General features: G+C 42.6%; 1 protein-coding gene across 4 annotated transcripts; it reads right to left on the bottom strand.

Moving 5' to 3' along the window:
* Positions 1 to 466: 466 nt before the first annotated feature.
* Positions 467 to 84,473, bottom strand: HIC2 (HIC ZBTB transcriptional repressor 2). 4 transcript variants are annotated; one of them, XM_031592850.2, is made up of 4 exons: positions 83,992 to 84,468; positions 42,496 to 42,565; positions 19,441 to 19,579; positions 467 to 13,403 (listed from the first exon to the last, which is right to left on the bottom strand). In XM_031592850.2, exon 4 carries the CDS (start codon positions 13,365 to 13,367, stop codon positions 11,655 to 11,657), a length of 1,713 nt encoding a protein of 570 aa, XP_031448710.1. In that variant the 5' UTR covers positions 13,368 to 13,403; positions 19,441 to 19,579; positions 42,496 to 42,565; positions 83,992 to 84,468; the 3' UTR covers positions 467 to 11,654. The 4 variants fall into 4 exon arrangements, with proteins under 4 accessions (XP_031448710.1, XP_031448709.1, XP_089977025.1 ...); XM_031592849.2 differs by lacking the exon at positions 42,496 to 42,565; XM_090120899.1 differs by lacking the exons at positions 42,496 to 42,565; positions 83,992 to 84,468 and adding an exon at positions 83,422 to 83,983.
* Between the last annotated feature and the right edge of the window lie 27,393 nt (positions 84,474 to 111,866).

Genomic DNA, 111,866 nt, shown 5'->3' with positions numbered 1-111,866 from the left:
CCGTAGCCACTTTGTGACCTGTTCCACCCAGACAGCCTGCCCATGATTGCTTCATGAAGCAAGACCTAGGAATCAAAAACAGGGCATGCTTGCTGAGCAGAGATGGAAAACATCTGTGCTGGAAAAAAGGAGGGGTTTTCTGGCTGAGCAGTGGAAAATACAGATCAAGGCCTGGTTGTGCAATCTTCTCCGGCTGGCCTTTGGCTGCTGTTGTGGCACAGAGACTGGCTGAAGTTAGCAGGAGACTTGTGCCAGGCAATGGAATAGCAAGCGCCTCTCATGACTGGAAGGCTGGAAACCCAGAGCTTAGTCCTAAATGTTTCAGAGTCAACTGAGAGGTGACAAGTGCCATCTGGTAGTGCTGTCCTCTCCACTCTGCTGCAATCAGGCTTGTCTAGCCAGGCCCAGATGGTGGTTGAGTGGCCAGGATGGTTACAGTAAAAGCACACAGATTGTAGGGCTACAGGAAGACAACACTGCCCAGGTAGGAGCTCAATTCCTGCCTAGTGCTCATAAAGTGCTCACTGTGTGGCCACAGTGAGGGATGTGGTTAACTAGTCCAGCCAGGTTCCTGCATATGAATCCTCCATACCCATATTGGGGTGTGGGTGCATACCAAAGAAGACAGTGCACACGTGTTGTGCAGGGAAGTTCAACAAACACTAAGCTAGCAACTGCCATCACCATCCTCCGATGGCAAGGGAAGGCAATACCATATGTTCACTAGCCTTAACTGCTGGTTGCTTTGAGTCAGGCTCCTGAAACAGTTCTTGATTTGTATTAAATTCAAAATCTCAAAACAAAAGGAAATGAGCCTATAGCTTTAATGTGACATTTGGGTCTGAAGCTAGGAGAAAGGGGTATGGGACTCCATTGATTTATTTATTTTTAACAGTTTAATTGTGTACAAGAAGGAGAGGATGGGCAAGAACAGAGAGGGACATTTAGGCCCTTTATCCAGATTCTCAAAGACCTTGCTACTACCTACCAAGAGAACCCTGCAACATCTCTCTTCTCCCAGTGCTCCTCTCTGTAACCAAGGAAAAAACTAAGGGAAGAGGTAAAATGGTGAGAAGGCAAAAAGCAAAGTAAGCTGGCAGAACCATTAATCACCTCCTGGGTTGATACATACCAGCTACACTGGCCTTTCTTCTTAGCACATGGGATAGGAAAAGACAGTATGATGAATATTTTTCACCATCTAGTATTGCAGCCATGGATTCACCATAATCGACAGAGCACTGGTACAGGTTGTGGCGTCCACTTCTATGGAGACACATGTCTGTGCGACCTATTGTGGGGAACCTGCTTTAGCAGGGAGGTTGGTCTTGATGGTCTCTTGAAGTCCATTCCAATCCCTGCAATTCTGTGATTTTGTAATTGTAGGGAGATCATGCTTTTTTAGAACTGGCTGAGCGTACAGAGCTGAAACATGGGGATTCAGACCTTGCTCTACAGCACTTTTCAATTGTGCTCAACAGTAAGACATAGCTCAGATTTGGAGGAAAAACAACAACAACAAAACCATCAGTGCTGCAAGAGCCCATGGAGGGAAAGGATGAAAATGTGATCTGGTGACCTGCAGAAGGGAGGAAACTGCACAACTGAGGCAAGAGCAGTGCCCAGAGTAGTGCAAAGGGAAGCAGTTTTATCCCAGATAGCAAACTTTGGAATATTTCTGGCTCTCTGTGCCAAGTTTTTGAATCAAGGAACTTCAAGGTATTGGATAGGATGGGTGACGGCCTCAGATGTTACACATCTTAAGGAAACCAGAAAGTAGTACCATGACCGGAAGCAGGCTGTTACCTGCTGACAACATGCAGACATGGATGAAAACAGCATTAAGTTTGCAGTTTCCAAATGAATGCAACCACTGCATTTTGAGTTTTAGGCATTTTTCTTCCTGCCATAAAGGACCATCGTCCTGAGTAGGGGGCTGAAGACACCAGATGGGAAGGAGTGAGGGACCTATCAGCTCTGCTGACAGCAGCCAATCTCTCCAGTGGGAATCCTTTCACTTGGATTCTCAGCGTGCAGTGTATAGAAGTCTGCTGGAGGTGGCCCTCACTGGCAAGAATCTTGCCTTTGCTTAGATCTTTCTCTCATGCCCCTGTATGAAAAGGGTCTGAGAGCATATTTAAGATATTTTGAGAACAATTCCTCTCTCAGAAGAGAATTAGAAAAATGACATGCTTAGATTTTTGTTCCTGTAGCGCTTTTAAAAAGTACTTTGTAGACAAAGAACAGTGACTTTTGCAAGGGCAAATGATTAATTTTAGCTATTACAGGTAAAATCAATTTGTTTAAACCTGGGCAACTTTGTAATAGATCCAGAAATAGAAAGCCCAGACAGATACACAAAACTAATAATAATAGCTTCAGCATTCTTAGAGCTGTTGAGACTTTGGGATTGCTTGCAGATAAAACCCTAGTTCTTCAAAGTTTATTTTCAATACAAGACAGGTGAAGGCGTATTTTAGAAATAATTGCAAAGTGAGGTGTTAGTCTTTTGGCTTATGCTGACCTGAAATCGTTCTTTATTTTAAAATAACGTCCTTCTGTTTTAACTTCCTAAGATGAAGTCTGTCATTGCAGTTCTTATGAAACAAACATTCTTTATCTGTACATACTCAGCAGGGTCAGAACTGGATTTCAATATTGGTGAAACAAAATTTAATTTAACAAAAAATTGTAAGTTTTGTTCCCGTAGAAGAATTTGAATTTTGATAAAATTAATTTCCCTTTGAAAAAAGCAACAACAAACCTATCATTCAAAGTTTTACCTGATGACTGTTTGCTCTTCAAGAGGGAGAAAGGCAGTGGAGAGAAAGCAAGTGTGTGTTTGTGAGAAAATAAGTAAGTCCTACCAATAAATGGTGGCAGTGAAAGCAGAGGAAAGAGAGTACAAATTCCCAGGCATTCCAAGCATATCTGCTATCCTTTACATCCTGCTCTGGGCACATCATTTGTACATATCTGTGTTCCACCACAGAGTTTTGGATCACTGTCACATGAGACAACTCATACTATGAGATGAAAAGCAACTGACCACAGCAACGAAAGCAAAATAGAACATGCAATCTATTAAATATGCTGGAAACCACTCATGCCGCAGAGAAATGGAGGCCAGGAAGGAAAAACTTCCAGAAGAAATTAAGCAGGAAAAAAAAAAAAAAAAAGAAGAGAGAGAAAATGGTCATTGGTCGCTGGGAGAAGAGTATAGGCTGGTTACCACATCTGAGCTGTTCAGAAACAGCCGTTGGCTCTCTGTAGCTCTTCATCTGTTTTTTTGTTCATTTTAGTCCTTCTCTTTAACCTTGCTGGGTAAAACACATCTCCAAGGACAAACAAAAATGATTTTCTTACCAGTGCTGCTGACTTTGCAGTCTGTCAGAAAACTGACCAAACTTGAAACTCCCTCAGTCAGTCACTTTAAAATATAGTCAGCATTGTGTTTTAAAAAAAAGAAAGAAAAAAAATACATGAATTCAACAGCAGAATCATTCTGCAGCCTGTTAATGCTCTGGGAGAAACAGCAAAACTCTTGTGATGAGTTGTGTGACAAAAGGAAATGTTGCATAAAGCTAGACTTGGTTCTTGCATTATGGTGCAGATACTTAGTTGTCTTCATTAAATATATATTATATTGAAAGATCTTGAGATCCAGAAAGATAGCCTGGTAACTGGAAGATGCTGTTAAGAATCCAGATCAAGGAAATGTTAATTAATTTTGCTAGGTTCACACTTAACCCGTCCAAAGAAAAATGTCTGGTTCTTAATCAACTCTTTGAAACAGTAGATAACAGCAGGACAAGGGGAAATGGTTTGAAGTTGAGGGAGGGAAGATTTAGGTTGGATGTCAGGGGGAAGTTCTTTACAGAGAAAGTGGTGAGATGCTGGAAGAGGCTGACCAGAGAGGCTGTGGATGCCCCGTCCATCCCAGGAAGTGTTCAAGGCCAGGTTGGATTGGGAACTGGGCAGCCCAGTCTAGTATTAAATGGGGAGGCTAGTGGCCCTGCATGTGGCAGGGGGGTTGGAGATTCATGGTCCTTGAGGTCCCTTCCAACCCTGGCCATTCTGTGATTCTGTGATTAATATCTGAGAGGTTGAAATCTGCAGTGAGTGCTTTTGTCATTACTTACAATCATCTTTCCTGGAAGCACTTCCCTTTTTTTTTTTTTTAACCTGTATCACATGTAAACAAAGAACCATAGTTTCTTTTGGGAAACCTTTCTGCTTCAGATGTTTCTCTGATCCTCAAAGATGTGCTGATAGAGTTAGACTTACAGCCCAAATAGGCTGAAGGAATCTGCAGATCTGTAGGTGCATCTACCATCTACTGTCTCTGACAAACATTGCTTTTAAACTGTGATTAGGACATGAGAAGAATAAAGCAGGAGAAGCTATTCAAAAACAGCCTCAACTTACTGAGGATCATAAGAAAGGATAATGGAGGTATTTCACCTTTGCCTGCACGTTTACTGTATGCCAACCTGTCTAGTTGTTCATCCTTTCTTACATTCTAACAGGCAGAGATTTTGGCTTGTGAGCAGTATGAAATCAAATACTAAAGCTGAAATGAAAAGTTATGTGTGGCTATTTAGACTTAGACTGTTTGTGGGAAGGGTTGTGCTTTGTGATATAGCTCATTCAAATCCCTGAGCAAGAATAAATGAGGGAGGAGAAAACATAGACACGGTCAGATAAAGCAAAAAATGTAATTTTTCAATCAAGCTTTTAATGAAAAGATCATAAAATAACAGTTTCTCATCACTGTACATTAAGACTGCAAATTTCTGAATGCTGAGATCATATTATACTTTCTGTATCTTTTTATATGACACTTGAGTTGAAGCCACAACTACATGTGGCTCTGACCTGAATTCAAGCTCTTGAAGGAAATGAACAGAACACTGCAGCAGGAGTGTCGGCCTTTCCCTTATCCTCCCTTCTTCTCCCCTTCCCCAGGAAACATCCAGGGCACCTAGACTGACTGACAGTTAAGGCTTAAAATAAAAAAAAAAAAATAGAGTGAGAGAGATGGTACATCCCTCTTTTAATTGCATTTAAAATAGTAAAATAAAACAGGAGAAAATATCCAGCCAGCCACGTTAAGGTCCCGTCCTCATTAGGAAAGTTATCTTCAGCCAGTTAGAACGCTTGTGGAAGTTGGAACAGCTGACTTAGGTGCTTCAATTGATAACTTGTGAAGGAGAAGTCTAAAAAACATCCCACCCTTCAGGAAAAGCAAGCACTACAAAGCATGGCCCCTAAGTGCCAGCAAATTTCATTGCATGAAATATTGTTTTAAACCCTCCTTCCACATGGCATCCTGCAGGGTCTGTTCCATTCAATAAACGCTGATCTGCTGATCCCTATGTGTTCAACACTAGGCTTCACAACGCATAGGAAAACTGGAGAAAGGGGGAAAGAAGAGGATGATTACAACAAGAAGAAAGATAAGCTTGCCTGTTTGTCTCCTGCACTAAAATCAGGGCAATAAGGTACAATGGAGCTTACAACAGTGCAAAAAAAAATCAGGAAAGGTACCTGCAGAATTTCTTCTCAAGATTATGGCCAGTTCTTGAGCACAAGAGTAAGCTTATGAAAAAAAACTTTTCAAATACAACAGTATTTGAAGAAACTTTGTTCATGCTGAGAAAATCATTAAATTCAAATAAAAATAAGAAAAAATGCTGGAGTCCACTTAAATCCTCCAGGATCGCAGAAATCAACAAATATCCCCTTTCTTTATACTAATTTTTAAGACTGTTGCAGGTCCGTAACTGTTAACTCTACCAGTACTGGAATGAGAGGCTTGTGAAGTACAGCTTTTCCTAAGGACTCTAGTCACCTTACACGATTGGGAATCTGATGCTTCTGATCTGATGTTTATGAGGCCCATCACAAGATGGCACAGATGCTGTTGAGTTTGGCACAAAGCTTTCTCTAGCTATCTTAGGCGTTGACTCCCTACTTTTGAGAGCCTTATTGCTTCCATGGTAAACAGTAAGTGGAGGATGAGAGGGAGTTTTAAAAAGAAGCTATATTTTGATCTTCAGGCAGGACGTTAGACTCATCTCAGTCACAAGCTGCAACTGGAAGCACGCAACTGTTCCTCTGATGACTTTTACATTCTCCAAATTTTGCCAACATTCACCTCAAAATTTACTTGGTTGCACTGAGTGCACTGGATGTTTCCCCTGGTCGAGACCCATACTCCCACTTTTCAGAACTGAAGCAACAAGGTAAAATACTGCTAACCCAGACTGAACCTGCACTGCTTGAAAACAATGCTTTCTACACACACAACAGAGAGGAAAATAAAAACAAAAACAAAATAGGAATCTTAGAAAGAGTGACACTGTAACTGGAAACATTTAAATACAGCAAAACATAAATTCCTCTTCTATGCAAAGCTACAAAAGTCCAGTCTTTGTATTGTCTTCACAGGTTATGGTTTATGGCTATGCTGAGAGTCTCTGAGATTCTTTTTTTTTTTTTTTAAATATATTTTTTTTTTCATTTTTTTGAAATCCTGTAGAGTAGATCCTGCAGACACATCTTTGTGTTTGCAACTTTCTGAATTACATTGCAAAACTGTGCATACAGAATCTGAGAAATAAATACATTCATTACTGCACATACATCTTGATACAAAAACAACACTGTCAAATAGTGTTTGCACCATCTTTGTTAGATATTAAGACCAGGCAAAATTAATATTTCATTTTCCATCAGCCCCCCCATCAAATGTTTGAGGTGGCTTTGGTGTAGAAGGTAAAAGCTACAAAGGGTCAAGACTAATGATGGAGAGGTTTTCAAAAAAAAAATCCTTTTTTTTTTTTTTGGCTTCAGCAATATTTTTGCAAACCATCTTCATTGGTCATCAGTAGACTCTTCTAACATGCAAATCTAGCTTAAGTTTCACCTAGAAAGCCTTATGGTTTTTGGTTGGTCTCTTTGCACGTGACTGCAAGGAATGGAGTGAATCACTCCGGCTGTTTAATTAAAAGGTGGCTTAGATAGTCAGAACAACATAGCTCAGGCCCCAGGGCAGCTCTGGGTAGAAGAAGGGAGCTATGTGCCTGTGCTCGTGCCCTCACCCCAGACCAGTAAAGCTTCCCTGGCCACCATGCATTTCGCAGGGAGATGCTGCCTCTGCGCAGCCCATGCTGACACAGAGTGTGGCACAGAGTTGTGCATACTCCTCCACATCAGCAGCCACAGAGCCTCACAGAAGCTGCGTGTCAATAGCTCTTTGGTGTTTTCTGTGATCTTTGTGGCTCCTGCTAACTTCCCCAAATGCACAGAGCTGGGCTTTCATTTATTTTTGCCAGGAATTTGGTTTTGGAGGTCTTGCAGTAAGGGTTGGAAAACAGCTAAACCTAGCTCAGCCATTGCTAGCCCTAGGGAGATGAGCTGGGTACAGCAGCTCCCTCGTTTCTGACAACACTCTTCTCTGATCCCCAGAACTTCTCCCATCCCTCTACCCTCTCCTGGGGCTTCTCTACCCTCCCACTCAAGCTCCTCTGAGGAAGAAGTTGGCTGCTCCCCACGGCTGCAGGCCGTGGCCTTAGCAGCTGGGCCTGCACAGTATGAAGGCCTGGGCCTTGCCCAGCAGCATCCCTCATGGGCTGGAGATAAAAAGTCCTAAACCTACATGCCGTAGTTCTGACTGCTCTCCCTCTCTACCTTCACTGAGCAGTGTTGGAATGCAGGCTGGCTTGCAGTTCCCCCCTCCCGATTTGGGGAATCTGCAGTAGCCTTCAGAAGAAAAACCAATGGAAAAAGCAAAGATTAATTTTGACTGGCCCCTAGATCTGTTGAGGTCTGAAACTGTAAAAGTTTATGTAAACAATGAGATAAATATATTAGTACTTTTCTGAGCCAAGTGAGGTTCCATACTCATTCAAATGTGCTTTGGTTTAAAAAATAGTTTTGTGAATTTGGGTATGAGCTTCTTTTTTATACAACTTTCACTATTTTATCTTTTTTTTTTCCTGTTACTCCGAAAACATTCTGGAACTAAGTGACTAAAGCATATGCTTAAGCTGCCAGGCCTCTTATTTTTCTTTTTTTTTTTTTTCTTTTTTCTTTTTTTTTCTCTTTACATGTTTTATTCCTCTTGAGGCTCTCTGTGTATCTTGAAAAAAAAAAAAAAAAGCAACTCCCTCCCCCCACCCTAAAACTCTTAAAATCTTAAATATGAAACTAGTGTTTTGCTTTCTCATTAAAATACAGAAAAATGTTTGATACAATACTATGTCGTACAAATGCAGTTGAGTGTTCAGGCCCCAAGCAGGCCTTAAACAGTCCCTGAAGTTTTGAGTATTATTAGTTATTCATTATTACTGTCACAATTTGGAAAATGTTTATACTCAATCTACGGAACACAACTTTACACAGCTACTTGAAAAAAGAACAAAATTTCCTTTTGTACAATACTCTTGCTGTACACAGACTTTATGTCGTATTGTTTAAGTGCTGGGGGAGAGGGATAAAGTAAAAAAGCCATTCTGGGGAAAAAAAAAAAAAAAAAAAAAGCATTGGGTCCTGAAATTTCAAAATGATTTTCGAAACTTAAGAAAGAAATGAAGAGGGGACCTAGAAGGGGAAGGAGAGGCTACATCACTCACACGCATGCCTGTAAAATGGAATTAAATGGGGGGGAGCAGGTTGGTTGCCCACTTTGGATCTGACCGTGCTTCCCTGAGCTGTGGGTGCTCCGTGCCTTGGCTCAGCAGCCCCAGCTCCAGCTGCGTCCCAGGGCCTCTGCACAGCTGCCCTCCCACTTACCCCATCACCACAATAAACTGTGGGGCTATGAGCAGAGGGGAGAAAATGATGCCCAAAATCTACTGCAGAGGCAGAGCTTACTGCCAGCTGTATGTTTCTCACTAAGAGAGCTAAAGATTATTGTGAAAATCGGGACTTGGTGGGTTCTGAGCCAGCCAGCAGAAAAGGAGGCTCTGCTGTGGCAGCAGCCAGAGCCAGCATGAGACTGAGCTCAGCTTTCAGGCTGCTGGAGGGAAGGTGAAGGCAGCATGAAAGTGCCTTGGAACCAATTTTGCATGGCTGTCCTTACACCCTGCTGGGACTTACTTCGAAAAGAAGGTAGATGGCAAGGCCTTCCCTCTTTTCCCCAAAGATGATTCTGGGGATGTTCTTAGGGAGGGGGTTGGCAGGGAACTGAGGGAAGAAAAATTCAATATAAATTCAAAATGTGGAAGTGCTAAGACACTAAAAACACACCTAGTCCCCCAAAAGAAACAGCGTGCCTCAGCACGATGAGAAATGAAAAGTCCGTGCTCCCCTCATGCCCCAAGTCACAGTGGGGCCGGAGCAGGCAGACAATAGCACGAGCAAACAGCACAGCAGAGCGGGCAGGAGAGGGGCAGCGTGTTCCCTGTAACGTGACACCAGGCCAAGGCGCAGCTTGGTTAGTCTATTGCTTGGAGCCTGGATTCCAGCTTCCTCAGTTCATTCAATTGACCCAAAAACTTCTTTTGGACTAGTCCATCTTAACAAAAAAAAAAAAAAAAGAAAAAAAAAAAGAAATTTATATTTCTTTGTTTTAGACAAACATGCTCACTTTTTTTCTTTTTCTTTCTTTCTTTCATTTTTGGTCAAAACTTAAAAAAAAAAGTTTATTTTTTAAAAAAGATAAAATGTGAGGTTTGGAAAACCCTATGCAGAGACTATACTGGTTTGAGTGGGAAAAAAAAAAGAGAGAGAAAAAATACAAGTGTAAACTTTTCTCAATTCAGAAGGGATGATTCTACTGGCTGTGAATTTTTACCACCACAGTCACGGGAGGCTTGAAATAAGCCATAGCTTTCCACAAGGTCACGCCAACAAAGTCAAGGGGGCCAAGAATTGGTGAGCTGAGTTCTCTGTCTCTTCTCCTAAACCAATAGCAGCTGTTGGCTGTGATGTCTTATGCAGATGTTGCAAGAACATTTTGTTTCTTTTTCTTTTCATTTTTCTTTCTTTTTGTGTGCGTGTGTTAAACTATGTAAAAAGGAGGATATGAAACACTTTGGTTTGCTTTTTCCTCCTCTCCTCCACCTTATTGCACTCTGGATTCTAGTAAATTATAGGCTGCTATGCCCTCACCCTCTGTCCTGCCAGGTGTTTACAGACTGACCCAGATGTGCTGGGGGAGTGGAAGATGAGGGGGGCATTTTCCTCTCCCCATAGTATCCAGATTCAATAAACAAAGCTGGAAAGGGCCCAGAAAGCTCAGAGAAGTTTTCTTCTTTTATCTAAAAGTGACTACAAACAGCCAAGAGACTGCAAGCAAGCCAGGCCGAGCAGCCAGCACAGCTTCTGGCTCAGCATATTTTTTGCTTTGTCTTTGGCCAAGCTTTGCTTTAACATTTCTCTAGCTGACTTTTGATGGAAGGACAGGGTGGTAAAAATCCCTTAATTTAATTTAGCTTCTACTTTTATACTTACAATAAGAAAAAAAAATGCCTAATCTTTCACTAACCATCTTATTGTTCTCATGAATTCAAGAGGTAGCAAAGGTAACAAGTCTGTACACACAGACTTGTTCTTTAGTGAGGGAGGAAAGCTAAAAACATACACACACACACACACACACAAAAAAAAATAAAATAAACAATAATAAAAAAGTACCTAAGGAACTTGTAGCAAGTCCAGCCTACATCAAACCCCCTCCCTACCCACCCACCATAGAATTAACCTCAGACCTTCCAGTTCAAACATTCACATAAACGTTACAATGGTTTTTCCTTTAATAAAAGTACCTCTAAGCAAAGAATATTCATACGAAACTACTAGAAAAGTAAAGACGACCCCCTGCTCACTGAAAAATTCTCAGGGCATCCAGTCCCTGTTCAGTCATGGGTAAGGCTGAAGAGGTTTGCATGTTTTGTGGGAAAAGGTGGTGTGTGATTACTCATGCCAAGGATAAAGATTAAAACCAAATGAGCGAGGGATGGCAAGGAAAGCATCACCAGCTCTTTAAGCAAAGCACCCTGGCACTGCATGCCCAGGTGGAAGGCTGTCCCCACCATGGCCAGCCCAGCAGGGTGGGTGGTGAGTTCCACCACTGCTTTGGCTTTACCACAGCATCCAGAAGGGCTGCCAACCCTGCAAGATGGTCCACAGACACAGCTTCCGTGTTTGTGAGGGCAGTGCATTGTTTTTTCACAGATGTATGCTATTTCCTTTTGAACGGCAAGAAATACCCTACTGAGTTTGATTTTAAGTGAGGACATGACTAGGGCCACAGCATCGCATAGGAAAGAGGCAGGGAGGCTGGATCCAGCAGAGACAAAAGTTCCCTGCGGTCCTCCTTCTTGCTTCAGATTACCAAAATGACAGTGAAGTCAGTGCACATGGAAAGAAGTGACATTTCATGCTAGATCACCAAGATTTTGAGGGAGAGTTGGACTAAATGCATCAGCTTGGCTGTGGACCTTTTTTTTTTAAAAAAAAAAACAACTTTTTTAAAAAATGTTAAAGCTACATTTGTTTCGGCCTCCCATGACTGAACAGAGTGTGGGGAGTTGCCCCCTTTTTTGTTTGTTTGTTTGTTTGTTTTTGTTTTTTTTTAAGCAGCAAGTCTTACAGAAAGGTAAATCACTGCGGATGGGCTCGAAGCTCATTCTGGAGTCTTTGGCTTATGTGGGAGAGGTATGCATTCGCAGGTGGCTGATCAGATTGCGCTGCTGGGTGAACTTCCCACCACACAGTTGACATTCGTAGGGTTTTTCTCCTGAGTGGACACGCATATGCTCTGTCAGTCGGTACTGCCGGGTAAAGCGCATCCCGCATTCCTCACAAGCAAAGGGCTTGAGCCCCAGGTGGCTGCGCATGTGCCGTGTCATGGTGCCCCGCTGTGTGAACATCTTGCCGCAGATGTTGCAAGGGAAAGGCCGCGTCAGCCAGTGAGTCTTCTCATGCTGTCGCAGTGTCGCTGGATCCTTGTAGCTCTTCTCACACACCGAGCACTTGAAGGGCCGGGACTCTGCAGAGTAGGACTGGTTGGGGTTGGACAAATCTTCAGCTTCATCCTTGCCACCATATGTGCCTTCCTCCTTGATGTAAAGGTCTTCCTCGGTGTGTGTCTCCACGTGGGCATTCAGCTGCTCAGAGCTGGGGAAGCCTTTGCCACAGGGAATGCAGACATACAGGTTGTCACCATACGCCACTGGCTCAAACCCCTCCTGTCGGTAGACGTAGTTGGCACTGGTATGCCCACCACTCTCGCTCTCACTCTGGCCACTATCATCACTGTTCTCCTTACCATTTTCTACCTCCTCCTTACACGAGTAGGGCAGGTCTGCGCCATAAGCCCCAGCCAGGCTCCGCTCCACAGACTTGGACAAGGGCCCCAGCAAGATCCCATTGGGCAGCCCTTCACCTTCATCCCTGTCTTTGCCTCCATCCTTTCGGTCAAAGGCATTATCTTTCTTGATCCACTCCTTCTTACGGGACGAATGCCGGAGGCCCTTGCGCTGGCTGCTCTCTGTCAGCGAGTGGTGGCACTCTTCGCTCAGATCCATCTCCATGGGGTCACTGCTGTCCGCTATGCTGTGAGGGGCTCCAACTCCAGACTCGTCAAACGATGAGGCACTGTTGGCTGCAGGGGCTGAGGCAGATTGAGGAGAGCCATGCTGGCTTTCGCTGTGCTGCGTGTCATCGTGAGAGGCTGCAACAGGGAGTGATGGACTTTTTTTGGACAAATCGAGGCCTAGCTCCTGGTCACCAGTGCTCCCATTTGCACTACCACCCCCACCACAATTCTTACTGGCTCCCCTGCTTAAGGAGTGACAATTCTCTTGATTGGAGCTGCTGATAAAGACCTCATCATCAGAGAGCTTTCCCTTTGACAGCTCCTTTGTATGCGAGCCCTTCAACCCCTCATTTGACCCTGAATAGCGAGCTTGAATGACAGAAGCAGCGGAAAGTCTCTGACTCCTGGCAGATCTCCCAACACCAAGGCCACTGGCCTTGCCAGAGAAGGACTTGCTGTTCCGCTTTAGCTTCTTTCTGCAGAGAGCTGCCAGGTCGTGCAGTTGGAGGTAGCTTGCTGCGGTGAGGAGAGCACTGAAGTTCTGTTCACCGGGCTGGTCAGTCGTTAAGAGCTTACCAGTATAAATAAAGTCCAAGATCTGACGGAACACGGTGGGGTTCACCATGTCCGTGTCTAAGTTAATCAGGTTGTCATGCAGGACAAGGGATTTGAAATACATGCTGCTGGCTGCCAGGATGTTCTTATGGGCACGAAACAGGGCATTTTCTACCACAATGATCACATCACAGAGGAAACCTTTGGCTCGTTGCTGGTTCAGCTGCAGTAGCAGTTGTTTGGCATGATTTGGCAGTTCCATCTCCACCTTCTCTTCCTTTCACCTTCACTTTACCACCTGCAAAACAGGATGATGGGAAGTGTGAACCTGTTGTTTCCACTCAAACAAGTCTACATTTAATAGACTGGCTTAACAGTGTGCAGTCTTTGTTCAACTTGACACTGACTAAGGAGCTCTGGGTATGATCCAGCCTTGCAAGCTGTGATCCGTCCTGGATTACGGAGAGAAGTATTACTCACACTAAGATTTCAAGTCTCAAAAATCAGATTTTTACAAAATAAATCATCATTGGCTGGAATTGCTATTCAAAAGACACTAGTGAGAAAACAAGTTAGGTATAGGGGAAAGCTTTTTGCCTTTCCTAACACAAATCTGAAGGGGGAATAAGGAGAAAGATAAAAAGGAAAGGAAAAAAAGCATCTATCTCTCTGCCATTTGTATATCTGAGCACGTAAAATAACTAGCATAAGCTTCAGCTTCCCTGCTTTAATGTGTAGTTTGTTTCTTGGCTTTAATATGTTGAAGTCTTACAACATATTAAATCCCAGCAGCTCTGGGGTTGAGAAAATGACATATAGCAACTAAATCCAGTGGAGATGGAATTAATCACACAGAGGTGTCAATGGGAAATCTCCTTACGAAAGGCTATTTTAAAAATCACCCCCCAGGCAATGTCCATATCCTAATCCACTAACATTAAGTGTTACAATCCTGGACTGCCTGAAATTCAGGATGCTGAGCTAGCTAAATGCCACCAAGTATATTTAACAATCTGAAACTGTTTTCTCAAGTTAATTCCTCCCTTAGTTTTGAAAGACTTTTGTCTAAACAAATAGAATTCAAGTAACCTATCTCAGATTGCAGTCTCTCAACCCTGAAATACTGGTAAGAGAGTAAGATTGTGGTTACCTCTGTGTAGTTCATGTATTTCAGTAATGGTATGTACAGTGTAATTTATTTTAGATATTTATATTGATGGCCCTTATTAAACAGCTGGTTTGAGAAAGATCCAAACTAACTGCCACCTGCAAATTTGGTAGATATGAGAACATATAGAAATTAGAATTTAAAATTGGGGCTACATTCAGAAATCCAAGATTAATTTTGTTTCTTTCGTTGTTGTTGTTGATATTTTTGTTTGAAAGTGTCAGCTACTACTTGTAATAGGCATTTATCTGTTAATTTAAAATTCATTTAAAGTAATTTCTGAGCTTAAACATAAAACAGCTACCTTCAGCTTTCCCCTTCTCCCTTTCTTTCCCAGTTCATCTTATTATTGAAATAGATTTCTCCTTTTGAAGGAGGGGCAGGCCCTACATCCATAGAAATGAAGATTGTTCTCTTAAAATCATCTTGACTTAATGCTTTTATTGCTTGTGTGTTCCATTCTTTCACATCAGATTTCAAATGATAAAGCATTAGGCTGATCTAGGCTTATCTACTCTCTGGGTCAAGTATGTGTACTCAAGAAAAAGAAATAATGAGTGATACCTCCATAGTTTAAAAAAAAAAAAAAAAAGCCTCTTTCATACCTTACTTATATACTTACTGGTGATGAATAAAAAGTTTTCATTTTGCAGAAAGGTGTTAAATTTACATCATCTGTTTCTGTACAAAGCAAAAGGATTTTCCTTTATGAAAGAAGCAACCAGAAAGTAAATTATTTCTCTTCCCAAACCGCTGACTTGCTAGAATGGCACTTCTGCAGTTACCAAACAATCTGCCAAGCAAGTGCCTCCCTTCTTCCACAGGACATATTTTTTCAGTTGACCAGCCTGCAATTTGCCTTTGCATTTGGTAGAATTTTGTGGCCCCTGTTCTGTGCACACAGATCACAGTGGCTTTTCACCTTGATCCACAGCTAAAGTGGCTGTTCTACTTTTCTGTTCCATTCCTATCCATTTCACAATGGATGGGATCCACAATAAATGGTGGATTCACTGCTCATTAATACTGCTTCCCAAGATGGCCGGCTTTAAAAAGGGTCCCAGCCAAAGAAGGAAATACAGGCTTGCCATGGTTTTAGACAATTATTTCTTCTCTCTCTATAGTGTTTCTGTCATAGAAATTCATTCTGCTGCTTCTTGAAAACATAAAAGGATTACCACCAGTGAACAATGTTTAGCACTTTAAAAACAAGTTTTGCTGGATATGATTACAGCAGAGCAACAGTGCACAGGCAGTGCATCTGGCTGTAGTAGCTTGCTTCCAGAACTGCCAATTAAAAGGAAGAAGCAACAAGAGAGGCACCAAATGCCCACTTTTATCTGACCAGACCTGTAAAAGCACTTACTTCTGGGTCACCAAGATATATTCATAGGGAAGGACAAAAACTTGGCTTGCAACATAACACTCTGTCTCTAGATATGAATGCATCCTGCTTAGCAGTAGCAAGAGACCACCTATTACTGCACTGCAACTATAACAGTGCTTCTCCTTGCATATAATATGCAAAATCCTTCAATATAATTTTTAAGTGTTCTATAAAGAAAAATGCAGGAAGAGAAAGGAAAGATCATAGCCAGCATTTTTTTTCCTGAACAGACTAATAAAAAAAATATGTGTTCCTGAACTAGAAGTGAGCTTGTTTCCCATTCTTATGGCGCTTGAATCAGAGGTCTAGAAATTTCTGCAGACATGTTTGTCTAAGCCTTTGCAAAAAGTGAAGGCTTGTTGCAGCTACAAATGGGAACCCTTCTGCCTTAAATGATCTTGAAATGAGGTAATGAGGTAATGAGCCTGCAGGGAAAGCCCTCAAAGCAGACCCAGAATTATATTTTGCTTTTTACTGAACTCTATGAGGAAGATAATGTTATTATTAAAACATAGTATGTTCTGCAGCAGAAAAATTACCATAGTACACGTTGTTTAAATTACCTATATTTATCTCAAATGTCAAATTTTACAAAAGTAAAATTTCAGGACAGAAGTATGAGATAGGTTGTTACCCATAGTAGATTTTAAATGCAGCGGTCAAGTTTAAGCAGTACAACACTATCTGTCGAATTTGAATTTGTTAACTGAAGTCTAACATGGATTTAGCAACACCAACAAGATGAATGTAATAGAACAGGGCAGGCAAAACCTTCAGCCAGGTTTAGATCTCCATATATAAAAGTTTGTCAGGAATTGCCCACTGAGGGTTTTTACCAGGACAGCAACATGGGTCAGAGAACACACCTTTGACTGACACACCTTTGTTGGCATACCTGGCTTATGTATCTTGTACAGTCCTGGCACAAATAAATTCATTCCAGATGTTTTCCAGAGTTGACCAATTATAAACCCTTCTTTAGCAGCGATGCATTTTGTGAGTAGGGGAGTGCTGGAAATCTTGTTAGCAAAAGGAGAAGCATGCATTATTCCTTGACCTCTGGCATTCCTAAGTTCTCACTTCTAGTGGAAAGCGTGGGATCAAAGATAACTACAAGGTTAAGTCCTGTATAAAACTGAGCAGATCTTCCCAAACAAATGGCAGGTGCAGCCTTACAAAAGTCTTCCTATCCAGTTTGCAGAGAATGGTTCTTAACAAACCTTGAAGATGTGCACAACATTACCACCAGTATTAACAATAAAAGCCCCCAAAAGACCTGGAAAAATCACAGTGGTTTATATTTTGTGTATTTCAGTATAATTTTTAAGAACCCTTCCTTTTCTGTTTTCTGCAAGAAGATTTAAAAAAAACCCAACAAACAACAACACAAATTCCCCATTCAGAGGGAGTTCTCTGATAAAACAAAAAATAACAACAACAAAACCAAGAATATATAAATATCTCACTGAGGGTCACAGTCTTTCAGTATTGAATTTGGTGTGCAAAATTTCACTCCTTTGCATTTAAACAGGATCACAGAAGACTTTGATCAAATAGCATTAAAGGTGGCTTTTCAAATTTAGGTTGCTTCCCAGTCATTCAAGACACAGTTTTCAAAGCAGAACTTGCTTAAGTATTCTTGTGCAAGTAAGGAAGAAAGCAAAACTGAGGCTCTCCACTACTCCACCATATCCATGTCACTGCGACACAGCACATGCAAAGATATGGAAAATACAGAGCACAAATCACAGATTACAGCAATGCTGCAAGCAAATGCCACACATTGAACAAAGCTACGCGAGCTAAAAGCATTTTCACAAGCAATAATGCCCAAGGAGCTGGGTAACTGTGAGCTGCTGTGCCCAGGTTTGAGCATGCATCGAGTCATCGAGTGTGCGTGGAGGGCATGCAGAACACACCAACAGCTCCAGGAGCTTTGCTGCTCTCACTACAAAGCAGGAAAAATGTAATTTGCTCTCAATTTCTGTAAAGACTTTGGAAATCGCTGAAAATTAGGTTGCCAAAGTACAGGAGAAGAGGAATCCCTTCACTACCTGTAAATAGTATAAAATCTACTATTCATTACAGATTTGAGTCTCTTTAATATTCCTAAATCTTTTCCTAAAAGTAATTCCTGAATAAATGCTGTGTTATCTTAGCAGCCTCTAGTAGGAGATGCTATTTGATTTCACCTGCGTTATAGATTTTAGCATCTGAATACTGTTCACCTTTTAAGAAGAAACAACAGTGAAGCAAAGAATCAATCAAGAACAGATTTAAGGAATCACTCATTTTGTGGAGAGAATTTGTGGATGAATGAGAAGGCTATATACCGAGCACCTGAACAGTGAACTAACAGTACTGCAGATAAAAATCAGCAAACAATTAGATGTGATGTATCAAATTAGATGCCAGTAAAGCACTAGCCTAGCATGCATGTTATATCTAGGAAAAAATAGGGTCCTGCTTACTTATGACCTTCCTTGCTAAGCAGTTCTGCTGTACCAAGTAGACATGCAGTAGTGAGGATGGGAAAGAACAAGACAAACAAAACCAATTGCTTTCTTTATTGCTTTTTCCCACCAAGTTCCCACCAACACTAAAAATGCTGTGTCCAGCTACTATCATATCTAGGTGAAACTGAAACACGGATTCTTCACCCTTCAGTTTCAGAGGAACTAACTTTTTTAGAGAACTGGAAAATCCTAACGGGAAGGGCTTTCCTACTGTTCGCTGGCTCATCTGATCTTTCTTTCCCTACACCCCTAGAGAATTTAATTCCATTATTTTCCCAAGGTATTGGTGAGGTGGTCTCTCAGGGCTGCTAACCTTCCCCCCAGGAGCTGCAGTTGGCAGGTCATTAGCCCATACCTTGTGAATGTATTCACATTCCAGAGCAGCAGAGGCAGACAGAGGAATGCATGAACTGTGTTAGCTCAAACCGTTCTCTATCCCCTGTGAGAAGGCAGACAGCAGAACACTGAAGCAGAGGCAAGAACATGCACTTTTTCATCATTGGCAGTAGAGCAGCAAAAGCTCTTTGAGATGGTCTCAAGCAGAAAACTGGATGCAACACCGTTGTTTTTCACACTAGAGTATCTCACACTTCAAAGTAGGACCAACATGTCAAGTTACAGGGGAGAGGTCTGCAGAACTGGGGAAGGAAGAGAAAGCAACATGCAGGAGAAAGCAGGATGCGCAGCGGCTGTTGCAAGCGTAGACATGGAGAGGAGGAGAATAGAGGATTATTTCACAGATAATACCGTATCAGCAAACATAAAGTGGTCCTTATCTTGTTTGTTACATTCCATTTAGTGCCAGATAGAACTGCCATCCTGTCTCCCTCAAGCAATTTGCAAGACACCCGCAGAAATGGTATAGCTTGGCTTATGGTCACAAGCACCTCTTTAGTACCTTTGTGCTGCAATGTTTGGACATTTTGTACGTGGGCAATACATGCTCAACTGCTACCAGCTTCTGACCCAAAAAGGAGAGAAGACAGAGTTAGATGATGTCCCTAGTCCCTTCCTTTTCCTGTCCTAGAATAACAAGCAGAGCCTGACATGGCTAGTTCCTTCCCCGCTGCATGGCAGACTGTATAGGCAACGGAGATGTCCATGGGTGAAGAGGATAGAAGCCCTGTGTGCATGAAAGCACTAACATCAGGAGAGCAAAGTGATTTCCAGTCATTGCAAGGCTATAGCAAAGCAGGAACACCTTGCTATAAAAGCCAAGACTAGGAGCAGTAGAATGCAGATTAACCACTTGGTTGCCGCTTACCATGCCAGGTACATTGGGCTAAAGGCACCTCCATCCAGTGCTGCCCGACGTGCCAGGTACATCCCATGATGTTCCATTGAAATCACAACAGGCCATCAATAGAACGTGGCTGCACGGATGCAGAATGGAGAACCAGGCGCTGTTAAATGCAATTAAAAAACGGCAATCAAAATTGTACATTTTAAAATGGCCATCTGCCTTAAAAATGTAACTACTAAAACAACCTCCCCTCCACCCATCTCCCCCGAGCTGATCTGTGACAGAAAGAGCGGAAGGCCCTTCTGCAATTTTCCTGATGACTTGCTCTGTCCAGCTCCATTCAGGATTCCAAGGGCACTGAGCTTCAGGGATACCAGGGAACACATATCCAAGAACAGCAGATCCCAGGCTATCTGCACCAGCTTCCCCACTGCCCAGAAATACAGGCAGGTAATATCACCATTAGAAATACTTCTGTAATAGAAAAAAAATAAATAAAATGCTGCCAGAGCTTCATAGTCTTGTTACCCATACAGGCAATGGAAGTAGTACTTAAATGCTGATCCTTCATGTTGTTCCCTTTTCCCTGTTCCCCTTCCCAAGCTCTTGAAATCCTTCTCTCATAACATCTCTGATGTTATGGCATGGATCCAGGCTGAGTCCTTTGGCTTTTGTTACATCTGTGGAGCAAGGAGGGAGGAAGGAAAAGAGAATATTGAACCCTCCCGTTTATAATGATGCTTCACTAATAACTTTATTATCCATTCTTGGAGACTGGAAATGAGATTGATTCATCATGAACTGCAGCTCATAAGAGAGTCATGAAACTTAAAACGTATAATTCCACCCTTCCCTGCCCAAAAGAAGAACAACATCCGTCTCATGCCAAAAAAAGCACATCCCACTGATGCACTCAGCTTGTTAAACCTAGAGTATCCTCTGCAGTGCATATTGTCCTCTTCCAAGAGTCTCAGCAGTCAGCTCTGACAGGGTTATCAAGGAGGACATTCTCAGGAAAGATGCTAAGCACAGGCCTCTCTTTACAATTGTTGCTACTCTAAGCAGGTAAAAAACCCAAACCACCAGAAATAAACTTGCAGCTTCACAGGGATTTAAGACAGGACTTCTGACCCTTTTGCATAGCTCATATCACATTGATGGCTGCATGTCTCCATCTGCGCTACTGCAGATAGAAAACTTACATTTAAAAAGTTAGAAGAATATTGATTACCATTTCAACCTTAAAAGATAAAAGGCTGAATGGAAAAGACTGACAGTAATGAATCTTATCTGTATTAGAGTGAATGGAAGGGACAGCAGTGGCTTGGCAAATAGAAAGCGTTTTCATGAAAAGGGCACCGAATGAGGAGGTCTTCATTCTTCTTGGGCATCTGCTGGGCTCAGGCACATCCCATCGTTCCTATCTGCATACTTATCCTCACAGTTCTGTTACTTAATCCCTTCCATAATGAGTAGGGCTTTCGTACTCAGATTGTCCTGTTTTGACTGCTCTGTACTGTAGAATTTTAAATCTTGTCGATACAGTGAAGAAGTGAAATGTGTTTGCTTCCTGACCTGGGCTATACTGAGCCAAGAGCATTTGCTGAACCACAGATCAGAGCTCCTGCTTTCCAAGAGCTCACACCTTGCATAAAAGCAACACATTACCGGCTGCACTTGCAGCATCAGGGCTCTGCAAAACACTTAGCAATACTGGCAGTACTCAGTTTAAGAAAGACTGAATGCTGCATGAAGGTATTTATTTGACTGGTTTCGAGACAGTAGCTCTAGTGCAGATTTACACCCAGATTACAGTAATTCTTGCTACTGTGAAGCAAGAAACTTCTCTATGGTTGTGTTTTCCCTCTAGGGCAGAGATTAGCAGAGAAGGCTTAACACAGAGGTGTTTTCTGCTGCTAGAGCAACAGGCTGCAGTCAGAAACGAAACTTCCTGTAATTCCTAAACAGAGCTTTTGTATATTATACGTTTATTTTCACCATTGACACGAAGACTACCGAAACGTTTACATGGGAGGAGAAAGGAAAAGCATAGACATCAGAGATCTTGTCAGGCAGAGCCAGGCACTACAATTTCTGGCAAATCTGCAGAGTACAGTTGATATTAGCATAGTAGTGGCACAAAACACTTAAAGGCTCAGAAGCAGTAGATGTTGGTGCTCCTGCAGCCCTGCAACAACTGACAAGGCTCAGCCCTGGCTTGATACTGTGTTACAAGTGAGACAGGTGTACCTGATGCTGATCTAATAACTCCCCATTCCAATAAAATAGCCACATATTCAGTAAAGTAGCTCAGTCCACCTAAGAGGAATAGTATCTGTACCCACTCAGCAGGTACAGGCCCTGTGGTCTGCAGAATTCCTGTTTCCCACCTACCTTTTAGCATTGGTGCATAGAATTCTCCCTTCACAATGCAAGAATTTAGGATGTGACTAAAGGACTGTTGCTGCCTCCCAGCTAATTCTAGAGAGTTTTAGGCAGAATCTACCCCCCAGTGAATTACTGGAAATGGAATGAGAAGATGCTCAAGGTCCTAAACCCTGGGATCTGTTCCTCAGTGTGATAGGCCAGGGTTTGCAGGTGGTGCTTGGGGTGGTAGCTTTGTGCTGGACATTGCTTTGGGAGAAAGAACACACTGTGTTGGAGAAGGAATGTCATGACCCTTTTCTAACCGAGACTGTCTTACAACAACCTTCCAGTTGCAGCACAGCTTTAGGGCTCTGAGTCACCACGGGTACAAGCTGATAGCTGGGTTGTGAAATGCAGCAATTCTGGAACAAGTGCACAGTTCTTTCAACTGTTCCTGTGACTGGAGAGGGATCTCCAGGACAGGGATGAGATAGATAACTAGGAGTGCTAAATCCACCAGCTATTGTGACTCAGACCCATCAACAGGGTTTGTTAGAGCAAACAAGGCCTCACAGCATTGGAAGAAATGGGAGAGTCTGATAAAGATCCTCCCAATTGGCCTGCTTATTTTTATTTCTTCTGTGGACTCAGCAATTTTTTCTGCAATTAGAAGCAGTCTGTGCAGGAGCATCTGCATACTGCTAATGTTGGGAACTTGTTGCAGTAGATTACACTAAGCTCCAGGCCAAGGGGGGCAGGGAGGACATGGGCAGTAAAAGTCTTGGACCAAAATGTTATCTCTCTTGCCATATGCCAGATGCCAGTGAAACAAACTTTGCCATCTCATTTTCTCTACAAGACCAAGTTTCATTCACTTATTTCATCTGTGCCTGTGGATGCAGCAGCAGTTCTCCTTAACACAAATAATCAATGCCTTAAATATGGCACCTTTTGCACTTTATCCACCTTTTATTTCTCTCTCTCTCTCTCTTTTTTTTTTTTTTTTTTTGTCCCAAGAACTGATTATGTGCTCCAGCCTCTACTTCCAGATAAATATTTGCCCCTAAGCACTAACCTGCCCTCAGATTCTTCCTGTGTGCTTCACTCCTGTGAAGTTTTTCAAACAGATTAGTTTAAGAATTGGCCCTGGCAGTGTCAAGACCCTACCCAGCACCCTTCCAAATTGGATGTCTAACTTACCATCCTGAACCTCATACATGGGGTGCTTTGTGACCACATTGTGTTTCTGCCGCTCTGAACCTGCCGAATGAGAGGATGCCAGAAAGCCACTGTTGCTTGTGAAAGCAGAAGACCTTACAGGCCCAAGGTCTTGCAAACTATCTGCTTTGCAGCCAAATCCATCCAGATGAAGATATCCTAAGGGGAAAGTAGGGCTTGTGGTGAGATACTTGAATGCTTTGTGTAATTTTACCATGTTCAGAGTTTTTCATGTTTCCTTGTTTCCTCTTTAGATGTGAGTGGTGCCTCAAATTCTCATTTCGTCTGTCATTCCTCTTTCATCTTCACTTGAGACTACAGACTTTTTTTAAACTCCACTTACTAGCTGCAAGGAGGTCACTCTACTATGCTTCCAAAGTCCTCTTCTTCTCAGAAAGGCTCCCATGCACAACAGTGGTCCAGGGCAACAGATATCTCAGGCACATTTGGCCAACCTTCTCTGTCAGAGTGTTTATCAGCTTCAGTGATTACAACTCCAGGCAGTTACAAAAAGTGGCCCAGCATTATGGGATGTTGAAAACTTTGAAACAATGCAAAGTATCTTTCCTTCTCTATGCAGTATTCTTGTCAGTGTCGAGGATTTTCTGGCAGTTCTCAAGACACACGAATTGTAGGTTCTTGTCATAAATCAAGACTCAAGACATGTCTCCATTTAAAAAAAAAAAAGTGAAAGAGAAGGGGCAAATCAGAGAAAAAGGTAATTCTGGCCAAGGATTTGGTTTTGAAAAGGAGATTGGCAGCTTGTGCGTGTACTTTTATCATGAAATCTGGAAGCTCCTCAGAACAGGACCCCCTGAGCACATCATACTGAACCATACACACACCTCACAGCAAAAGAACCAGCAGCTCTCTCATCAATTCCAGACTGCTCAGCTTCTAACTCAACACTGCCAGAAGGCAAGACTATAACAAATTAACACCATTCACAATTCATTGAAGTTGCTGTTCCATTGTTTATTTAAAACATGCGAACACACACTCACAAGTTGACTCTCTGCTGCCATCATCCAAACTCAAGATTTGTAGTCACAGAGAGACAGAGAGACGAGCAAAGGCAGTGGATGAAATTCATACAGAGCAGCAGTCACTGCACTGGAACTCTGCTTGGGTGTTGCTCTTTCACTGCAAGCAAAGCAAAAGAATGCCCACGTTGTTCCAGCCTTGAAGACAAAGGTGTAAAAATCCTTATTTCAGCAACTTGACTAGAAAAGTTACAAAAAAGAAAGAGCCCCAGGTTTGAAAGGACTCGAGCACAAATATGGGTTGGTTGGAGAATGGCTTGAGAGTAACCTTGGGAAACATTTAGGAGTATCAACTGATTAAAGACTCAACATGAGCTGGCAGCGTGCGCTTGCAGCTCAGAAGGCCAGCCATATCCTGGGTTGCATCAACGGATGTGTGACCAGCTGGTTGAGGGAGGTGATTCTGTGCCTCTGCTCTGAGACCCCACCTGGAGTACTGCATCCTGTTCTGGGGACCCCAACACAAGAAGAACATGGAGCTGCTGGAGCAGGTCCAGAGGAAGGTCACAAAAGTGATGAGAGGGCTGGAGCACCTCCCCTGCAAGGACAGGCTGAGAGAGCTGAGGCTCTTCAACCTGGAGAAGAGAAGGTTCTGGGGAGACCTTACAGCAGGAGATCTTTCCAGTACCTGAAGTGGTCCTCCAGGAAAGCTGGGGAGGGACTTCTTATAAGGGCATGTCATGAAAGGATGAGGGGAAATGGCTTTCAACTGGAAGAAGGTAGAGTTAGACTAGATATTAGGAAGAAATTCTTTATTATGAGTGTGGTGAGACACTGCAACAGGTTGCCTGGTGATGTTGTGGATGCCCCCCTCCCTGGAAGCATTCAAAGCCAGGCTGGATGGGGCTGTGAGCAACCTGGGCTAGAGAGAGGTGTCCCTGCCTACAGCAGGGGGTTGGAACTAGGTGATGTTAAAGGCTCCTTCCAACCAAACCATTCTGTGGTTCTGTGACCAACACTAATAAAACTCATATGAACATCCAAGGGACAATCTGCATTCCATATCATCACACAAGATGATAACTGCATTAAAATAGGAAACTTGTCTTACTTCATAAAGCACTAATTTCGACAATATTCATGATAGTAAATAGTTGTCAGAGTAAAGCAAAGAGGTGGCTGTTAGACCTGACAAAGTACTGCTGTTCCCATTTCTGAACTCTGGGTAGTAAATGCTGTAGGATGAGACCAGTTCTTCTGACATGGTTTACTCTGATGCATCAGTCTGTTTTTATTTTAAGAGATTATCCGGGAGGTGTGTTATGCTTTTATTCACGCTGGAGAAATTAATATTTTATCATGAGATGATCATGATAAGGATGATGTTAAAAGCTGTAGGAGAGTCTTATCCTCCTACCAAATATAGTCTGGTTTGCCAGCATGTATGTGTGTGTCACTAATGATTCCTTTACACAGCATTTGTATCTGTAGGCACTTACTGTATGCAGAGCACCTCAATATCTGTTGTGCTGCTCACCAGTCGCATCACATAGTCTATAGAGACAGATTCTCTTTCATTTCTGTTGATCTATATTGCATTAAGCCTTGGCATGCTGCAAGTTAGTTTAAGGCATAGTAAAATTGAAACTGAAACCCTTACTTGCTGCCTTTTTTCTCTGCTCATTTTAAGAATGCTTTCAGGTTCATGATCACTCTAACACTGTGCATCCTCTGGCTTCTGTGTCACACTCCAAATGATAGCTGCATCATCCAAAGCATCTCTCTTAGCTTGGTGTGAACACAGTTTTGGTTTCTGGACAGGTGAATGATAGACTCCAGTTATCTCCAACAAGCCAACAATAGTTAAGGATCGACTGCATTTTGTACTGAGATTGAGACAGGGTCACAGAATGGCCCAGGTTGGAAGGGACCTCAAGGATCATGAATCTCCAACCCCCCTGCCACATGCAGGGCCATCAGCTTCCCCATTTAATACTAGACCAGGCTGCCCAGGGCCCCATCCAACCTGGCCTTGAACACCTCCAAGGATGGACGGGGCATCCACAGCCTCTCTGGGCAGCTGTTCCAGCACCTCACCTCTCTGATGGTAAAGAACTTCCCCCTGACATCCAACCTAAATCTTCCCTCCCTCAACTTCAGACCATTTCCCCTTGTCCTGCTGTTATCCACCCTTTCAAAGAGTTGAGTCCCCTCCTGATTGTAGGCTCCCTTTAGGTCCTGAAAGGCTGCAATGAGGTCACCCTGCAGCCTTCTTTTTTCGGCATGGAACTGTGGATTGGAAAAATTTTACAGATTTTAAACCCATGATTTACCTAAATGTTTAAATACTTAGGTTTAATTATTTCAAAACTTCACAGATGTCACGTAAGGAAATTGCTATGTCATTTGTGCATTTACTTCCTGTCAGAACAAGTCTAAAAGAGAACCGCAGACTGGATCACCTTCCTTCTTTCAGCACTACTAAAACCTTCTCATTTGGTAATTATTCTCTTCAAGATGGGTGTGAGGGACTGAAAAGCTGGAGAAGATTATATTCATAGCAGATAACCCTGGGAGAAACAGGAGGTACCAGAGAAACAGGCATGAGGGGTGAAGCTGTGACAATACTGAAACTGTCAGGACACACAGGTGTACCAAGTGTCTGTTCCAGAGACCTCTGAGAATACAAATGTGGCCACACCTCGTGCAGTATTTAGGCTTGACTGGCAGGTCTCATAGGCACTCAGATGAGAATTCACAAGGAGAATTCACATATTTAAAACCTTGAGCAAGAGTTCTAAAAAAACACTAGAAGGTTTTAAAAGTTTGCTAGATCACTTCCCACAGAGCACTCCCCTATTAGTGAGAAATTGGTCAAGGAAAAAACAAAACAACAACAACAAGCAAACAAAAACCCCACAAACAGAATCAAAGCAGCAAAACCAAAACAGCCAGAGGGACTGCAACCTCCCTTGCACAGATGCAACAACTCAGTAGTTTAACAGCTCCATAAATATGATCGGGATCTGGCCAAAGGAGTAAAGCATGTGCGAACTACTGCTAACAGCCACAACAAACACTGATTCTAGAACTTAGACTGGAAGGAAAAAAATATCTGTCATTATCACTTTCAGCAGAATCCGATATCATAACCAGCATCAAGACTCCCATGTGATGCTAGAAGTGTGCTTAGCGTGGATATGTTTGGAATAAAACCTTTCTTTTGGCACTCTGCTTTCCCCGACACCTGTATTCACTCTTATGCCTTTGGATGCACATTACTCAGCCATATTCAATTCTTTCTTGGAGAAGGGCTAAATAAATCATAGCATTGTTATGCCATAGTGCAGGTGCTCCAAAACATGCACCTCCTGAGGCTCTTGAACTTGACAAGACATATGCTTCATCTTCCTCATATGACGTGGTGCATTTTGATGCCATCTACTCTCTCTGACTCATCAGGTCAACTAATCTGGGATTAACCTGTTCCCTTCATGCATTTTCTTGGCAGACACCATGGTAGTTGTTTTTTTTTAGCAACAGGAAATGCAACCCCCAAATCCAAAAGCAAACAGTAGTCATCTCCTGTAGAGAACTTGAATTTGTAGCATTGATGGCATTCTTCTTACCATAGGGATTCTCCATTATAGAATACTGTAGAATACATCTGTTGTCTAAGAAGCTGTTCTTCTGTAGGCTTTCTGTCTCTGCTACCTCAGCATAAGAAGACTCACATAAAAACCCTTTTCAAGTTGTGCAGAGGAGAAATAGCAGGCACTTGCCCATAGAAAAAAAACTATATAGTAATTTATTAAGTTTATGTAATACAGCCCAGCTGCATGTGAGAATGCAGGCCCTTGCAGAGATAGTTCCAGAACTATGTATTTGCTTTCAAACAGACAAGGTGATTTGGTACAACCACCACATCCTTTGAAAAGGTTGGTTTTGACATGCTGGGAAAGGACTTCGATTTTCCAGCCCTTCTCTAAGTAGAAAGCAATTCAGTGAACACACCCAAGATCCTGCAGCAGACAGCACTCTAACATTTGTCTTCATTATATTCTAATTGTCACACAACTTTCTATTATTTGCACTTTCTGGAACAGCCAGAAAGTGATGATTAATTTTTTGTGCATTTATAAAAACAGAGGAAAGGTCAAGAAAGCACTGTTACACATGATTTGTTCATTCTTTAGCAGCAGTCTTTGAAAGTGCTGGCCCTGGACTATTGCTCATATTTTCCTGTTAATCTTGAACCAAAAAAAAATCAAATATGGGTAACAGGTTTGGTGGGTTTTCAAACAAAAAGTGTATGAAACTAAGTTTTGCTAGTTTTTTTCTGTGTATGTTTATTATTACTTTTATAAAACTTCCATATGATTTTTAGAAGCTATGTGAAGCATACCAGAACTTCAGAAAAAAGCCCCAACTCAGAGCATCTCTCATTTGAAATGAAGGATGATTATTACAATCCACATTTTTCTTTGAGTGAATTTTATTTTCCTCATATGAAAAAGCTTTTTTGTTCATTTGATTTTTCATTAATTTTACTATTCATAGGAATGACTGAGGAATAAATAATCTATTTGTTGGGGGTAAAAATCCTCATGACAAGAATCCCCCCCTCCAAACACCGGACTTCTTCCTCCTGCCACACACTCTCCCTGAATGCCCTTTTGCCTTCCTATGAGGGAAGCAAGTCCAAAAGATCGGCCATGAAAGCTTGGAAGGCACCACGGTCAGCTGGGCACACGGTGGGGTGGTGCTGGGAAGAAATAGCTGAAGTTATCTGGGAATAACAAGCTTCTCTTAAGTTCCCCTTGGGCAGAGGTTAGCGTGTGAGAATGATGGGTTAAGATGGAGTGTTTAACAGCAGGACAAGGGGAAACATTTTAAGTTGAGGGAGGGAAGATTTAGGTTGGATGTCAGGGGGAAGTTCTTTACAGAGAGAGTGGTGAGGTGCTGGAACAGCTGCCCAGAGAGGCTGTGGATGCCCCGTCCATCCCTGGAGGTGTTCAAGGCCAGGTTGGATGGGGCCCTGGGCAGCCTGGTCTAGTATTAAATGGGGAGGCTAGTGGCCCTGCATGTGGCAGGGGGGTTGGAGATTCATGATCCTTGATCTGTGATTCTGTTTGCCCAGTCAGATGCAAAGATATCAATGCTGGCACACTTAGATGTTCTGGTGATCCTTGGAGGGAGTCTCCAACCATCAGAACTGTATGTGCACAGGGCTCTCCTTCTTGTAAGTCTCTCTCTTCAGTAGCACATGTATTTTTAATTTTTTCTAATCTGTGATCTAGATTAGTGCTCACAAATGCAAAGGATTAACAGCTACAGCCCAGCACAGGAAGCTGAGCACACTCTGCTCTCACACCCTGCTGACACCATCAGCTCCAAACCCACACTGCTCCCACCCATACATAGCAAGCATAGTGGTCAGCATGGAGGGGCTGTGTGTTGTCACCTCTTCTTCCAAGAGACCGTCAGAGCTTTTGGTCCATTGACACCTGAGCCATCAGGGTGCATCCTGTGTTGGACATGCGTTTTAAGATGTTGCACTTCTCTGTCACTGTCCTCCTCAACAGACATCAGCACTTTGTGCTTTTCTTTTTTTAAAGCCAGCATTAACATTGCAAGTTGAAAAGACAAGTGCATTATTTCCGAATTTGCAGGTCAGGGAAAAATATGGGACAGAGAAATAGATCCATAGCTACAGACGATGAGGGATCCAGATCTGTTATAGCCCATCCAAAGCAGAGATGCCAGTGAAGAGGTTAGGTCTTGCCCTCCTCTTCCATTGAGCCTGGGCTTGCTCTGTTTTACAGCCTCACGGCTCATGGTGTCACACTGTGCTGCAGCTAAGCATGCAAGTCCAGGAACACTTATCAGAGCTGGTTGTAAAACCAAATCCTCTTTGTTGGAGATCACAGTAGTAACTGAGGATTCTGCTTAAACTCCAAAACATCCTCCACTATTCAGAAAGGTTGCTGGTGATAGGTGGAATATGGTGGTGAGACAGAGGAGCACTGAAGACAAGAAAGTCAGTGAAAATTTTTGCTAGTTCTCTATGGTGCCTGTGCAGTGAGAAGATGGAGCAGAGCAGCACTCTGGAACAGGAGGGACATGGAAGGACTCCTGCCTGCCTTTGGGACTGGAGTTCTCCTCTGACACCCGTAAGAAGTGAGATCAGTGCCTAACAACACGAGATGCTTCCCCTTCATAGTGATCATCATTTCTAGATGCTTAATATTTGCTGTCCTCCTCCCTTGGAACTTTCTAACAGCCCAGCAAGAATGAAAGTTTGGAGGTTCTCCCAAAAGTCCTCAAAATGCATCAGAAACCCTGCTGCAGGGCTGCAGGGTGTTGTCTCAGCAGATTCAGTGGATAACAAGAGGTCTTAAATAAAATGTAATACTCTTTTCTGCCCAGACTTGCCAGAAGATCTTAATGCAAATAGAACTCCAGGAAAATTAGGGTGGACTCTAGTAGCTGCCTCTCCCTCAGGGCTTTTTTTTTTTTCTTCAATCCAGCCTGATGAAATTCATTACAGTTGCATTTAAACTGTGATTTAAATTTTCCAAAGCAGGCAGGGCAGGTTTGAAAGCCTGATATATCAGAATTTATGCCTTTCCTGAAGAACTAAGGTAAATAGCAGAGCCCTTCCAAAGGGATGCCTAATTGGTCCTCTCAGCCCTTTGACAAGTTTGCTGTCAGACAAGGCCACTGGATTCCTGGCAAGTCCAGCAGGCTTGTTCCTTGATACCTAACAGCCCTACATTCAAGCATGCCAGTGCTTTCCTTGAAGGTATTTACAGTTTACTTTTTAGTGCTACTTTAAGTTCAAAGGGGGTAGTAAAGCCCCATTAAGCCATTTACATCAAACTGGTTAGTTAATTATCCTGTTGCAGGCTTTAAATTAGCAATTTATAACCCCTTCGCTAGAGATGCTAGTATTTGGAAACAACTGAGCAGGGACAATTTGCAGTGGGGTGAAGTTAAGGAACCAAAAACAAAAAGAAACTGAATAAATCCCTGTTTTAGTTGGAAGTTGATTAAGTGTTTGAGAATCCAGTAGGGACAGGGGTGGGAGAGAGCCCAACATCACCAGCTAGCAAGGCTAGGGAGGCCACATCTTGCTTAGGGCTGTGTCTGTGCAGCAGAATTCAGTGATGTGCAGAGTTAAAGTGCTAGACCAAGTTTTGGGGAGGCACCACACCTAGCTGTGGATGAGTCTTCCCTTACAATGGGATATTCTGCTTCATAGTGTCATAGTCAAAGGTATTTTCACATTAATCCATACAAAAATGTGCCTACACAAGACTGAAACCAGTATCTGCCCCCAAGGAAGGAAATGCATTTCAGACTTTGGAGCTGGCAAAACTGAACACCAGCATGTGGGGACTAAAAACCATGGGTTTTAGTCATCAGTTCTGCTCATCTGTGCAGACAGGAAGGTCCTAGGCACACTGCAGGCACCTTAAGGATAAGGATTAACAAGATTCCAGATGTACATCCCCATGCCATGAGAGTCGATGTCCTGCTCACAGTGAGGCTATCCCATAGGCCAGGTGAGGCTGGAGCCAAGGAATCTCCAGTCCCAGGGCCTCCTCCCTTGCCGACAACATTTCATTTATGAAAAGGAGAATTTGATGTCCCCTCAGGGTCTGGTTATTCGAGCTCACCTTCCTCAGAATTGAGAGCTTTTACAGAAAGGTTAAGTTAATTGCCAAAACTAACCAAGTTCCAAAACAAACCATGCCTTTCACTCTGTCTTCCATATTTCCACCAGCCACTGTTAGTTTAAAACCTGCTGGCATACTGGATGTTTACTGGCAACTTTGATTTAAAACAAAGATGTTAGGGAAAGGCCCTCCAGTTGCTGCTATTTTCATACAACCGTCTATTGGGTACAGGAGAAATCTTGGCCCCAATCCTAGATGCTGTCCCATATCAACAAGCACTTCAAACACCAAGGGCTAGAATACGTGGAAAGAAGTGGCATAGAGGGTGGGACCAAGACAAACTGGGAGATTCCACAATGACATCCAAAAAAGCAGATAAAAAGAAGTCTGAGAGAAAAAAAAATCATTCTACTTGAAAGACGAAAAAAGCAATAGCTATAATCAAGTCATATGGCAAACTCTGCAGCTTTTTTCTTCATCTTAATACATCCCCTTTTCAGTGGGAAAAAAAAAAAAAAAAAAAAAGAACCCAAAAAAAAAAAAAAAAACCTTCTACCAAACAACTGCCAAATTAACTTTAAAAAGAGATAAAAATGTAGGCAGTTCAATTTCTTTATACTACACAGCTCTGGGACTTATTTTGCATTTGCTCTCTTTTTCATCTCTATCAAACGTGGCCATTTCACAGTTTTGGGGTTGGGAATGTAATGAGAGAAGAAAGTCAGAGGTTTCAAAATAAAGGGGCAAAATATTTTTGTACAAAATTTGCTAAGTTTATATCAATTTTATATGTTTTACTGCTCCAAATTGCATGACAGAAATCTTATAATAAAAATACAAGTAAATGCAACATGAAATCTAAATCATCTAAAGGACTGAAAAACCCAGCCCCACACATAGATGACATTCTCCAAATTCTCTGCCCTTTCTTGGGAGTGGTTACACCCAAATCATCACTCAGTCCAGAAGCTGTTCTCTCATGCTAATCACTCTGGAATTGCACACTAAGGTAAAAAAAAGTTCAGATGCAAACACTATCCTGGTTTGAAAACAGCCCTTGAAACAGACCAGTGCTAACAGGCCACAGGAGTGCAGGATATTGGGGTCTTATAAAATAATGTGAGCTGGGGAGGAAGAAGAAAGAAAAGCCCTCCTGTGGATGAAATGGAAGTCCTTCCTGCTCCACCAAAACCTCCCATTTCCTAAGCACGCAGTGCCCAGGACTGTGCCTAGAACAGGTGTCTCCCCTTAAATACCTCGCATGTCACACTTGTGTCTCATGGACACAGTCCTAGGGGATTATATTAGTACCAGTGCATACCAGCTGGAGCTGCCCCCGGCGGTGTCCTGTAACTCCTTGCATGGGGGGAGCTGCTCTCCATGCTGTGGAGCCCTCGCCACATAGCTTTCTGGAGAAAGACAGAAACTCTGCAACGCAGCCTCCAGCATTCATGCTCCAGTGGCTGAATCAGTTCAGAGGTGAGCAAAAGACCTCCTGTGAGAGCAGTGACAAGGCACTACCAAGGAAGAGGAGAGATACGGGAATTCTTTTCTTCCCTTCATCTGCACTTATTACTAGCAAATTCTCAACTGATTTATGCCATACAGACACTCTTAAAAGTCTTCTTTAACTAAAAAAAAAGATACATGTCTAACAGAGAGAAGTCCACTCAGCCATTCCCAAGCAGAAAATGCTGACTGGGCGCACAACAGATGTGGCTAGCGCAGGATGAAGGAAGGACAAAGGAGAGCGAGCCTCATACATCTCTTCAGGTCAGTGTGGGAAGAGGCACCCCTGGGCAATTTCTACCTAATTCTTCATTGAGCCTTAGAGGATACTAGCTGCTGGCCTGACCAGTTGAAAAAGCCAACACAGAAGTTTTTAGGACAGCAAATGCATTAATGGCATTCCCTATATCACATTTTAGTGATTGGCACAGATAATAAAAAGAGAAAAAGATACTTGATTTTGCTATAGCTCAGCATGAAGAACTGCTCCCCTGCCACCTATCTCCTCATGAAGGGCATCTTGCCCTTGACAAGAAGACTGAACAAGGATGGAGGCAAGAAGCTGTTGACCAGCAGATGGGCACATAGGTAGACGGCTGCAGAGCCCTGCAGGATCCTCCTGTCTTATTCCTCCCTAATTTTCCAGCGAGTGATTCTTATATTCAGGGAACAGCTTTTAGGAGAGAGCGCCTGAGTTATTCCAGATTTCCAGGTCTGAGTGCACATCAGGTTTGTCTGCTCATCCCTATGACAAATGTCACCAGGCATTCTGAGCCGCTGGAAGCAATCACAGAATTGTAGGGGTTGGAAGGGACCTCCAGAGATCGAGTCCAACCCCCCTGCCAAAGCAGGTTCCCTGCACCAGGTCGCACAAGTAGGCGTCCAGGCGGGTCTTGAATATCTCCAGAGAAGGAGACTCCACCACCTCCCTGGGCAGCCTGTTCCAGTGCTCCGTCACCTCACCGTAAAGAAGTTCTTGCACACATTGGTGCGGAACTTCCTATGCTCCAGCTTCTGGCCATTTCCCCTTGTCCTGTCTCCACACGCTGCTGAAAAGAGTCTGGCCTCGCCACTCTGCCCCCCACACCTCAGATATTTATAGACCTGGATCAGGTCTCCTCTCAGTCTTCTTTTCTCAAGGCTAAACAGACCCAGTTCACTCAGCCTTTCTTCATAGGGGAGATGCTCCAGGCCCTTCACCATCTTTGTGGCCCTCCGCTGGACTCCTTCCAAGAGATCCCTGTCTTTTTTTGTACTGGGGAGGTGGCACTAAAAAGCACGTTTTTCTGATGTAGGGAGGAGGTGACATAGGTAACTTTTTCAGGCCACTTCTGTTCTGTAACTCTTTGGAGGGCTGGGTTTTGCAGCCCAGCTGGGTTTGATGCACCCAGCTCAACACTGGAAGCAAAGAGTGATTCTTGTGTTCTCTGTTCAGCCTGCTGGCCAACCCTGTTCAAATGAATCCCAGAATAAGGCCATTCCATGATTCACTCTTCTCAGATAAGCAGGACCTGAAACCCCCTAAATCCGTCTACCCCTAGTAACATGTACAGTTCTCACTAGAGCCACTTCTCATTTTCAGGAGGTCTCAAGTCCATAGCTATAAAAGTCTGCATTAAAAGGCAGACTTCAACCATTTATTCCACCAGGTCTTTGAATACAAGGCAAACATCTGTTAGAAATGCTGCTTCATTCTCAGACAAGAGGAGTCTATAAGTTGAGCAGTTTGTTATAACCAAAATTTAACATTTCTGTATTTTCTTTCTATTTTGCAACTGTAGCATTAGTGACTTTCTAGGCAGTGAGCAGCCAGTCTGGTAGGAGCACTTAATTCTACACATTTGTCATAAAATATTACACTGTCATGTTTTTCATGAGCAACTTGAGACCAAACTACAAGGGCAGATCTGTGTCACCAACAGGCAAATGGAGGTCCAACTGTATTTTATAATTGCGCAATATATGGGGCATACACTTTGAGAAATGTTCATAGTTAATGATGAGTCTTATATGGAAACCAAGAACTAAGAAGCTGAGTGTAATACAGGAGTGCAGTAATTCATTTTACTACAGGTAAACATGTCAGAATTTGGGAAAACTAGAGGGTAGCAGTACTTGCATTTTCTATGAGGGCTCAGGAAGTTTGAATTTCTCGGTGAAACAAAATAGCTGGTTTCAAGTAGGAGTAGCTGAGAGCTGTCCACACAGACCTCATCCAGTGCTCAACTCCCACTCTTGTCAGTACTTGGAGGCTTTTAATCCAGCAGAGGTTCTTCACCAACCTGAACTTTATTTCGTGACATGCCTTGCCTATCGGGGGGGCACAAAGTCCTAGACAGTGTCCCCTTAAATGAAATGCTTGCCTTACATAATTGAAGTTTTACAGGAGAAAATGGCAAACATCTCACTATTAGTAAGAAGAAAATCAGCTATGCGAGTGCATAGCAATGATTAACCAAATAACTCTCCTTTTTTGAGGAACCAGATGATTTTTTTTCTTGATATATGTAAGCAAATCATTGGAAAGTTTTACACAGCTTTAAAAAGCAGAATTTCAGAGTTCAAATAAATTACAAGCTATTTCACCATTGGACTGTCTGCCTCTAAGTTCATAATTAATTTTAATTTTCTGAAGTTACAGTACTAACACGTGACCAGGAGTAAAATCAGAAAAACCTCTCTTGGGCTCTCCCGCAGTTTGTCTCAAGCACACAGCAGACAGGAGCATGAGGCCAGGTGCACTCATCTCCAGAGGCAGCTCACACACCTTCAGAAGTATGTAAAGCATGACAAATTTAAAACTCAGTTGCCCATTTTTAATTTTTGGGGGTGCTAATGGAGATGAGAGAAACAGGAAGAGGAGAAAAGGGGGACCAAAGTGTCACTGACTGAATGCATGAGCACAGAGGGAGTTCTCTGTGTCTGTCGCAGAGCAGCAGATACAGGAAAATCAAGGCAGTGCCATGCCAGCAGTTAATGTGCTTTTACTTGTTTTTTTTTTTTTTCAAATAGCATTAAGTGATGGGGGAGGGGTGGATTTAAATCAAAGTAATTTAAAGCTACCGATTTTAATCTTATTTTACATTCACACTCTTGTTATTTTCATAAAGGATGATCAGTGACTGGTAACTGCTAAGCCATATGATTTGCAACTAAATATAGGCTGCTCTCTGTTTGGTATTAGTTTATGCTAACCAGAGGGCCACACGAGCTCCAGCTGAAACATGTATTCTGTTTTACAGGTACTTATCCAACTGGCGTTTTCCTTCTTTTTTATTATTTTAATAAATGGCCAGTGACATTTATTAGACATTTTATTTTTCACATTTGAATCACACTGCTTGAAACTTCAAAAAATAATCATCCATTGAGAATTTTCTGACTTCATTTCCTTATCTGCTGTACTAAGTGTTTGTCAGAACACATTTAACATTTAAAGCAAACTGATTTATTAAAGTGAGCTGCAGCTGAGGATTTAAAACTGAATTCTCATTTCCTCATGCTTCAAAATTTGGAGCTAGCTGATATTTGCTTCTCTTCATACCTAGTCCTTATTCGCCAATTTAGAAAAGGAAAACAAGCATCCCAAGTTCCTTGGTCTCTTAACTTTTAATGAAATCCTTTATGACATTAAAGAGACAGAAATCAAAAGAAGTATCTCAGCAAAAGCAGATTTAAAAGTCCATACATATACTGTGTCCCTGCCATTGCATAAATGTCAAAGCAAACAACCATTTGTTCCTGAAGTCAGAAGACACCAATCCTATGAGGAAGGCTTTGTCTAACAGTTGTCAGTATGTGAAATAAGTGCAAACTTCACCTGACTGTCCCCTGGCTGCTAGAGGGCTATCAGTGACTCACTGTCAGAACACACCTCAGGTACATTAGAGTTGTTAAGATCCCTCTTGCGCTACAGCTGATCCATCAGTCCTCTCACCATGAGAGAAGTCTTTCATATGTCCCAGCCTGGCTCTGAGAGCTGGAGCTCATCCACAGCCACAGACTGGCCGTCCAGTAACCCACCTATTGGGATATCAGCAGGAGAAGCAGTGGATTAGGATTAGACACGGTGCCCTGGTCCTACATCATGCTGGACGGCCCTCACAGATGCAGCCTGGCCACTGAGAGATCTTCCTGATCTCCCAACCACAATGCTAGATTTTAGGTGGTGGCTAGAAGAGCAACCATGCAGGAGTTGTTGCGTTCTTATGGATTTTTGAAAATGGGAAATCCTGATGTGCTGCAGGAGTGAAGCCTCTTTGTTCCTCTGTATAAACATCAGTTATTTTGCTGTTGTAGGGGTAGAAGTAAGCAGAGGTAGTACAGTTGCATGTCCCTGCCTTAACATAGCCTGGTAAGAGCACCATTTCCCTTCCCTAATGAAGTATCTTGTCCAATATTAAAAGAAAAGAATCTTTCAGTAGCATTTCAGCCACCTCAAAGGGCAATTTAAAAAATAATGTAGGGATCTGATGTTTAAACAAGCTTTCCCAGCAATTACTTGTTAATGGCATCCAGAGGCTGCAAGTAAGGAGCTGGACCTATCATCCCAAGCAATTTATAGTAGCAATACATGGAACAAGGCAGAGGATTTGAAGGCAAGGAGAATGCTGGGAGCAGGAAAAGGGGAGAGGCTTTAAAACCGCAAGTATGACTGTTAAGTTTATCCAACAATTAAACATTGGAATAAAAGCCAGTGCCGTGCTCCAAAGCCCTCTGGAAATACAAACTTGAAAAAAAAGAGACTCATTACTTCCTTGTTTGCCCAATCAGATCAGACAAAGCAGTTTTCCTGCCGCCTGGTGTAGTGCCCAAGCTGTTTGCTGCCTCTCTGGTAGCCCAGTGCCCCCAGGTACCTGGATGTGGCAGGCAATGACAGCTGACAGCTACAAAATTTTGCCCCAGAGATGGCTGGCATGCAGACTCAGAAGGGCTCCATGAGATGCAAAAGAAATACAAAACTCCCCAAAGGAGACAAAGCTCAAAAGAAGAAAGAAACTCTTGCTGTTTTGTGTTAAAAAGTGTCTTATTGCCCTCCTCTGTGGAGCCAGGTTGCACTGTGTCTAAGGTGCATCACTCAGCTTGTGCTGCAGTCTGCACTCACTGGGGCAGAGGACTGCCATGCTGCAGTGTGCACCCAGGTTCAAGTGGAAGCATTCCAAGCTGCTGGGTTTCTGACAGTTCTCCAACTGCTCTACCATGCTGTAGTGCTTTACATTACATTGCTTTCCCTGCCAAGAGGTACTGCTGGATTAAAGTACAGTTATTTAGCAAAATACAAAACTGATTTTTTCACCTCCAAAATACCAACTGTTGCCACTGCGGCCACAACTATATGCCCTGCTCTGTATTAGACTTTCCTGCTTTTATGCATATACAAGAGATTTTAGGATATCCTTCCCAACTCACTGCTCCTTTTCCTTGCTGTGCTCCCCAAAGCATCTTCAGCTTCCAGCCGAAGGTGTCACTGCTACAGGATTCCACATGGCATCTCATTAGGTACATAGTCAGGCAACCTGATCAACTGTAGCAGCAAACACAGGGGTGGGAAAAATAACTAGAAACATTGCAGTGACTCACTGCTTCGTTAACCAGACAGCTTTCTGTTAAGTCAGAAATTGCACGAAATAAGCAAGCTGTAGAGACATTTCATAACACAGAGAGATTTTTAAGGTATTAGGAGGCATTTGGCTGCTAATTCTCTTCATTTTGGTGTGCTTTTCAGCACAGGCTGCAAGACAAAACTAGTTCACTGCACTGCAGTGTAGCTAGTTTCCCTTCTACTTTTTAACTATAAAAATAGCCATATTATAATAGGGCAAAGGATTCACTTTCTGTTCTTCAGGAGGAGCCAGAATAGTGTCAGAAAAATGCATTTTGATAAGGTAGAGTATAGGCAGTCTTTTCCCTTCTTAAGCCCTCCGCAATTGTTAAAGATTCGCTGATCCTGAAGTTGCAACCTGGCCATCACTTTTAATAAGAATTTATCTGTCCTTCCTTGATTTTTGCATCCATTTACACTTCTGCTGTCCATAACACCCTTTGACAATGAGTTTCACATGATAACTGCTGCTTGAAAGCATGTGCTGTGCTTGCCTGCTTTGATTCAGCTTAGTTAAGACAACACAAGAACAGTTCACAAAAGCAGAAAACAGCTGCAATTTCTATAATAAGTCATCTCTTTTCTGTGGTGAAGAAAGAAATCCTGTTGCCTGACCTGAGATCCATCCTTGACAATCTCTGGATCCTCTACCACCTTTGAGATATGGCAGTCAGAATTGAATAGTGTGTAAAATATTAGCACTTCGTGAATTTAGACAGCAGCATACTGGTAGTTTCTATTTGGTTTACCAGATGGGGTAAACACCAGAGAGTTTGCTGATGGCTCACAGAGTGCAGTATTTCCTCCCAGCTGGCCTTCAGAATGTTTTGGGGGATTCACTTCAGAGAGAACTCTAAAACACTCTGCTGAGATGGCAAGGGAAAATTTGCATCCCCCAGTAACTGCTACCACAGATCTCTTAGCTTTTTACCAAACTCAAGACAGATTAAAAAAAAAAAAAAAAAAAAAAGGAGCTTTTTTTTTGTATGTGTGGGTATGTTTTTATTTTTTAAATATGTGGGGCCTAAAGTAGGAAAAAGGAACTTGGAAGATAACGTACAGTCATGAAGAGGAGAATGGCATTCTGGAACTGTTGTGGAAGAAACAGCTTGCCATGATCTGTCTAAGGATGCATGCCAAAATCCTTCCTAACTTCCCTCAGGTCACATGAAGCCTTCTTTGTCTAATTTAAAGAATTACACTTTTATCCAGACGTGAATTTTTTAGAATCACCACCACCTACCACAAGCTCTCCACCTGTCACTACCTCTGATTTGATTTGCAGACAAAGCTTGCACATGGGGTGCTTACCGGGAGCTCCCCCAGGGGCTCAGGTGGTCCCTCTGGCCCTGGGAGAGAACAGCACAGCACAAGCCAGTTCTGACTGAGCTCCTTCTGTCACCACTGGCCAACACCAAGTAACTCAACCAGCGCTTTACTGCGTTCAGCTCTGTAGCCTGTAGAAGAACATGTCCTCCTGAAAACATTCCCTAGTTTTGCCCTTTATCGGATCTCTTCATCTTGCACTTTCTTAATTCTTTGCTATTTATGTACAAATTGAATGTCCCTACCTGATTTGGTCACTCTATTAGTTGACCTTCTTATGTAAGACTTTCCAACAAACCTTGCCTTCCTTACCTTGCTAAAAAACAAATAATAACAAAAAAGGTGATAAGGTTGTTACCTACTGTTTTTTTTCTAGTTTAAGTTCATCTTTGATGCCACTTAGCAGGTTATTTAATCAATGTCCACATAACCAGCAAAGTAAAGCTCCTCCTGTACTGTCAAATATCTACCAAAAAAATCAACAAAGGACGCTCCACTCCCCATGCCCCCCCACTTCCTCATCTGCAGTTGCTCAGTACTATGGCTACACTAGGCTTAGGGCTGCACAAGCAGCAGCAGAAGGCAAACACCCTCTTGCATGTTGAGGGGTGACTGGTCCCTTCTCTTCCATCTCCTGTTCCTCTGTGAGATCATTTCCAAGTTCCCCACAAAGAGACTTTTCTCCCATATTACTTGGGAGAAACAAAACTCAGAGTTTTCAAAACCTACTATCTCCACTTCCTCACTCCCGGAAGTCTTCCCCAGAGCATGCCAGTTTGCAGCTCTTTGAAGCTCACAGCTCCTTTCTCCACTTGTGCACTCAAGATGCCCCACAAACCAGAGAAGCAGATAGTACATAGTTCTCTCTAGCAGGCAGGGAGAAAAACTGATGCATTGAAATCTACTTCCCAACCAAGGAAATGTTTTTAAGCTCATCCCAGCAAATATTCAAGCCATTAGAAGTTTCCCAGGCATCCCCTTTCTAATGAGTGCCCTGCAAAAATCAGTCAGACTTGGCACAGTGATACACAATTCACTACACAACTTCATGAGTCTCTGCTAATCCCAAGAGGCATGCTTCCCCAAATATAGCTGCTCCATATAATTGCTTGGCTTATCTCCCTTCTCTTCTACCATGGATCCTAAAGCCCTTAAAATTAATGACAGATATGCTTGCAGATCACAATCTTGTGTAATGCTGTGTTCATCACTTGTTCACAACAGCACTGTCAGTCACAGTGCTCAGATGCAATTTCTCCATGCTTCTTAGTAGCTGCTCAGATGCTGCCAAATTAGCAAATGCTGGGAGAAACATCAGAGAAGTTTTTTTTTAACCCTATTTTAGAATTTCTGGGAGGCATTTTAACACACCATGAGAAAGATAACAGAAAGCAAAGTTATACCTCTCACTCCGAGGCAAGCCCTGATTGCTGCCTGGCAGGCACACATGGTGATACACTGGGCCCCATGATCTATCCACGGGGTTTGGCAGAAAGTAGTATCCAAGGTACCTATCCTGGCAACATCTAAATGCAAGTAGCAGAGCACTTTGCAGGCAAAAAGGTCTTTCCCCAAGGCTGTTTAAAATATGCATGTTCCTGAGTAGCACTGAAGATAGCAGCAATGGTGATTCATTAAGATAATGATTTAAGTAGGAGGCTTAAGAAAGCCAGGGTGGATTAACATCCAAAGGTTCTCCATTCCATCCCACCACCTGCCCTTTGAAGAGAAAGGACAAATTCCAAAAGTCCAGAGAGCTATGAATTAACAACAACTATATCACAACTACAATGCATTGAATTACAGAAGTACCACCTCTGCTCCAGCCCATCCTCTTTGGCAGGGTCAAGCACAAAATGTTATAGTAAAGGAAAATTTCCTTTGGTTTTAAAAATTATTGGGTTTTACTTTTTTTTTTTTTTAATATTATTTATTGGTTTGTTAGTATAAGTAATCCTCAAAAAAGACAGTTGGTTTTTTTTTGAACTAAAATAATTTTCTGTCCACCTTAAAAAAATAAGTTTTCCTCTGACAAATTGTCTTTCGCCACAATTGAATAATGAGACTGATTGCTCTCCACATAATACTGTAAGTATACACAATGAAAAAAGGCATACAGGTCCTTCCCACACCCCAGTATTTAATCCAGTTGGGATAAACTGAAGTTGTTATAAACTGAAATACACTTTCAGTCCATAACATGGAGTTAGTGTTCAGACTGCGACAGGTAGCAAATACTTCACCCTGCTAAGGGAGAGGCCTTTGTACAACAGTTCTGATAGAATACTTTCAGTTGCCTACTGGAGAGATGCACAGGCAACCAGTTTTGCTACTCTCTTGCTCACTCATTTTTGCAACAGGGCATCCCAGTGTATATTGCCCCACTCACCGCTAGCTGTGCTTGGTCTGAACATCTTCTAGGCACTCTATCCCATGCTGATTCAGTACAGAATAGCTTCCTAGAATGCAATCATAGAAAGAGTAAGGGTTTGTCTTAAAAAAGGATCATTCCAGAACAGTTATTCCCTATTAATCATTCCCAATCACCTCTTTGTTAGGATGATGAAGTTAATTGGGAACAGCTTGTCCATTCAGACTTGTAACTTATCTTGGTTTGAATCAATGACCCTGTTTAGATGTAGCCTTAGTTAGTACAGCATCATGCAATCATAGTGATAGATTCATCAATAAAAATAGACTAGCAGTTGCAACAGAAGTAGAGCTGCTGTATGGACTCAACTATTTGTTGCAACTTAGGCAGGTGATAGTTGTTCCTATAATGTTAGATCTCATCAGTACTTGCATGTGACATTTACCTTACAATGTGACATGTACCTTACAAGTTTCTGGATCTGCTTTGTTCAAACTTGGTTTATTCCTTAGATATATGGAGACTTTAATACCAGCAAAGATTTGAGTTCTGTAGCTTCTTTGTTTATTAAGTTCTTAGCTTGCAAGATTTCTCATCCAAAAGGGCTGAGAAAGTACCTGGCACATCTTGGATGCTTATTGAATACATTAAATAAATCAAACAGTTTTATGATAAAATTCCACTCCCCCACACCTAACAGATGTAGGTGTAAGTCAAAGAAGGTTGAAAATTGTACTGCATTGATTTTGCTGCAGTTTTCCCCAAAGGAAAAAAAACTGCACGTAGCTTGAGACAAAAACGTGGAAAATTTCAGCTGTCACAAACAACTGGAAAGAGAAATGGAGGAAAGACAGAAGTCAAAACCTAACTTCACAAGCAGACTGCATAATTTATATACTCTCTAGTGTTCTGCGTTCCTGGACTTAAAGTGAAGAGTTTTCCTTGGGTTCATCACATTTACAGAGAAGAGTGCCAGGTAGCTTAATGCTGGAAGCTTCCAGCTTACTCAGGGGAAATCACAGATCCATGGAGAAGGCTCCTTGCTTGATTTCAGATTCTGAGATGCTGGAGAAGATAAGACTCCTAGGATAGGAGTCCTAAGATAATCTAGTGAGGATGACTGACACAAGACTGGGCAGAATGTTACTTAAAGGTATACATGGATATACATTATACATGGTATACATTTAGCACAAAAATCCAAGAAAAATCTTGTTCATCTGCCATATCCAGCAGACCATTTCTTGTACCCCTGTAATTCCTTGTTCATCTCTCACCTCCCATGTTCACACTGACAAAGCTGCTCCATCCCATGCATTGGGAATCAGGGATCCTTTGTCAAAACCTAACAGGTGATCCAGCCTGCAATACTTGGTCATGGTATCTGGGTAACTTTCTCTCTGCCCTTGCAGACATGCAATCTTAGTCCACGTATGTAGTGTTTTGTAAGCAACTTCTATGGGTTCTTTTCTCCGTGGGTGAAAAAGTAAAGAAAAAAGTGAAAGAAAGGGAAAAGGACAATTATAAATATACACAAGACAGATGAGGAAAAACAATAACAACGAAACAATTGAAACCGCTTCCAGTCTCTCTATCCAACTCTCATGGTCTCTGGCATCATTTCACAGTAACTCCGTAAGATGTTCACCTGCTCCTGAAGCTATAAGAAACAAACAGTGAAACAGGAACAGAGAAGTTCCCACCTATGACCGGTGTAATCCCCCAGCAGCACATCACAGAGAGAAAACATTTTTATTGTTAAAGCTGAGGAAAACCAAATGCATGTACACGCACACAGCTCCACTGCTGTGCAGTACTAGCACCCTCCCCGTTTTCTATATGCATCTAATATCAGGAGATTTATATTCAGGTCAAAAGCTCATGCTGGCAAGAAAGTACTTTGGAGAAGAGAGAGGAAGACAAAAAAAAAAAAGAAAGCCTACAGTTTCTTGGCTTGTGACCAGCAGGCTGGATGCATTCTATGGAACTAGGCCAAAGTGTTAGTTATTATATTCAGGAGAACATCTGAATCCCAGCTCAAGGGAGCCGAGTTTGTGGCTCTCATTTGTGCTGTATATCAGTTGAATATCAAACCACATTTTCTACCTTCTGAATAACGAAGCTTAATAGTTTGGGAGTCCCATATGGTCTATTGTTAAAGTATTTCCAAACACTGGCTGCTTCTTTATTTCTGAAGGAAAGATTTCTCTCTGCTCTTCAAGCTTTACTTTTGTAAAAGATGCTTGTTAATAAAAGCTGAATATGTTCATTTTCTAAGTATTTCCAACGATATAAGAAGGTCCGAAAAATGAGGGAATAAGGAAAACAAATACATTTTTGAAATTGGATTATTATTTTTTTAATGTCACGTGCAAATGTTTGTTTTAGTCAGAAGCAGCTGGTACCACCGGGCTCTGCTGCTCAGAACAGTGGATGCAGGAGCTTTCAGGAACCACGGGCTGTTCAAACAAAGAAGGACCACACAGGCTCAAACCATTCACAAAAGGACCCAGGCCGATTATTTGACTATTACTTACAGGGAAGCTTGACCAGTAATGTAGGCAGTAAATACTGGAGAAACCTGTTCTGTGCATAACACGGGTTCGTCTTTTCACAAGTCCTGCTCTATAATTAGCTACTCATTCCAGGAAGGCATTGCTGATGGACAGAGTATATCAATTTGGCATACTTCAAAAAAAAAGTTAAGAACCTTGTCAGATAATAAAATCATCAGCATAATAAACACTGCAGTGTCTTAGGAATAGGAACCGGTGCTTCTTCCCAGTCACACCAGAGATGAGTATTCTGTTCCATTTGCAAAAAAAGATTTAGTAGCAGAGAGACTCTCCAGCTTGCAAGGGCTGTGGTGCCCCAAGCAGCGCGCTCACTGTCCGGCCCTGCTTCCCCGCAGCTCTATCAGTGTGGAAGGGCTTGGCTGCTTTGTAAAGCAGAATTGAAACTGCATGGCACTGCAGGATGGTCGCCAGGCTGAGCTCGGGTCTTGTCTCTCGCCCTCACTGCAGGGAGCCCTCAGTGTAGCACCGGCTGCATTTCTGCTGGTCACTCAGCAGAACTGAAGGTGCTGTGCTAGGCACTGGCCAATAGTGAAACGCCAAAACAATGCAGCAGTTCCTACAGCCCAGGCAGCTAAGCAGAAACTTTTGCTCTCTCCTTTCTCTTCTGTTATAGCCTGTGTTGCAGCTTCTCATTGCCATCTCCTGCTGTCTGCCCACTCCCCCTCCCCATCATCTATCTGCTCGCCATCACCTTCCCTGCTCCAATGTGCAAATCTTCGGAGTCAGCTGTACTAACTCTGAAAATAGTTACTCATACGCATCAGCTGCCTTCTCCCTGGGCAGGAAGAAATTCATTCCAGTATTTGCTCTCATCCCAAATCAGGGAGAAAAACTGAAATTAGAGACTCATTGTAGATTGAACTTCACAAGTTAAAAAAAAAAAGAGAGAGAAACCTATTCATGAACTCATGAACTTTAGTGCATTTTGTCTCCACTTGAAATGGAATATTTTAACTTTACTGAAACCAGTGTTGGCTCATTTTGGTTTGGTGGCCTGACCCGAGAAATTTTGTTCTGAGTCAGTACGCTTGAACTGTTTTTATTCCCACCGTTGTGCACAGCCTCACAGACACTGCAGTTTGACAGCCTGATAACCCTGCTTGCATCTCTGGCTCAGTCTCCCTGGAAGGCAATTGCCATAGCACAGAGGTGCCCATGGTTCCAGAGACAGCCATAATGGCATATGGGAAGGCGAAGGCTTGGAGTCTGGAAGAGGATGGGTCTGTCAGACCACTGCTCTCTGAGCAGCTGTGCACTGCTACAAATGCAGCACAAGTTTTTGAACAGATTCGGAGTGAGACCTTTTAGACCAGCTGAAGAAAAGCAGAATAAAGAGGTATTCCATTCAGTTAGCGAAGACCCAGTAGTGTAATATTTCTGCTAAAGAGCATGTTTATTAATTCCACAGATGAATTAGATTTTTCTATGAAAAAAAACACCTGCTATTTCAAAGAAACTGTTTTTTTTTTTTCCCCTGAAAAAGCCACTCCAAAGGAAAACTCAAATCACATTACAGCAATATCAGCACCCCTCTGCCTCATACACAGCTCCTGCAGTGACCCAAGGACTGCAGGGTGGAGTTCATCAACCAAGTGTAACATCTAGTTCAAACAAGGATTGAAGTAGAGGTTTTGCAACAGATGTCTGAATCTTGCTGCTTCTAGCTGAGGAGTGGGCATGGTTCTTACACCAGTTAGGCAGAAACAAGTGCTGATGGAGCTGAAGGCTTTGAATTCTGCCCCAAATGTTTGGAGTGCCACCCACTCATGCACCAAACAAAGGGGAAGGATTCACTGTGAGGTGAAGTGTGCATTCACAGAAAGTTAATTTAGCAGTTTTGCTGCAGAATCTATAGCAATTGTCTTGTAATGTGTTTTTACTCTAGGTCGGTGTATCTGTGAGAAGGTTGAGTGCATGTGCATCTGTGGCTTTCATTTACTTTTTGAGAAAAGAGAAACACTTCGCCGGTAGTTTCAGTGTTGGAAACTGCAAGAAACCTCTTTTTAAAACGCATAACCTTCTGACTGTTTTATAGTTAGATGAAATCATAACCAAATAAAGATTTAACCCAACCGTGATCTGCCCTCAAAGACATTAATCTGTCACACCTGATAGAAGGGGAATAAGGAGACAAACCTTTTCTCTGAAAGATTCAAACAGATGGTGCGTGGCTGTGATGGGAACTCGCTACAAGTTGCCCCTGTAACAGGGATAGCTGTGCAACCAAAGAAGCTGGACTCCAGCGTGAAAAGTGTCTGTCGTGCTTTACTTGTGTTTTAAAACCCGAGCTCTTTATGATCATATCTCATCACTTCTGTGGTTGATACATCCAATCAGCTTTCCACTCACTTTTTATAAAGGGAGCCCTTTTATGCCAGTAAGATCGAATCTTGTAACTTTCACAACTTCTCAAAGTAGTTCTTTTGGGAAATCAGCAGAAGATAAACGAATTCATTATGACAACACATTAAAGCTCATTTTCCTACCAAGACTTCAAGTATAACCTCATTTGTCTGGGCTTCTGGCATTCTTTTGTACCACACACTTCAGTGTGTGTTTCTCTTCTTCTTTCCTTCCTGTGAGTTATGTGGGAAATAAAGGGTTTATTTTCTCTTCTCTCTTCTCCTCCCAAACCTCAATCCCAACTTTCTCTTTTCTAGTTTAGTCAGTGGAGTTCTCTCCTTCCTTGTTTCTCTGGACACAGGTGAAAAACATTTCTGGATCATTTCGCTCAGGGCTCTTTTTTGTCCTCCAAAGAAGCAACAAATGGCTTCTGGGACAATTTGCTTCGTTTCCTCTCCTGGAAGAAAGCCAAAGATTACTCAACTCTCTTTTCCTCAGATCTGCCACTGAGCACACTAACCTATCCCCATTTTCCACCCACACTGAAGGAGCTGTGAGATTTCCAAACTTGTGTGAAGAGCTTAGCCCTAAATTCAGCTCGTTGTCCTACAGGAGACCAGACGTGAAACTAACACCAATGCTTAAGAGTTTTCATGATATCTCAAAGCAGGTGAAGACCATTATTGTCAGATTCCTAACATGCAACAAGACTAGTAGGGAGCACTGAGAGATGTGAGGTAGCAAGAGACCAAATTCACTCACAGTTGCAGTCCACAAGAGCATACTGAACTCAGAGAGCAATAAACCTAGCCGCTGGTTTTCCAGACCAGCCAGAAGAGGCCTGGTGTTGGAAGGCCTGAGATAATCCGCAGATTACCCCTCAGCACAGCTAGTGGAGAAAATGTCACTTTGCATGGAGAAGCCAGGGAGTATGCTTTGATTTCATGTTAATGAACACTACCATAGAGACCAATTTCATTCCCCTTTCTATTTTTGATATATTTAAGAACCAGAATGAGCATTTTATTTTGTGCCACAACAGCAGCATACCACAGCACTGTGCAATAACAGGAGAGGGAGAGAATGAAGAAAAAAAATCCAGGTGGGAGACACTGCTCCAGCCACTGCACAAAATGAAGGCTTGAGTGCACATTTTTGCCTGATTGCATAGCTGTCTCTGCTACCCATCTAATCTGCTTAGAAAACTGGTTTTGAAGGATATGGTTCAGACATACCATACCACTTGCACAGGGGGTGGAGAAGGGGGTGATGAGGGGAAAAAAAAGTGCTGCAGCTGCAAAAGATAAAATAGAGACAACTAATTTTCTCAGAGATTGCAACACAACCTCTCCCCCTCCTCCACATGCAGTCACTGCACTGGCAGGATAAGCTGGAGATTCTCCAACGTAAGCAAGAAGGCACAACAAGGTGTGCAGGCCCTTCTCCACCCCGATACCCACAGCCCTTGGGGGTACCACAGAAAGCAAAGGCTGACAACCAGCCGAATGGTGACATTCCTCCATCTGCTCGTTTCAGTTGCATTACCATTTTTAAGGGAGGGCACGTGAGAAATGCTCTTCACTAGATGTTATGCCGAGACAACAGTGAACACAAGGAAACTGCGAAGTCCTGTTGTACGAACTGGTAGCTGGGTTCTGAACTTTCATTGTGTGATCCAATTTCCCCTGTCATCCAAGCCATTTGCAAACTCCATGCATACGCTCATTTAAGCCATGTGTCCTGAAATTGAGACAGCTGAAGGGGATGGGAGGGGCAGGGAGAGAAGGGAACCACTGAATTTCTGGTGACAGTGTCCAAAATACGCATTTGCAAAAGGAACTCTCATTTTAGGTAGTCACTTAGCAAAACAACTGTTGCTGATAGGCAAGAGGTACAGTTTCAATTGACTAGCAGACAAAAAATAGGCCAAATAAATAACTGCAGTGCAAAGGGAGTGGGTGGGTGTGCTCCCACAAAAGTAACCGAAAACACATGGATTACCAGTGGGCAACCCAAAGTCAAGAATAGCAGACCCTGATTTCGGTTACACTGTAGCAATAATACTACCTAGCAGAAGCAAAACTGAAATCAGAGTCCGACCCAGGATGTCAGGGAGGCAGCTGCTTTGGGAATTTAATGCCTAAAATTTCAATGTCGATTGCTTTGTTTCAGTAGTTTGAGCTGCCTTTGCAGAAGGGCTAGCAGCTTTGGCCTGTTGGCACATGATCTCTAAGGGTGTCTTTTAAATGGAATTGGACTTCTTTGGGTGAGGGAAAGGAGGTGGGGATTGTTTATTATGTAGGCAGACAGCATGATAAGTTTATTGGCACTTTTTTGTCTCTTTTGACAAAGGTATGTTTTCCTTTTTTTTCTTGCCAATACATACGCTTACCCTCTCCTTTGTGCTTTCCTACACGTAGACCCATCCGCTCTTTGAAAGTATCAGAAATGCCAGTTGTGGTCTTTGTGGGGACTTTGAGGTTGCATTGTGCAAGTGCTTACTCCCTGACTGAAGTGAAATACAAGGGTTTCTTCCATACATATAAATAATTTTTCAGCTTTCCAGAATAATAATTGCTTACGGAAATTAAACATCTGCAAGCAATAAAATCCCCATACAAACAAGAAGACAGTTTCAGTCTGACTAAAATGCTTTTCTCTGTTAATTGCTAAGAATACCACTTTCTTGTCATTTACAATTGTAATTTCATTAGTTCTCTAATTACCAAAATATTTCAGTTCTTTCTCTTTCATGACAGAAAGGAATAGGTCCAATTCCCATCTCCACATCAACTCATTTGGTTTATCATTTGGTTCTGCAGGACCAAATGAGAAACAGGCTGTTACATCTAGCCAGAGCAGAGCTCAACTGTGTGGGTAGCAGAGTCCACCTGCAGACCTTCTCTCCCTTTATCGCCCACAGTCTTCCCAGGACTCTGCCAAATTTTCTTAAGTACTATGCTATGGAGCACAGCTGCTGTGTCAACTAGGTACTGCAAGTGCAAAGAGGGGCCGAAATGCTGATAACATGAGAATGCTTAGAATAGCTGATGTCAGGGGAAGAGAAGGGGGACACCAGCTGAATGTGCATCACACAGTGAAACAAGTCAGCTGGGAAAAAAACCATATATGATTGCTTGGGGACATAGAACTAAAAGAGCTTTTGCTGTTTTGAGAATTGCAGATCGTCTCTCTCTCTGCAACTTGGTACAAAAACATGGAGAACAAAATTTTAAAAATGTAGTATTTTATCATACAGGAAAAGCACTAGTCATTTGCAAGTATGTTTTCTACATTCAAGAATCTAAGAAGTTAGTCACAGTACTTGTCCTCTATCCACTGAAGGGAAGAAAGGCCAAGCCCATCTCACTCAAGGTCAAATAGCAAGTTCAGCAGATAACGATGACAAGGACTTGTTTACATCTAAATCCCATTCGACAGATCTACCCATTAGATGGAAGAGATGTTAAACAGCCCCATGATCAAAAATTACTAATGCCCTGCCAGGCTGACTGTGATATAGAGCTGAGAACTTACACATCTCCTTCCTCCCCACTCTTCCCATTCCGGTGCCATTCCAAAGCCCACGTGATGAGATTTTCCTAATCAGCAATTAAATAGTTAATGCTTACATTACAGCAGATGGAACAGGAGTTGCTGCAGGGAAGGTATGCAGAGGGAAGGAGGAGAAAAGCAAAGAGGAAAAAGCAGGCGCAGAAACAATCCTGAAGCAAAGCAGTTTTCCTATTAAAAGGAGTGATTGGTTGACTAGACAACATAACCCTTAATACTTAGTCTAGACTAGGATAAAATGCTATATTGTTGAACGTGTTTGAAAGGCACAGCGTACGCAAGGCTCACAGCCTTTAAGCATGTGGTAGCCAAGGTAGATGCTAATTAAGACATGTCCACTAACACATCTTAATGTTCCACTCTTAAATCCTTGCCTGGGAACTAGTCTTGAGAACTCAAGACTATGCAAAGCAAAAGTCTCTGATGTTGTCCCAGTGATTGTAAGTGCAACTGTATGACATATGACACGGTGCAAAGAAATTAGGATGCCAAGGAATATCTCATGTCTTACACCCATTATTTTCCATATGATTGTTGAATGTCCATCAACATCTCCATTGTAAAATATTCAGTCTATATTGTACTGAACAACATGCTATGATACTTTTCCTCTAAAAATCTAATCAAAGCTCTAAATGCCAATAGGAAGAGACTCCAGACTAACAGCATACACTCTTGTGAAACTTCTTTTGCTCAGTGTTTGCTCAGGCAGACTTGGGAAGGAGGGGGTGGGGGAAAGAAAAGAGGGCAAAGAAAAGTGTGCCCAGGGCCTTAGCAACACCATCATTTTGACAAACCATTGCCAGATCTGTAATTGAAAACAAGTCCCACTTCACTAGGGGAGCCAGATGCATCCACAGAGAACTTGTTCAGAGACATGCTACAATAAATACCAGGAGAATTACGAATGCTGTAGCTTCTTCTTAACCCTTCAAGCAGCATTTTGGGAACCGCCTGTCAATTTGAAAGACTGATCGTTTTCCTCTTGGCTTGTTTTAGGCTCTAGGTGTGCCCCTAACCAAATAGGCTTACCACTTAAAAGCTTAATTGCACCTGTGGCTTAAACCTTATCCCAGACAGTATTTGGGAGCATTTGGATTTGGGCGTTTCAGGTGTGGGACTGGAGCCTGCTTTCACAAGCAGAGCTAGACAAGTCAGAGTAGGAGCCCATGGTGCATGCAGACTACACCAGGCAGCAAGGGATGAGGAAGGAAGAAGTGCCTTTTCCATTTTGATCACATTTATCTGTATTTACATTTCCAAAGTTGGGTTTGAGTAATGTCCACCTCCTTGTTTGTAACTGAGGGCAGGTTTCGCAGTCTCAGATTTCTTTTCCTCAGCATAAAAGATCAAAGTTTGAGCCACTTGTGCAACTTAGGTGTTTACAGTGAACTGGTTTAATCGCGTGGCAAGCCCTCGCTCCATTATCAAAGTCACGCTCAGCCAAGCTCTTTCCTTCCATATGCACCAGGAAGGACCAGGAAGAGAGCACCCATGTCAGGCTTGGATTATACCCTCCCCATCTCTTCTGTCTGTCCTTACACTGGAACTAAAACACAGCATGCCAGCAAAGGGTCTAATGCATTCCCTTGTCTGCATGGCTGGCAAGTCATTCCCAGGCTGTGTTTTTAAAGAAGCCTTTAAAAAGGGACCAAACAGAGTGTGAAGAACCAAAAAGAAAGAGTAAGTTCCCTTGGCTCACCCTTTTTGTATTGCCAAGGTACTACAGATACATGTGCATCTTACTGCCCCAGGAAATATAAATAAATATAGCATGATAAGAGTCCATGCTCGCAAGCTTCGTCTTTCCTCATCTCATTCTATCCTCATGAAAGGACGTACAGACTCACTGGGTCTCAGTTTTTTGAGCTATAAAAATTGAGTTAAATCTCAGGGATTTGTGAAATAGTTTTAATTAATAATCGCAAAGCGCACATCTTCAGATGGAAGGCATCATATAAATATTAATGAGCACTGCCTATTGGCAGTGTGCGTGTCCCTGAGGAATCATAAGCATCATGGATGGATCAAAGAGGGCATGTAGCTCTGAGAGACGGAGTGGTGGGAGTTGCCTCTGTGTTTAACTATTTGTTAAAGTAGATCCTCAAGACTGTTGTGGATATTCCCTATCAAGTTACAGCAGCTTTCAATTAAAATTACATTTTATCCTTAGGCAAAATTCCACAATGTACCTTTTAATATTAGCAGGGCACATTTTCAGTCATGTAGATCTTTCTTCTATGTACATATACCAATAGATCTTTGTAAATAGGGGTCAAACCAACTGGGAAATGGAGATTTTCGCTCAATTCTGATCTAAATAAATCCCCCTTACCTAGCTTCATTACCAAACGATTTCCTGCCCTAGTGGCAGTGCCTTGGCAAGAAGTGGGATGGGGATGTGGCAGCTGTTTCCTTCGTGATGTTAATGAGATGGGGATAATCTGGCAAGACTTCAGCTATGGAGCAGAATGCTGCATGGGAAAGGTGCTGGTTCTGTTTTCCTAAGCATCTCCCAAGCACACCGAGCACAAAGCACGGCTCTGGATGGGCTCGAGGAGGGCGCAGTGCTGGCTATGTTGGCGCAGCCCCATGGCGTGAGTCCCTGCCTGGGAAGCGTGACCAGGCCCAGCAGGAGCAGAAGGAAGCCACAGCCTCCTCAGAAATGCCGGATGGCCGCGGGCCTCTGCACTGTTTTCCAAAGAGGTGCTTATCTTTGTTTCTCCTGAGGGTTCAGTAAACCCATGGGGCTTGTTCCTGGGAGCAGTGGTGGGGAAGGGGGAACAGTTGCTTTGTTAGTTTTTGAGTTTGTTTGTTTGTTTGTTTTTGAAACATTAGAAGACAACAGGGAGCAGGAACTAAGGATCCTGAGGATAATTTAGTCTCATTGGCTGACTTCTCACCTCTCTCAGTCTAGTGAGATTTCACAGACACTTTCTGCCCACTGTGCAGCAACCAGGGCTTCCTGGAAGCTTTGCAAGCTGGAGATGTGGCCAGGTTCTGCCTGCTCTGTGAGGCCTGCATGCAGCTCAGTTTCTCAGCAGGCGAACACCATGGTCCCGAGTCCAGCTGATCCCAGCTAGGTCTGCACAGCTTCTGCTTTTCACAGTTGCTGCTAAGGCTATGCTGTGGCTACCTCTGGATTTGTCTACACTGGGGCCACTGGAACACATTCCTCAGTACTGGTAACGAGAACAAAAACTGAATAGCATTGGTACCCTCAGGATGGTTGTAATTGTGTTCCTGAACCGCTCAGAGGGAGTGCAGCAACCAGATAGCAAGATGAGGTTAAGGATACTTAACATTTACTTGTCAAAAAGGGGAGGAATTTGGAAGATTCTGCCCAGGGCAGACAATATCTTGATATTCAAGGGGAAAAAAAAAGCCCCCAAAATGAATTTCCTCTTGGGTGCAGGAAAGTCTGGATGCTCACAATATAAACTGAGTGGTCACGAAAACAACAGCCTATAAACACTTGGATCTACTTGCTATGTTCTGCTAAAAGATAAGATAGAAAATAGAACTGTATATTGACATCAAGTATTGTAGATCTTGCCACAGTGCCACCAATCTTTAGGCAAGGAAATGTGAACCGAAACCAGAGGGACAGATCAATTTCTTCCTCAATCACTCTAGGGAATAAGGAGTGTTTTTGTAGGAAACTTGGGCACCAGGTCTAGTAAATACTTCTCCATAAACTCTAGCCTGAAAGAATTGCTTTGGAAAAGGTCATACCACCTCCTGTTCCCAGAATTAAGTTAATTAGCACTTGTTCCTCTCTGTATAAGTTCAGGGATCCTCCCACAAGGAGGCACACAACCAAATCATTAAAAGATGTACATATGTTGTCTTAAGCAAACAGATTTATTTGTAATATCACTAAGATTACTTCGGTCATCCCTATAGAAAAACATTTCATTGGAAGGAAAGCATACTGGGGGATTACCATAACCAATGCTTTGCCAGGTACAAGGAGCACAGTACTGCTCAGTGGGTGTGCTGATATTTTTGTTTCTCTATCTGGATGACTTTTATCAGGTATAGCATCAGCCTTTCATGCAGAAGGAAATATTTGAACTATAGAAATTTTCACGTATTGATTTTGAAAGATTTGCAGTGCTTTTTCCCTTCTGACACTTTGTTTTCCTTATTCCATCCAGATATTTCTGCTGCATACATTTCTGAAGTATTTCATTTCCTCTCCATGTGACCAGCTACGTGCATTGAGAGAAAGTAAATCCAGGTAAGACCTGCTATCAGTTATATCTGGGTGCAACTGAAGTTTGATCAGCAATGAAGGTCAATACACTGCTCTGTATTTTCTGTCCACAAAAAAAGTTACACAGTTCACTGACTGAAAGAAGAAAAAAAAAGCCTAGTCTACCCTGTGGTTCTTTGGCACAGAAACATTGTCGTAGATGCCTGCCACAATACTCACTGCTGGTTTGCAACAGTTGTTTAAAGACAGAAACTCAAACCCAAGTGTTTAATTACAGACATGTCGAGCATAATCTAACTTCAGCATAGCATAAACTACGCAGGATGCTAAACCCTACTTCTTAAGCTGGGAGCTTTTCTGACAGCCATGATTGCTTGCGCTGAAAACAGCCTTGAACCTGCTAAGCAAGAAATCAAGGAGGATAGGCTCCAGTTCCCTGAGCAGAACTCTGCTTTGCAGGCCCATAAAAAGGGTCCAAAGACTATTTGTGTCAACTCCCTAAACCACAAACCACAGCTAGCCCTCCCTCTGAAGCAGTTGCACACTGCTCCTTGCAAAGCTGAAGCAAGATATTTTAGCACACAGATCACCTTCTCTGGGGGCCCACCCACCCTTTTGGGTCTCTTTCCATTCCTTATCAAAGACTTTCAGACCTTCTGCCTGGGAAGCACCAGGAAGTGGGGCATGTTTGCCTCCACATTTGGCACCCTTCTGTTTCACTGTTGCCCTGTTCTTCTGACCAGGGTGCAGCTTACCCAACCAGACTGGTTTCTCTGATACCAAGAGAGGGGTAATACATAGAAAATTACATCTAAAAAATGACAAAGTGGCAATTTTGGCATTTGAAACAGAATGGCAATTCAGGGTGCACTCAGTATTTCAGCTTTAAACTTCAAAATAAACAAAGCAAATATGAACTGTAGCAAACTAATAGCTTATGGGCAGCTCAGACTTGTCCTACACTTTCAGGGTAGCCATTTCCCATAAATACTCATCATTTCAAACATGGGAAAGGGGGAAAGGAGACAAAACAAATTGAGTCAACTGCTTACTGTCTTTCTGATTCAGAGTCCTCAGTAAGACAGAAAACAGTTCTCTGAAAAAGTTCCTTTTTGTGTATCTGGGACAGCCCCCAAAATTTTTACCAGAGGAGGACAAGAACTAAACTGCGAAGTTGTCCACACCTTAGCAGGAATTCAGTCATTTTTCACCTCCCACAGGTATCATTAGCATGCTACTGAGAGCAGAAAAAAAAGCAGCTGAGATCAAACACAAGCTAGTAACAAAGCTCTTCCTCTTGTCATCCTGCAATAGGCCAGAATTTCTGGCTGCAGCTAGCCTTCTTCTGAAAGGCTGGGCTAATAGAGTCCCTTTTTAAAAGAAGTGCGACACTACAAACACACTACAGCTGTGGCACAGAAAGTGCAGAAGGCAGGAAGTCTGACGTTCACACCAACCTCGGCCCCTTCACTCACACTTCTTTTCAAATGTGCTTCAGCACATGGAGCCCACATTTTCACATTCTCAGAACGAACTTTATCTATCACGTTGCAAGCTGAAGAGAATTTTTAAAATTGTACAAATCCCTCTTTTCAAATTCAAAGAATCACTCTACTGAGATAAACTTTTTAATTATAAAGATTACAATCTGTTCACCTCTCTGATTTTTTTGTAGTAAGTTGCTAAACTCTCTTTTTAAATAATCTAAGTTTTATAAACTAAAATACAAGTGGAAACACCATACCAACTGTTGTCACAGTCTAAAAATGTCCGGATTTTCAAACTTAAGTCCACCCCTGTATAAAAGGGCCACACACATGTAGGTGTCAATCAGATGCTGTGGCAAAACAGAGGGACCCAGGCTGAGATTTCAGAATAGCGCAGACTTTCCTGGACAGAAACAGAGTGCCCGTACTCACCCATCTGGAATGATTTCTGCATTTTAAATTTCAGACTCTTGAATTTGACCTGAAAGGCAACTTGCTTGATTTTTGCATCAACTGTTTCGTAATGCTGATGATATAAGTGGGAGAAGAGGGAAATAAAGACAAGCACAATATATACAGTATATAGGGCTACACCGTATTTATACCTAATAATATGGTTGGGACTGCCTTTGCAGACAACTGAGGAGGTCTGTTCTGTGACAGGAAATTCTGTAGCCAACACTGTGCATTTTTATTCCATTCTTTTAAAGAATGAATCTCCATTCCCCTCTTCTCAGCAGCAGGATTAAAATAAAATTTAAAAAAAATTAAAGTATTTGTAGGAAATGGCTAATAAATGGGTAGAAAAGTCTGGAGATTGCTCAGCAGAAGAAAACCACAGGCAGAAATCAGCCATGGCAAGTAAATGAGGATAACAAAACACAACATTGTCGAGCATTTGGACACTCAGCGAAAGGCTGATGATTGGGTGGAAAGAGCCAACCCACGTGGTACTGCAAGGTCTCGAGTACTATTTTGAATCAGGTAAGTTAATACCTCTCCTGTACCTGTTCTAAACCATGCAGTAATACATGGTCTCTGTTTCTTTTGTTTTCTTGTTTTCCCTTCTGGCTGCCCTCCTCAGAGTAGCATCTATCTTGGAGAATATTTTGTATTTTCTTTTAGTCTCTGAAAAAGGACCCCAAACATGTGGCAGGGGCACACAGATTTGGAAGCCTTTGCATGTTTATCTTTACTGATAAGCCTGCAATCTTTGCTGCAAGCACATCAGTTTGTGTCTGCAGCATAACTTTATTCTAGTCAATGCCTTCCTAGGAACAGGCTTCCTCAGAACTGGGCAATGTGTTAACCTTTTAGAGGCTGATACAAACAGGCTCCAGTGTGGAAAACATATTTTCCCTCCTCAGAGATGTATGATGTTTTGACACATCTTTGAAAAACAAGCAAGCAATCAAGACTGACCTGCTCTGAGTCAGCAGCAGTGCAGATTAAAGATACTACCAGGGAAATTTATACCCAAAAGAGCTCCATCTTCCCAAAACCCTGTGGTTCTGTGCAGATCAAAAGTACTGTCTGTTTAACATAAAGAGATGCAGCTATCTAAATTGCAGATTGAATGTATGAAAATTCATTAAGATGATAGGACTTGTTGAAATTATATTGTCTTATTAATTGGAGACTGTCATCTGGAGATATTTGGATTTCTAGAACTGGAGAATCAACCACAATTCTAAAACATCTGATCTTATTCTAGTAGGTTGAATAAATGTGTTCATACAGCTTTGTTGACACTTGTATTCTCAATTCACACACACCTATGCATGCCAAGGACAAATATCCAGAAAAGTCAGCAGGGATTTACCAAAGCTGAGATGTGAAGAGCTTGGACAGCCTAAAAATCACAAACAAGTAGCTTTTCTCTGGCAGCAGGTTCCATTTATTTCCTCCCACTTGCTCTTTCCCCACCTCCTTCCTACATCCCTGAGTCAACCTCCACAAGGCAAGTTTCAGTTAAGCATGTACTTTGCCAGAGGTGTTTGTAAATCAGGTTTTTAAGTTTATTTATAGCACACACGCACAGTGCCTTCATCATTTCAGGCATGAAAAACCAGGTAGAAGGAACATGGATACATCAACTGATCCATAGAAAACTGTCTCCCCTGTATTTGTCTTCTTCTGTAATCCAGCTCAAATTTGGATTGAAAGAAAATACTTTTTCTCTTTTATCTCCTCCTTATTATTCATAACATACATGATCACTCTACTGAATTTCCAAGTGAAAAATTCTAGAAGAAGCCAACTTTTGGCAAAAACAGCAGTCCATGAGACAATACAAACATTCTATGAAAAATATCCCAACAGTTGGAAAATAGTGCAGTAAATAGAACTGAGTGAAATTTGCAGGCAAAGTTCACATGGTACAGCACTCCTTGCATCTGGCAAGTTGCAAGTTTCATTAAGCAGTGTTTGTCCTAAATGGACATACCTGACCTAGCTGAACAGTTTGTCTTCTCATAAGAAAAGTGTAACATGACCACAAGATGGTTTCCAAGCAGAAAACGTGTGTACAGAAGCAAATCCCTGAGCCCAATTCCAACCCAAGAAAATAATTTTGCTGAAGGTTTGGTTTTTCCATCTAAGTGCAACTCAAGTCAGGTTTTACTGTATAAACTTTCGCTATTGCACAGAGATACCACATTTTGCTTTTCATTCTGTATCTGGCCTGGATAATAAACATCCAGTAGCCAGGCCTTTCAAATCAAAGAGTATATTTGTGGTCAGTTTTAACATGAGTTTGACTGTCCCTATTCTTAAATAATGGAAGTTCCTGAAAAATTTTCCTCAGCTTCAAGTAAAAACAGAGCAAGTACTCAGAGTAATGGCCCAGAAACTTCAACATTAGGAGGTAGCACAGAGATGTTCTTGAAGGAGAAGAAAAGGATGTGCTAGACAGTTTGCTAATACCCAGAAATTCTCCCGGAAGAAGCTAGCTGCACACCCAAATGCCTCGGGACAGGGCTGAGTCCATCCCTCTTTCCACAAGAGCAGCTTTCTAAAGAAAGACTTCTTTACACGCAGGACTTAGGAAACTTAATTCAGATTAACTAAAGTTGTGAAGTTAAAGTGAATTAGCTAAACCCCATTATATCTCTGTACAGGAACACTCATTCAATATTAAAAGGAACTTTAATTTTATTTAGTTTTATTGGATTAGAAGCATTTTAATTCTAAGTAAGAGTGTCCATACAGAGATGAATGAGCTGAACAAAGAATAAAGTTACTTGTTATGTTGGAGTTCAGTGCGGCATAGGAATTACTATGCTGAAGTTCCTTCAGCCACTCACACTTTAAAATAAGCTAACTAAAATTACATATTCAATTTTTCTAAATATCCATGTCTACAAAACTCAAACTACATTAAAAACAGGCCAAAATAATAATAATAATAATAATAATAATCACAGAAGAACTCTGGCTCTAGATTTTTCTTTTGTTTCAATTTACAAGAGCATCTGTGTTGATCGGAATAGAAGTATTAGCAGGAAAACATGAGGAAAAAGACACTGATATAATAAAAAATGGAAAAAGACAGCAGCACATGAGAAACATTCATGGCATTACTTCATGTAGTAAAATGACTGACAACGGATCCCAGCTAGAACTGTGCAACAGTTTGCTTGTGGACCTGGATCTAGGTTCAATTTATGCCATTTCCTTGGTCTAAATCTACCCCTCTACCAGAAAGAATTGTTCTCAAGTTTTAGAAGCAATGTTGTGGTGTTTATAAGTAATTTGGTTTGTTTCCTGAGCAATCCAAACCTCTTACAGCTTCATGCAGCACCATACTGAGTTGCAACACTGCAACTCAGCTGCACAGACAGAGCAGTTTTTCATCAAAAGTACTCAGCAAAGATCATTTCACAGAAGAGAAATGGCAAGTCATGGTAAAGTCGTATCTGTACAATGATACCACTCACATAGATGGACTACAGAGGTCCAGCTAGCAAAAGGGATACTGATCAATTGCTCTTCTGCTCTGGCGCTTACAAGGGAGGAGTAGGGAAGAATACAGTCACACTTCGCTGAACAGGATAAATCCTATCATTCGGTAATATCACCTGAAATACAGCCTCTCAGTATCCCCTCCAGGAAAATGTACTGAAAGACCAAGGACATTTACTACATTCACTAGGCATAGCAAGCAGGGAAGATATGAGATAACATAGGACCATGCACAGTGCAGAAAGACTTCTGTTCAGACAGAAGTGGAAAGAACCAAGAACAGAAGATAGAGATATGTAACATTGAGTACTACAGAAAAAGTGCACAGAAAACCACTATTTATACTGGGAAGGGAAGGGAAGGGAAGGGAAGGGAAGGGAAGGGAAGGGAAGGGAAGGGAAGGGAAGGGAAGGGAAGGGAAGGGAAGGGAAGGGAAGGGAAGGGAAGGGAAGGGAAGGGAAGGGAAGGGAAGGGAAGGGAAGGGAAGGGAAAAGGGAAAAGGGAAAAGGGAAAAGGGAAAAGGGAAAAGGGAAAAGGGAAAAGGGAAAAGGGAAAAAGGAAGGAAAAGGGATGGGGCACGATAAGAAAAATGGGGAGAGAGGAGAGGAGAGGAGAGGAGAGGAGAGGAGAGGAGAGGAGAGGAGAGGAGAGGAGAGGAGAGGAGAGGAGAGGAGAGGAGAGGAGAGGAGAGGAGAGGAGAGGAGAGGAGAGGAGAGGAGAGGAGAGGAGAGGAGAGGAGAGGAGAGGAGAGGAGAGGAGAGGAGAGGAGAGGAGAGGAGAGGAGAGGAGAGGAGGAGGTATGAATGACAGCTGCCTGGAGTGATTGCTGGTCTGTAGACAACAGTGTCAGTGAAGCACTGAGGAGCAATACCACACCTCATCTTCCCTGACCCACAGAAAGTTCAAGACAGAGCCACTGGAGTACAGTGGTGCAGCTGACCTGTGGGGCTCCTCAGTCCCCAGTTCAAGATTTAGGGAGTCAGGAGTCAGCAAGAATGGATTAACTGCAAATATGTTGTACATGAAGGAAATTACCCAGCTAACGTATAACATTCATGTAAAGGCTAAAAACTCTTCTGCCTTAGGGCATAAGCCAACCACTAACTTCCTTTATGGGCAAGTTATTCCTTGATTGTTTGTTTTAGAAGTTGTACCTTTCCCTCAAGCATCTGGTGCTTGCCTGTCTTGGAGAGAGGATGCCAGACTAGATAGACAGATCATGGCTTCTTTCTGGTATGGCAATTACTGCATTCCACCCTGAAAGGGGGAGAACACACTGAGGAAAGTAAGGAATCAACAGTAAGAGGAGGACTATCAACAGTAAGAGGAGGACTAAGGAGAATCTCCATTCTTTACTGGATGAAGCCGGGAATGTGACTACTGAGGATAAAGAAAAGGCAGAGGTCCTGAATGCCTTCTTTACGTCTGTCTTTAAAGGTCAGACCAGTTATCCTCAGGATATTCCACTTTTCGACCAGGTGGTCTCGGCTGGAGACCAGACTAAACCACCCATGATTCAGAAGGAAACGGTCAGAGACCTTCTACTCCAACTGGACTGTCACAAGTCCATGGGGCCGGATGAGATTCACCCGAGAGTGCTGAGGGAACTGGCGGAGGTGATAGCCGAGCCGCTTTCCATCATCTATCAGCGCTCCTTGTTGACTGGTGAGGTACCAGAAGACTGGAGGCTTGCCAATGTGACTCCCATCTACAAGAAGGGCTGTAAGGAGGACCCGGGGAACTACAGGCCTGTTAGCCTGACCTCGGTGCCAGGGAAGGTTATGGAGCAGATTGTCTTGAGGGAGATCACGCGGCAAGTGCGGGACAACTGGAGCATCAGGTCTAGCCAGCATGGGTTCACGAAGGGTAGGTCCTGCTTGACCAACCTGATCTCCTTCTATGATCTAGTGACCCGCCTGGTGGATGAGGGAAAGGCTGTTGATGTAGTCTACCTAGACTTCAGCAAGGCCTTTGACACTGTCTCCCACAGTATTCTCCTGCAGAAGCTGGCAGCCCGTGGCTTGGACAGGTACACTCTTGGCTGGGTAAGGAACTGGCTGGAGGGTCGAGCCCAGAGAGTGGTGGTCAATGGAGCTAAATCCAGCTGGCGACCGGTCACGAGTGGTGTTCCCCAGGGGTCGGTGCTGGGGCCTGTCCTTTTCAATATTTTTATTGATGACCTGGATGAGGGCATTGAGTGCACCCTCAGTAAGTTTGCAGATGACACCAAGTTGGCTGGAAGTGTCGATCTGCCTGGGGGTAGCGAGGCCCTACAGAGAGATCTGGACAGGCTGGAGAGCTGGGCTGAAGCCAATGGGATGAGGTTTAATAAGACCAAATGCCAGGTTCTACACTTTGGCCACAGCAACCCCAAGCAACGCTACAGGCTTGGGGTGGAATGGCTTGAAGACTGTGTAGAGGAAATGGACCTGGGGGTGTTGGTTGACGCTCGGCTAAACATGAGCCAGCAGTGTGCCCGGGTGGCCAAGAAGGCCAATGGCATTCTGGCTTGTATCAGAAGCAGTGTGACCAGCAGGAGTAGGGAAGTAATTGTTCCCCTGTACTCAGCTCTGGTGAGGCCGCACCTTGAGTATTGTGTCCAGTTCTGGGCCCCTCACTGCAAGAAAGACACTGAGGCCCTGGAGCGTGTTCAAAGAAGGGCAACAAAGCTGGTGAGGGGTCTGGAGCACAGGCCTTATGAGGAGCAGCTGAGGGAGCTGGGATTGTTCAGTCTGGAGAAGAGGAGGCTCAGGGGAGACCTTATTGCTCTCTATAACTACCTGAAGGGAGGTTGTAACGAGCTGGGGGTCGGCCTCTTCTCTCGTGTAACTGGTGATAGGACTAGAGGGAATGGTTTCAAGCTTCGCCAGGGAAGATTCAGGCTGGATATTAGGAAATACTACTTCTCTGAAAGGGTGGTCAGGCACTGGAATGGGCTGCCCAGGGAGGTGGTGGAGTCACCGACCCTGGAGGTGTTCAAAGAACGTTTGGATGTTGTGTTGAGGGATATGGTTTAATGAGAACCATTGGTGACAGGTGGATGGTTGGACTGGATGATCTTATAGGTCTTTTCCAACCTTAGTGATTCTGTGATTCTGTGATTCTGTGATTCTGTGAATGTTAGATGGCAAGTTCCAATAACACACAGCTCCATTAAATAGCTTTTCCTCTCCATCTGGCCCTGCACTCTCACGACAGCATTACACTGGAAGCACACAGCAACAGGGCCTTTTACATCTTCAAAAAGTTCTGTGTGCAGGGTTCAGCTCTCATCCTGGTCTTCATGCATACAAGAAGCAGGATGTTCTCATATAAGTTTGTTTTACAAAACAAGGGGACAGAGCAAAACTGGTCTGCAGCCCAAGTTAATATAAAATGCAGTGTTTTAAGAAACAGATCTCACTAGACACAATTGTGCCTCCACATCAGGCTAGATCACTCCCTGTTCTGTATAATTTGTGCTAAAAAGAGTCCATCAGAGTTTACCTACAAAACCTATTCTGTACAACCTCTGAGTAAGCCATCACACTCCCAGTAAAATAGTATAATAAATGCTTGTATCAGGCTATAACTAGAGGCTTGGGATAGCATATATACTTCAGATGGGCATTTTGCAAGGTCCTTTCTTCCTAGAATGTGTAGGAGCCAGAAGGCTCGCAAGTTCCTCAAGACAACTGTAGTCTGGGAAAACTTAGATCCACCATTCTGACAGAGAGAAAATAATTCTCTCTGTTGATTTTGGCATTCTGCCAGTTTAACCTTCAAATCCAGGTCTCTCAATCTGTGTGTTAGCAAGAATTGCTGATAGATGTCTATGCAGACTAGCTGCCCAAGCACTATCTCACTTGTAACCTACTTCACAGATAGTCTTCTTGAAAACAGCAGCAGCTGTTGCTGCTGATGCTGCATTTATCAACTGGAGCCCTCATTTCTTCACTGCCAATCTGCTGCACAGAAGGGAGAGCTAAACAGAGAAGACACAAATAGCCAACAGGGAAGACCTTGCCACACTAAATAACAAAAAAAACCAGGAAGCCCAAAGCCTACACCTACCTATTGTATTTGTGCTGGTTTTTAAAAGCAGCAGAAGAATGTGGTTAAGGTACAGATGAATGACTTACCTAAGTTTAGACAAGTGTTATCTAAATAATGCTATTTTAGCTTACTAAAGTAACAAATACGAGAATCGATTTAATAACTTAATGTTGGCTTTGGACAGTAGAGGTCTGCATCAGTGGACCAAAATGCTAATTCTATAATCTTATCAAATCACTGTATAATAATAGAACTTTTCTATGCATTGATAGAATGTGGTTTGGCGCTGCATCAGAAAATAATCCCTGAAAGACAGAAGAGGTACTGTTTAGCAGGAACTTTTCATGACTGGGTGCATAGTTGTTATTTTCTTTCCTTTTCAAAATATTACTCAGTATCATCTTAAGGTATCACGTGACAAGAGATTTCTTTTAATAATCTTTTATTTTGTGTTATTTATACTCTCTTTATGTTTCTGAGAGGTGGTCAATACGATACTCCATAAGACTTGAGTAAGAGGGAAGTAACTACTGGTGCACATGCAAATATGTTCATTGTAAGCCTCCATGAAAGTTTTTTTTTAACAAGGTTCAAGCAAAATAACTTACTGACTTTAACTGGCAAGTACTTTGTATTCAAACAGTATCTTTCATCTACAGACTTCAAAGTATCTGACTGAGGCAGGCAGTTGCTTCTCCATCAGTCCAAGGAGGAAGCCAAAGGACAAACTGGCAAGGTCTCCAGGACAAGGTAAAACCATTAGCAGAAATCTAAATTAACTGATTCTCAGACCTTAAAAATAAACTGCATGGCTGGCAGTACAAGTTACCTTTGCACCAGAGGGCAAAAATACCACTCACCCACACTAAGGATTCTTTAAGAATTTAAATCACATTCATTAGAAACTAAATAAACATGGAACACAGTACTCTTCTCTAAACAGAGAAAGGATGAAGATCTGAAACCATTCCAAATCTTAAGCTCTGTAGTGCACCAAGGAGAACTCCTTGAATGACCTGCAAAAGCACAGGTCGTCATTCATGAGGAGAGGAATGGAAATCCTGCTTCATAATGTAGCAAGTGTTTAAATAAACTTGTTCAGATGAAGATCTCTCCTCTCAGGAGGAAATATAAAGCTATGAGAAAGGTCATGGAAATCATTTCAAAACTGGCATGTTAAGAGAGCTTTGTTTCAGCCCTTCACCATGTTCTTGTGACTGAAGAAATGCTGACTGTGTAGCGCACTCAATTGATCAGCAGAAACTCCTTTTAAGTATGAATGTAGAAGGAAAAAAAATCCCTGGACAGTGCTGTTTTAAAAGAAACTTATGGATTCCTGTAAGTTTCAAAACAAACAAACAAAAAATGGTGCTGAGGCAATCTCTAGAGCAAGCAGTCTTTTAACATCTAGACTGCAAAAGAAATATTTTAAAATACACTCCTTAGATATCAGAACTCCCATGGCCTACAGAGGTGAATAATATTAGAGGCTAGTAAAGTTTATTTTTCTTGAAGTTTTCACTTCAAATAAAGCTTTGTTTTAAAATGTATAAGGGCAACTGTTAGTGCATTGAGGTCCTGGTTACTAGCCAGCTAGAGCCTATGAATTATGTTTAGTGAGAAGTTTATTGGCTCAGTAAACACCATTCCAGTTCCCCTCACCCCCGAACTGTGGAAGCCAAATCAAGAGATATTCAATGCCATGTTACTGCTAGAACTAGAGCAGCCATTATCTGATTACAAGCATTTTATTTTTTGTGAAAAATTTGCTATTGCATCATTTAATTGAAGGAAGTCTTTAAATTTACCAATGCAACACACAGAAAGTAAGTAACTGTTTGCTCCTGCTTACCACCATCTGGAGCAGAAATATTTGTTTCCGTCTCATAGCTTTCTTAGTGCAGGCACTACAATAAATGCAATCCCTCAAATGCTTGGTAAGACAGGAGTCTGGCAGGAACTTCAAACTAACAAGATTAGAGTAGACAACCACAAGACCTTTCTGAAAAACTATCCCATGGACCCAGAGCTGAGTATGGGTTGGTAAGAAGTTATTCATTTAATCTCAATATAACTTTGTCTCAAGGGAGACACACAAAAAGTGGATCCACTCTGTGCAAGTGAATGATGTTGCTTTTTGTAAGATAAACAGTCCAGAACAGCTTACAACATCACACCTTAATCAGAAAGCTGGCTACAGCTCAGGTAAGATGCACATGCAAGCCCAAAAACAGAATTAGGGCAGATTCATATGACATTAGCACTGTCTTGTTTTACCCTTGTTGTGGGAAGCACCAGGGACCAAAACAGAAGGCAAGCATCTCCAGAATTAGCAAGTCTGACATGTAGCTGTGCAAAACCAGAGGCAGCTTCTGTTTGCGTGGCTGTCATTGTCCTGGGCACAAAGCTGTCTTATCTGGTTACCTTCCACTGCCATGAGCTAAAGACATGCATACTGAGAGTAAGCAATGATTAGTCAGTGTGCAGTAACTTGTTAGTGTGCTTGTTGTTCCAGTTCCCTGGAATACCTAACATATACCATAAGACTACACAGGGATTGTGTCAGTCCTTGAGGCAAGGAAAGTTAATTTAGTTGGAATAATAAGGATGTAAAAGAGAGTGCTATGATAGCAGTAGCCTGTTCTGGTAGCAAAGTAAACTGGAACACGAGGAATTTAGGTTCTCTTCCTATTCCTTTCCATCTGTCACACAACCTTGGCTTCTTAGTGCAGCTCTTCACGGCTCTGCTTCCTTTCTCACTTTACCTATTCTGTCCTCTTACAGGGAAGAGATGGTGTTGTACAGCACCTAGTGAAAGATTTAGGGCTTTGAAGTCCCTAAATTAAACAGTGCTTTTGTATAAAGTCTTTGTTATAGACCAGTTTATGTGTACCACTAACTACAAAATCTCATATTCTTATGTAAACGGTTCTTCTGATGCCCTGAGAGTCATAATGCCAGAATCTGTCCATCTGAGAAGAAAGGATCTGTGCAATATATTTAATACATCCTTAATGTCCAGGCAATCTCACAAGGACATGCCAAGGCCATATTATCACATCCATAATGAAGCACCTCCAGGGAAAAGGCACAGTTAAAATCTTTCTACCCCAGTGGTGGTGAAAGACAAGATACCCTTCTCTTTAAACTTAACCCTCTCCCTTCCAAAGAATGCCTGGAATTTCTACTATTTCCCAGCAGAGACTGGAAGGCAAAGACTTGGCATAGGGCGAGACAGATAAGAGCATTTGCCTTCGTAGATTTTAACTCCACCTAATTGCTTAGGGCATGTGATGTTTAGAGAAAAAAACATACACATCTGTCAGAGAGACTTCAAATCGCTAGTATAATTCCAAGAAAACAATGGCTAGTTTACATGTGGCTGCAGTATATAAAACACATCTGTAAAATTATAGTATAATTCAACTGCTGCAGGTTTAATTTCCAACGCAGTGATACTGTTTTCCCTCTCAAAGACTGCCATTTAGGATCACTAAAATATTGAATAAAGTCTTAGCTATCTTCTGAGACACATGGTTAAGGTTTATTGCTATTGGAAGCCTCTCTAAGCAAGCCACATTTAAACACCATGTTTTGCAAAAGCGCTTATATTATCTTGCATGCGAATTCAAGTCCTTTTACCAGTTTAAAAGTTGGGTTGGGACAATTTGTTTACATTTGGAGTTCTTTTCCAAAACTAATGCTATGTGGGATTGAGTTGTAGATATAAGACAACTGGATAAACTGCTATTATCTGCTTTGCATTGTGCACGTACCATCTATAGTATTCCTTCTAAGCTTTGTTCACATGTACAACCCACTTCTACAGCAGTTGCACATTCAGCATGCTAACTATATTATTCTTGGCCATCCTGTTAAACTCCCAGTATAAGTTAAATGCACAGTAGATGTGACCGTGATGGATTTCCAACAGTTTCTAGATGGCTACAGATGATAGTTGGGCAAGGGTGGAAGTTTTGATATGTAGTCATGAAGCTGAGAGCTTTTCTATTCAAATAGGGTGTTGGCTGGTACTATCTCTGTCGCTTATCTGGTGAAACTAGATTACCAAAATGTACTATGCTTAGGGCTACATCAGACTGTCACCTGGAAGCTCCAGTTAATATTACATACAGCTGCCAGATTGCTTAGCTAAATTTCACACCGAGATCACATGGAACAACTGTGATTGTTGATGTACTGTTTGTTTCACATTGCCATTCAAGGAGATATATTTGCATTATTAATACCTTGTATGACTTGAGTGATGGCTATTTCAGAGACCGTGTATTTCACTGTATACTGACAGGCAGCTGTTAGCAGTATCCTAACCCTGCACTGGACAATTTTAAGTCTCTCTGATCTGCAAGTTTGGGTGGTGCAATATCTGCTTAGGATTCTCACACAGGGCTAGGACCCTGCATAAATTATTTTGGTGCCTCTTGAAAGAAGAGAGGAAGAAAGGAAGAACGAATTAATCCTAAAGCATAACAGAAATTTGTGGAAAGCTAAGCTTATTGGCAGAACTGACCTGCAAGGTGCAGAACGTTAACAAAGAATGATGATCTTTAGTTAGATCTCATAGTGTTCCTCTAGGCACATATCATATTTTCTTAATGCAAGCCACTTAGGAGCAACAATCCATGAAATAAATGAAGTACAGTAAAAATACTGGGTTTAGGATAAAAATGTGGTTCCTTCCTATAGGCTTGTAAGGAAAACTCAGCACAGTCTTACACTTCTCATAGGTAAATTCTGAATTTTCATCCCCTTGTTCACAAGCCAGGCAGAATAAAAATATCCACCTACATTAAACCAAAGGGAGCCACTCATAACCCAGACACAACCACAGTAGACATTCTTGACAGTCACTGGCTTAATAGAACACTGCTTTGTGGTTATACCCACCACTAGGATTTCATGTTGCAAGTTCTAGCACACTTAATTTATTCCAGGCCATACATCAAGTATGGATATTAAAATTTAGGATGGCATTTGAGATTGAAACTTTCTTTTGCAGGGTGTATAGAAGGAACACAGTCGGGACTGTGGATGCATGAGTATATGAGTGCATAAACACAAACTTGTAACCATCACTGAAGAAAAACAGTTGGTCTTTAAGAAGGGAAAAAAAGTTGTAAAAATAATCAATTCCATTAAACAGCTCTATAAATCAATTCCACAAAAATCAATGGGTACCTACATCCATGAAGTGCCAGGTACCTCCCACACATCAGGTGCAACTGCTCGTGACAGCGGCCCTGCAGCAGCCCTGTCTGCTGGAGATTCAGACAGTCAAGGGCTGGAGCAAGAGCCCCTCATTGCCCATGCTCCTCTACTGCACTCTGTCCCCTCCTGAAGGGAAGTTCTCTTATGTACAGACATAAAAGAGGTGGCAGAGGGACTGCCCCATTTGGGATGCAAGGCCCAAAAGCCACCAGCACATAGTGAGTGGCATACTGGCTAAACAAATTACTTCTTTTAAGTACAGTTCATGAGTTCCACTTTGTATCAGTCTTGACTGTTCAGTGACTCCCCACTGTCTCTGCCATGCCACTGTCCTCTCACTTTCAAAGTGTAGCTTGGTTGCATTTTCACATTTATAGGCAGTGGGTGCCCCTGCAATGACTGGAGAAACCCTTGGGGCTTTCATTTTGCACTGGCAGCTCCCAGATGACTTTAGAAACAAACCCCCTGAGGCCATGTGGCAAAGAAGGCATGAAGGCACAGAAGATTCTGGCTTTGTTAAAACTTGCAGAAAAATGCATGTCCTCTGTCTTCCCCTTCAAGTGTTCCACGTGTGCTGTCATGTCTCTGGGCCTGTTATAGACACACACTATTTAAGAAATTCAGGCATAGCATTTTAGCAACAGAAAAGCTTGATGAGTTGGCATCTGCTACTCAACACTAAGTACTAGAACCTATTTTTTCCTGTTGTAGCTGAACACCAAGCATAAATGAATTCAGTTATTCCACACAGCGACATTCGTGTCTGGTATTATTCTCTAACATTTATATTAGAGAAAGAGGGCGTACAATAAGTAATAATGTAGTGAGAAGAGTCGGTGTTATCCATGGCAGGAAATGAGACGACATGGCTTTGCTCCATTCTTTGTAACCCAACTGCAGCAGAGACTAATCTCATCTGCACATTGCATCTTGGCTGTTGTGCTTGAACTTAGCAATGAGTACTTTTAACCTACTAATTTCAATAGGATTTAGAGTATTTGGTATCAAACTCTCCATTAGTCACAAGTTCCCCTCAGACATAAGGGCATGTAGTCCTGGAGAAAAAGACTTTGACATAGGCCGAAGGTTCGAAGCTGAGAACAAGCAGGAATTGTACAAGCAGAAGCTTCAATCTAACCACTGGTATCTAGCAAGACAAAGCAGCAACACATCCAAGTTCATCTCTTCTAGAATTTTCCTTAGGACTTTATCATATGACTCTTCTGCTCCAGCAGAATCAAACATTGAAAAGTACACTAAAGGAAACAGAAGGACACATTCAACAGAACTGCCAGATTTTCCTGCATGTCACAGAATCACAGAATTGTAGAGGTTGGATCCTGTAGTCCAACCTCCCTGCTAAAGCAAGTTCTCTACAGCAGGTTACACTGGAAGGTATCTGGTTGGGTTCTGAATATGTCCAGAAGATACCCCACCACCTCTCTGGGCAGCTTGTTCCAGTGTCCTGTAACCCTCACAGTTAAGAAGATTTTTCTTATGTTCAGATGGAACTTCCTGCATTCCAGTTTGTGCCCATTGCTCCTTGTCCTGTCGCTGAAAACCACTGAAAAGAGCCTGACCCCATCCTCCTGACCCCTTCCCTTTAGATATTTATAAGTATTGACCAGACCCTCCCTTAGTCTTTTCTTCTCCAGGCTGAACAGTCTCAGGTCTCAGCCTTTCCTCATATGGGAGATATTCCAGGCCCCCAGTCACCTCTGTGAATCCGTCTAAAAGTTCCCTGTCTTCCTTGAACTGAGGAGCCCAGAACTGGACACAGTATTCCAGATGTGGCCTCACCAGGGCACAGCTGAGGAAGAGGATCACCTCCCTTGACCTGCTGGCCATGCTCTTCTTGATGCGCCCCAGGATACCACTGGCCTTCTTGGCACACTGCTAGCTCATGGTCAACATGTTGCCCACCTGGTCACCAGGTCCTTCTCAACAGAGTTCACAGTAGATGTTCTTCACTTTCCATCTCTCTAAGAGCATCTACAGTGATGCTTTCTTATTTACTGAGATCTCAGTTTGATACAATTCAGGAAAAAATAATTGTCCCAAGTTTCCTGCAGGTATCATAATAGACATATGTTTGCAGACACCTTTTGGACTCAGATCACGTTCTAAAGGGAGTCTTTGTACATGAACAGATGCTACATCAGCATTTGCATGGATGTAGCTTGAGTCTATTTTGGTGACTCTATGAATTTCTGGAGTACCTTCAAGTGAGGAGATGTCCTTCATAAATATAACAGCCCAGAACATGGTGCAAAATCTGTATGGAAAGAGATATAGAAAACAGGTAGGAATGGGCATGCACCAGAGAATTAACTGATTACAAGATAGGGCAAATATGTAGAAATGGTGGAAAAAAGCAAGTGTGTGCACAACTGAGAATTCTCAAGGAAGTAAAGAATCCAGCAAGTTATAAAACCAAAGCATAAATTGAAATAAGCAGGCTCTACGGACTGAGAGTTGAAGCCAGCACTGGGATCTAAAGCATCAGCTTGCATTTAAAGACCATCATGGTTAGCCATACACCAAATTGCATAACAGATAAACAATATGGGTGGAAATAAGATTAGTCTAGGGAAATAGAGGGAGGATTGTAAGGAATTTTATTATCGAAATCCTGCTCCTCAATTCTTCTATACTCAAGGAGAAAAAAAAAATCTTAAATCCCTTTTCCTGCCTCTATAGGCTAAAAAGTTAACACCATATTTCATAGCAGTTGACATAGGATTGAATGAAATAGGATTATTGCGCTGACTTGTTCTTGAAGAGAAAGTGCATTCTAAAATCTCGACTGGGAAGGGGTTGACTTTTTTTCTACCAAATCCTCTAACAAGAAGCTGAAGGATGATTCCTCTGTAAGACTTCGGGGGGATGAAGAGAATGTAAAAGCTTGTTGCCCTCAGTAGGTCTGATGTACTCTCCCACTTGGATTTTTTTGTTCAGTCATTTACTGTAGAGATCAACTTCCTATGAATAATCATTCTGCCCTACTCATATGAAGCATTTACTCTACCTTCAGTGAAACCACAAGAAAAGCTTGGTTTAGTCCTTAAGCATTAAGCTTTTTAAATAAGCCAGAATAGGCTTTACAAAGAAGATCTGAAGAATAACTTCCTGATGCTAGCTAACAAACTGCTTCGTTACAAAAGGAAAGATTCAAACCCCTGTGCAAGCTGGCATCCCAGCCACAGGCTTTCTCTGGCACGGGAGTATCAGAGTCTGTCTGGGACTTCTACACAGGGAGCACCAGGCAATGAGCAAGTGACACACATCCCACTAGACTCATAAGGTCCTGCCCATTTTCTCTTTGAGAACTCTGACCTCACAGCAAGTGAATCTGAGAAGAAAATACATTAATCAGGCATTCACTCAGTCAAGGTTTTTAACCCACGGATCTGAATCAGCTCTCTCACCTCCCACTTCTTTCCAGATATAATTAGTCAGTATCTGCCCTTGCAGCTAGCCTGCTGCCTGGGTGGTGGTGCGGGGAACACGGGATGAGCAGCTACAACCCCCTTGCCCAATGTCACATGCTGTCCTGCTGCCTGTTTTCCTAAAGGCTGCAGAACAGTGGAAACAGCTTCTGGAACACTGCCTTGCAGGAGCAGGCATCCCCTCATTACAGGTGGGGAGGGAATGGAGCGGAGAGCAGCTACCCCGTGCAGCCTCCTCCTTCCCTGAAGCAGCCCAGGCAGGTTCAGACCTATCCCAGCCACACCTCTCCCCATTTAGACCCAAGCCATGCCAGCTCCACACACCTGTTGGAGGCTTCCCCACATTTTAAAGGAATCCCCAGAAGGAGATTTGCAGGTGCTCCACTCCCTTCAAATTGTTCAGGCAACAAATCAACTTGGGGAGGTGGATCCATAGTACTCAATGTGGCCCTCTGACCTTTTCCCAAATGTTCTCAGCCCATCAGCCTGACAGAACTGAACATGATAGCCAAGCATTTTCAGAGAAGCGTGTGTTTTTTTAACTGAGTTAGGTTTTGATTTTTGTTTGATTTTTTTTCTTGTTTTTTCCCTAGAGAAACTTTACAAAGGCATCACTAGCATACCTACAGGAGTTTTGCAATTCTAGATTATGGGTGATTAAGAATATCAACAAATAAGCAGGCATGCAAGTCAGGGTTGGAAGTAGGCTTTTACCTAACACCATCCTCACCAGGCGCTTGAAAAATAAATAACCTCTCCAAGCAGTTTTACTTTACCCAGCAGCTATAAGGCTCTAGCCCTATGCCTCAGGCTGAGTTGTGCAAGCTCTTACTGCAGCAGTCACACTGGGTTCAAGCAGACTGCCTAAGTAAGCATTTGCAGAATCTGACTCCCCTCCACCCCAGTCAGTTATCTGTACGGCACCTACTTGTGCCTTGTATTGCAAGCTTCTTAGCTGGGGACGTGGTCTGGAAGTATATTGTCAGCTGCAATGTGCTTTATCTTCATTTATAGCATTAAATCTAATTTTTGGTGCCAAGTGTAGCATTACCTTTACAATTACATCTATTAGAGACAGTTTTCCCTTAGGATCTGATCTGACCAACAACCAGTTTGCACTGCTTATTATTTTATTTCAAAACCACCATATTCATATTACCTCTCCACTTCTTTAATTTCAAGTATTTTGTTGAAAAATTATAACATAAGCACTCAATTATGGAAATCCTACACCTTGGCACTATACTGACTTCCTTTCAGATGCTTACATCCTTTTTTCCTTGAAAAATTTAAAAGAAAACTGGGAACCAAAACGAAAATAAAAGCAACAAACATGGCTGATCCATCTCCAGTAGTGTGAGGTGAGCAGGAGCAGATTGCCATCCCTGAGCCACTGGGAATGTTCTTGCTGGGCACCCTAATGGAGACAAGGCAGAGGGATAGGACAGCAACATAGCACAGCATGAAGTGGTTCATATGGAAAAAAAAATCTGTAACTTCCCCTGAAGCCTTGCATCCTGCATGTCACAAAGGACAGCTGCTACCTTCTCAGTTAGAAAAACGTGATCCCACCCAGTCAGTCTGCAGACCTAATGCTGGCAGATAGCCTCCCACACACCACTTTTGGTGGTCATAGCTATTGCAGCGAAGCAGCTCCCTGACCATCTTGGAAGGGGCCATGTTGGTTTGGCCTCAGGAAGGCTCAGGGTAAGTGTTGGGTGGGATTTTTTTGTGTAGTTTTTGTTTTGTTTTGTTTTGTTTTAACACATAGCTTTGGTTTGCTTGTTTTTGTTTTTTGCTTTTTGATGAGGATGCAACCCAAGCTGCTTCAGTTGAACATAGAGGTAGCACAGGTCCACGTGTAATCACGGAGGAAGCGAGCACAAATAGGCAAATATTCTGAATAATGTCAGAGTAGACACACATGGAAACGTGCTTGGACTCACCTGGACTCTTTTTCCTTTTTCTTGTCCAACCAGTTCAGGGCTGGGGAACATCCCAAGCCTCTGGCATATGTTATTAGATGCTCTGGGTATTAGGTATAAAACTACTGATAAGTCTCTTGAGATGGTACAGCTGGTGTCACATAGCCCATGTTCCATTTCAAGAGAACTTCCCAAAATTGGAAGGGAGCAGGATATTTTGTTCTTTAGAAGCAACAGAAACTGGGATGCTTTATCAGTCATTTGTGTCTACTGAGAGTGTGTCTACTTGTTTGGTCATGGGTATTGTTCTCCTAGGGGAGAACCTCAATGCAGCTTTCAGAAAGTCATAAAAAAGGTATCAAAAAAGCTGGACATAGCATCATTACATGAAGATACCAGAGACTGAACTGTAGAGCAGAGCACAGTTTACTAATTAGGAAAGCACTGTGAGATACTAGAGTGGAAGGGATCTTTTTGCAGATTAGGTAAATATTTTAATTCCGTATTCCAATGATCCCTGTTCTGGCAGGATCCTTACAATATAGTTGCCTCCCATGACTATCTTCTGTTGTTAGTTATACACCATAGAGCTTTTAAATAACAGCATGGTTTAACAGCATACTGTTTTTCTGTGCTTTTTGTTCCTCTTACAAGTCACTGAATGATTAGTGCAGCATTCAGCATGAAATCCTCCTGCACCATTAGCAGGGTAAAATATTAGACCATAGTGGCTACTACAGTTATTCACTGTTTGTTAAACGCTGATGGAAATTCAGCCCATCTTCAAACACACATAACAATGGAAAGGTACAAAGGGATGAGATTATTTTTCCAGAACCAAACAGCAAACCAATGGCAAACATACTGAAGCCCTTGTTTTAGTCCTGGTAATACAGATCGTCAGAATTAAGACAATGGTGAATAGTCCTCTCAATTACAGCCATCACTTAAAATTAACAACCAGAAACTGGAAGGTCTAGCAAAACTGGGACAAGACAGTTGCCTGCAGCTCCTAAAAAGCCCACACTTGGGGAAATACTGGAGACATTCCCTTTCCAGAGACACCACCCATAATAACAGGCCAACACCTCTGCATCTTGGAAGGGTATGCAGAACTGCATACATTAAGCTACTCTGAGTTCACTTATGAATGCTGCCAGCTTGTAAACAGCAGAGTCAGTTTTGCTGCCAATATAATTTTTACCTAGAGCAAACGGAAGTGCTTTTCCAAGAATTTCCAGGACTGTGGCATCATGCTGTATACTGGCACTGCACCATGCAACTCAAGGAGGAAAGACAAAAAAAAAAGTAAAAGCTGCTGCTCAGCGCATCCCAAAAGTGATTATGTAGAGGGATTTATTTACTTCCAGGAAGAGACTGGTGGTGCAGAACAGACCTTCCAAAAAATACCAGTGTTCACTGCAGGGGAATTTATAGCTGGCGTGTTTTCATTTTTGTGACAATTTTGAAAGCATTGCTGGAATAAGTACAGTAAGAAAGAGAAATGTAGCTTATTGGAAGGACTGGAGAGCTATCTTCTTTATTCTTCTTTGCCCTCCATGATTACTGCATAACCTTTGGCAACTTTACCATTTTGAAGCTCAATTAGAATTAAGTGTAAGATGACAGCATTTACAGTCCCTAGTAAGGTCAGGGCCCAATTGTACAAACATTTAAATATGATGTGCATTTATAAGATAAATACCAAGGACATTGTATCCTCCATTCTTTAAACATGAAGAAGACTTAAGTTGTTTAACTTTCTTTATGGCCATAGCATGAAAAATTTAAAGAAGTGATGCAAACCGAACCCCGAGTTCCTAGTCCACAGCTCACTCAGAAGAATTAAATGCATGCACATGTTCATTCACCGTTGTGTACAATTCATGCATACATGTTCAGTTCATAACAGTAAATATTTAAAACCAAATTTTCAGGGTAAAACATTTCCCAAGTCTTAAGTTATTTCACTTTTAAAGCACCCTCGGCCAAATACCAGTTTGCTGCCATCTGTAGAACTACAAGACAGCTATCATTCTCATGCCAAAATTCCTTTTATTTAGCATGCTGGTACTTCAGTCCTGGCTATGCACACTTCTTTAACATTTTTAGTGGATTCTCTGCCAGATACAACTTTGGTAGATACTTTTCCTACCTAGGACATCCATGTTTTTCTTTGAGCATCTGAACTTCCAAGAAAATGGACACAGAGCCTTTTTTAAGGACTTGAGAAGTTTGATGCAAAAAGTTCCGCACAAGAACCATTCTGAATACATTATAAGGATGAACAGAAACTAAGAATAGCAAAGCAATTCTCCCTTCCAGGGCTAGGGAAAAAAACATTAAGTAAAAACAGCACAAGTTCAAGTCTGGTATAATTTCAAAAGTTCTCCTAAATAGCTCATGTTTAAAACAATACCAGTTTTCTGTGTGTGCACGCACACACACAGTGTTTCCTAGTGAAGTCCAAACTTAAGCAGAGAAAGCCACTACTTTTTTTTTTTTTTTTTCCCATCAAATTCTGGTCACTTAACTTTTTGCATCAGAACCTTCTTGCTAAGAGACAGAGGGGATGGTTTTGTTCAGTTGTAGTTCAAAGTTCAATAACTTGTTCTTCCAGAGCGGAGGAAGCAAGTGAGATTTGGGAAATGGTAGGAAAGCCAACTTCATTCCAAACTGAAACTAATTGTTAGAGACTAATAAGTGCTAGTTCTAAGTTTGTAAAGAAAGCATAGCTAGAAAATAATCAATTCCCTTTTGTTCAAAGAAAATGTAATTTGTTTTGCACTTAAAACAGCTGATTAAGAATCACAGAATAAGTGAGAGAAGGAGGAATCTTAGGAAGTATTTTGATTTAAAAAGTATTTTCCGTATATTGTTTTTATTTAGCACATCAAAATACTTAGTTTTAGCATCAATTGAAATCAATGCTATATGAGAAGTTGCTTGATACATTTATCAGAAACAGCACAGTAAAATAATTGTGCTTCTGGTTTGCATCTCAGGTCTTTACTTTGTCCTCCTATCTAACAGGAAAAATGCCAAATTTACTAATTTTATTTTAAGTTATACGTCAACATGCCTTAATAGATACAAACCAGAAAGATCCTACCACACAGGCAAGCAAGCAGGCTTTAAAACAAGGTTTTTTGTTGGCTAATTTCAATTCCTAGCTTAAACTGGCAACACAAATCGTCAATTCTGTTCCGTTCTTTGTTGGACAGAGAAGACCTCCCAACTGTCAAACTGGCTGGTGGCATCTTGACAGCTATGGAATTGTGATAATTGGAGTCCTACATTACAGTGTCTTTATGGACATTTATATGGGTCTCCTGGAAAACTGAATCCATGCACTGAACACTTTCTTACACAATAGGAAGTGAGTTCACATTTGGGGGGAGGAAATCTGTTGTACACCCTTGTCATCTTAAACCAGTTCTTGAATAAATGGGACTAGCCCAGTATGAAGAAGATATTAACATTGCTTGCCCTATGAGGCTTCTTTTCCAGTCATTGTGTCATGGCTCTCATTTCAAACCCATGACAAAAGACCGATTTGAAGATAATTTTATCTTGCATATTGTTTGGTTCAGTGAGTGAAGGGAGAGTATAGGGCAAACTGATATATTATTGAAAGCTAGCCCTCTGCCTTTACCCAAGAGACTGAAGGACAGCTAAAGCCTCAGACCAGCACAATGAAGCAAAATGTTTTCTGCCTCCCATCCAGAACTGAATGAGGACACCACTGGCATCTTTATTCATCCAATAACTAAAACTGCAAGAACACGAAGTTACTGTTCTTAGTTCCAGCATTGATCTCTCAGGATGTTTTACAAAAGCAAGTATATCCCATTCTCAAGGCCATTTTTATGGCTGACTGGTGACTGTTTAGAGCAGGAATCTCCTTGCACTTCTATGAACTCTCCTTACTGTCTGCTGAAGATTGGGCCTTTCATATCCCTGCTTAGGTGTCTGTGCATGTTAAAGTGTGCTTTCTGGAGAAGAACTGAGCAGTTTTGTCCTTTCTACATTAGAAGGAAAGCCCACGCTGAAGGACATCCATTGCTGAAAACCATTTCCCACAGCAGGCCCATTTCCAAACATCCTCTTGAAGTTTCCAGTTTATAAGATCGTTCTTTCACCCTTTCATATCCTATGCATGTAAGAAAACGTGATACAGCTCATATGTGATCCTGGATAGACTAGATTCCCCACCTCTTTCCATTAAATAAAATCAGTAATTAGAATCCCTGTTCAGGATTTGTGATTAGAAGGATCGCTCTCCGTCTTGCCCTGATCAGACAATACAGGCTCTAGGGAAGCATGAGAGCTGTCATTTCAATAATGCAAAAACGCTGTTGCTTCCACTCCAGAACAGCTGACTTGAAGTGCATGCTAGGCTGTGCTTATTAACAAAATGAGAAATTTGATATATAGAAAGAAAACACTATGTGAGGATTAATCCTGGATTGCAGTGTGTGGCCAGCACTGGGCCGTCATCCAAACACAGATGCAGAACAAAACTTCTCCCACCTGTCAACAGAGGTACAGCTATTGCAATGTTGTAGTCTCCCTCTTACAGCTACTGTAACAATCCCTTTTATATTAGCTTAAAATGCAGGATTGACCTCACCATTTTGTTTCTTCCTTGTTTCATGGGAGCCGGCACTGGAGGGTGAATTTTCTTTCCAGGAATTACTAACAAGACACATGAGTAACTTACAAGTTTGGACAGCTAGCTGGTAATACTTGTACACTTCAAGGAAAGAAACCCGGCTTCAAATTGGCATTCTGTTGGAAGCTGGAGATGCTAACAAGAAAATTCAACTCTCAGGATCTTTTTTTTTTTTTTTTAAACATTGTTTCTGCTGCTTTTGAGAGGAGTAAGCATACTGCCATAGCTGATTACAAAAACACAAACAAACAACAAAAAAAAAACAGTAGACAAGCCAATACAGCTGCTTTGCCTTAGAGCTACAGCACAGCAGTCTGAAATCGCTATTGCAATACACTGTTCTTGCTCCCGAGACTACAGCAAGATAAAAACCTATTTAATCAGCTGTAGTGGCTTAATCACTGGTGTTCAATCCACACCAAAGCAAAAGAGAAGTCATCTTTATTTTTAAAAGACATCCTCTTGGTTATGGTTGGGTCGGGACTCTGCTGTTGCAATTCCACAGCTGAGCCCTGTTAATTTTTCTCCCAGTCCAGCAGGGTGAGTATGCCCGCTGATGCTGAAAGAGTCTTCCTTCCCACTGCGCTTTGCCTGTCACTGTACAGCAGATGTAGTGCCTATGTCACAGATGTGTTCTGTTCTCTTCCATTCTAAGAGCACATTTGCTGCTATAAGAAATGCCACTTTGTGGTAAAATTCTTCCACTGATACTGTCAGGAACTGCAGCTTTGTTCAAACACTTCATCAGTCTGAATTGTGCAGGGGACCAGAAGACTGGCTTTCTGTAGATGAAACATGACAACCTCGTCATACCAATACCTTCTGTCTTTCAAGCTATGATACATTCCTCAGCCTGAATTAGAAGGTTGAACACTGCACTCAGCACACATAACAGTTCTGATATGAAGGTAGATGTGCTTCAGTTTTCAAATATTATCCTGTTTCACTACATTTATCATCAAAGGTAACAGGAGCTCAAAAATAACCATGTGCTATACCAGGAATGCAGGCATACAGTTTATGTTTGAGAATTCTTAATTACTGTGGGCTGTAAAGATGCTGGAAATTATGAAGCCCTGTTGCAAGAACTACTGTTCACCTCAAATTTTATACTGTGACCATAGATTTTTATAGTTATAGTGTTAGGGGTATAGTGGCTCTTTTAGATAGTCTCAATGACACAACCAAACCAACTAGCATTAGATTCTAGTTGTTCTAAACAGTTAACCAGAAAAATTGGAAGATGTACCCTCCTAGAATAAGGCTTCCAACCTCCTCTTTCTCCTTCCCCCACCCCTTGTCATACATTGACTTCTGCCAAACAATTTGGCACTGACACAACCACGTGCCATCAGCTACGTCTTTATGCACTAAAGATTTAGAGCTCACACAGGTCCTTGGAAGAAGCCTTCCCCCCAAACATTGAAAAATCACCCCTTTTATGTACGTGCATCTCATCTGCATTTCACATAATTAGGAAGCATCATGAATGAAAAACCTAGAGCATCAGATTCTCCCATTCCTCCTGCTTGCACCCCTCCAGCCACGTGAGTTTGCCATGATTAAGTGATGCATTTCCAATGCGAAAGAACAAACCATTGATGTATGGCTCCCTTACCCGTGTTAGAGTGGAAAGTAACAAATGCAAGAGGCAGCTTATTCCTAATGCTGATCTCCTCCGGAGCTAAAATGATATGTCAGTAGCAGGTGGCAAGTTTGAAGAACCATCCCCTCCCCTCTTTTTTTTTTTTTCTTCTCCCCCTAAATAAATACAACAAAGGGCACACAAAATTGACCTGATGGGTCAACCATCAAAAGTTAAACTGATTTAAATAATTAGACCTACAATGTCAGGCGCCACTGCAAATAATTGCTCCCACTGCTTTTAGGATTAGATTGCTATTGAATAGGTGCGAAAAGGAAGCCACTTGCAGTTGTGGAAATAAGTCAATTTTCTTTTTATATGTCATTTTCTCCATGTATATTTCCTGTTAAATCCTAAGGAGCAATTTACAGCTTTCTCTTCAGAGCTGCTGTAGCACATACAATGATTCTGAGTCATGAAAAAATAGTAATAAGTCATCTCGAAATACTGATGTTTATACACTATTTATCAAGCACAGTGAACATCTGCTCATAGTTCTGACATTTTCCAATGAAAGTTACTATTGCGTATTGTTTTCCCCTTTAATTTGTGGAAAAACATGGAAGCCATTCAAATATAAACAGCATTCCACAATAAATTTAAACCAGCATTGGTCAAAGGACGGTTTATTGCCAGAATGCACTTTCGATGATCTTACTGCTCCCAGGTTTATTCTAACTACGCAACATCTAGGGAGATTTCGGTAGCTGCCTGCTTCGACACTCGCTGCCGTACATCATTCATTCATTCTATGGAGAGGCACACCCTCGCCCAGCTCGCGGCTATCGACCCCGAAGTCGCGCTCCTCCCGGCACATGGCACCGAGTTTGCGGCGGGTTCCGCGGGGCGGCAGCGGGCACGGAGCGGCGGCGGGGCCGGGCGCAGCGCAGCTGGCGGCCGCGATAACGGGCAGCGGGGGGGGACGTGCCGAGAGCCGCCCGCCCACCGCCGTGCCCGCTTCCACCTGGGCCGCGGCCAAGCAGAAGTCAATAATTCACTTCTCCCGCCCTATACAAAAGGGGCCGGGAGCAGGCAGGGGGCTGCGGGCACCGCGGGGCTCCCCGAGTCGCCCCCCGCACCCTCCGACTTTGCTTTCCTTTTACATGCAGGCAGACAAACAAAAAGCAGAGCTGGCACCGCCGGGAGATGCAGAGCGCGGCCGGGTACGCTCCGCTCTTGCACACGGGACCGGGCAGCCCGCCTGGCCCTTACACTATAGCAGTGCGCGTTTCGCAGCGATATTGCCAGCTTGCGCATAGAGCATTCATTATTTTACATTTATACACGCACACATACATATATATTTTTGTTTGTTTCTTGAGCGGGGCGGACAGCGCTGCTCCGGCATGGCGGGGCCGAGGCCATGCATTTCCTCCGGGGGCACAAAGCCGGAGGCAGGGTCCTGCCAGCCCCTTGCCGCGGGAGGATGCGCGCTGCCGCCTCCGAGCGCTGAGCCCAGACGGAGCTCTAACAAAAGCCGGAGAGCCGCGGCCGCAGGCAGGGCGAAAGGAGCTGGCGGCTCCGTCATCCCAAAGGGCCGAGGGGGACAAGAGGGAGCTGGGGCAAAAGTTCACCGCGGTCTCCGTTGGGGTGCCCGGTGGGGCAGGGGCTGGCAGTGTGCCCGGGGTCTGCCGGCCTGGCTCGGCGCCTCTCAGCCCCGCGGAGGGACGGAGGAGGGGGAAGGAGGCGATGCGAGTACCGGGAGCCACTTCCCTGCCCTCTCCTCCACAATACGGCCGGATCCCCGGCGCAAACACGCCCCCCCGGCACCCCGAGGCTCCGCTCCGACCCTTCGGAAGAAAATAATAGAAAAATTACGGCTCACTTGCAGAGGGTGAATGGAGATGGAGAGAGGCTGCTCCGGGGCTGCCGCTCGCTCCCACGCCGGCCGGCCCCAGCGGGCAGCAGCTGCGGCCCCCGCCCCGAGCCCAGCACCGCGAGGAAGGGGCAGCGCACACCCGTGTGCGCGCACACACACGCGCGCACACAAATATCACGACAGGAGGGGGAAAGTTTCTAGCCGCTGCAGCCGAATAGCCCGCATTTGCGATCCCCAGACCCGCACGGTGGCAGAGGCGCCGCACGCAAGCCCCGGCCCCAAAGCAACGGGGCAGCGCGAGGGGAAGGGGCCCCGGGGCACGGAAAGAGGGCGAGGGGAGAGCAAAAATACGTATATCCCATTTTGTTTTCCCCGGGACCTGCCGCCGGTGCTGGGCAGGGCTACCAAAGAGCAGGGAGAGAGGGGCCACCACCGCGGCTCTCCCGAGCGGCCCCGTGAAGATGGGCAAATAAACAGGGCTGCAAATAAAGAGCGGGCAGAAGGGCTGGGCTGCAGCGAGCCCCGCAGCGCCCGAGCGGGACGCGCGGCCCATCGCCCCCCCCCGCCCCGCGTTACCTTCTTAGTGCATCTGGAGCAGCGGCTCTGCTTCCCCTGCCCCTCTCCTCTCCCTCTCCTGTCCTCTCGGTTTATACCAGCCTGTTCCTCATCTCACAGCCTTCCTCCCAGCGCCATCTTGCAAGCTTGTGACGTTGGGAGCCGCTCACCCCTGACCCACATTTGAATAGAAGCCAAAATGAAAAAAAGAAGAGGAGAGAGAGAGAGGGGAGAGAGAGAAAGAGGGGGAAGAAGAAAAAGAAAGAACGGAATGAGGAGAGGCAGGGAAAGCAGCAAAGTAAGTGCTGTGCCAGTGTGGAACAGCATCGGCTCCCACTCCCTTGCCAGCTATTTAATAATAAGCAATTTCCTGCTTTTGCGATAAATGTTGCCGCTGTGGGAGCAGGCAATTCCCACCGAATGACACGGGCTCCCCCACCCCGAGCCGCCCCTTCCCTGCACCCACACAGTCAGCCCAGACACGACCACCGGCACCCAGCAGCCCCGCCGAGCTTTTGACTGATGAAAAAGGCATTTGTGAAGATTATCTCCCCCATCACTGATGAGGTCTCAAGTGCGTGTTAAGGAACATTGTATAGATTATAACTTGTACATATATTGGAATCTTAAATGAGCCTCATACACAAATTAAGAAAACACGTTGGTGTATAACGCAATTTGCATATTGGCTTTTTATCACTCTTGTCTGTTTGTTAAGGACTGACTGCGCTTTGTGCCATCCGTGGCACAGGTGAAGACACGGCATTTACATTTGTAGAATCAGTAGAAATCTGAAGTTTTGTTCTGACTTTTTTTAATGCACCTATTAGAAGTATGTTGAGGGGAAACGCTATTTGAATTTTGCGTCCCTCCTTCTGCAAAGACATTAACTTTACACATTTAACTTTTTACACACTTAACTTTAAGCACTTCAGTAATCACACTGAGCAAGCAGGGGCTATTCAGATGCCCGCACGAATCATGTGCAGAGCTTGCCAGACCAAGCTGCTGTTTGGTAAAATGCAAAGTGATCTGAGATCATTTCGATTTACTGACCATTTCCACAAAATACATCTGTGCAGAAATCTAGGCTGTATCTTCGTTCTGTTTCCCCCTGGCAATGTTATAAAGACAGTAGCCAGTTCATCTGCAGTAACAGTATCAATGAACGTAAACATTTTTATTGTAATTATACAGAGTTCTTCCTTTGTCCATGTAAAAATCACTGTATTAGCTGCAAGCTAATAGCTAATAGCTCGTTTTTTCTTTGCCATCACTGCCAACTATGACCAAAACTCTCTGTAGCCTGAGCAAGGTGATTAATTAGTGAAGCGAGCCTGCCATTTAACACATCCTTAAGAATTCCCTAATAGCTTCAACACCAGTGACCAGTGACTCTCAGCTACTTTCTGTGCAGATATCTGCAACTTGCATGCACTTTAGCTGTATCCCAGCTGCATCTTAAGCTCTCTGTCTCCGATAGTAAAGGTATTTGCTAGTTGCTCTTCCAGAGTTCAAAGTTGCTTTTTTTTTTTTTTTTCCAGAAGATGTCTTGTCCAGCCTTACCAAAGTGGCTCGAGGAGCAAATAAAGATAAGGTAGATCACAACAGCTGTATCAGAAAGGTCTGGACTGATGGCTTGTTCACAGTACACCCAATAAAGAGAAGAACACTTTAACAGTGGTGAGAACAGCAAACCTGACTGTCAGCACAAGACCCAGTGAAGTAGATAAGGAAAAATTCAAGACTCTTCCCCCACTGGGAAAGTTAATTTAAGATTGGTGGTGCTGCTCCCAGCTGTGTTTTAAGGCTAAGTAGCCTTGCAAATAGCCAGGGAGGTGTAGGTAGCCATTTGCTTCATGCTGCGTGAGAGGAATGGGTAAGCAAATACACAAAAGTCCTTGTGCTATGTTATCTAAACAGGGGAAAATGAATCCTGGAGTTATTTCAGGCAGGTTTAGGCAGTTGGGTTTAGAAGGACCTGCTTTTGTAAATCTGTGTGTCATTTCGAGACCTCAACAAAGCGCCCGCCTGCCCTCAGTCTTCCTTCCTTCCTTCCATGGAAGCTCACCACCCTAGGAACAGAATCAGCAGAAAGACTGTGTGCCCCTGCCAGTTCACAGGCACACATCTTAGTTCAAACCCACTTTGATCAGACATTAGAACAGAGGTGCCAGGCTTTGTACAGGAATGGCTTAATGCACAAGCGTTTCAGTCTGTCTGCCAACTTTGTTATACAGATTATAACCTCAGAGCGAACAGAGTGAAAAGGTGGGAACATGAGGAGAAACATCCTAAAATCTCACAACAAGATTTCTCAGAGCTGGTGTGCATAAAAAGCTCTACTTGTATTTCAATCCCTCTAAGGTTTGGGGGCAGTCAGTTCCAAGCATCCCTAAGGAAATTGAGAGATACACACATTCTCAATGAAGACAAAAAAAAAAAAAAAAAACCACAGAAATTAGGTGTCTGGCACCTGGAAATAATATGGTAGGATGTAACACCATGTTCAGTTTCATGTGTGCATGATAATTATAAGGCTGAAAAAAAATTAATGAGAAAGCTAGACCTGGAGTTGTCACTGGAAGCATGGACATCTGGGGAGAATCTGATGAGCCAGGTAGGAGCATAACCACACCTACCTGGAAAACATCTACAGGCATGCAAGGAAGATACTGTGACACCTGCATTGTCTTCAAGCAACCTCAGCCAGGGAGCTTGCCATCTGAGCAGAGAGTACACCCTCAGCTTCCAAGAAATCACACCCATGTGTGCATGCCTGGTGCTGGGTGAGACCTGTGCCCATGGATGTGAGAAGCAGACATGCTGCTGCATAAAAGACCAGGCTGAAGGGAGATGGGGGCACACAAAGTGTAGCCAGAATGGTTTGAACCATGGATACTTAGAAGAAAGGCACTTCTGTTTCCATCTGTGCCTAACTTGGTTTCCAAATTTGGCTTGATGGTGTTATTTTTTTTTACTTTGGACAGGACACAGTGGGGACACAGCAGTAGGGCTGGGTGCTCTGCAGATAGGAACAAAAGCTTCAGCTTCCTCCTCCATGCATTGGTGGACACATTTTTATGTACCATCTTCATGTATCACCCCTCAGTGTCTGCTCAGAAACAGCTTTTTAATGCTGCTTTCAGGCAGAAAAGTTGAATTACACTTCACCCACCTTCATAGAGTTATTGTTTGGAAAATACTGGTACTCAAACTAAGCTGATCACAGAAACCCAAAGAAATTGTAGGGCTTCTGTTTGTTTTTAATTGTTTTTGACCAACGGATGGATTCAGAAGTACCTGGTCCCCTGTAGCTATGCTAATAGCAAGTTGATACTCCTCATAACGTAGGAAGAGGACATGAGTAGAATTGTTAGTGTCAAGTCAGTGCTGTGGATAAGGAATTAAGTAATCTGAGCAAAGAAAATGCCATTGCAGAAAGTAAATAGAGTGACGAGCAAAGGGTGGCCATGTGCCCTGATGGCTCTTCAGTGCCACCTGCCTTCGGGCCGGCGCTGGTGGCTGGCCAGTGCCACCTAGCAGGCAGAGCGGTGGTTTACAGGGGGAACTGCCGGGTGAAGGTGGGCGGAGCGGTTGGAACGAAAAGGGAGAAGCCGTGATCCGAGGAACTCAACAAAACTCAGGGCAGAAAACGGCAGCGGTCCGTGTCTGAAAGCAAAGTGAAGGTGAAAGCCAGCCGGCCTGCTTTTCCAAATGTAAAAGGGGTTTCGCTCCAATGATAATCATAGAATCACAGAATCACAGAATGGCCAGGGTTGGAAGGGACCTCAAGGATCATGAATCTCCAACCCCCCTGGCACATGCAGGGCCACCAACCTCCCCATTTCATATTAGATAAACCAAGTTTCTTAGCAGTAGTTTGCAGTTGTTACCTCTGCAGTGGGGTAGTCCCGACTGCCTGAAAATGCAGGGCACCAGGCATCGATAAGAGCCAAACCAGGCATCAGATAAGAGCCAAACCAGGCATCAGAATAAGAGCCAAACCAGGCATCCTTTAAGGCATTTCAGTGATCCAAGTGAAGCTTTGGAATTCTGCTTAAATAGGAACAAAGCAATTGGTGCAGCTCATGAGATGAACTTGTTTTGCTTCCTCTTCTATAGAAATGTCTCCCTGCAGTTAGACCTATGTCTGAAAGGTCTTCTCCAACATGCTTCAAAGTGTCAGTGGAGGAGACCAAAATTTTATGCTGATGCATTTTGAACATAGAATCATAGAATCCTTAGATTTGGAAGGTACCTCTGAAGGCCATCCATCTAGTCCAACTGCCCTGCAGTGCATAGGGACACGACAGATCTTCTTATTTCATAGCTGCAGATGCTCCTGTGTATGAATATACTGTCTGCAGCAAAGCCTCCATACAGTGCTTGGTGAGATGATTCCCCCACTGTTTTTCTGTGGTCTTTTGGCTACAGATAGTGGATGGACACAGAGAATATTATATTCTGACCTATCTATAATAATACTTCAATTCCTCCTACCACCTCCTGTTCTTAGTAATTCAAAACTTGATAGTACACAAATTCTGCAATGAGTCTTTCCACCATTTTATTCTAATGTAGCTGAAAATCAAACTGCGGTCTTTTAGGAAACTTGCAGGTAATCAAGAAAAATTAGGATCTGTAAATGTAATCTGAAACCTCAGTGTCAAAACTAACACAAAGGTCCCCAAAGCAGAGTTAGAGCTATGCTGCGACTTGCCTCAGATTCACTTAACTCTGTACTGGTTTGCATTTTAAAAGTTTTTTTTCAAAATCACGGGATTAGAAACTCAGTATCAAACCGAACCAAACTAAAGCAGTACTAAAAACCCACAGCACAGAAGTTAATACTGTGAAAAAAGAGGCTGGTAACGTAGTGCTTGTACAAGTTACTCTTTGGTACTCTTCTGCTTCTGTTGTATTTTTAGTGATAGAAAGTTTTAATTTTCTTGAAAGAGAAGGAACATACAACATTTTTATTGCTACACGCTGAAGCTCTTTGCCAGGCATTCTGGCATGCACAGGGCTGATGCAAGGTTTTTTGCAACTCTAATCAGATAAAAACATTGCTTCTATTATAACAAGATCTTTGATTTCTGTTGGCCCATGAATTTCATTGCTAAATATGTTTGCTCTGTACCTACCTACAAAACATCTGTATTTAACTATGTCTCCCCATTAGTTAATGTAATCCATGCAATCACATAATTTCACTACGCTGTGGGAGAGAAATAAAAACTAAGGAAAACAGCAGAGGAACAAAAACATTGCATTTTGTGTTTGGAATTGAGTGAGGTTTGGCAATCACTAACACTGAAATAGGTGTCAAAAGGAAATTAAAAGAAAAAGGAAACATTTATTCAGCCATGTAAATAAACTGGGAACAAAAGAAAGAACCGGTGCTACTATGAAGTGTGTGAACAAGTAGAAGATTAAAGGTACGAGGACTGCTCTAAAAGTAATGCCTCCTCTTTCATTATGTTGGTCTACAACATCAGAGGCAGCTGTTGGTGGCATGGCAGCAGAGGTTGAAGCTTCCCACCAATATCCCATTATGTTTTGTTGCTGTGTGACAGGTGGCAGCAGAGCAGCACTCTGACAGAATGGCGTCTGACATGGGGGTGTGTATGGAGCAAAGGTGTGGAACTGAGTTCCTCCACGTGGAAAAAACAGCACCCACTGACATTCATCGATGCTTGCTGAATGGTGATGGAGACCCAGCAGTGGCTGTGAGCACACTGAGGGTAAGTTTCAGCCGTAGTGGCAGTGGGTCACCTCTGCTGGTGCAGATTGTTACAAATGCAGCAGGCAGGCTTTTCTTCATCTCTGGCAAAAATGCATACCTAAAGGTAGTATTTTCTGTTGAAAAAATGTGTCTTGTAGCAGAAAACTTGCTCTATTAAATCTGAAAGAGCTCAACATTTTCAAATGAGAAAGAGCAGACAATTTCCACCCCAGAACTCCAAAGAAACAAGTACCAGATTGATAACAAAGTTTTAAAATACATGTTTAAGTTGAGGAGGTAGTTCTTGCATGTTTTGGAAGTAATATACTTTTTTCAGTTTGAAAAATAACAGTAAATGATCTAAAAAGTCACTGAGCTAATTAGCTGACTTAGGAAGTTTGGAAGGAAAATGCGGTTACAAGAAAAGAAAGCAAAGCAAAGCAAAGCAAAGCAAAGGAAAAAAAAAAGAGAGCACAAGAGAAGATAAACGGGATAATATGCAACCACAGAGCTGTTTTTGCCAGGTATACTGAACTATTTCTTTACTGAGATAACTGATTTTCTAGGCAAAAGGAAATGTAGTAGATCTAATCTGTGTGGATTTTGGTCTAGCATATGATAAGACACCACATGGGAAGTTATTAATTAAGATGAAGAAGATGGGGATTAGTGCAAAAAGAGTGAAATGCACAGGGAATTTTCTGAGGGAGAAGTGCCAATAGATTACTATTGGGATAGAGAGATTACTAGTGATTCAAGACTGAACTTGTTTGATTTTATAATGATCTATTGTCATTTAAGATGGAGAGTGCTAAATATATTTTCTGATGCTATGAAGTAAAAAAAAAGGAAAAGCTAAATGCATTGGTTTGTCAGTGATTGACTGGAAGCCATCAGCACAGGAGGCAGTCACAGAAGTGACGAATGGTGAGGCTCATCCAACAGCAGCAGAGAGGCATTGCTGCCTTTGTACCAGGCACTGCTGGGCCTTTGTGCCTGTTGTGTGTTCCCAGCACAGGGTTAAGATGGGTATGGATCTATTAGGAAGCCCTGGGAAATCATGAGAGATGCTGGCTTTATAAGGAGAATAGAGAGAGCTGAAAAGTGCAACTTTTTCACAAATGCTGATCCATCGGTATGAGATAAATTCAGTATGTGCTGGTAGTGGCTGGGAATTTCTCAGGTGCCAGGATCTTTTCCAGTCTTACATTGTAGTGTTATAGGCAGGAAAATGTTTACAATCCAAAAGCGTGTGTAATTTTTACTAGCTGTAGTCCCATTTTTATTTTCTTCAGTTGATGTATAGGGACTTATATGTGCACACACACAGACACACATTCATAAATACCCATATGAGTGAAGTTTTGGTTGTATCTCTTACTGGGTAACAAAGAGACACTAACCTTTATTTTGTATTGTTTGTAATAATCACAAAACTTGTTAAAATGCTGTATTTCTGAGTATTTCTGGTGTTGACTTTCAAGCTACAGGTATCTTAAAAATCTCTTCATTAGATACCAATAATGGGGAAACTACCAAACAACCCAAATTTGGTTGCACATAATCTTCTTGCGTTCTAAAAGTCTATGCACTCTGGATGGCAGTGTGTACTGTATGTAGAAGGAATTAATGTTGCAGGCTGGAAGAATGACTTAGTGTCAGATGGAGGTAAATCACACAATATGGGTGAGTAAGCAGTTCCAATAATAATGGTGCTTATAGAAGGAAAATATAACAGAGAGTAAACTCTACAGGTTGCCAGAATGGTGCTGAAGCACAGCTTTGTTGCCAGTTGGCAACCAGGGGACAGCAAGATTGATTTTATCTGAACGCATCTGAGCTTACGTGTTTACCACTGCTACTGAGAGTGCTTCTCCAGCAGTGGCACTTAAGCAAAGAGCAGAGGCTTGAATTAGCATGCTTTGGGCAGTGAAGATCTAACTAACAGTCATCTTTCCCTCCCTCCCCAGCTTGACGTTTTCTCGGTTGCATCTTGGTGCACTGTCACTGCTGAGACAAGCTCATAGTAACATGCTCCTCTCCGGCACAGAATCTGTCTGAAAAAAAAAGCACAGCAGAATTGTCTTGGAGCAGCTTGTCAGTGTGAGCTCCCCCAGCTGGCACTGCCTCCTGTAACATAGAAACCCAGGAAGGCTCCAGGTTTGGTCAGTTCACTATGCTGACTTTAACATGGTGGGGAAGGTAACAAGATAGAAAGGCAACAAAAAGATCAATTTACATAGAAAGTGGAGAGCAGAAAATCCGGACTTGTAGCCCATCTGAAGGTCGTTCCTTAAAGCCAATGGATATGCAAAGATATCTTTCACTGTTTATGTTACACAGTAGAAATTACATGTACCAGACAAAAAAGGATGTTACTTGTGGTTGTCAGTTACAGGTTGGTGCCATCTCCATCTTTACATGAACACAAATGGATGTGTGGCCCCATACGTGGTGTCTGCACACGCACCATGCACACAGGGGTACAGTCCCCACAGGGTGCTGCTGCTGTCCTGCTCTCCTATTTGCAAATAGATAAAGGTTGGCATGGAAGGGCTGTGGGCAGCTTGGCAGCACTCTGTAGCTGCTGGTATCAAAGGTCACTGAGCGCTAAAAAATAAATATGTTCCAGTGCCAGCAGGGCGCTGGGGAGCACAGGTTTTTCTGCTTCTCTGCCACGAGAGAGACATTTTTTTTACTTTGGTATCAGTGTGGACTGTATTTACTGTGATTTTTTGCATACTAATGAAAAGACAGGGGTGGAACATACTTTGCTTTACATGGTAGGAGATCTGCCTTACTCTAGCATATGCAACGCTGTTTACACAGAAAGTGGCTTTTCTGTACACCTGAGCTGCAAAGAAAAGAAATTCACTGTGTTCTAGGACTTCAGATTCTTTTTATTATTTTTCAAAAATTGTTGTTGGATTTCTCCTTAAAAAATGCTTTTCTGCCCCAGCTTTACTGGAGCTGGTGTGAATGAGAAATAATGACAACAGAGTCACTGGAATTATGTGGGGGAAAGGAAGAGGAGAATTCAGACTGATGCCTGACATTGCTGAACAAGACTATAAATGCCGTTGCTCACAGAATCACAGAATCACCAAGGTTGGAAAAGACCTACAAGATCATCCAGTCCAACCATCCACCTATCACCAATAGTTCTCTCTAAACCACATCCCTCAGCACAACATCCAGACGTTCCTTGAACACCTCCAGGGTGAGCGACTCCACCACCTCCCTGGCAGCCCATTCCAGTGCCTGACCACTCTGTCAGAAAAGTAGTATTTCCTAACGTCCAGCCTAAATCTCCCCTGGCGCAGCTTGAAGCCATTCCCTCTAGTTCTAGCACTACTTACACAAGAGAAGAGGCCGACCCTCAGCTCACTACAACCCCCCTTCAGGTAGTTATAAAGAGCAGTAAGGTCTCCCCTGAGCCTCCTCTTCTCCAGACTGAACAATCCCAGCTCCTTCAGCCGCTCCTCATAAGATCTGTGCTCCAAACCCCTCACCAGCTTTGTTGCCCTTCTTTGAACCCACTCCAGGGCCTCAATGTCTGTCTTGCAATGAGGGGCCCAAAACTGGACGCAGTACTCGAGTTGCGGCCTCACCAGATCAGAGCACAGGGGAATGATAACTTCCCCTGTTCCTGCTGGCAACACCGTTTCTGATGCAAGCCAGGATGCCATTGGCCTTCTTGGCCACCTGGGTACACTGCTGGCTCTTGTTCAGATTAAATTCAGTTCAGATTCATCTCCTGTGATTCACAGTGATGGCTGTGGGAAGCCTGGCCAGCCATTTCATGTCATGTAATGCAAGATGACTCTAGAGCACAAAGAGCAAGAGATTGGTATTTCTTTCAGGAAGGGGCAGAAGACTGGTTATGAGGGTACATACAGATAGCAGTTTGGTTTCATTGCTCTGTATCAACATGGATGGCCGAATGGGGCTTTCTTGTGAATTTCTAGATATGGTAGCAGTTCAGCAACTATATATGGGAATGCAGACACTCTGCTTCTCATTTCTCTTTTTAATGTTTGTGTGGCTTTTTTCCATTTGTTTCTATGAAGGCACATTAGCAATGTTTTCATGCTGTTTTAGTTTAAAAACAATGCATGTAAAAAGCAACACATCAGAAACGTAGATGAAAATGGAGCTGCAGGTGTTGTTCTATTCCCTCTGATCACAGCATCATTTACAGCAGCTTTTAGCCTGCCCTAATCAGTGATGGGTGACACAGATGGGTGGTGTGGTGTAGGACAGAGAACTGTGAATATCATTGACTGAGAAAACCAAAGATGGCATTGAATCTTCTGTGCTTCTTCCTTATCTGTTCTTGTGCATGGTTTCCAGCTATCATTGCATCTGTTATGAAGCACTTGTCTTAGGATAAGATCACTGAGGAAGCTGTGGCAAGACAACCCTGACAGGTTTCTGGATGCTGCAGATTTTCATGGCATTTCTTTTGATTACAGCCCTGAATATGCAACAGAAACCACATTTTCCTGCTCTTTTATGGCTACTGAAATTTCACTAGTGTGTGTTCCCAGCCACCAAAATTTCAGTCTCCTTCTCAGAATATGTAACAGTGAGCAGTAGGAGATGTTCAGGTGATAGAACAAGGAATTTGCTTGTTTTGTTCCTGTGATTGCATGGCGGATCTGTATTGCTTTCAGCAGCTTTCCTGGCTCTGCTTGGAACAAAGTGTGACTTCTGTGGGACACAAATGTTTCCAGCAGCACCAGATAAGAACTTCTATGGCCATCTTAAAATTATAGTAAGCATAAACAGTTCATCTGTTACTTTTGTTTCTCTGCTGAAAAAGCAAGAATGAGATAGAAAGCAAAAAAGTTAATGTTTTTTAAATGGTTAAAATACCCATATGTGTATTGCTGTTGCTGCTTTAAATGAATGGCCGTATTTTGTTCTTAATTAAGAATTTGAGGGTTTATATACACACATCTACTGTGGAGACCCCTGAGTGATTCCAAGATGAGGGTAAACGGTAGGGTTTTTTCTCAGCTAGTTGGGTTGAAATTGCTTACCACTTGAATAGCATCTGCAACAGCGTAAAGCACAGAAGCAATTTTTCTTTTGTAAGAAGATGAAAAAGAAATAAAAAAGGAGTCAAAGAGTAAGCAGGCTGAATGGGCCATTAGCACCAAACTCTAAAGATGTGGGAGTCAAATAGGATAGAAGGGCACCATAAATTTTTACAACTCCTTGGAGAAAAACACCATGATTATTAAAACATGAAACCTTGCTTTTCTAAAATGCTTAAAAGATTAATATAGAAATGTCATACTGTGGCTGCTGGAGGGATTATCCTTAATGGGAATGTTAGAAGTTATTTTAATGTAAAGCAAACATAGCCACTGAAGAAAGATCAAAAGTAGAACAAATTCAGGGCACTTCGTTTCAGGAAAATGAAGTTTGTCAAGAAACTATTTCTACTTTATTAATTAGAACGAGCAAATTCTCCATAAATACTGCATATATGTGGCATAGAAAGTGATGACCTCATCTAATTAGTCATTACCTAATCCAATCACTAGCACAGGAGCGAAGCTTAGGTCTCCTTTAAGAAAATTTCTGTTTTCTTTCTGGCTCGAGAAAAAAAGTGCGTGTTTCTGTGAAGCTGTGTGTGTCGCCTGGTGCACCGCCGTGTGGGCACGGGAAGGTCGTGCGGCACGGTGCCAAATGCTCTCAGAGTTAGTGGTCTTTTCCGTGGAAGAGTAAATTCAGCAGCTTTTTGTTTTCTTTTCAATCCAGCATTGTTACTTTTCAATGTAAACTCACCTCAGAGCAACGCACTGCTTTAGCCTCAATATGCACCTTTGAAGTCTAAAGGAAAATTTCAGTGTTGTTAATTTAGAGCAAGAAACATAGAAATTTCCTTTGCAGTCCGGAATAGCAGTTAATTGGCTGCCTGTCCCTGCCTGGTCCCTGCTGCAGTTGGACACCTGAATCTGTGGTGCCCTCAGTTAGCAGCATGAGCCTATCAGCTCCAGAAGCACTAATTGGTTTACAGATTGCACTGCCGTCAACTTGGGTTTTTTTTCCGCCAACGTGAAGCACAAAACCACACCGAGCAGTGGTCTTCACACATTGCTGCCCTTGTCTCCCTGTGAAGGAGTCGGCTGTACTGAACACAGGTTCTTTTAACACTCGGATCTAAAAAGTTCCATCGTGTCCCAGTCTGCCAAATTTTGTAAAAAAAACTTGCCTGAAGAGTAAAAAAGTGCTAAATCACTCCCAGCAGTGCACAAGTTTATTGATTCAGATGTGTGGTGTCACACATGAAGCAAGATATTTCTTGCAAATAATTGCAAATATTTGTAAGGAGGTTATGTTCAGCTTCTCAAATCTTCTGCCCCTTTTGCTTGCCTTATCCTGAGCACAGAAATAGATTCCACTGAAATTAATGCCATTTTTTACCTGCTTGCAAACACAGAAACAGCCTGAAACTTCTCTATTTTCAAAATAGCTCATTTTCATGACTGACTTGATAATAAGTTTCTTGAATGTTACAGCATTCAGTGCGTGAAGATAACCCGCAAGCCAGTACCTGTGCTTTGCAGCTGTGTTGCTTAACATCCACCTCTTTGTGCAGCCTCAGCATCCATGACAATGACTCTTCCTGAATCTGGAGCAAAACAAGCTGGTCCTTTATGTTGTATTTCTTCATGTTGCTCTGGCAAATGAGCTAGCATCAATATTCTTCATTTTTCTCCAGCCTTTTCTGATTTCCTTACGTCTTAGCAGATGCCACTCCATGTCAGTAGAGAGGCTTCTTTGCATCTGTCCAGTACTCAGTCAGGAACATCTGTGCTGCCATGTGGCATACAGTAACGGGTCTCCTCAAAATCACAGGAGATGTAACTGGTGTAAAGTGGGACAGTCATTTGGGTAATCACATCTAACATAGCATAAACTGGGAAGTTTCTTAACAGTGGAAGTTATCTAAAGCAATTGAGCTTTGAAGCATTTTCCATACAGGGATATACAGTTGCTAGTATGGTAGAAGGGACTGACTACCTGCAGCAGAGCATTGTTTCTGTTGCACGTGTTCATGGAGGATCACAGGTAGTTTCTGATTCAGGCAAGGAACAGCTTACAGCCAACACAAGGATATGAGAGCAGCAACCAAGAAAAGTGGTCCCTGAAATTCTCAGTTCTCTTGACACAGTGCAGATCTTGACCAAATGTATCCTCATCAATCCTGGACTCATCAATCCATCGGGTAGATATTGGCTGTACACCAGACTGGATCTGAAGGAATGTTTTAAGGAATTGCATGGAGGTGCTGTTTCTCAGAAATCATGTGCACCCTGTGTACCACCTGCTGGAACTGAGCCATGTGGAATTGGCATTGTTACATTTGCACAGCTGTGGTCTGGCAGTTGGGTGTGCAGAAGCTAGCACAGTGATGTGTTCTAAGTGCAGGAAGAGGATTTCTCCTTCCATCACGTTCCTGCAGGATCTGTACTCAGCATGCAGATAGTGCCTGGTGATCAGGCATTTGCTGGAGAAGTGCACACAGCAAGTATGAAGTGCATTTTATAAACATTCTTTTATATTAAAGACATAACAGTGTGTGGATGCAGTTCCAGGCACAGTTCCATGTAAGATCTTGTTTACCCTTTAGAATGTGAGCATTCTTGAAACCCACTCTTTTCTCATATGTGAGTGGTTTTCAGTTTTACATGGGGGACTGGTAAGGTGGATGTCTGGAAACAAGGAGCAAATCAGTGACCTCGTGTGCTGCAACCACCAAAAGCCCCGTGGAGAATACAAACACAGCTAACCAGATACAATGAGATATAGCAGAGGAAGCTGCATGTAGATATGCAGCGAGTAAGCCAGCAAGCAGTAACACAGGGACCTCGGGAAATTTATTAAAAGAGGGAGGATCAATCATTTTCTTGCTCACACCTTTTCATCAAGAAATGAAGGGGCACAAGTAGGAGGCTGTGTAGCCTAGGAGAGAAGCAAGCTGGACCAAAAATGACAGCCAGAACTTGCAGTCTGCTCCTGGCCCGTGTCAGCGCAGCAGCAGCACAGCAGCAGAGCAGGAGCAGAGCAGCGGCAGCACAGCAGCACAGCCATCTCCTGACATCTTGTGGCTCTGCTGCAGAGTACAGCAACCCCTTCCCCCCGCAGCCTCAGTCAGGGTGTCAGCTGGAGCTGACCTTGGCATTAACCACAAGCACTGGAGATCCGTATATATAGCCACATTACTCTCACAAATGCGAGACTACTTTTTCTCTCCAGTGCAAGAATGAATGCATTGCGAGTGAGCCTGTGTTTTCAGAAGTGCTTGTGTATCAGGCTCAGGGTGACTTACAGCAGAGGAACCTGAATTTGCAGTGAGCACAGATAAACATAATCTAAATCCCTGATTCTGCATTGGTTATCCTCCCTGTAGCAGGTGGAACAAAACCCAGATCCAAGCCCAGGTTTGCTGTTATCTCTCCCAGCCCCACATGTCCTCCGGTGCTCAGATCCATGCCTGCTTTCAGCGCAGTGATTCTCTTTGTGTCTTTGCTGGAAAATCACTACTTTCAGTTGCAGTGCTCACCATGTATGATCTCCAGGGGAAAGAACGGGAATTTTAAGTATTCCATAAGATACATTTATTTTTGCACACTGATTTTGTTTTTTGAAAAACATGGCTATGAAGAATATTAAGTGTACACGCATACAGACATCCATGCAATGCAGTCCCAACCTCTGTCATCTGAAAAATGTTGCCTGTTCTTGAAGAGTCTTTTGTCTCTTCCTCCAAGTACCTGTGGCTGACTGGAATTAACCTCAATTCATTTCAGAACTGGGAAAAAGATGAACCACAGTGAATTTTTTAAGCAGAAATCAAGTTGTTTTCTGAATGCTGGGTCCTGTCGAATCTCCTCTGGTTCCTCATCATACCAGGCTCTTGCTCTGTCTGGAATCACTTTGGCAGGGCAGAAGACAGCAGGGATGGAACTGGAACTTTCAAATGCCACCCACCAGAGAATGGTGGAAGGAGCAGACTTTGCTGTTAAAATGGCAGAAGAAGATGTAGCCATCTGGCTGGGAAACCCTTCAGGGAGCTGAAAGGTCATTTTCTTCTGTGTCTGTGGAGTCCCACTAGACCTGTACCTCAGGGAAGCAGGCATCCTGCTTTGCTTACCATAGCAACCTTCTGCTTTACCATATACCCATCTGCAGATGTACAGTTACACATATCCGCAACAAAGCCCATGATGGGAAATTCAAGGTATTAAAAAAATCCAGCTTCTGAAGAAGTGTGGAATGGGTGAAGTAGCACTAAAACATGGGAGTATTTTCCCAATCTTCACTATTTTTCCAGTGCACTTAGGGCTTGTAATTTAAAATAAATGCCGAACAAAGAACAAAAGACTTTCTTGCTCTTCATACAATGTCTTTGAATTTGTCATGCTCTCAACTGAAAATAGAAGTGGTTCTAATGTGCAGGTGCTATATTCTGTAATGAAACTTGCACTACCATCTTATAAGATAAATTGCCCCTGAATATGTGTTACCAAAATTATGGCTGTGGTTCTTGTAGCAGTGACTGCAGGATACACATACCATTTCCAGTTCAGCTCTTTCAGCCCCTTTGTTAAAGTCTGCTGCTGGTATACAATTGACTGGCTGTGGCTTGTGGCGAAGAGAAGTTATAAGCTGAAAGTGATACCAAGTGTTACATACAATGGGGAAACAAGTCACAAAATAGAAGGTATCAAAACCTAAAAAATCCCCTTTTAAATATATATAATTAATATGTGCACGTGTAATGCATACACACAGATGCACACACACACACAAATGTGTTTCCTTCAGCAGAAGAGAATAAATTTCGGAAAACAGAATAGTTTCAATGCAGTATTTCGCTGCTGAAAACCAAAGTCATCTGTTCCTCTTGAATGCTAACTGGAGAAAGCAGCTGCAATCTGAGCTTCTCTGCCTGGCCAGCTGGTTGCTTAATGCAGCAAATAGGAGGAGGAGGTGGGTTACCCCTCTGGCTGGTCTCAGGAGTGGTCACTGGAGCCTTGAAATGACGTGAGCTGTGGTTCACAGAGCTGCTGGGCTAACATTATCATTATTACAGATTTTGTTAAGCGAGACTGAGCAGTGGCTGGAAGCTCAGCACTAGGTAACTCCAGTTCCATACACTTACTCAGTGCCCTTGTATGGGAAGAAATGTACCACTTTTTCTATACTTTCCATTTGTTTCTCTCAGTTATCTTTGAATGATCATAACTGTCAACTTGCTGTGAGTGGTACTCATTTACACAGACCAGAAGTATAGGACCGTGGTTAAGAACTGGGAACACCAAGCAGGCTGGGTACAACTCCTTACAGCTCCAGAGTGTATTTAGAGCATTTCCTGCACTTGGTGTGTAAAAAGGAGAGAAGTGTTACCTTGCTTCAGCAGCTGCATGCAGCAAACTGGCACAATGGCATGTGTAGGGGGCTCATTTGAATGAGTAACAAGAAGAAAGAGATGGGGGGGGGGGGGAATGTGATTTATATCCATTTCATTATTTTCAATGACAAAACACTACATATAAGCAGGCTGCAGCTGGATTTCTGGGTGGTGCAGCACATGGGCTGCCCTGTGTGATACCTGCAGGGACTGAGCCCCTCATAGCAGCGCAGTGTGTGACCTGTCTGCCACCACTCTGAACTGGTCCCAGTGGTTTCTGTTTGCATCATTTCCAAACCTCAGTGCAAGAGCCATATGGCTCTTAACCAGCCATGTGGAAAAACAGCGTGAAGTATACACACGCAGTGTGTCTGGAAGCATAGCCATATCTTTCTCCAAATAATTTGTTTAGGTTACACAAAAGGAATAGGCAGAAACCCATGGGTTTTCCTTTGGTGGTTCTCCCTCTGTTCTGCTTGGCTTCATGGCTTTCAATAGATCCCAAGGTCAGGATGTTATTTGTTGCTAGGCCAAAGTGGCAGCCTCCCACCCTAACAATGCCACTATCTTCATATCTTCGCAGCTATGGGGGCCACATTGTGATGCTTTGGCAATGTTGCTAGGGAGGTTGCTAGGTTAGATTGATGTCACTATGTGGGTTATAAATTGCCTTTACCCTCCTGGCCCTAACTTGCTCCCATAACACAGTGATGTAGTAGATGGCATCGAAGTGTTCAGATGATGCATTGGAGCAGCATCTTCAGACCCTGAACCTGGCAGCAAACACGTGGCGTATCTTGTCAGTAAAGGAACCCACTTGTAATCTAGAGAAGAAAATAATTGCTTTGGAAAGTACAACTTAAAGAAAAATGCATTCTTTTATGTCCAGAAATTAACTAAACTTGGGTGAAAAATCACTGACCCGCACACATGCACCAAAACCAAGCTTTCCCTTAGCACAAGCTATGCACACCCTGCTGTTCAGAAGAGGGAAGTTTTATAAACGTGGAAGTGAGAGCTGGGAAAACGAGGTGATCTGAACTGAGGAGTTCCCAGCTTTGAGCAGTGCATGTCAGAACCACAACTCGACCAAAATATACCACCAGCGCCTTTATTATTACCTCTGTTTTTTCTAGCACAGAAGTGCCATGCCACATAGTGAAATTATTTGCATGCTTCTGGTTTGTGTCCCCAAGGGTCACTTTTATGCAAAGAAATACTAATGGCTGAAGAATTATTTAAATCATTTTTCAATATATTAATATATCAAAACTTAGAAATACTGTGTTCTGTAGGATATTGAAGCACTTGTATGTGTGTGCATGTGTGTGTGCATTTCATTTCATTTGAAAATGAATAAATAAAAATAGATAAACATGCATGCCCTTCAGAGCTGTTGTGGTTTAATAAGTAAATACATCATTAGGGAGTCTTTTCTTTATGCATGATATCGATATTCAGGGCTTTAGCTCCACACCTCTCATTAGTGCTAATGAAATTTATTTGGCTAAATCCACATGCATTGTGTTGAATGTACACCTTAGTATATTTGTAATTATTTTTTAAAGACTACCTTCATTTCAAGACAGACCAGAACACAGCTCCTGCAATGCCGTGTGTGTCCATAGGGTGTATACATATTTATAAATGTTTTCAAAATGCAGATCATATTTTGCCAACAGAGCATAACATCTCTGCTGAGTGGAAACATATATTAAAGAAGGTAACAAAAATCCAGTGGAAATGTCTTTGAAAAAACAGTTAATACACATGAGATACAGCTGCCTTTTAAAGATTAATTTCTTGTCCATTTTCAATGTGTTTTTTATTATCAAAAGCCACTGGACCATATTACAGAAAGTCTTGCTCTGCAAATGCCTTTTGTGCTTCTTGGGCCTGATCCTGTCACATAAAACTCAGTGATTTTCCTTCCAGACTGAACACCATTGCAAGCCCCAAACTGGACTTAGGCTGTCACAGGGTTAACGCCTGTCCTTCATTGTCACTGTAGCAAGCAGTGCTCCTTGTGCAAGTGTCCCTGCTATTAAAAGAGGTAAAAGATAGAGATCTGTACCTTTGTTTAAATGTGGCTTGTAATGCTATAAACACAAGCATGACTTTGTAAAGGTAAGTCATAAACATGGATGTCAGTACTGCATAAATTAAATATGTAAGAGATTTTATAAAGATGGGGTCATACTTTTAAAATGCGATCCTAATGAAGATGCACTAGTTTGGACTGGATTGCTTATAATTTCTTTTGGTTGTTGATTTCCACAAATATTTTAAAATTAAGTAAGGACTACCTTGGCAGCGCAGATACCTCGTTATTTCTTCTGCTGGTTTTTGCCTGTTTTTTTCCCAAGACACACAGAGTTTATCTCAGTGCCATACACTCCTCTGTTTCAACGTGGGACTGGGCAAAATGCAGAAGTACATAACGCTGCAAACTCTGCAAATCCTGACCTCCAAACAGCAAAGGCTCCAATAGGCAAAGGATTTGTAGAGTCCATTTTAGTGTGCAGTGTTCAAAGGTGTCCAGAGATACTGATGGAAGCCCTTGTCTGGTGATACAGTGTCTGCATTAACAGTGAAATTTGCATTTCTTGGGAAGTGTTAAAATCTAATACATAAATGTTGGTGTTTTTTTTTAATGTGCTCCTGGGGCTTTTTCTTCTTTGTCAGAATTAAGCGCAAGGGGAATTTTTACAGCCGACTTGTAAATTCCTGACAAGAGGAGTTTATAATAGATGTGTTGACATAACCTCAGCTACAGTGACAACTGAAGCTGGTTTGTTAGGAAAACAGCAAATAATTTTCTCACAGGACAGCAGGAGCTGGGCAGAGAACATGAGGCTGCTAAATTTTTTTTTTCCCTGAGAATCCCCAGAGGCTATTGTGTGAGACAGCATGTGAAATGAAGCTGAAGCAAATCGCAGAGCAGGCAGGGGAAGAAATGCTTTGGAATTTGTTCATTTTCATGAAGGAGAAGGTGCACTTATCCACTTCTAAATGTTTTACAAGCCCACCTCTGAGGTAATCACGAGGAGCTGATAGCAAGTCAGTGCTTGCTTTGGTCTTACCACTGGTTCCTGCCTTGCTTTGTCCTGTAGCAGCCAGGAGTGAATTCTTGCTCAGGAGCAGGGAGCATCCCTTTGTCTGCCCTCTGTGTCTTTTACAAGCTACTTCTCCTCCTCTGTACCACTACTGCTTGGTTGAAAAGGAAAGCATTGTAGCTACATGTATACAAAGGAGGGTAGAGACTTCTCCAGGTGACAAATGAAAGAGCCATAAGGCTGGCAGAGTCCTTGAGAAGTTATCTAATCTGGCATCATCAATTTGTTTACCCGAAGACTGCACTGGTTTGTTGTTAATTCCTGTTCCATTGCAGAGTGTCATCACAATGGTTTAAGCATAGAAGTTGTATTTACTCTTTACGTTGGGAAAGACCAATGTTGAGCAGATGATATAACACAAAATTAAAGCCACATCTACTTGTTCTTTAAGATAGGCACGAGTTCCTTTGTCCTGATCAGTTTCATCCTGACACCCTTTGTTTCTATAGATGTTTATGGGTGTTTACTTGTTAGTCCAGCTCTGTTGAAATGTAGTGGAATCAAAACATGAAGGTTGCACACACATCTCACAGGCTGTGGGATTGGAGATCTCCCAGAAAAATTACCAGCTCCATCCAGATCCCAAACATTGCTTCCTTCATTAATCACCAAAATATCATGATGTCAGCTGTAGTTTTATTTTCTCCGTTCATGTGGAAGGTCATAGAAAGTTCCTCTATCCAAACAAACCTACACTGCAAATAACAACAGCAATTATTGCTCTGTACTTAAAAGCATAGTTATTGGGAAGAACAGTTAGAAGGAAGCCCTGTAAGGGATGTAATTACAGAAGAAAATACCAATCAAAGATCACACTTTTTCATGATTAATTTCTGTGTGCCTGAGCAGAGGATTGCATTCATCTACCTCTCCTTGGCTGAGCCTGCTGAAATGTGCAAAGTAATGCACTGCCACAGCTGTTCCACTGGCAGCAGAACTCCAATATGGTTTTGTAATGATGCTCCTATGTGGTCATCTTCTTCGCACTAACTGATTCATGTCCTGTACATCCAGGAAGCACTGAGCATTTTATGAGAGCTGATGAATGTACATTGGCCACTCAAACACAGTATATTCACAAAGACGTGTTAATGTCGTTTTGCTCTGCTTCAGACAAATGAGAAATAAGGGTGAAAGGGCAAATAGGCAGTGTCTTGATCAACTTACCAAGTAGTCGATAATGTTCATTATTCCAATCCATATTCTAGTCTCACTAAAACTTTAATTTGATAGGAATAACCAAGAGAAGACTGAAAAAGTGTCAGACAATTTCTGAGTCATAGAGCATAAAAACAAACCTGTGTTATTTCATACCTGAAATAAGAACCTGAGCTTTCCTTATGCACCTCTTGGAGCTGAAATTGCCATACTTCTTCCAAAATGTGATCCTTGATATGTTTAATATATGTCACAAAAGAAGAAAATTCTCCATAGCTGTTTATGTTACAGATGCGATAAGATCCTTTATCTCTGGAAACAAATGGAGAAACATCTTGTGATTTCAGCTTTGGAGGACTGATTCTTAGTGATGAGTATGACACTGCAGCATCCATAACAACTCCAGTGTCTGGAATGACTCCAGTGGTTTAAGTCTAGTAGAGAAACAGAGGAGAGCAAGTTTTAAGAGGCAAGTGAAGTTCTGCTAATTCAGAAAATGGCATTTTATCTAGGAGTAATAGAAACTGAGAGAAATTACTGAAATAATGTCACAATCAGTGTTTGTGCCCAGTTGCACATTTCTACACTATAGAATGAGAGCAGTGGAAGGCACATCTTCGCTCATTAGTTTACCTCAGCTTTCTCTGCAGTACAAGATCCAAACCAGCAAAGAAGGCAGTGAGCTGTGGATTGTCACCAACTGGCTGTACATGGAAGTTAGACTGAGTTTTCCTCTCCGTAAGCCAGCTGCCAGTGGCAGAGCTGGGCTGAGAAATCCAGATGGGAAGTGTTCCATGTGGCAAAATCCTGAATCTGGTCTGGTCAGGAAGAAAAATCCGTTCCTAACCATACTTTCATTATGACTGTTTTTTTTCACTTAAATGTTCCCTTGGTACCCTCCACTTTCCCCTCTAATTCTGTTGTTGCACAGGGGGAAAAGCAATAACATTTTGTGCATATGACCAGCAGCCAGTTCCTTCTTGAAAACCCCCACTAAGGATGAAGCACTCTGAGTGCTTCCTAAATCCACCACCCTAGTTTGAAAAAGATTTACACCGAGATGCAGAGATATAATTTATCTGGAGAAACTAATAAAAGTGCAGTGCATCACATGCACACGTAAGCACAGCCTCCCTTTGTGTGCTCCCGGAGAGTGTACCCCCACCTCAGCACAACCCCCACTGTGAGAGTTGCACTTTATAGATTCAAGGACAGCTCTCTCCAAGAGGAGCAGAGATGTTGCCAAGATACCAGATGTGGTTCTATTCAAGACCACTCATAGGAGCAATTCAAGATGAAATCAAATTAGATGTGTTGGTTATACATAGCGCAGCCTGCTCGGGCTACTAAATGACAGAGTTTGCCAATAATTAAGTGAAATCTCAGAGATGATGAGTCCCCAGAGCTCTCTAGGTTATGTCAGCCTAATTCTAAGTGTCATCATTATAACAGCAGAGCAAAATACTCTACATAGGCCACTGAGATGGAATTTTTACTGTGAATATTAGTTTTTCATAGCCAGTGCTACAGGGCAGCAGTGAGCTTCATTACACGTCTTCTGCTATTATACTTGCTTAACCTTTCCCTGTTATAAAGCTCCTGAAACCTGATTCCTGCTTAATAATTGATAGTTAGCACTTACTGTCTGTAGCAGTATTCATATTCAAAGCACTTTACAAAGAGCTCATTAATCTCTTCAAGCCCTCTCCCATCGAGATGTCCAGCTAATTACTCTAGTTCTGCAGAAGGGGAAACTGAGGCAGAAAGGTTATGACTTAGCCTGGGGCTAGAAAAGAACTAGCTGAATTTGTGTTGTCATGAAGCAGATAATTCTCAAATTCACTTTGGTGTTGGATGTGCAGGAAGCTTCCCTAAAACTGCAGAACTGCTGAACACCCTGTGAGCACCAAGAGAAGGCTGGAAGGTTCCACAGATGGTTGGGAAAAGTGCCACCTCCTGGTGGCACTTCAGCTTCACTGGCAGCCTTACTTGAGATCACCAAGATGGGCCCACTAGAGATACCTCTGCCTCTTTCCATCCCTATAGCCAGGGCTGGACAGATCTGCTCAAGGAACACAGTGGCCCACTTTGCACAAGGATTCAGAGCATGACATTGGCCTTTCATGGACAACAGTGGCATGGAAAGGACCAGACCAACAGCACTGCAGAGCCTCTGCCGGCCCCATCTGGCCATGTCTTCCTTCTCCCTGTGGAGTGACACAGGCAGCCCTGCTCCCACTGCTCAAACAACACGTGGGCAGCAGAATGCAAAACAGCATCTCCAAGATGGCCAGGAGGAAGCTGTGAAATGGATAAAAGGTTCTGATAAAGATCTTGGATAGATACGGTCATTTTGCCAGAAGATTCAAATGTAAGAGGCTTTTAAAAGACTGGGGCACTCGAGGCTGTCTTACCAAAGAGGTAATAAAGTTATTGACTCGATCACTAATAAAAGCACCCAAAGCAAAGAGTTTAAATGATTTCCACAGACTGTTCTCCAGGTGAAGGTTATAGTTAGAGAGTCAGGAGAGCAGCTAAGCCAAGTGAGGTCAAGCATGTTGGGCCTTAAGGCCTCTGACTGCTTTTCAGCTTCCTTTTGTTCTTACAATTCAATTATAAAGACACCTCCCCCTCAAGAACCATTTAACTGTCTTGTAAAATGGTTTGTATTATTTCTCTGTAAATTGTCTCCTAAAAGCACCTTTCAGCATTTCAGGCAGTGTGGATTGTGTGCAGGCTTCCCCATGCCTATAGTTCCCACTTGTACACTGCATGTATGTGGGATGCACCAGAGATCTCCCACAGCATCCCCTACCTGTGCAAAATTTGATGGCTGTAGGTGGTAGCTGGTGGAACTGTGGGATGGGAGCTGGGCCTGCAGTGCTCTGCCTCTCAGTCACCACTGTTCCCTCAATTTTCCCCAGGTTTTCTTTATCCCATTTCTAAGTGGGGCAAAAAGAGGGAAACTTTGTGTGTGGCCACTTTCCTGCACACTGAGTCCAGATATCCCAACCCCTTCTGTCATAAATGAGCAGGAAGTTCTGCTGGCCTGCAAATGCCTGTGTGGGTTCATATAATTAAATGCTTCTAAGTATAGAGATTTATTTATTTATTTATTTATTTTGGCAGACATGTAGTTGTAAAACAGGAACAGGTAGAAGTTGGTGCTGGCTTCCAAATGCGAAACTTCTGCAGCATGCAGTCCTGCTGTTCGCAGCATCCACTGACCAAAAGGAAAACGCCCGTAATTTGGAGATCTTGTAGGGCTGGGTCTCGTGGTGCAATCTTCCAGTCTGAGTAAAAAGGCAAAAAAATGTTACTCTCTCCTTTCAAGAAAGAGAGAATTTGAAGAATGAAACCATTCCTCATTCACAATTGTGTAATTGCCCATGAAAGAAGATAGATGTCCAGAAGGAATTAATAAACTTCTAATCAGTTTAAGCAAAAAACTCCGTATCATGGCTTTAGGGTCTTAGAAACGACTTAAGGATCTTGGATTCCTGTCTGCATCATGAGGGCCTTGATACCTTTGTAAATCAACCCCGGTGCGGCAGCATTCAGAAGCGAGAGTCTCAGCATCATAGCAGCAGCATTCCCATTTGGAAATGAAGCTTCACAGGTGTCACGTGAAGTCCCAGGTAACAGATCAGTGCTTGGAGATGAGCCATGGAGCACAGTGCCTGGGATTCTTCTCTATAGGTTCACTTGTATGTGTCTGAACCAGCTGCAAACCTGGTGGCACTTGCTAGATGGCAAGGGGGATTTCATCTGAGAAAGTGCTTTTATTACGGTAAAAAATTAATGCAAAATGTCAAATATTTCACACCCAAGCCGATACTGGCAAAAAGCCAGAAATAGTCTGGTTTCGCTTGGGGTGTGAATATGTTTGATCATCTGTAATTCAGAAGCTTTGATTTCAAAGGAAAGAGTGTGTTGCAACAGACTTTGTAGTGATAAATATCATCTGTGCCACTGCTCTCCCAAAAGGGGTTTCCCACAGTTCTATAGTAATGTACAGTTCAAAAGGCCATGCTAAGATTTATAGAGCGATATATTCAAAAAATGGCATACAAGTCACTTCGCTCAGCTAACGTGGGTTTGACTTGCAGCCTTTGCAGTTCTGCAGGAATGAAGAAGTAGCCACAGGTCCGGGTTGCCAGCTGGCCCTGGTGATTAGTGTATGTGTGGTAGTTGTGGTCACTCGGACCTGTACCAGCCCTTAATCTAGCAGCTCCTCGGCTGTGTCACTGGAGAGTCTGTAAGCGTTGAAAAGTACTTGACCAGGAGATCTGGTCAGTTTGGAGGAAAGGACAGAATTTGATTTAAACCAAGAGAGTCCAGGCAGCTGGTGACAGCAGTGAATTTGGCCCTCTGTGTGGATTTATGCTTGTGACAAACTGTTCTTGCACTCTTCAGAGAGCATCTTGATTTCTTTCTGCTGCATTTTAAGCCTCACTCAAGTTCCAACCTACTGTTAAGGCAGTAGTTTTTCCTTGTGAATTTCTACTAGATGCCCCAAAATTATTTCTCTGAAGACAGGAAGAAAATCTCTACTAATTTTATTAGGGACACTCTTGGATCCTTAAAGAAGGAAATTCATACAGTAAGATACGTTCTGTGGTAGTCTTAACAAGTCCGTCTGTGTTTGAAGCCTCTAGATCAGGCTCCACCTATAGACATGTCCTGAAGTCATTGCCCAGTGTCCATTTAGAGATTTAGATATGTGCAGTATCTATCCATAATATAAAGCCTTCCCATCCAATTTTCAGCATGCACCCTGAAGGACCTTGAGGTACAGAAATTTGGGAGCCATGTGGAAACGTTAGATTTGTCAAATGGTTTGGAATTACCAGCAGTAAGATTCATTATCAAATGTGGGACTTTTCAAGCATCTGTAAATAAAAGCATGCACCACAGATTTTCTGTCTGTAGATCTTCAGAGATTGGAACAGCCTGCAGAAGAGCAGCAGAAATTTTGTTATTGAAGAGCTTTCCAATAATTTCAAGCATAAAAGACAAGACATCAAATAAGGCTTCACAATCTCTGACCCTTAAGATGATGGAGCCTGCCAAGAACTTTCTTTGACCCATCATAATGCTCTAGTAAACAGGCTTCTCTGGACTGCCTTCCTCAATGAACTGTATGTAGCACACAGCTGGAATGATGTTGAGCCTGCCTGAGATTTGCTAACTCTTAGTCATTTCATTAACTTTAAAATGAAGAATGATTTTTCTATTTTTCCTCTTGGTTACTTGCTGCAATAATTCAGTTCTCTGTGACATAAATGCACGGGAATGCAGTGCATGGGTAGCTGGCTGGCATGAAGGGCTGTCATCTGTTACAAACATAACGTGTTTACAAAAAGGGACAAACGGAAATACAGCGGAATTGCTCTGCTGGGCTTAGTGCCTGTGAGAGTTCAGCCAGGTTGCTGTATCTGGTTCTGGATTCTGCAGATTGAAAGGAACAAAATTGGAGAGAGAAGAGAGCAAGAGGGAGAACTGGAGTGTTAAAATGTTAGAAAACACGACCCAGCAGGGAAGGCTGAAAGAGCTGTCTTTTCTGACTTTAGAAAAGTGATGAGGGAAGCAACACTGTGTAAATGCTGTTTTTATTTGACATTCGAAGTGTCAGTCACTCACTCTTCAGGTTCAGTGACACAAAGCAAAAGACAGTTGTCTCATTTTCACCAACTAGACCAAACAGTAGGGCTTCCTTTCTGAGCGCACGGAGAGCTAAGCAGTGCAACAGGTTAGTGGGGAGGATATGGAACTGTTGTCTAACATTATAAATGAAGCCTGCCATGAAAACTCCAAAGGAATGAGATAGTTGATGTTTGAATCTGTGCTTAGAAAAATATATTTTAGAGATGTGTGTCACCCTCAAAAGCACAGTGAGCAATACTCTGTCTGCAGTTGAAAGAAAAATGAGATTGTTTGATGACAGTATCACTGCTACAACATTCCATCTCTAGATGCAGTCCCATATCTATTGGTTTTCCTGGCCTGTCCTGATTATGCTCTATGAGCATCAAAAAGATGCCTTACTTACAACACATGCACATCACCATTTGAGAGCATATACACAGATATGAAAAATGCTGTCTAAAATGGTTATTACCTTAAAATGGAGCTTATTCTCACTCCTCAATAACAGGTGTTATGTAGAAAATGCTTTCAAAAATTAATCTATCAATTAGCTTTATTTTTGTAGCAGCTCTGAACATTTGAGGTCATTAACAAACTAAAAATGAAATGTCTTGCAAAATCTACTTTACAAAAGAGTTTTGACATTCTTATCCAGAGTATCTACGTTTTCTAGAGCTGTACTAAAAGTTGTTCAGACAAATACCAAAAATTTAACAGTGCAGGACAAATCATATTGGATGCAGATGCACAACAATTAAAACAAATTTGCTGTCCTTGCAAGCAATTAGGATGAATTCTGGTCTGAAGTTGCAAGGCCCCTGGATTTCAATGAGATGAAAATAATTTAATCCGTGTGATTGCTTCTGTCTTGTTCGTTGATATTGCTGTGATTGCCTATTCTTCTTTAGTCCAAAACAACTGAGACAAAAAAGAAGTGTCACACACATTTTTATAAAAAAAGAACAATACAGGATGTTAAAAAAATGTTTCATCAAAGGTGGTACCATTTAAAATGCTAAGCAGGTACTGGAGAGGTGACAAATTCAAGTTCGTACTCAGTGTTTTTATGTCAGATCTTTCAAGTTTTCATTTGCCAGGCACTTGTTTAATTTTTTTATGTGTTCAGTTAGTCATATTCAGTTCTCTTTTATGTCCACTTCTTGTGAATCACTTGACAGATGGTCTTCTATAAGCACATCCCTTTGGGGAAAGTAAATTTTAAGTCATAATAAGAACATAAGACCTGCCATGCTGGATCAGAGCAAAGGTCTATCAGTCCGTTCTGATTCTGGCAGTAGCCCAGAGTAGTATGTTAGGTTTTAATGGTCAGGGATTTGATCTTTCAGTGAGTACTAAGCAGAAAATGAAAAGGAATTCCAAGAGCAGAAAACCAGAAGAAAAAGCAAGGATTTCTCCCCGTGCCTCAGACATAACTCGAGGTCTCTGTCCCCCCAGCAATACAAATCACGAGCATGCTTTCCCTCACAGGGGGCACTGAGATAGTGAAACTTGCATACCAATGGCAGTTATGTTCTGAGGCCCCACCACATACAGCTACTCTGGAGGACTGCCTTCAGATTTTATGTTGTAGAATGGAAGTGTATAATCAGACTCTAGCAGCGTGAAAAGAACTTGTTGGAGAAGGATGAGAAGAAGACAAGCAAGTCGCTATAGGTGCAGTTTGAACCCATACTGAACACTTAGAAATTTGGATTTGCACAAAGTACACCATCAGTAGCTGAAACATTTCTTTTCTGTTACTTGCAGCAGCTCTGTACTTAAAAGTGCTCAGGATTTATCTCATCTTTTTAAT

Source organism: Phasianus colchicus, chromosome 18, assembly GCF_987193195.1.
Source record: "Phasianus colchicus chromosome 18, bPhaCol1.hap1.1, whole genome shotgun sequence".
Classification (NCBI taxonomy): Eukaryota; Metazoa; Chordata; class Aves; order Galliformes; family Phasianidae; genus Phasianus; species Phasianus colchicus.
The sequence above is the reverse complement of the archived record's forward strand: the minus strand, read 5'-3'. Positions and strand labels throughout refer to the sequence as shown.

Excerpts from the sequence above, each read along its gene's own strand:
- HIC2 (XM_090120900.1), bottom strand. The coding sequence starts at position 13,367 with ATGGAACTGCCAAATCATGCCAAACAACTGCTACTGCAGCTGAACCAG.